The sequence below is a fragment of the Anser brachyrhynchus genome (genome assembly GCF_964034855.1).
Source record: "Anser brachyrhynchus genome assembly, chromosome: 1".
Lineage (NCBI taxonomy): Eukaryota > Metazoa > Chordata > Aves > Anseriformes > Anatidae > Anser > Anser brachyrhynchus.
The window spans coordinates 200,619,843-200,732,253 of record NC_137694.1 but is presented as its reverse complement, the minus strand read 5'-3'; the positions used below and the strand labels follow the sequence as shown (position 1 = coordinate 200,732,253).

General features: G+C 45.2%; 3 protein-coding genes across 5 annotated transcripts in view; 2 read left to right on the top strand and 1 right to left on the bottom strand.

Annotated features, from left to right (window-relative positions):
• The window catches only part of LOC308182471 (transmembrane 4 L6 family member 1-like), a 17,161-nt gene extending 3,656 nt beyond the window's left edge, over nucleotides 1-13,505 (bottom strand). Inside the window, exons 1-4 of one of the 2 annotated variants that reach the window (XM_080567193.1) lie at nucleotides 13,364-13,505; nucleotides 10,131-10,310; nucleotides 5,724-5,789; nucleotides 1-50 (exon numbers count right to left, since the gene is read on the bottom strand). The exon at nucleotides 1-50 is cut by the window's left edge and continues 96 nt beyond it. In XM_080567193.1, the coding sequence (XP_080423319.1) occupies nucleotides 1-50; nucleotides 5,724-5,789; nucleotides 10,131-10,301 (287 nt within the window). In that variant the 5' untranslated portion in view covers nucleotides 10,302-10,310; nucleotides 13,364-13,505. Of the gene's footprint in view, nucleotides 51-5,723; nucleotides 5,790-10,130; nucleotides 10,314-13,363 lie in introns of both variants that reach the window. The other variant, XM_080567192.1, reaches the window with a different exon arrangement.
• Nucleotides 13,506-26,321: 12,816 nt separating this feature from the next.
• Nucleotides 26,322-62,523, top strand: HEPHL1 (hephaestin like 1). Its single transcript, XM_080593603.1, has 20 exons — nucleotides 26,322-27,547; nucleotides 38,162-38,406; nucleotides 39,203-39,415; nucleotides 41,205-41,384; nucleotides 42,406-42,660; nucleotides 43,709-43,877; nucleotides 44,601-44,740; nucleotides 44,910-45,041; nucleotides 47,756-47,967; nucleotides 48,436-48,586; nucleotides 49,880-50,092; nucleotides 52,188-52,401; nucleotides 53,454-53,593; nucleotides 54,438-54,578; nucleotides 56,840-56,946; nucleotides 57,417-57,639; nucleotides 58,340-58,479; nucleotides 59,102-59,261; nucleotides 60,224-60,304; nucleotides 60,384-62,523. Exons 1-20 carry the CDS (start codon nucleotides 27,378-27,380, stop codon nucleotides 60,584-60,586), a joined length of 3,489 nt encoding a protein of 1,162 aa, XP_080449729.1. The 5' UTR covers nucleotides 26,322-27,377; the 3' UTR covers nucleotides 60,587-62,523.
• A 1,689-nt stretch (nucleotides 62,524-64,212) lies between these two features.
• PANX1 (pannexin 1) lies at nucleotides 64,213-88,397 on the top strand. 2 transcript variants are annotated; one of them, XM_080593582.1, is made up of 5 exons: nucleotides 64,213-64,511; nucleotides 74,776-74,915; nucleotides 85,350-85,573; nucleotides 86,254-86,924; nucleotides 88,064-88,397. In XM_080593582.1, exons 1-5 carry the CDS (start codon nucleotides 64,331-64,333, stop codon nucleotides 88,147-88,149), a joined length of 1,302 nt encoding a protein of 433 aa, XP_080449708.1. In that variant the 5' UTR covers nucleotides 64,213-64,330; the 3' UTR covers nucleotides 88,150-88,397. The 2 variants fall into 2 exon arrangements, with proteins under 2 accessions (XP_080449708.1, XP_080449709.1); XM_080593583.1 differs by lacking the exon at nucleotides 64,213-64,511 and adding an exon at nucleotides 73,406-74,228.
• The last annotated feature ends 24,014 nt before the right edge of the window (nucleotides 88,398-112,411 follow it).

Below are 112,411 nucleotides of genomic sequence, written 5' to 3'. Positions count from 1 at the left end.
TACACTCCTCCTGCAAGTCCCAGCAGAGACAGAAACACTGACAGCAGCATCTGAAAGGGAAAAGGTCTTCAGCATCACATGAACAGAGGCACTGACTGTCATGGAAAGCTTACAATTAGTGGGAAGGAAACTATCTATCTGTTTCCTACTATATGCTAAAAACTCATAGCATGATATTTGTGGGATAAAAAATAGTTGACTCCTCACTAGTGCAGCTGTCCTAGATGTTAAAGGATTTCAGACTATACTTGTTTTGCTTTTAAAAGTGGCTAAGACCATAGCCATAATCATTCCATTTTATTATTATAAATCTTACAGCTCTTCTTTCAAAAAGCCAATATGAAGCCAGCATTGGCTTGACATGGTCCTCTGTGCCCAGAGAAGCTGTGGATGCCCCATCCCTGGAGGTGCTCAAGGCCAGGCTGGATGGGGCTTTGGGCAACCTGATGTGGTGGGAGGTGTCCCTGCCCATGGCAGGGGGTTGGAGCTGGGTGGTCCTTAATGTCCCTTCCAACCCAAGCCATTCCATGATGATATCACATGGCTTGGCATTTCCAGCTCTTCTCCAAGAGCACCCTTTTCAGCCCTTGAACCAACAGAAGCCAAGGGCCAAGCAATTACTGAACCAGGTATGAAAGCAATGGAATATGTGTTAGTTATTTTTGCCAGTTAGTGAGGAATGCAACACAGCCATTCTTATGGCTGCTTTCCTTCACTTTGCAACAGCAAGAAATGTGGTTACCACTGCTGTTGAAGAATCTAACTATACTGCATGTGGCAATGAACCAGTGGTGACTTCAAATGACGTGTGAAGCACTACTCCCATGAAAGTGCTCCTTTTGTTCTGTGTTGGGGTAGTTCTCCATTAATGGATGGTATGTATCTGGTTGCAGTTTGCATATAGGAGCAAGAAGCTCAGGCAGGTGCTACTAATGTTGTGTCTATGGCAGACTTTCCACAAGTCTAGTCAAGAATCCTTAACAAGGATTTGTGGTTGTTTGCAACAATGCCAAGAAGGAGAAGAGGGCAGAAACTCTGGAGCAAAGGGACAGAGCCAGGAGAAGACCAGGTCAAGAGGCAAGGCAGCAGGACTGCCTGCAAGCCTGAGGAAGCACGTGGCAAACACTCCCATCCATGACTTGCATTTGAAGCTGGGCACCTCAGGCCTCCCATTTCCCTATTGCCAGCAAATACCGGTGAGGTCTAACAGTCCAAAAAGAAGGTCTAATGTCAGCTGCTCTGCAGAGCTCTGCACTACAGACCCAGATGGAAATATCTACTGTCCACTTTGGAGATTTGTGACATAGTCTCAAAAACTCCTCGCTATCCAGACATGTTTAAGCTGGTGAATGCAATTTCCAACTTGCCAACCAATTACATTACTGCTTTCTGTGCCTTCTTGCCTGTTGCCAGTGTGTGAATTGACTTATTTTGTGTGTTCTTTGCTTCTAAAGCAATCCTTCAGCTACCAGTTGCTGGGATTTCTCATGAGACTTATTTCATCCCAATGATTAATAATTGTCTTATTTTTTTTTGCCAAGCTGGACACTCTTTCTGTCTTTATCTGCATGCTGTCTGAGTTGCATCTTAGCAGAGCGTCATGGTCAGCAAAATATAGATAATCTGGAATACTGCCCTGGACCAAGGCAGTGTCTGGGTTGTAGCCGATGCCCTGCGTCTCATAATAAGATCACCAGCTATGCCTTGCAGTGAAGGTGAGTGACTGATACCATGTCTGAAGCTCCTGCCTAGCTGAACCATTTCTCCTGATCTGTTTTCTGTTTACTTCATCTGTGCATCTACATCTTGGTTAAACGATCTTAATTATGATAATGATTAGTTTCATCACAACACAGCAGTATGGGAAGTCCCAATGACAATCATGATAGAAAAAGTCAAATGGTCTCTTGCTGTTACTATGTTTGATAGTGGTTAGTACTGGTACCAGTAGTACTTGTCAGTGCTGTCTTTCATGACTGTTCTTTGACACACGATTTTCTCATTTGGAATCTCTTGGCTGCATGGTTGGCTTTGTTTCACCTATTTCCTTTACTGTACCTATGATCACATGCTCAAAGATTTTACTTGTCGCTGAAAAGGGACTCTGAAATGGATGCAGCTGTTAAATTGGCTCTTCTCAGCATTTTCTAGACACAGGGTGGCTTTTACCCATTATATTTACTGTTCTGGAGACCTTTCTAGAGGTTTATCCCATATTCTATGGAAATCCAACAATTTTATTAACTGTTGGATCAGTTAATAATACTATCTCATCATCTCAACTGTTCAACATTTTCCCTACTTATATTGTTTTCACTTATCACTTTTTTATTTTGTATTTTTATTTCCTCATTTGCATCTTCAGTTGCAAAAAGAAGTCTAAGTTGAGATGCTTGAGTTTGTTGAAATATTTAGTTTTGAGTAGTGTTGGCCAGTTCTCTACCTCTTGCAGAGGTTTTGCTGATCATTTTTCCTAACTTTCTTTTACCATTATCATGCTTTATCCTTCACAAAATTGATTTGTCTTTGCAGAGCTAATGAAAGTTTTTAGCATTGGTTCTTTGAGCATTTGCATCAGCTGCTTTGGGAAAGTTACCAAGTTCCTCCTGTCCCAGATGGTACTGCTCTCTACTGCTCTTTTTTCCTCTGGCCTTTGTCTCATACAGATTTTCTTTCTTCTCTGTGTGTTATTTATTTGTTTATATTTTTATTTATTAATTATTATTATTATTTTATTTTAAGAATTAATATCCTGCCTGGTTATTCAGATATCTCACTTATCTAGGTTTGTTGGTCTGGAAAGATTCTATGGCTATTCTTGTTCTACTAGTAACTCTTAAGAAAGGTGTAGAGTGAAATACTGAGTATGCTTGCTGATGCAATGACATATGCTGTATTTTAGGGGCCTTTTTTCCTCATTGTGCCAGCGCAGCAGGTGTTTTCAGTTGTGTACATGCTAAGCTGCAGGACACTGAAGCTTTCTAAATCTGTTACTTTCCAAAGTCATTACTTCATAAAGCAAGAACAACAAGCCATCTAGGTGTTTTTGCAGGCAACAGCTTAAAATGGATTAATGAAAAAAAGAATTAATCAATGCAGAACATAATCACTGTTAACTGGACAACTTAATATGATGAATAAAAGGATGAGAAATACAGTAATTATTCTTACTGTTGTTGATATTTCAGCAGCATGTAAAGACTGTGATGAAGTCTGGATCTATTAAACCAGGAACTGCACAAATTATCATAGGATAGAGTCCCAACCCTGAGGAAAATGGTTATATTCTGGCTGAATAGTCATTCCAATTACTATTTTTTTAGCTTTTTTTTTTTTTCAAAAGATACCTAAAGCTATTTTTTAGCTTAATGTTTTTTTAGCTTAAAAAAGCAAAAAGGTGGCCAATCTATCCTTCAGACCACAGTGACTCCTGAGTAGCTCTAGTGAGGGCTATTTTCCTGCTGGTGGATGGAAGTTGGTTGGACAAGCCACCAAAGCTGGGGACCCAATTTCAGGTCATCCCAGAGGCACCTTGCAGGGAGCTCTGGCACCCTGGGACGCCGCTTCCATGGTGCATGTTTGAACCAGCCCCAGAGCTCCTCTGCTCTCCGGAGCCTGGTGACTCACACCATCCAGCCCTGGGTACGCAGCCCGTATGGTCAGGGTGTCTGAGCCACCCTGCCGTGGGTCTCTGCGCATGTCCTCACACTATCCCCAAGGCAAAGTTTCTGTAAGGCTTCTTCTCCTGATGAAACACATCACTGGTCTTCAGATCTCCCTACAGAAGTCACATCTTCTATAGGGTCAGAGAATATCTTGAGTTGGAAGGGACTCACCAGGAACACTGAGTCCAACTCCCATCTTTCTCCATGCTTGGAAATCACTTTTCCCCAGGGGCTGTGGAGGGGAAATGTTTTAATGCCATCCATAGCAACTCACTTTTTGCTTGTGCCCTCATCCCATTTATAATTTTTAAGCCACAGGATGACTTGTACAGCTGCACCTTTTCCCACTTTTAAGAGGTGGACAGTTTCCACAGTCCCAGACAGCCATTTCAAAGCTATATTGTCCTCACCAAGGTTTTCTCTAACGTGCTTGTCAGTAGCTTCATCGTCTGGCCATCGACCCTCTTCCTACAGATACTGTAGAACATAAATTAGTTTCTCAACAACGTTTTTGTTGTATTCCTCTAAGAGCAAACAAGGAAGAGGAGGAACAGTTTGTACAAATTCTCAGTGCTGGGAAGCTGCAGACAGGGTACCTGGCCACCGCGGGCCATAGCTAGCACCATCTCGGGCAGTGAAACGGTGGTGGTGGGGAGCACATGGAGGTCTGCAGATGTGGGCTGCTGGGCAGCACTGTGCTGCTGCCATAGTCAGTGGGCTGAAGGAGCAAACCCAGCCTGTCCTGGGACATTTAATGTTGTGTAATACTTAGGGTTGGGATTAAGGGAGAGCGGAGACTGAACTGAGCCCAGATCAGCTGAATTTCCCCACTTACTACTTTCAGCAGGGCACAGGAACACCCACAGCACTGCTGTTTTTCACCGCTGCTTTCTATATCACTCAGAATTTGGAGAAGCAGCTGGCTGTAGCACTGGGCTCGCCGTGTCGAGGCTCACATCCCAGCCCTGCGACTGGCCTACTTGGCCTTCACTAGCAAAATCCTGCTTGCTGTGCATAGGACACCTAGTAAAATCAGTGTAATGACATGTCCCTCGGGATGTACTCGCTGACATCCCAACTAAGAATGTTATTTTTGTATTATGAATAATGAACCAAGTAAAGTAAAACATCTTGAAGAGGTAAAGGTCATTCACAGATCAAACTAAATAATAATTGAAGAGTACAGAAGAGATGCTTTATTGTAATTGAATCTCTTGTTAAAGGCTGTTTCTGGGAGGGAAGAAGACAAAAAAAAACAACATTTCTAAGCCAGTTTATTCTTGCTAATAATGATGGCCACACAGAAGTCTGTGCCCTGGGCTTGAAGATTATTGAAGATGCCTGTATAAAATGCTGTTTCATTCTTAATTATCAAGGGAAAAAATATCTCTGGCCTTTGTGTGGATGACAGAGAGCCCAAATTACATTTACAGCTCTCATGTACATAACCCTTGGGCAAACACATGCTGTGGGTCAAAGCCTTGCCTGGTGACCAGACACTGGGAAGCAGAGCTGGTTCCTCAGTGCCAGCTGCAGTGGCTCAGGCTTTTAGCCTGGACCAGAAAAGTAGGTGAATTATCTGCCCATACACAGGTAAGCAGGGATGAATCTATGGTAAAGCTAATTGTCATGGAGAGTTATGGAGGAAAGAGGACCAGAAAGAGGAGAGAAGAAAGCAGAAGGAATGGGCAGTTGTCTCAATTTTTAGGATCACTTCAAGCAGGAGAAAGCTGGAGCCATGCTTTACTTTTTGTAGGGTGAGGTGGAGTGTCTTTGTCCCCCTCTACTCTCAGCACTGTGGCTAAATGCTCCTGTACCTCCCTGGCTGAGTATGATTTCCCTCATATCAGTGGCTGTAACATCACAACATTCCTGTTGGCTAACTGAGATCTCAGCCCCAGCCCAAGGACGCTGCAGATCAAGCTCTTCTTCTGCATTTCCCTGACTTGGCTGTTGATGGTGGTGTGACGGTTTGTCATTGTACGTTTCCGTCTGCTGAGCAGCCATTTAAGAGCTATTGTGCAAACCCTGTAGTGCCATTTCAACACATCTACTTACCCCACATCTGTTAGCGCAACATCCTGCTCCACCTGCCCCCAGCATCATGAATGCCGGCAGAATAGCCTGTGAGAAAAGCACAAGCTTAATTCATAGAAATCATAGAATCACAGAATTGGTATGCAGTACTTCTGTTTGGATGGTTTTTAAAGTCTAGGAGCTGGGGCATCGCATTCCTCAAATGCAAACCACCTTCTAGCACTTCTCCATGAGTTGCACCAGCTGCGATGGTGCTTCTTGCTGAAGAGTTTGCTTTCCCTTCTCTGTCTCGGTTGAGTGTTTTAAGCACTGGGATATTGTCCATTCTGGAATGGAAATTTTGAATGTTTATGAAAAAAAAATAAATATAAAAATGTTTTCTTGAGAGAGTATAAATTTCCATGACACAGAAGAAAACGTTTCCCTCTTGACTTTCACTTCAGCAGAATCTAAATAAGTTTATTTATCCCTGCAGCAAGAGTTACGACAGTTTAAATCTTCTGAGCATCCTGCTCTAAATTATAATTGGGAAGTGGGCCTTAAACTTCCTGAAAAACATCGAACTTATGTTCTTTGTACTAAGCTTCTGGAAAACCTACATGATGGATATTACTCAACAGGAAACTCACAATTCACATCAGCTTTCTCCATGGTAATGAACAGGCGGAGCTGGATGATATAGCGGAGTCAGCAATCATCCATGTCTCAGGACATAACGCCACCTTACACAGGCGCTCTGGAGATAGGAAAGGCTGCATTCAGTTTGGTAGCTAGAGGGCAAGAAAGCTTTTGTGGGTCTAGCTGTGCAGCCAATGCACTCCTGCTGCCTGGCCTCTGCCCACCACTGTCTGTGCAGGCGTCTCACAGAGCAATGTAAGGAGGTAAGTATTAGACAAATTAGGAAATGGTCTCTGTAAAGTTAATGAAAGAAGGAGAAAAAAAATAAGGAAAAGGAAAAAGCTGTAAAAAACAGCCTGACTAAATGCTGGAAAGATGTTGTCCCATGTAGGAGAGGAAGAGCAGAATGTCCAAGGTGAATGAGGCTCAGGGAATTTACAGTGCGAATATCCATGTTACACTATGTAGGACAGTGTTATGAAACCTGCTTAGTCTTGCAGCCCATAAATATTCTTCAGTGGATTTCCTCTTAGCTGTGTTTTATGCACCCCTCAGAGGCAGCCTCCAGCATGAGCAGTGGTCATTGGACCACGGTTGGAGGCCTGCAGATGTAGAGAATTGTTTAAAAGACTTTCCTCTTCCTGAAAAAAGCCAGCTCTTAAATAATCACAGGTGATCCCCACGGCAGCCCCAGCCCCAGCATGCTATCATCTGGCCCTCAGGAGAGCTAATGTTGCCCTTTCCTCCAGGGCTGTCTTTCTTCTTTGGAGGTTTCCCATCTAGGATGTGGGCACTATTCTTTTACTAGCCTGGCTAAGGATGAAGGGTTTGCCTGGCAGCTTTCTTTTTTCTTTTCCTTTTTTCCTTTCCTTTCCTTTCCTTTCCTTTCCTTTCCTTTCCTTTCCTTTCCTTTCCTTTCCTTTCCTTTCCTTTCCTTTCCTTTCCTTTCCTTTCCTTTCCTTTCCTTTCCTTCCCTTCCCTTCCCTTCCCTTCCCTTCCCTTCCCTTCCCTTCCCTTCCCTTCCCTTCCCTTCCCTTCCCTTCCCTTCCCTTCCCTTCCCTTCCCTTCCTTCCCTTCCCTTCCCTTCCCTTCCCTTCCCTTCCCTTCCCTTCCCTTCCCTTCCCTTCCCTTCCCTTCCCTTCCCTTCCCTTCCCTTCCCTTCCCTTCCCTTCCCTTCCCTTCCCTTCCCTTCCCTTCCCTTCCCTTCCCTTCCCTTCCCTTCCCTTCCCTTCCTTCCCTTCCCTTCCCTTCCCTTCCCTTCCCTTCCCTTCCCTTCCCTTCCCTTCCCTTCCCTTCCCTTCCCTTCCCTTCCCTTCCCTTCCCTTCCCTTCCCTTCCCTTCCCTTCCCTTCCCTTCCCTTCCCTTCCCTTCCCTTCCCTTCCCTTCCCTTCCCTTCCCTTCCCTTCCTTCCCTTCCCTTCCCTTCCCTTCCTTCCCTTCCCTTCCCTTCCTTCCCTTCCCTTCCCTTCCCTTCCCTTCCCTTCCTTCCCTTCCCTTCCCTTCCCTTCCCTTCCCTTCCCTTCCCTTCCCTTCCCTTCCCTTCCCTTCCTTCCCTTCCCTTCCCTTCCCTTCCCTTCCCTTCCCTTCCCTTCCCTTCCCTTCCCTTCCCTTCCCTTCCCTTCCCTTCCCTTCCCTTCCCTTCCCTTCCCTTCCCTTCCCTTCCTTCCCTTCCCTTCCCTTCCCTTCCCTTCCCTTCCCTTCCCTTCCCTTCCCTTCCTTCCCTTCCCTTCCCTTCCCTTCCCTTCCCTTCCCTTCCCTTCCCTTCCCTTCCCTATCCATTTTCTTCTTCTTTTCTTCTTTTCTATTTCTTTCTCCCTTTCTTTCTCTCTTTCCTTCTCTCTCTCCTTCTCTCCTTCTTTCCTTCTTTCTTTCCTTTTTTTTTTTTTTCAGTGCCTGATTATAAACTGCTGCCTTTTGATTGGGAATGGAAATTTGCTAGATTTGGCTGCTGTCAGTAAAACGAGGGCTGTGCGTGAGCCATGGCTCAGACAGGCATTTCCCAGTGCTTCACTTAGGCTTTCCATTAGGAAGGATGTTACTGTGACACATGGAGACAGCTTTCCTCTTTACACACTCAACATTGGAAATAAGAAAGTGGAGAGGTTTTCATGTCATATGAAATTTCCATTAGAGAAGCAGTGGATGAGGAGGGATGAGTGGGGCTGTCTGCTCAGCCAAGGGGCGTGCTGATGATCTGGGTATCAGCCGATGGATTAAGACCCCAGGTGGAAGCGGGTTTCCTGGCATGGGGGAATGCCATGCAGCCTGGTCTGTTCTCACTGGGGAGCCAGGATACAGCCCGGGCTCCGGTCATGGGGAACCCTGCCCCTCGCATTACTTCTCTGCATGGCCCAGAAGCCAGTCTCCATTTTCATGCTTCCATCACTTGGAAGAAGGAGCTGATGATAGCGCTTTCTTTCCTCTACTCGTCACCTGTGGGCATTTGTCACGCTGTTCTCTGGAAAACGCGTACACTCAATGCCGTTGTTTGTGGATTGATAATTACTCCTAGTGCTGCCGTCTGAGTTTTCAAGGTCAGCACAATTTTTTCCTCCCCTCTCACTTTCTGTTCTCATTTTTGATGTATGTGGTGCCGGCCACAGGCACACCTCTGTGGAGGCCGTAAAAGAAGGCACATTTTGAATGAGCCTGTGATGCTCTCACGCTTAACATCTGCCCTTCCTTTCATTGAACGCCAATGACTCCTGGGCTTGCAGTGATACGAATTTTCCGCAGGTCTCTCATGTAGTTCCACTTCTTCCTTTAGGCTGCCTTCCACACACTCATGCTTACGTTCGAGCTCAGTGTGAGTAATGTGCCCGAGTGGCAGCTGGAAGAAGAAGGAGGCAAGCTGCTGGTGGAGAACAATTTATTGAATGATCCTATACCACATTTCTGCTGGGGGAAATATGAGTCTGAACCACATCCATTGTAGTTTTCCCATAGACTTAAGTGGAAGCTGCATCATGAGCTGACTGAATGAGATTTGCTTCTTTCTAAGTTAATTATTCTTAAATATTCAGGCTTTTTTTTTTTTTGATGTGCAGGTGCCCAGCTCTGTGCCAATTTACCATCTGCCTAGGCTGCATAACAGCCAGTACTTGTCATATGTATGCCACTCGCTTGGCTTTTTATCTGCACTTGGGCGTGAAACAAAGAAGGTACAAGGAGCAGCTTTCTGATGAACCGGAAAGATCAGTGTTCCCAAACATGTTCCCTTCTGGTTATGGATATTCAGATGGAAACAGTTTTTCCTGAGTGGTGGAATGGAGGAACTGGTCACAGAGCATCGCACACAAGCCAGACCCAATCCAGAAGGAGGTGGCTTTGGAGGAACACAGGAGGTATCTGGGATTTAAGCCATTTGCAGCTCCACATTCGCACAGCGTTGGCTGGGTCTCTAATGAATACCTACTGAAACACCTTTCAGTTTTTCCCTTAATATTTTTTTTGTCAGAATAAAATCAGTTAGAGGAGTAAGGAAGGGATGAAATCTCACCATCTCCAGATGAGCGTAGGGGTCAGCATTGTTTTGACTTATGGAGACATGAACACCCACATCACTTTTCTCCCCAGGGGAAAGCACTCCTACTGCTTCTCCCTTACCTGTAGTCTTGACATTGATTTCAGGACTATGTTGTATTCCCGTGACAGGTGACTTTGTCAGTCTTGAAGGCATTTTCTCAGTCTTGTACCCCACCTTCCCAGTTAAGCTGCTCAGATATTTGTGCCCAAGATATTGCTATGATTTTTGTTAAATTAACAGAGGTCCAACAAAACGTAAGAAGCAGAAGCAACACTTCTCTCTTACCAGTATCCCAGCTCCCAAAATGCCATGGAAGAACCAGACCAGATCGGTTATCTCGCTGAGCTGCAGGACTTGCCCGTTGGGGAAGTAGAGGAGGATGTTGGAGACTATAGCACATAGAGCCAGTGGGAACAGGATGATGCCAATGCACCTCGAACACTTCCCTGTGCACATGGTAGCTTGCTGCTGAGGAAAGATGCAGGTAGGTTTGGGTTACTGTGGTGTTACAGGCATGGGATTTCAGCAGTTTTCTTCTCTAATGAAAGAAGAACCAGATGTGAGGCAAGAAATGTTCCAGCTCAGACATACACAGGTAATATTGTTATACAGTGTCTGTTCCCTCCAGAGTCTTTTTTTAAACTGGAATTATTCCAGACTGGGTTGCTTTAATTGGATTTATTTAAAATTGTCAGGAGTAAACGAGTTGGCATTAAATGAATGGAGATGTACACTTTAGTTGTTAATGGACGACTGTCTGTCCACTGGGAACACAACTGTGACCACACAAATTGATACCCTGTTGGCAGACTCATGGTGGGGCTAAGGCCATGTGTAGGAGCTTCAGGTTGCCTGGGATGGCAGTCCTAGGAAGCCGATTTAAAAAAACATAAGTACATCAAGTTCGGGGGCTATTTGCCAAGGGCAAGTCACAGAGCCATCCCACCATAATGTGTAAAACTGCAGCTTAACACTCCAGAGCGGTCAGGTTTTTCTTCCAAGATCAAAGAATCATCTGTTAAAATCAAAGAATCGACACAAATGAGGCTCTGGTTGGAAGAGGTCTCTGCAGGTGTGCAGTCCAACTTCTTGCTGAAAGCTGAGTGCCACCAGCACTAGAGCTCTGCATCAGCCATGGCTTTGTGTGGCTGAGCCTTGAAACCCCCATAGGATGGAGCTAAAATGATGTCATTTGAGGACCTGTTACAGGGCTGCCACAGCATCTGGGTGAAAACATCTTTCCTCCCATCTTGTCTGAACCTCATAAGCTGCAAATGTTGCAGTTGCTCTTCACTTTATCCTCTCCTATCTCTCCATCACCTTCATCATCCCCCTCCAAGCCTTCTGTAGGCTGCTATTAGATCTCCCTTCACCGAACTAAACAACCCCAGCTCATACTACACCTGTGCTACAATCTTTAGCCAACAAGAGAAGGCTGATCAATACAAAGCTGGATCCACAGATATTTCTCCATGGAAGGTTGGAAATTTCAGACTATTGGAACTGAGGTTATTGAACTTTCACACTGCTATTAACTTTACGGGACAAACTGATCACAACTTCTTCTGATCAGGGGTTGTTCAGCTTGGAGAAGAGAAGGGGAGACCTTATAGAAGCCTTCCAGTGCCTAAAGGGAGCTTATAAGAAAGACAGAGAAAGACTTTTTACCAGGACCTGTAGTGAAAAGAAAAGGGGAAATGGTTTTAAACTAAAAAAAAAAAAAAAAAAGGAGTTGAGTAAGATTAGATATTAGGAAGAAATTCTTTACTGTGAGAGTGGTGAGGCCCTGGCCCAGGCTGCCCAGAGAAGCTGTGGATGCCCCATCCCTGGAGGTGCTCAAGGCCAGGCTGGATGGGGCTTTGGGCACCCTGGTCTGGTGCGAGATGTCTTTGCCCATGGCAGGGGGTTGGAACTGGGTGGGCTTTAAGGTCCCTTCCAGCCCAAACCATTCTGTTATTCTTATAACTTCACTCCAGCTCAAGGTTTCCAAATGCATAAAAAAAAACGTGCAGGTTTCTGTCCTCAGAGAAAGCTGGTGATTTCTGACAAAAGAGGTTCTGCTTTATGATCAGCACGTAAAATGTAAAAGAAGGATCTGGATACCCACTGTTTTGTTACACACACCTGTGTTATACACACGCACCCATGCACGCACACAAGCCTACGCTTGCTACGTGCAAATAGTTTTTGTAATAGCCAAGGCAGTAAACAGTGAAACCTGCCTCAATTTAGTCATGTGCATTGGCTAATCCTGAAAGTTTTGTGTCAAAAGTTGGTGTTGGGAAGATGTTAAGCAGAGTAGGAGTACAGAAATCAATCCAGGTTGGGTTCCCAAGCAAAAAAGCCCAGGCAGAAGGCAGTATGAAGATCTTTGAGACAGACAGAGACAGACTGAACCCGGCTTTGATGACAGAATGAAGACAGCAAAAAGGTGAGGTAAGGCATGAAGACAGGCCTGTGTTCTCAGACCTCTGATTTGAAGGGATTCGGTATATTGCTGCGAGGGCTCTGCAATTGCCAGAGACTTCTGAGTTTGCATTTCTACAGCAAAAAATTGCATTGTTCTCTGTTGCTATGAATTTAATAAGAGCACTCTGCTCATATGCATTATCTTCTGAGTACTTTATAATCACATTATGCATTCTAATCCAGCTTTAAAACAAGTTATCTGGCATTAAACTATTTCAGAAAGGAACGTTTAACTTGGTTTATGGTCATTACCTATTGTTTATATAATGCTCAAAATTGGGCAGGGCATTTTGCAAGCATCTGGAAAAAAGCCCTGACTTAAAAAGATAAAAATCTGACCAGACTGGCAATGTGCAAAGGAAGGATGAAGCAGGGAGGGGATGGAAGGAAAAAAAAAAAAAAAAAAAGGTATTTTAACTGTCTTTCTCCAAGCGCCAAATGCATTTGGTATTTTTTATTATGTTGACCTTTGCCTGCTCTCCCGTTTCATTCCCACTTTTGCTTTTCCACTCGTTTGCCCAGCTTCACCTGCTCCCCCCGCAGAGAGGAGCGAACAAGCACGGGCACAGCCTTTTCTCCTCGCGTACAGCTCGGTCTTGTCGGGGCGCTGCACGCTCTCCTCCGCATCTCTCGCACGTAGCTGCAGGGCCTAATTCTCACCTGGAGCTCGGGAGCAGGACGCCGCTTTGGCTGGGAGAGCGCAGGTTTACGCCGGGAAGGATCCGGCCCTGACCTATCTCAACACCAATTCACACTGCAAGGAGAATTCAGGCAACCATCAATCGCCAGATCTAACGAGAGCCTCCACCACCAAAATCAACGCAGCTCTGTGACCTGTGCACATCACAGAGAGGATCTGGCCGTGTTATTACAGCTTAGGAAAACACTCTGGGTTGCCAGAAGCGCTCAAAATGCTTTATTAATTCAGCAAACAAAAGCACTCTCTGCAGCTTCGTTAGGCGAGGCGCTGAGAGTGAGCTTCTAATTTCAAGCTAGGGCTTTAGAAAGTTTTGTTTTGTAACGCTGAGAGAAGAAATACCACTGCTTACCTTTTATACGGGCCTAAGATGGCCTCCAGGCCCCAGAGCTTCCCACGGCCTGCGTCCAGCTTCCCAGCTCCCCTTTCCTGGAGCGTGGCAGCCCGAGAGAGGCACAGCGATGTTTTCGGGTGATGGCCTCTGTTAAACAAATAGTGGTTCCTCTCCAGAGAATGAGGAAATACCCCAACTTGTTGCTGGTTGGCCAGCACGAGGTTTGCGCGCCACCCTGCCCGATCGATTACTTGAGGGCAGCGTTCCAGCGGTCAATGCCTCAGCCCCCCAGGACATGAATTTGGGATCGGTGGAGCCCTCTCCACTGCCAAAACCATTTCGGCTATGTGCAGTTGTAGAGGGGAGGAGAGGCACATGAAGAGGAGCACCCTGAGCTGTGCAGAAAGCGCGGTCAAAGCACAAGGCAGTGGTACAGCAAACTCCATCAGTCGGTGCAGAGTCATCTTCTGCACAGCAGGCTTTTGTTGGTTAAAGTTTGGCTTTGGCTTTGCTCCAAAGCATGCTGCTTTCAGCCCAAAAGGGAGGGTAGGAGTGATAGCTCAAGGGGTGAGAGACAAGGGCAGATAACAATCTTGCAGGGGAGTAAGGTGTGGTTTGGGGATTATTCCCACTCTTCACCTCACTGGCTTTCTTCTTTCAGTAACCTCTTCTTGTCTTTGGAGAAAAATTCTCACTGTAAAAGATTGGTCACGTAGGGTGGAATCCATCTCACATGACTGTAGATGTCTGTGAGGCACGTCACACCAGGATGCCTTTATTCCTGGTGAAACATGCACTTTCAAGGGAAAAATCACCCAACCTATTTTAGGAGCTACTGTAGGGTTACAACGAATGCAGGTGTTACAAAGGTGCAGGAATCTCAATGCATATTCAAGCATAGATGATGGTATCTGTGGTCAGATGGATCCCACCCACGAGGACTTACAAGTGTGGCAGGGTGGCTGTAAAAGCACGGGGGCAAAGCCTGAGACTCCAGACCCCAGGTTGCATGTTTAATACCACCAGAATCAGAGGATGCAGGGAAAATTGTCTTCAACCCGACTCACGGTAGTGAAAAACCTTTAAAAAGCCCATAGAGTGATCTCAGGCAAATAAACTTCATTACAGTAAAAATCGCAAAAGTGAGGGAAGCAGCTGAACTACTGAATCCATGCCCCAAACTTCAGCTGGTGTCAGTGGCAACAGCATTTCACCCTGTTTCATGTGGTGGTGCATCAACTCCATGGAAAAGAAACAAAGAATTAATCAAAAAGGTGAGGTTTGCAAGCAACTCTCAGGTAATCCTTGAAAGGGCAAAGGCACAGAGCCTAATGGCATTTAAAGTCTTCAATTTAAAACAATTTAAAGACCGTCATCAGTTTGCACTGACAGCTGGGGCATGTGGGGTGAGACTGCCAGCTTTTGTAAAGAGTTAAGAAGCAAATAAGGAAATTTCATAATGATATTTAAGATGAACCTACCTGTAAATCTCATATGCTGGTTGCTAGGAGTTTTGATAGACTCCTGTTTTGCACATTATATATCTAAGATGCCATGTTCTCCATTTTCATCTAGCCAAAAGTCTCCTTTGGGGTCAGCATCCGTGACCTTGATTCAGTTTTTCTTTTATTTTCCCTGGCTCAAAGACCTCTGGGACAGCGTACAAGGTCCATGTCTGCACTTTCTCATCCAAGCTGTGTTCCTATCTCTGTATATTTCTTTACTGACCATTTTTAAATTTCTTCTCTTCACCTTCCAAAGCCTATCTCATCTGATCATTTAGTGTGTAGACTTAATACCTAGACTTAACTGTGTCTGTCTCAAATACCCCTCAGTGCCTTTTGCCACTGAATACTTAATAGTTTTTTCAAGCAAGTGCATAATGAACAGAATCAATATTGTGCCAGTTTTGTGCTTTTTAATTAATCTACAGCAACCTGTTGTCTTTTGTACTACTACAAAGATTTTAAACTGTTTAGGATGAGTTCAGTGCTTTCATCTGTGTTTGTGCAACAATTTTCACTCCAGGGCTTAACCGATGACTAGAGCTTCTAGCCATTAAAGAAAAATAAAAATGCTGGTAAGCTGTATTAAACACAATTCTATCTTCAGGAATATTTTTAGACTTACAGATTACTGAGTGGGATCTGTATTCAGTCTTTGATGAGAACTGAACCAAATTCTTTCTCAGTCCAGCTTGAAATACAGAAATACAGTTCTTGTTCTGCCCTTCTCTGTGATCTCCAAGGGAAAGGAGTTAAAACATGGGAGAAGGCCCATTTTATGCCTGCTGAAGATCTTTCCACTGGAATGAGAATAGCAGCACAGAATGAAGCAGAGCACAGGAAAGTTGTTTAAATCCCCAAACTAAAAGTTTGTGTTATCTCCAGAGAGCTCGGCTCTTACCTGTGTTTCTGAAGTGATAGACACCCTGGAGAAATGGAAACAAACAAACAAACAAACCATAAAATACTTAGAAGAACAGGATTTTGTCTGTGAACTGTTTTGCAGCTAAGCTGAGTGTATACAATTGTGTACATCTATTTTTCCCCCTGCAGTATTGACTTTGAAGGCAACGAAAGCATTTTGTGTTCCACTGATCAATGTCTCCTGATTATATTGACTTGCTGTGCATGAGCTCTGGTCCTCCTTTTATTTCTATCTTTTTAGCCACAAACTCTTTATTAATTTTCCAGTTATGTGTAGTAGCCTGGACACTGAGAGAGGAGACGTAAATATGCAAAACCTCCTGTTCATCGTGCTGGGAATGAAAACAGTTCCAGCCCTGCAATTTCCCAGGGTGGTGCACTGCGTGAGTTAAAAGCTGAAGAATTACAGCCCCGTGCAGGTTTCTGAAGGGCATATCTGACTGCCCACTTTGTCTATTAATAGATGTGTCCCATTTGCAGTGCAATAAACAGAAAATGCCCTATTTGCTGTTGACACTGTGCGTCAAAAAGGATCCAGGCAGTTCTATTGTCATTTATTCGAGTATAAATCTGGAGTGTAAATCTCATAGGTGCACAGTGATGCTCTGCCCAGTTCAATTTATTCCACTTTGGCACCAGGGCACAAACAATCTCTTGTTGCTGTTTCCTATGACATTTTGTTGGTAATGTTTTCTTCCACTGAAGGAAAGGGAGGCTGATTTACCCAAGGAAGAATCACTGTTTACGCTGAATCGAACTGCTAAGAGGCTTTTTCAGAGCCAGGTTTATCAGCTGGGTTTTGCAGATAGCCTGTTCTAGCCCCAGCTGGCCCTCCTGCTCTGGCAGCAGGTACCCCGTCAGCAGGCCTGCCTGTATCCAGGAGTGTCAGGGTGCCCTGTAAAGGTACAAACAGCAAGGTGAAATTGGCAGGACGGGCATTATTCAGGTTTTCCTTTACTCAGTGTATCCCAGACCTGCATAGCCCCAGCTAACACAGAGCCGACCTAGCATGAGTGCAGAGGAAGACGAGCAGGAGCTCCATGCCAAAAGGCTCACATCTTCAATCAGATCAGAGAAAGATGTAATAAATAACATCAAATAATCGCCTGGTGAAGGTTATGGTGCTTATGATGAGAATATATGAGAGCTTGAAGAGGTGGAATGGTAGTTGATCCAGACCGAGTTTAAAAGAGGCTGTCTGCACTCGTGGAGTATATTCACTGCAGGGTACCATCACACACATGCGGTCCTAACACGCAGTGTGTTCTGTTCATGTGCTTCACTGGGACAACAGCTTACATGGGTGGATCTTTCCTTTTTATTTTACCCATTTTCCCAATTTTTTCCTTCTTTCTTTTATTTCTCCTTTATATACATAACTCCCTTTCCTACATCCTTATGCTCTCTCCCCTCCCAGAAACAAAACCCAGAGTCTGCTTTTCCCCACTGACACATCATTTCCTCTGGGGACAATTGTGCCACCACCAAGAGGCAATCCTTTGGGAAGGAACCCTGTGATTCAGTAACTCTCACCCCGGTTTGCACAAGCAATGCTCTGCACAAGCTCTGCTGTACGCCAGGATGGGGGGAACAGTGCCAAAATGACACCTGGAAAATACCAACCATCACAGCATTTATCCGCTGCTTGCTTGCGTGGGTCTGTGTTTATTAGATTTAACACAAAACTCATTTTATTTCATTACTCAGCTGCTTTGACCAGGAGTGGCACAGTGCCAGTGCCCCTGTTTTCTGAAATGGCAATGAACCGTGACCTGTGGCCAAGGGTTGTTTGTGCACCTCACACTGAGCAGCACTGTTGCTCTCCAATATTAAAATAATTAGAGGTTTCTGCTTTCATTTCGCTGGTTTCGTGTAACACTTCTTTCTGGTTTTGGCTGAGAGGCATTTCTCAGCCTCATGCTTTGTCACTGGGGTTTGTCCCAGTCTGTGCTCAGGGTGCAGGTGAATTTGGGGCTAAAAGCAGGACCCACTGGAAATGCCTCTAGTTACCTGGAAGAAGGGGAGACACGATACTTCTGCTGCTGATTCCTCTCCTTTCTTCCTAACTTGACCTTTCTCCCAGGAAGCCTTCAGCAGTGACAAGCAAACATTGGGAATATACCACAGAAATGCATGTTTTGTTAAAAACTGCTGATTGTGCTTGAAAGAGCTGTTTGACACTGTCAGGAGGGAAGGTGCCTGCAGCCCAGGGTGGTGTTTCTGGTCAAATGGAGAAACCCTTTTCTGGCCAGGGAGATTTTAAAATAAAACCCTGGTGTGAGGCACCTGGAGAGCAGAGACCGGAGCAGAGAGAAGAGGGCAGCAGCCCGAAGGCTGACAGCCATCGTCGGGTTTTTTGTTACTCTGAGGGGGACAGTCCTGCCTGTCCTGCCTTCCCCATCTGGTTTGGTGCCAAAAGAAAATAAAGAATAATAATAAAAAAATCAATATGAGCTGTGCTGGCATAGCTGTAATGTTTCAAACACATAAACGAAGTCAGGTTTCTAGCCAGAATTACTGCTTGCCAGCATATCTGCTTACTGCTTCAGCTGTATCGGAGAAACAGATATTTGTGGAAAATTTGGGTAAGCCTTTGGGAATGCAGCTCCTTCAGCTCCTGAAATTTGTCAGATTTTTCCAGCTGGTGCTGGCTTATTGGAGAGGGGACAGTGCATGCCCTCTGCCCCGAAGTTGTTCGTGGGGGCTCATGGTGGGGTAGGAGGATATTTTACACCTCCACGTTATCACCTGTAGCAGAAGGGCCCGAGGCAATTGCAGCAATATTTCCCAAAGTGGGAAGTGCCTTTGGGAATTTGTTAGCACTGTCTGGGTTTCTGAAAGCAATTCACTGCTTGCATGGACAGCCACATCATGTAATTTTCCCCAAAAAAGAAGAAATTTCCATCTTCAAATCAGTTATACTTTGCTGCTCTTGTGTCTACTGGAAGGCAGCTTCAGGGATTTTGGGAGGGGGGGTAAGGGGGTGTTGAGGAAAGTGGACTTTTTTGTTGTTGTTGTCTAAAAGTAGGTATCGAAAGTAGACATAGGTGCCTTCTGAAAATGTGTGGCCTGTCTGTCTCCACTTACCCATATCTCTTCGCATCCTCAGGGACATACCATCTCCATCCCTGGAGATGTCCAAAAGCCACCTGGGCATCGGGGCAGCCTTCTCCAGGTGGCCCTGCTGGAGCAGGGGGTTGAACCAGATGACTCCAGAGGCTCTGTGATTGTGTAGTTCTGGAAAGGGCTGTGCTATAGCAGAGAGGGATGACAGCAGAGCGTTGTGTGGCTCAGGAGCTGCCCTTTGTGCCAAGCACTGTGGTCACGTTAGCAGAGGTGGCACTGTGCTGCCATGGGTTTTGGAACACAGTCCCTGTAGCAAAGCTGGCTCTACCACAGCCACTATGAAGAAGACTTCAAAAAGCTGGGCTTAAAGGAGAACAAAGTGTCTGGCGTACATTGCTTTTGTTCCTGAGTGGTGTCACCCGTTGCTTACACTGGGTGTGGGCCCGAGTTGAGCTAAGGGCAGGATGTGCGATGACAGCAGGTCTGCGGAGGCCGGGGAAGGATCCAGGGAAGCGCTGAGAGGGAAGACATTGGGTGGAGATGGGATCATAAAAGAGCTCGGTGAGAGATGAACCCACACGCATTTAGAAAATAAAAACCTGGAGGGCCTTCTCCGGCAGGCACAGCTCGCCTCGTGCTCCCCCCGGCTTTTGTGCCCGCAGCTCGCCCAGCCAGGAAGCACACTTGCTGCGTCCATGAGGGAGCTTGGTGTGAGCCCGGGATGAAATGCAGACCTGGAAAGCTGAGGCAGAGCATGGCAGACAGCTGTTTCAGCTTTTAAAATCTATTTTCAGCCTCCTTATGATGCTTGCATTATTGCATATGGCTGTTATGAGATAGGGATGCACTTCCCTGTGACCTGCCTCTTCCTTGCAAGAATTGCTTTTTGAAAGAGGCTGGGATCCTTTTAAGAGTAGTTTAATACTTTTATAGCGGCTCATATCTGGTGATAGCTTCAGGCATCTTCCTCCCACGATAAGTTCACCAAAAAATGTATCTGATGTCCCAAGCCTGTTCACCAGCTGGCATTAAATGCACTGGATGCCTTTCCTTGGGAAAAAGCAAACGGGAAAACCACTTGGATTCACACGGCAGTCAGAGGAAGCCATTTTAGTGACATTTAACCGAGGGTTCAGTGGTTACTGGATTCACCTGGGACGTGGTGAATCATATCCTGAACACCTTCATGCTCTGAAGGAAGGGTGGGATGCCTCACATCAGCACATCTCACCCCAGAACCCCCGTGCCTTCGCAGCCAAATGTGAGTGGTTTCAGATTCAGGCTGGAGACACTGTGTTGTTCTGTTTTGTTTTCTGTTCTCCTCTATCCATCCATCTGTCCAGTCAGGCATTAGATAAAGGAACAAATCACTCACTGCAGAGCATCTCATCACAGCAGGGAGCTAATTGGGACAGCCTCCCGGTCCATCCGAGAGAGGTGAGGGATTCACCGGGCACATGGGAGGAGGACAAGCGGCCACCCAGTGCCCACGCATCTCCTCCCTGCTCAGCAGCCGACTGACAGCGACCTGGTACCACTGGTAATGACGTTTCCAAACACGTAATCTTGCACATTGAGAATGTCAGCTTTTATTCGTCAGTTAAGTATTTTCAGTCCTTCTGGCTGCAGAGAAGATCTTGAAAACCTGATCTGCTCAAAAATCGGAGACCAAAAAAGCAGAATTAGCATCTACTGTCTTCCGTGATAAAAACAAAACCAACCAAACAACCAAACCAACAAGCACCTTTTATTTTTGAGAGCCTGACTTATGATTTTCAAATAGCCCAGAATGGCAATGTTGTCCTTTTTGGCTAACAGTGCATTTTATAAGCAGCAGCTGCCAAAAACACGTGTGCGGTAAGTCACCACATGCACTGCCTTTCCCTGGGTTTGTGCTTCTTTCCTTGCCCTTTGTCTGGTTTATCTGGCTGGTAAGATTAGGAGCACTGCAGGGCAGGGAGGGTCCCTGTCTGTGTATTTGCACTGTGTCTTGCCACTTGTAAAGGAAGCAAGTAATCACCACCCTTGCTGCTTTCATGTCTACTTGCACAATAGAAATAATTAATAGTAATAGTAGTGCTTTGCCTATCTGCGGCTCCTTTCATCTGAAGACCTTAAAGTGCTTGACAAGCATTAGCTAAATTAGCTTCCAAATACCTGGAGAGGGAGTCAGATATAATGATCCCTACTGTGCAGATGAGCACACATGGAGAAGCGAGGGCTAACTGAGTGCTTACAGTTAGTCAGCTGAACCCATGCTTCCTCCACTGGGGGAGGTTGCTCAGCACTTCTGAGGCTCAGGCCGTTTTCTCAGGCACTCAAATGTGGGGTTTGCTGTCTGCTCTTTATTTCCGAAGCACACAGCCTGCGGACCTGCGCCATCTGCCCCAGGTCCTGCAGGAGCTGGAGGAGGTGTTTCGGGCACTGTGATTCACGAAGATGCCCAGTCGAACTCCTGACCTGGCTGGGGAGAGGAGGAAGCTCTGCTCACGCCATGTCACATCCGTGGGAACAGGCACGGAAAAAGTGGCTCTGTCTGAGTTGTTCCTGGTTTCAGAAACAGAAGTGGACTCCAGTGCAGAATCGCTCCAAGCAGCCTGGGGCAGCCAGCTCGGTCCCAGGGGTGGTAGGGCCACAACTGCGAAGGCACATTTGCCTTTCACTTCATAACCCTTTCAGAGAGAGATCTTCAACTGAACTGGCAAATTTTCTCCATTTGCTCCAAATTTGGTGAGGGCTTACCAGGCTGTCTCCCCGTTCATAGGGTGCACAAGCCCTTGCTTGCAAAGGAAGATGCCAAGAGCCCCGACCCAACACCAAGGTCTTAATCCATGGTCATCTTGTCTCCTGCATGTCTCACTCATACCAAGCGTGCCCTTCACCTCCTGGGATCATAGCCAGCAGCAGAAAGGAAAGACTGAGTAAGAGCTGGGCAGAGGACATGAGAAATCCTCAGAAGGGTCTATGCAAGATTTAATATTAGCTTTGGGTGCCAAAACACAGGCAAATGGGAGACCACAGAAAGCTCTTCAAGGGGATCTCTCAAGTGCCGTTGGGTTGCTGAGGGGAATAATTGGGTTTGTGGAAGGAAGAGCTTTTATTTATTTATTTATTTGTTTGTTTATTTATTTATTTATTATTTTTCTGTAGACTGTGCCTTGTCTATTTTAGTACCAGGGCTGAAAAGTTTTCACTCCATCTAATGGCACTGTGTTGTAACATAGGCTTCTTTTAATAGGAAGCAACAGAGCCACTGAAGAGCAGCAGGTCAGGTCTTTATTGCAAAGCCTCATAGACACAAATGAAAGACTTTACAAGTGTTGGCAGTCGCCTGCAGATCCCGTAAATCACACCATCTCCCTGTGGGCAACCATCCAGGCCTCCACAAGGTCATGACATTTTCCCCTGCTTGCTCCTTTTCAGGCGGAGGAACTGGGCAGAAGAAGTCATCAGGACAACAAGTAATTTCTGTTCGCTCGTCCTCCGCAAGTAACACCCCCCCATTAAATCAGCAGACCCCAAACGAATTGTCACAAGCCTGCTGGGAATTTGGATGTCTGTGCCACTCTTGGGGATGGCTTGCCTGACTGAGGTGAGTCTGCAGCAGGGAAACTACTTGTGAAGATGCATTGGCATCACTTCTTCTTTTTTATTATTATTTTTTAAAAATTTATTTATTTTTCCCCTCTGCAATGCTCGATACCTTCTTCTGCTATCTGCTTTAAAAAATCCTGGTTAGTTTTCCAGTGCTGGTGTTTCTCACCACAACTCCCCTATTTACCTAGGGAGAAAATGGGGCAGTGACCTCATAGGAGGAAAACAAAAGGGACACATTCCCTCCAGAGCAAGTAAGTAGGTCAGCGCCGTGGGGCGGGCTGGAAGCGGAGCCTGCGGTGCCCAGGGGGTGGCTGGAGGAGGTTGGGCAAGCAGCAGAGCTGCTCGGGGCAGAGACGAGGCTCTTGGTGCTGGTGTTCCTGCAAGTGGGAAGCAAAGGTGGGTGTGAAAGGGTTTCGCAAGCCAAACGGGTCAGAGCATCACTCCTGTGAAGAGGGAAAGTCCAATGAGAACCTCATCTCCATCACATTCAAGCAAACAGGGACGGCAGTGGGGCAGGAGGGCAGCTGCTCCCAGTGCTGGACTGGGAGCCAGGAGACCGGGCTGCCTTCCTGCGTGAGCACCTGGAAGTTACCTAACCTTCCTCTTTCCTCATTTGTATAATAGGGTTAATAAACACGCTCTGCCCCACGGTGGTGACGTAAAGTTAAGCTCTTTCATGTTTGTTGGGTGCTACAATGGGCATCACCCTAAAAAACCATAAATAATGTGCCTTGAAGTTCTGTTGAGGTATTAGCCTTGTTTTAGCAGTGCAGATGTTACATGAGCTACCTGCACACAAAAGCTTCTTCTAATTAGGATCAAAACTTCCTTTTTTTTTTAGCCTTTTGTTAATGGCTTTTGAAGCTGAATACATTTCACTTGCCCAGCCTATTTGGCAATTTATTATAATCTCTTCAAACTAGCAGCACCTTTCAGTACACTCTTCATTCTCATTATTGCATCCCTTTACAATCTTCACCTTTAAGTGTCCTTTTGTCCTGTGTACAATCAGTTTCTCCAAAGTCTAAACTCAGCTTTGGTATTCCCCTGCATCCTCAGTGTGGCAGATATGGGCTTTGGCTCAAACACACGATGGAAAAGAAAATATCTGTGGTTTGTTCTGACCTAACTGGAGCCCTCTTTTTGATTTCATGCAGTTGTGGTTTAACCCGGCAGGCAGCTACACACCACACAGCCATTCCCTCACTCCCCAGTGCTGGGGGAATGGGGGATTTCTGGACAACTGTTGTGGTAAATGCCCAGGTGTGACCCTGAGCTGGGCACGTGGTCTGAGCCCAAACTGGTGGGTGGCAACAGTGGGGACCCATTTGTGCTCTGACGTGGAACCTGGACAGCTACCTGGCTTCCGTCTCCATCCTGCCAAGGGACTTTGTCACACTGGGGGAGTCACCACAGGCACAGCTCCAGGTTTGGTGGCAATACCAGCTGGGGGTAGTCTTACCTGGTCCACCTGCACCTGTCCACGTGAGTAATTCCCCAACCAGGCATGCAGAGTAGACACAAAAGTGCCATAGCAGGCAGGCCAGGAATGAGTGTCTAGGAATGGGAACTGTACTGCTATCAAGAAGGAGCAGAGGGAACCAGGGAGTTAATCTGCTTGCACATCAACTCATCTGCTCAAAGGAGAATACAAGTTGGCTTTCAGTAGTAGGTGGTCTGAACAAAAGGGCTTATCTCTGAACTCACGTCAACTAACTTTAATGAAACAAGGTCTACTCGATGAAGTTCAGCACATCCAAAATTTCTTGACCTAGGTGGACATGGACCTAATGTCCATCATGAAGTTCACTTAGTTATTCCAGCTAATCTATTAATGTTGGGTGGCACAAGTCTGGGCTTTAGTGGATTACAATCATTCCTGATGTACTTAAAAGAAAGCTCCATTAGTGACGTCTCAGGGCTCATTCACAAACTGATACTCAAGATATTCACTCTTCAGACCTATGAATATTGCTTGAATATTATAATGAGTTACAAAACTTTGAAACCCAGCCATGCACTAATTTTAGCCTTCAGAGGGACAGAAAGTCTTGGGGAAACCAGTGTCCAACCTTGTTGCGGAAAGGATTCTGAACAAAGGGACAAACTTCATCCCATTACCTCACTGCTGGAGGGGAACTTCCCAGAAATTTTCCTGATGCAAGGGCAAAACAGCTATTCTTTCATCTTTTTCTGAGTCACGTCCACAGCACCTCTCCGGAATGTAAATGTGCCTGGTTTTAATGATGTGACAAGGTAATTAAGTGTTAATATGTGGATGCAAAGGGTATACAAGGTGCCAGATCTAGTAAATGCTGAAGCCAAGCTAAGGCGTCTACCAGACTTACAACACGTTTCTGATACAGGGTGCTAATGTCTGGACATTACTCCTGTTACAGAAAAGAAATTTCCAGTAAAAGACAAATAAATTAACTTTGTATTTGGCTTTTGAATATTTTTTTCTTCTAGCAAGTAAGCAGCCAGGAGCCAATCCCAGGCACATGAAGAGCAATAGAAAAACTAGGACATAGCACTACGAGTATTTATGACCATAGTGCTGTCAGGTGCCAGCTCAGAATTAGACATTTCCTCTTCCTATTCCCCATTAGCTCGATGCACTTTGGATTATATGAGTCCACATATACGGACTTATGTTAAACATATAACAGAGCTCTTTAGTTACAAAAAAGCAAAAAGAGAGACAGTTACAGCAAAACTGTCTGGATGAAATTTGCCCTGTACCTGTTCTTTAAATATCTCTAATGCCATGCAAATTTTTGATTTAAACAATTGAGCTGTATACAAACTCATTCGAAGTACATGCTATCCTCTAAACAAACACATCCTATTGAAATGCAAAAACCTAACTACATTCTGGCAATAAACTTTCACCTAACAGGCACCCGGTTCTGTAAACTCAGGTGCTTGAGAAGCAGCTCACAGTTTGCTGGGCTCAGGACAGCTACTGGGGGTGAAGGAGGCATTCGCTGCAGGAGGCTGCAGGGTCACTGGCCCTGTGCAAAGACCGCAGTGGGATGTTGTTAATTTGTTAACCAAGTGTCACCTTGGCCTCTTCCCAGCTTCATAGCCCACCAGCTGGCTTGTTGGTCCCACCACATTTACATGTTTGACAGCTGTGCTACCAGCTGGAAAGCCTCAGCCTGTCCTGTAGTCATTGTCTTTTCTTTTGCTTTCTAATTATGCTTTTTAGAATCACGGTGCTATTACTTGGCACCATTTGGGTAACTGAGTGACACAACAAAGCAGTGGAAAATTATTTTTTAATATTGTTGTTTTGAAAGATCGGAAACTGATGTGAGATGCCAAGAGGTTGGGCAGCATGGATTTGCAGCAGAAGGACAAAGAGAAGAGCAAAGTCTTCAAGGTTAACATGAAGATAGTGGGTGACATACTTCAGGATGTCTGTACAGCATCTGTATTGTCACGTCTCTTCTCACCCTTCTCATTGTTCATCAGTCCATTGACCTGGGGCAATGAACATCAGCATGTATCAGACAGCAGCTTACAGCTGAGGGTCTCTTGCTTTTACAGCTGAATTAAGATGACCGATTGCAATTGTCTCTGTGTTTACCCACGTACACTGGGCTGCCAGTACTCACAGCTAAAGAAACTGAAAGCTTCTGTAGCCAGATACTCCTTCTTTCTGTGTGCCCTGTGTCTGCCTTGAAGGAAGACTCACCATGGTCCATACCTCACATAACCGCCGCATGAAAACACATTCACTTTGCAGAGATACGTTACGAGTGATGCAGATAAACCTGTGGCCACCAAATTCCTCTGAGAAGCCTCTGACACCCCTAGCAAGGAGTGACCATTAACCTCAAAGGGAAGAGGTCGGATGGCTCTGGAGCGGGAAGGGGAATTTCACAACCATCACAGATGGAAATGAGTCTCAGCTGTAATGCTGCATTACAGAACTGCAGAGTTTAATGTCTTTTGTCAGTTAAAAACTAATAAGAGGGTAGTATGGCTCTAAGTGTCTTGTCACCTAGGTGATTCTTTGGGGACGTTGCCTAAGTGGTTTCAAAAACCCTATCAATTAGGTTTATAGGTTTATACCATTTATAGGTTTACACCTGGCTTCACCAAGATGGTAATACCAATGTCCTCCTAGAGGAAGTCAGGCTACAAAAGAAGGGACTGATTTTCTACAGAACCATGCGGGCATGTTAATTAGGAAGTTTAATAAAAAGGTAATATTTGTGCATTCATTCTTAATGTCCAAATGGAAAGACCTTCCAGGGGATCCAATTTTCAGAAATCTTTGTAAAAAAGTGCTTTGTTTTGGACACTCTAGACCTGAATACAACCAGACCATATTCCATCATAATAAATTGGTCAGAAAATCTGAGAAATGTGAGGGGTACTGGCAAATTCTCTCTCTCTCTGATAGTGCGCTATTATAAATTAGTGTTATGTCACTGAATAAACCCAATGAAGGAAGCAAGGTGCTAGCTTTAGAAATCTCAGACATGATAAAGAAATTAAAAATGAAATAAAAATAAATAAATAAAACAGAAGGGGGAGTTGACAGGGGTGACAAAAAGACCAAAAAAAAAAAAAAAAACCTGTCCCAATGTGCCATACCAACCAGTCTGGAAAAGAGGGGACAAAAAAGCGTTCAGACTTCCAAGAAACACCAACTGGCTCTAGCCTGGACAGGTAAATGAGCAATTTATGCATTCACCGAAGGACTGGCAAGAGTCCTACTCTGGCAGCAACCTCCTCCCTAGCCCTGCTCTGCATAGCAAGGCTCTCTACCTATCCCAGCCCTAACCTGCTGAAAAGGAGGAAAGGAGGAGCTTTGCCCTGTCCATTCCTTATTTATAACTTGTCAAGAGCCGGGAGGGAGGGGTGAGCTCTCCGTGGTGCATCCTGCTGCTGCCTGCCTGCTGCCAGCCTTGCAATCACAACTACAAATGCCTCCTGTGCGAGGTGGTGGCTGCCTTCGCACTCTTGGGTTCCTCTGCCTGTTCACAGTGGTGGAAACAAAAATCAGAACCTACTACCTCGGGATTGTGGAAGAGAACTGGGACTATGCACCGTCTGGGAAAAATCTGATCACAGGACAGAACCTCTTGGAGGACAAGTAAGTCATCAGGGGCTTTCATAAACTGGAGGTACAGTGAGGGCTCTAAACAAAATTGACTGATGTGGTTAATGTTGCTGTAAATGTCTTAAGATGGCTCTTCTCTTCTCTTCTCTTCTCTTCTCTTCTCTTCTCTTCTCTTCTCTTCTCTTCTCTTCTCTTCTCTTCTCTTCTCTTCTCTTCTCTTCTCTTCTCTTCTCTTCTCTTCTCTTCTCTTCTCTTCTCTTCTCTTCTCTTCTCTTCTCTTCTCTTCTCTTCTCTTCTCTTCTCTTCTCTTCTCTTCTCTTCTCTTCTCTTCTCTTCTCTTCTCTTCTCTTCTCTTCTTTTATTTTCTCTTCATTTTCTCTTTCCCTTCCCTTCCCTTCCTTCCCTTCCCTTCCCTTCCCTTCCCTTCCCTTCCCTTCCCTTCCCTTCCCTTCCCTTCCCTTCCCTTCCCTTCCCTTCCCTTCCCCTTCCCTTCCCTTCCCTTCCCTTCCTTCCCTCCCTTCCTTCCCTTCCTTCCCTTCCCTTCCCTTCCCTTCCCTTCCCTCCCTTCCCTTCCCTTCCCTTCCCTTCCCTTCCCTTCCCTTCCCTTCCTTCCCTTCCCTTCCCTTCCCTTCCCTTCCCTTCCCTTCCCTTCCCTTCCCTTCCCTTCCCTTCCCTTCCCTTCCCTTCCCTTCCCTTCCCTTCCCTTCCCTTCCCTTCCCTTCCCTTCCCCTGTTGTTGATATTGTCACAGACAACATTTCAGCTTCTAGGCAAGAGGAGAATTTGTTTAACTTCTCTTCCATCTTACTTGATTAGGCCGTGTGATAGCCATTGTGTATTTGAAGGTGATGCAAAGGAGATGATATTTACCAAAGATTTGTCAAAGAATTGTAGTGGATTACAGGATCACAGCACGGCTGAGGTTGGAAGGCACCTCTGGGTCCACCTGGTCCAACCCCTGCTCAAGCAGGGACACCCAGAGCAGGCTGCCCAGCACAAGGTCCAGGAGGCTTTTGAAGATCTCCAAAGAGGGAAACTCCACAATTTCTATGGGCAACATAAAAGAAAGATTTTAGAACAGGTTCAAAAGGGGGTTAAAAATCCCCTCTGTGTGTGTGTTTCATGGAGAGGCAGGAATTTCTAGGACACATTGTCCAAAGTGAAATTGCAACTTCACCACAATCAAACACAGCTCTTTGCAATAAGACGCAGAGGAGCATTTGACAGGCAAGCACTTGTGACTTTGCTCTTGGTGAGATGATAGAAATTGGGGGTTTGGTACGACTTTGTAAAATTCAGATGTGTATAATACCTATGAATGAGATTCAAGACGATTATCCATATACTCCTGCAACGTATTCAGCTGTGGAGACTTCAGTTTAGGACATCTGTTTAGGTAGGTGCTTAAACGTACAGCTGTGAATGATGACATTGAAGTCCTGTGCTGAAAATGGAGTGCGTAGGTAAGCTCCGTGATGAATCATGCCTCGGCCAGAGGAAAACAGGCAGACAGGCACCCGTCCTTGTGCCCTCACTGCTGGCGTTGGCTCCGTACCGCTGCCGTGCCAGGACAGCTTGCCTGGACATCAGGAGGCACAAACGCTCAGTGCCTTTCTATAGTGTGGCCTTCAAACACTCGTGGGAGTATTTTTAAGATTTGACCAATATCTTTTACAACCCAGGGATAGTTAAGGGGTCCTTCCTCCGAGTCTAGGCCTGGGGTTGGGATGGGAGCTGTGAGGGAGGGAGGAGGTTCTGGTGTCTGAAGGCACACTGGGAGCTCTGTGCTGTGTCCCCGGAGTTAGAAATGGAAATGTCCTTTCTGTTGCTTTAGGCAGAAGCAGGACTTTTCTCTAGTGGTTGGTAATTTCAGAATCACTGTAGTCGGATTAAAGAAATGAAGAGTTTTTGCCACAAGAAGGAGGCAAGAAAGAGTTTATTTTTCAATAAAGTCTTATGCTTATGCTCTTAACAACCGGATGTCCCAGATATTATCCAACTCAACAAATGTTACCCTTTTAGGTAGGATACGGGGTAATATTTTGTTCCTAACCCATGAATAACATTGCTGGAAAGGCTCTGTTAAACACTGGCATTTCTCACTTCCCTACTCTTTTTGCCAGAGGATAACTTCCTCTCCTCCGTAAACTGGAAGATCTCTCACTGGAAAGAGATGAGCTTTAAGTGAAGGGCTGTTTTCTGTAAATCCTCCCTAATACTGCAGAAAGACCTGGAACCTCTTCTGTAAAACCTACTTTTAAGGCTACCTGCACTTTGAGCTCCCTGAACACCAAGTGGCACTTTTACCTTAAAGTAAGAGAGGTACTGGCTTTACATATTAACATCCAGGTACTGAGACCTTAAAGTAATGCCTTTTTCTTGGCATGACAGGGAGAGATGATAGCTTATGTCTTCAGTCAGTGTTGTAATGTAACCATTAGAGAATGTTAATTCCAGAGGGATTACCCACAGAGGGAATGTAATCTGGATTTTAAGGTAGACTATATATGTTCAAAGTTTGGGAGCTGTTTGCGATGAACTAGCTCCCTACGCAAAGCCTTCTACTGCAGAATAATAAAACCATTCCTGTAACTAGTTTACTCCGTTTCCAAGGTGTATTGAATTAAGACAGAACAAACCTGCTGTATTCTGGAATAATAGTTTCTCTGAATGGGTACATGGACTAAATTGTGAACCAGTTGTAGTTATTCTGAATATTTAGCTCTTTAATGTGAATTCTAATGTAAATTTAAAGCTGTATACTAATGGTTTACCTGTCAGCTAACTAATTGGTTCCTATGGATAGTAAGAAAAATGCAATTCCACTTATGAAGTTTAAGGACCAGTTCCTAGGTAGGGGCAGGGATGCATTTTGAGCCAGCTGCATTCAGGAAGCAGCAATGCTCGGGCTCGCTGAGCCGAGCACTTCTCCCCTTGTGATGCATCCTCACAGCATCCGTCTGATGGGACACAATCCCAGTTTAATTGATAGGGAAGTGCAGATAAAGAGCTTGCATATAAACTGATTATCTTTAAAAGGGCAGGTGCATATACAAAAAGGAATGTTCCCTTTGATTCCAGCTAGCCCACAGAGATACAATCAAACACACTTATTCTTTGCTCCTTAATAAAAATGCTGAATTAGCAATTGTGTAATGGAAAGTGTTACATTACCTGGATCAGATAGTGAGATTCAACAGACGATTTCAACGTTGCTGTGCCAAAGCTGATAACATATTCCTCAGCCTTTGGTTCTTAGCAGCGACGAGGCTGCTTTACAGAAAGCAGACCTCGGCAGCTGAGGCATGGGGCTGAAATCAGGGAGCGGGCTCTGGCACAAGGCTGCTTGGTTCCTGCTGTGCTGGTGCTGAGTGAGCTGCCTGCCCAGCCAGAAGCCGTGGAGCTGCCTCAGCACCTCCCTGGGCGTGAGGTGAAAAGTCTGCCTCTCGTCACAGCTGATTAACCCGAACGCAGCCCTGTGTTAGCGTAACTATCCTGCTCGGATGTTAATTTTGATGACGATTTGTGTTGCTGCCATGCTCAAGGGCCAGCCTGCTGCTTGCACAGAGCAAGTATCTTGCTGCGCATCAGTGCTTCTCATGTAAAGAGAGTAATGAGGCTGCTTGCCTCTGCCTTTTGTCTAGTCTACTTGAAGCCTCAAGCTGTTCCACTAATTTTCATAATTTGGATTGTTGCGAACGGGGCTAAAATGTTTCACTCTCAGTTCTTCCTTCAAACATCAAGCTGGCATTTTCTGAAACCCACAGGACTTTGGAAAATAGAGATAAATCCAAATTACAGCCACTGAAAACAGGTGGGAAGGTTTTCGGCATCCCCTCCCACCTGATACAACTGGTGGAAGGGTTGACACCAGTTGACCACATCCACGTGGTAGACTGGCCATGCAGGGTGCAAGGAGCTGTCAGTGCTGCTGGACGTGCTGCAGATCCCTGTGAGATGTCGTGGGTTAGGACATGGATATTGCTGCAGCAGGAGGGTGAGCTCAGACACTGCCTGCTCACTTCAATGGCCACAAAGGCAATGGCCTTTCAAAATAAGAATGCACTTGGGTGTTGTGGCTTGACATACATTAGTCTTTCCCTCCCTGTTGTGGCTCAGCCCTCAGGATTAAAGTTTGGTTGATAATCCTTTTAAATTAATTTGGTGCTAGTTTATATGATGGGCACTTAAATCTTGCTCTGCTGGTGGTAGATGTTATTAAGTTTGCCTGATGTAACCACTCATCCCCTCTCCTTAGGCCACCAAAGTTATATTTATCTGGGCTAAATCTTGCACCCACCAACACTAACGGGTATTTTTTGTTACCGCAGCATCAAACACAGTTTGTGCAACTTGCCTACGAGGAGATCCCACCCAGATAAATGACGGTAAAACTGTCATCACAGATGCTAAACTAATGGCTGAGTAATTACGTGGCCAAATGACCCAATTGCATTAGCAGAGAACATCACTGTGGGAAGGGTCAGCATCAAAAGGTGAAAATCCTGGCTGTAATGAAGTCTGGGGGGAGTTTTGTCACTGGCTTCAGTGGAAGGAGAAGTTCACCCTAGGAGAGAAACCAGTGACACTTTGGAGCCTCGTTTAGAGGTTTTTGGGTTTTACTGACCTCGTCAGTTGCCATTGTGGAAAGAAAAGGTCACAATTGCCTTTTGAGGACGTTGTGCCTCTGTCGTTTGAGGGCACACAACTCATCTTGTTTGATGGCGTGCGGTCAGGGCATCACCTACACACGTGAGCTGGTACTGCTGGTCCCCCTACACTGGACATCCATCTAGCACAGACATTGCTTTGGCCATAGCACGGGAGCTGTGGTCTGGCAGAGGGTTACTCTGAGCCTGCTGCATGACCCAGGTGTTAAAATGACAGGGGAACCATGGGCACTGTCGTAGCTTACTCCAGCCATGAGAAAGCTGGGGAATTTTTAGGGAAAAAAACTGTTATAAACTCTGACATAGAGTACGCAAAGAGGGTAGAGAATAAGGTTTCACCAACAGATTTTAGGGAAGAAACACATATGGGTATTTGCATAAATTATTGCCTTTGCAAAACCTATGGGACTTTAGTGGAGCAATAATAGGAAAAGAAAGTTTGTGTTTACCTACAGCTGCACCCAGGAACATGCAGCAGCTGTTGGGCACGTTAACTGCAGGAGAAAATTCAAGACTCCTCATCTGGTAGTTGTCTGAAGTGTTGATTTTTCAGTGGTGATTATGATAACAAACCAACTCAGCAAGCTTCAGAACTGTATCGGTGAGGGATCTGGCTCCATGCCCTGTAGTGTTTGCTTTGCTGTGCACAGTGTGTATGTCTCTTCGTGTACACCGTAATGTGGTACTCACATAAGCACCATATGAAAAATCTAACCTTAGATTGTATCTCTGCTTATAAAGATCACAGGTAACATAAAAAAGGTAAAAATCCAGGCAAAGTACATTTTCTGTGTGATAGAAGGAACAGGTACAGAAATCACACTTCACTCATGGTCCTTCCCTGAGACAGCAGAATATCTTCACGTCTGTTCTTGAATTCATTGAAGAAGAGTCTAGACAACACTCGTTTCACTCTTTCTCTCATTTGGAGGAGTTTTAATGTTCATCATTGCAGGGGGATGGCTTGCTGTAATCACATGAATACTATTTTTTAGGAATTAGAGTTTATCACCTATTAATAATTCCCTGTCCCTCTCATGTACATTGCCATCTTTTCTTGGAGTTTAAGAACTGCTGGGAATGGTCGGTAGGTAAAATGAAATCAGACAGAGAAATAACAGAAGGATTTGTATCGTTTTCCTGGTCTGAACAAGATCTTTTTATGCCTTCATTTACAAGCCTGCTTACCTCCACACGTAAACTTAAGACTGCCCTGATTATAGGAGGAAAAGGAAGGACCACTGGAGAGTTTCTGAGGGAATTTAGAAAGTTTGCATAGGTACAACTCCAGGGGATGGAAGATTCCCCTTCCCTACAGGGAGTAGGACTGGCTGATTATCATGACTTTGTGCACATGAAGTGCAAGCTGTAAACTGAGTTGGAAGGGAGATAGTCAAAGTTCAGAAGAGCAGCTCTTACATCTGCACAAGACCTGAGGGATAGAAGAGGTTCAGACAACGATAACACATAGCCATGAGGAGAATGGAGTGATTTAAGGGAGCAGGAGAGCATGAAGAAACAAGGAGGTTTGCCTGCTCGCAGCAAAAGAGAAGTGAGAGGTAGGAGAAATTTTGGCACGTGAAGCCCTATAGAATAGGCACATCATGATCACTGGAAGAAAGAAACAAAGGCAGATTTAGAGAACTGGACGTGTTTAACTATTACAGCATTTTAAGAAATTGCTGCTGCAATAATATATTGGAAGGTCAGTGAGTGGGAAAGAACAAGACAAGAGATGCAAGGGAAGGGGATGTTTAACAAGGTGGCTGGAAATGTGAAGTGCTTCCCAAAGAAGCAAACACCATCAGAAGAAGACAGGGAATGGTCTTTGAGAATGCTGTTGTCAAAAACGCAAGATGAAATCCTGCAGCAGGGAAAATCTCGGAGGGACTCTGGAGATGGGAAGGAACCCAGGAGTGGGAGATGCACTGGTGCATCTGAGTGCACTGGTGCAACACCAGCATTGGAGACTTCACAATGAGAAGATGCTCTCACTGAAAGAAAGAAGAGGGACAGGGGAAAAACCTCTGTGTCCCACAGATGGAGCAGCAGAGGACATGGAACTGAGCCTGTTCCAGCTCCCTCTGACACATCCTCTGGCTGCATTGTGGCACTGGGTAAAGGTACCAGCCCCACAGTGTGCCCACATGAAGTGACCAATTGTTTCAGCATCTGGGGGTGCAAAGGAGAAGTCACTAATGCCTGTACATCCTTTCTATGAGATTTCTGTGGCTGATACTGTTAGTTCCAGTGTGGGCAGTCTTTATGCAAAGGACTGTAATGTACAGCACAGCAACCCATGTAAAGTGTTTCAGAGAGCTGCCATTTACCTGAAAGGCTGAGGTGGGCACCCCAGAAGTCCTCCTGGATGAAATGGGAAAGCCTGGACACCTAGAGTGGGACTCACAACAACCAGTGTGCTCTGGTCTCAGGTTGTGGAGGGCAACCAAAAGGGCACGCTGAAAATAGATGTCTCTGTATATGCAGAAGTGGGATCTAGCCCTTCCCAGACAGAAGGAGGAGTGAGGCTGAAGTGTTTGCACTTCAAGAAAGTCCAAAGGCGTCACTGGTGCCTTTTGGGCAGCAAGCTCTTCTGCCCTTTGGGAAGTGTGGGTCTGGTAGGAAAGGGAGCTATGGATGAGCCTGAGTCCAGAACACAATGGTGAGAGCATCAGTGGGGTGTGGGAATTTGTCTCCAAGAGTTGATTGGTTATTTTCTCTTAGACTGTGGTTAACTAAAACCCATAGCTAAACAGACCCAAGAGGGTAAGTTTCTGCTTCTGTGCTGTGATCCCTTGCTGACTCCATGACTTTTGCATCTCCTGATGCTCAGCATAGGAGAGCATCACCTGCTTTGTGACTAGCTGTAGGATACCTGTTACAGACAGTGGGCTCTGCAGCTCTGAATGGATGGGTTACTTGAATGGACCTCATCTCAGAAAGCTGCCACTAAAAATACTTTTTTTTTTCCCTGCCTTCTAGATGTCTTTGAATAGGAGATGAGCACAGATCTGGTCAACAGAGATGTTAGCTAAGATGACCATCACCAAGGAAGTCTTCAGTGACTAAACCTTCAGGGCGATTTCCTGAACCTCAATACTTTAATGGGCTTTGGGTTCCCCATTCTGTGCATTTACAGGAGCTACACTCATGTCAAGCATTTGAATATGCCAGGCCAAGAAGTGACTGTTTTTTTTCTTGAAGTACAGTTCTGCAGAGCAGGCAGTGTGTCCCAGAGGTCTGAAGTTATGGGAGAGCATGCAATGTTGTCTGGCCAGATAGCCGGGGCCATAAAAGCTCTGTCATCGTGGGGGAAGCACGGTGCCATTGCAGTGCCTCATGTAAAGTATTTGGCTGCTTATAAAAATGGTAAAAAAAAAAAAAAACAAAAAAAACCCCACAAAACTGCTGAAAATAAGTACTTTATAAAAAAAAGGATCTATTTCACTTTTTTTTTTTCCCAGAGAAAATTTCTTTCAAACCATTCTAAACACCAATTTATAATTCGAATTAGGGCACAGCCACAGGAATACATTGCCATGAGGTAAAGCAGCTTGGGCGTTCACACTGCACTGCTACTACCACCACCTACTGCTCTGTGGTAGCAGCTCTTCCCCCAGGCAGTGGAAGGTATCTGCTCCTGGGCGAGCACAGGGTGACTTGCCAGGTCTCGCTGTGCACACAGAGTTACCACAGAGCTGCTAATTTGCTGAAGATCCAGACTTCTTGGCAGCTTACTCCTTAACAACATATTTTATATGTTATATATGTTTATATGTTTATATTTGACATAACATATTTTATTCAGTGATGAACCAGGCTGAGAAGCTTCCATCCTTTCCTCTCTGTTCTAGGCAGCTGTTTCTGCCACAGCGGTGTCACTGGCAATGCTTCCTTTTGTACCAAAATAGCTCTTGAGGAGTCTGCATTATAAACCACATTTTTCAAATTAAAAACCATTCTTTTGGGAGGCTTTCAGATTTCTATCACTTCAGTGATCTGGTTTAGGCAGTGGCCACAGGGGTGCAATGGCCACAGTTGGGGGATGTTGTGAGTTAAGGTAGCAGGCAGTTTTGGGCCCCTTGCTACAAGAAATACATGGAGGTGCTCAAGCAAGTCCAGAGAAGGGCAACGAAGCTGGTGAGGGGTCTGGAGAACAAGGCTTACGAGGAGCGGCTGAGGGAGCTGGGGTTGTTTAGCCTCGAGAAGAGGAGGCTCAGGGGCGACCTTATCGCTCTCTACAGGTACCTTAAAGGAGGCTGTAACGAGGTGGGGGTTGGTCTATTCTCCCGCGTGCCTGGTGACAGGACGAGGGGGAATGGGCTAAAGTTGCGCCAAGGTAGGTTTAGGTTGGATGTTAGGAAGAACTTCTTTACTGAAAGGGTTGTTAGGCATTGGAATGGGCTGCCCAGGGAAGTGGTTGAGTCACCATCCCTGGAGGTCTTTAAAAGACGTTTAGATGTAGAGCTTAGTGATATGGTTTAGTGGAGGACTTGTTAGTGTTAGGTCAGAGGTTGGACTCGATGATCTTGGAGGTCTCTTCCAACCTAGATGATTCTGTGATTCTGTGATTCTGTAGAGATGTCTTGATAAAGGGGAACACTGGATCTTATAGTGAAGAAATTATAGCAAATTATACCTTTCAACTCATATGACATGCAACGCTGATGCTGTTGGTAGTGTACAGAAATGGCAAAACAGAAAGTGTTCAAGAAGGTGAACTGATCAGTCACAAAAATTCACTATAAATATGGAATTGCCATGTTTGTGCCAGTGATACTTCAGGAAAACTTAGCTCAACTTTTTAATGAGTTTGTTTTAGGAAGTGTTAAAGTTCAAACAATCTTCAAGGGATGCAAAAACTCATGGAGCAGTCAACTATGTTGAAGCCAGTCATACAGTCCTCTCCTGGTTCTGTGGCAAGTGTGGTTATTTGGACACTGTGTGGGATACTTAGGGATGAAGAGTGTGTATCGTACTTGTCAGATGTATTCTAGAGAGAAGTAAAAAAGATTTAGTATCATGACAGATGGGCTAAATGTTGGTTGCCAGTATGAAATCATAGTTATAAGGGCAAAACTAATTTCTAGTTGTATAAGAAGTATTGACAGGGAGCACCTTTAACTGCAATATTACTTGCATATTATGTGAAGTTCTTGTGTTCAGACTTCAAAAGAGATAGAGCAATATTGGAAGGCTTTCAGAAAAGAACGCCAGGGAAGGTTTGTGGCATAAAGAATGTCAGTGCATTTGGTTTGTCCAGAAGAAACGTAGGAGGCAGTTTAATCAATTAATTAAAACTTGTGCAAGTGTCTGCCTAGAAAATAAATTCCTGATGGTATGTGGCCTCTTTGATCTGAGACAGGTCATGATGGGAACCAGTTGGAATATGGAGCTAGATGATTTTAGACTGCAAATACAGTTTGGAATTTGAAGGGAGCAGGAATTTAATAGCCACAACGTGTCAGCCACTGACCATGTAGTGGGCTCTCTGTCACTTGAAAGTGCTATAAAACGTGGGTTCTGTAAAGTAGAAATTATGTCTTTCATGCAAAAACATCTTATGCTACTCTTATGGGTTGCCAAACTAGTTGATTATAATTGCTCTTATTGGCTTTAGAAAAAACTTTGAATTAATTTGTTTTTCTTCTCCTGCACTGTCATGCATTTAGATGTGAGGTTTTGCCCTTGCGAAAGAGTGAGAAGGTGCTAAAACTGTACAGAAAGTCCTGGGTGGCTGGTCCTCAAGTGAAGACTTGTTCGTAGTACCTGTGTAGTACCTGCAAGCAGGATAACTGTTACTGCACAGGAAGGGGCATGGACCCTGATAACGTTGTCCAGGTTGACTCCTCACTCTTAGATCCACTAGCTACGTGATTTGTCCCTGGGAACTATTATCTGCTCTGTAAGCACCTGTTATTTGGTCAACTCTTCAAGGAATTTTTAGTCTCTAAATTATTTTCCCTTCTCAACACCAGGTTTGCAAGCGTGTATGCAACAAGAGGAGCCAACCGGATAGGGCGTGTGTACAAAAAGGCTATTTTTAGGCAATTCACTGATGACACATACTCCCAGGAAATCCCCAAAGAAGCCTGGCTGGGATTCCTTGGGCCAGTCCTGAAGGCAGAAGAAGAGGATGTCTTTATTGTCCATTTGAAAAACTTTGCTTCCCGTCCATACTCAGTGCATCCACATGGGGTCTTCTATGACAAGGACTCTGAAGGTAAAAGCTGATTTGCCCTCTCTTTTCTTCTCCGTTTCCCCTGGAGTAGCAAATGTCAGGGCTAGAAGCTTGTCCAAGTATTTATTGTTCTGGCCATTGACATCAGAGGACTTTAGATCACCCTCTCATAAACCCATCAGTAATTGCAACTGATGAATAAAACCAGGAACATCCTCATTTCTTAAAACTTTTGCCACAAACCTTTGACGCCTGGGATAAATCCAACACTGAAACAGGTTAGGTGGGTCTTTTTTTCCCTGAATTATTTTCCTGAATTATTAGTCACAGAAGTATTTTCCTTCCTTCTTTCTATGTCTAGCCTGTTGAATAGATAGAGTTCTTGTAAGTGAATGCTTTTTCTCTTTATAGGTGTATAACATACATGATATAATTTTCAGAATCAAATTCAGAATTCAAACCTATGTGTGTGCATTTTGGTTAGAGGTGTATGGATTTGCCTACATTTATCACTCTCATCAGTTTTCTGATGTATAATTTAAGCTGACAAAATGTGTATGTGTCTGTTTGATGAGAGTAAAGAGACATGGAAAAATTAAAGCCTGTTTTTTAAAAGCTTTATCTACTGATAAGTAATTGATCTTAACTGTCAACAGTTTTTGAATATTTTTACCAGAACTTCTGAAAATTTTCACAATTTCTCAGTGATTCTTTGTTTGTGAGTGTTGTTATTATTTTTGAAAGCCCTGATAAAATAGAAGAATATACATATTTATTCAAGGAAAATGGTTAAGGGGGAGCTAAAAGCTTCCTTTTTTTTTTTTTTTTAATGTATTAGGAGCGCTTTACCCAGATGGAACCGGCGGTAAAAGCAAAGAGGACGATTTTGTTGTTCCCGGTGGAAATTACACGTACACATGGCCAGTAAGGAAAGATTATTCCCCAACTTTGGCAGACTCAAACTGCTTGACTTGGATTTACCATTCTCACATTGACACACCAAGAGATATTGCATCTGGTTTAATTGGGCCACTGCTGGTTTGTAAAAAAGGTACTGAGCTAGGAAAAGTGACAAAGCAAGCCCCTCTGCCAAGCTTGGCATCTTAACAGTCATTTTTGCTTACAGGTATAAACATGATGGTCTAGAGTCTATCCCTACATAGCCCATAAAAAGGGGCAAGGAATAGCTGGGCCATTCCAGGAGCACCCCAGGGTAGGTATTGTAGCTCTGGGACAACCCCCTTCCCGCTCCCCTTTGGCTTCACAAGAGATTTGCCTCGGCTGGTGGAGGGACTGCAGCATGCTCTGTGGCCAGCTGGGCATGGCCGAGGCCAAAAATAAACGTTCCAAAACCGGGATCATTTCAGGACAAGCGAAGGACTCATTGCCCAGGAAGTGAAATTAGGGCTGGGCTGGTGACTTCGGCATTGGTATTTACATCCTTGAAACCCCAATGTTCCTTGTCATTTTTTTTCCCTTATGGATTTTTGCATGTAAGTTTTATATCACAGCCATTTGGAAATATGGACTGAACAGCTGAGGTGACAGCCTGTCCCATGTACTTATAGCCTGAAAATTTTGTGCTGGAGCACTCAGGAACCATGTACCAACTCTCTCCCCTCTGTCAGCTGAACCATCATCCCCTCTCAACCTGGGACACGTGTAAATCTGCCACCTCTTTCCCATATCTGCTGCAGTACAAAACCAGCCCTAATTTTATATACAGAAGCAGTTTTTATATATTCAGAAAAAAAATAAAATACTTCAGTGTGGAGAGGACAGGCATGGTGTCCAGCTTTACTCATAATTAAGATATCTCAGACTTTTTTCTCTTGGGGAACTTCCTGAATATGTGAAACCAAGCCAATAACTTTAGGATAATGCATGTAGCTAGGAGATAGCATGTTCAAAACAATCCCAGCCTGGAAGGCCAGCTTATCTGCATGTTGGGTCTTGACTTTGTCAAGGTGGATATCTGCACAATGCCACTGCTTTAGGCCTCCTCCCTCTGATGGTGGCGGGTGGCTCCTTACAGGGCTGACAGCAAGGCTCTAGGGCTCCATCCCGGAGGACATTGGGGAAGCAAAAGGTTTTTAAGGGTTCAGAGGTAGACTGGACAATTAGATGAAATATAAATCCCTCAATGGTTAATAATAGACTATCCAGTGTCACCACTCCTATAGTCTCAGGTTGTCCCCCAGATGGCCCCTCAGATACCAATACTCAAATTAGATTGAATAGATTGTACTCATCCTGTCTTAAGGCTTCTAAAATTTAAATAACTTGTCCTAGTTAATTGTCTAGGCTTCCTCACTAGTCCAGGAGGAGTGAGCTGCATTTAGCCAGCTGTTCCGAGGGTATGCTCCACAAGCTGCTTCCATGCAACACAAATGTGGGCTACCACTTGCCTCTCCTTAATTTCTGGCCAAAACAAAAGTCACTGGTTTCCAGCTGGATCAGGCTTCTGTTCTGGCTCACTGCACAGCTACACAAGTGTTAATACTGATTGATGGGCAGGGTTGGGAACAGTGGGAAAAAGATGGAAAAAACAGGACCACAGCTTTTGGCAGCTGCTTGTGCTTATGTCATATCATCAGATCATTAAATATCAGCTTGACTTAGATGAGATGAGCTGCCTACCGGAGGCACCCATCTGCTGAAAGGTTGGGGAGGGAGGGTTAAGGTGTCTTGGAGGAGCAAAACCAGGTGAGAGTCAACATGCCCTATAGATCATGGGCAGACCACTATATATCCTTGAATGCTCCAAAGTTGTTGTCATTTTTTACATTCAATCCCCTCCAAGGCTCTTTTTAGCACTTTCCTTTTCGTTTGCAATTTAGGAACTGCAGATGAGACCTCAATAGAAAGGACTGGTGCTGCTAACGCTTTTGCCCTGATGTTTAGCATTGTAGATGAAAATTTCAGCTGGTACCTCGATGAGAATATAAAGACCTTCTGCTTAGAACCAGCAACAGTTGACAAAGAGGATGAAGGTTTCCAGACCAGCAACCGAATGCATGGTGAGCAGGACTCTTGAGCAAATGGTGACCTACAGCAGTGATCAGGCTCTTTTCTTTTCACTGGGACTTTCCGTCTCTTGTGATGTCTCTCCTTTATCTGTGACAGCATGGAATGGTTCAGGATGCTGAAGTACTGTACTGATAAAAGCCTCTCCCCAAACACAGTACAACACACTGGTTTGCAGCAAGGAGATTCAGCTTTCACATCCAGCTCTGTCACTTGTTTGGCATTTTATCTTAGGCAACAGACATAAGCCTTTTGGTGACTGCTTGACCAGCTGTGAAAAGAGAAAAGGAGGCTGCAGAGCACTTTGAGATGTGTATATTTGAAGAGTCCAGCATTTCAGGCTCTCGAAAGGCCTCAGGACTGGTGGGCTGGCTGGTACTGCTACTCCTGCCCTTCAGAGATCAGTGGGGCAGTAGTACTTTGTGCTATTTAGAGACCTGGTGTAAGAAGTTTAATCCAGATATTTCTCAGTATTTTGGTTGTTCCTTAGAGCCTAGGAGATAAATTATTTTGCAAAATATGAATCTTGATCTCCTAAAGTTCTCTTAACATTGTCAGACATGGAAGTTGAGGAAGAGAGAGCTGACTAAGACTGATTTGTCTGATATCATAATTTTCAAATCTTAATTGCTTGAGCCAGGTATATAATAGCTATTTATGACTCAGAATTAGAGAGAATAGATTCCAGACATCCTAAGTACTTGCAGAACAAATTAACTTTGTTATCAGGACTTCTTGTGATGACTGGGGCTTTGTAATACCTTGTTATGACTCAGGAAGTTTCTCATAGACCCAGACAGAGAATTTGGGCTATTTGATCATCCTGAGCTGTTAGCTGGCTGTTCAAAAATGTTATTCCCCATCAGGGATCCCATGAGCACCTAATTCAGCTAGGGACTCAGTGTGGACATTCATAGATTCTTTTCCAGGAAAGAATCATGCTTGGAAAGGAGGTCAGAAGAACCTGGCACTTGTCTTTTCCCTCTCATAAAATCTCCTACTTTTTGTTTTTAGCTCTTAATGGTTATATTTACGGAAACCTCCCTGGCTTGGAGATGTGTGCTGATGCTCCCATGTCCTGGCACTTGATTGGCATGGGAAGCGAGATCGATATCCACGCTGCGTATTTCTACGGCCACACGTTCACCAACAGAGACCAGAGGGCAGATGTCGTCGGTCTGTTCCCAGCAACATTCATCACAGCAGAGATGACTCCTGGGAACCCCGGGAGGTGGCTGATAACTTGCCAGGTTAATGAACATTTACGAGGTATGGTGCTATAGATCTTCCTGATCCTATCAAATACAGAAGTTCCAGCCTCAAATATGCTAGGAAAAGAAAACTGAGAGATGTTTCCATCTCTGAGTTTCCAAAACCAAACGCTTGAGAACTATTTCATCAGAAAAACATCATGAGTTTAGTCTCCAGTGACAATTATGTATGTTGGGCCAAATATTCAGCTAGAATGAATAACTTAACTGTGTAAATATGGGCAACTAATGTGAGAAAAGCATGATAGACCCAGTTTTGACACAGAACTTTCTATATAAATTGCAGATTTTGTTGGTCAATGAGAAGATCCATCATCACTTTTTGTTGTAGATAAATATGTATACTTTAAGAAATATCATGCCAGATGAACACATCGTAGCTTTTTTTTACAGAAATCAGACAAAAATTAGCAATGTGTTCAGAAGCTTGGTAAGACACCTTTACGTGAAAGAATTTGATGGTGACGATGTTGTATTTGTGTGGTGTGAGAACCTGAAAGCCACATATCATAAACTAGGTTTGTGACTGCAGGAACTGTATAATTATAATATCAGAGTCAGTCACAAGTTGTGAAAATTTTTACTTTTAAGAACTTCCATGTTCATTTCAGTAGGATTATTATTAGGCAGAAAAACTTGATTCTGGCTAGCAACTCCTTCAGTGATAATAAACCAGTCTCTCTATTTCAATGGAAGTTGGGGAGGTGATGCCATGTTGCACATTTCAGGAGGCACTCTGATCCCCAAAATCATTCTGTCATCCTTACCCAGATTAAGGAACGGAGCAAATAAGCCCACTAAAAAGTGTCATAGATTTCAGTGGATTTCACCTGTGGGATGATGTACCACTTGTGAGAGAAGGGTGCTAGTGTCTAGCCCAGTGTAGACAGCAGTCTCTAAAAATAGAAGCTTACCCAAATGATCCTAGCCACTTTTTCCAATCCACATAGCTCCTGCCTAGAGGGTTCTGAATGTTCATTTATACCCACAAGTTTGCTGACTCTGCAGCTGGCCAAGGACTGTCTCCAGACTCTTTCTCCTCCCAGGTGGCATGGAGGCACTTTATGATGTACAGATCTGCCAAGAAAAACTGTCTCAGCCTTCACCAGTCAGTCACAAGAGAAGATATTATATTGCTGCTGAAGAAGTGCTCTGGAATTATGGACCTGACGGTTATGATAAATTCACTGGGCAGGGCTTAAATGCCACTGGCAGGTAAGCTTTCTCATCCTCTCCTGTTGTGCTTAATTTCAAGAGTCTGGGTGAGACTTCCACAGTGATTCACCAGGGCTAGGTCCTGCACTGTTATTAATTTTAATTGAATGGGGCAGGGAGTATTTAAACAACCTTGTTGAGAAATTAGATTTGTAACTGCGATGCTTAGGAGTTGCCTTCTGGAAGCACTTATCTCTCTCCATCGTTAAGTCCACGGAGAAAGTGAGCCCTGATGAGGCATGCAAAGTTCAACAGAATGGAAACCCTTATGTCAAGATTCCTTTGGCAGTTTTCACACTTGAAATTGGTGTATCTCAGAGGTGCTATAATGGGAGATTTCCCCCCCTTGTTATAACTGATGAAGATGAATTATGTTAGAGTATCTCCCAGGAAAAGTAAAGAAGATTAAAGACATGAATTGTGCACAGGTAATAGCACTGGTCTTGCCCTAAGGTAGTTAGAGGTAAGTTGACAGAGCACTTGTCCTAAGTAAGTTGAAATTAAACACATGGAAGTCTAATGCACAATGAATACCCATTTGTTAACTAATTTGTAACTGTAATTCAGCTCAGTAATGTTTAATCTAGCCTGCTGGAAAAGTGTATGCAAACTAGTAACTTGGAAGGTCATTTCTCCCATGGCTGGGGTAATAACTTTATCCTAAAGAAAGGTTTCTGCCCAAACCTCTAGTAATTTAACCAGTCTGATTTGTTAAATCCACAGTGAATCTGCAATATATTTCACACAAGGGACTGACAGAATAGGAGGGCAATACTGGAAGGTTCGCTATGTGGAGTATACTGATGCAACGTTCAGTAAAAGGAAGATTCAGCCAAAGAACATGAAGCACCTGGGAATACTTGGTATGGTGAATGTTTTCCCATCCTGTCATTCTGTTGGGCTTGAAAGCAAAAGTCCCCTTGGATCCAGAGGGAAATTTAGGGCATTCAGCTACCAGTCAGTGCTGTCTTGTTTAGATAAAAATACATTTGTTGGTGGTTCTAACACCTTCCCTAACTCCCTTTCTTTAAGGTCCTGTAATAAAAGCTGAAGTGGGAGATACAGTGCTAGTTACTTTTGCCAACAAAGCCAAAAGGAGCTACAGTATTATGGCCCATGGAGTAAGCTTCAGCAAACTGTCAGAAGGTGCTCCCTACTTAGATGGTAAGTTTTGACTGAACTGCTGTATTGTCACATCCAGAATACATGAGTCTGCAGATCTTCCCCTGTTGCTCAGTAGCTTTGCCCTTTTTGTGGGTATTAAGGAATGGAAGGGGTGATTTGGTTTAGTTTGTGTCTACCCTGTATGTCACAACCTGAGGGACCCCTCCAGTCTGCCTCAGTACAGGTTCTTCCCCTTGGACATGTGCCAGACAGGGTCACTGAACCCAGCTGAGGTCCATCTGTTAATTTTGAGTACAAGTCAAAAGCCCGATCCAATTTACTTTAGTTCTAATCTAATATCACTCATCCTCAGTCAGTGGACCTACTCTGAACATGCTCCAAAACAATGTTGCTTAGGATCTGGCATGATGACCCTGCTGAGTTTTTGGATAGAGCTGTCCATGTGGTCTGGGCTGCTTCACACCTGATCCTCTAACAGAGGTTGGGTATTCGCCTTCCTTCATGGCCAGCATAGTCAGTGTCCAGGCATCTTTTATCTGATTGACCCAGAATGTGAAGCAGCAACAATTCTTATTAATCCTCATAACTATGTAAATGCTAGAACAGAGCATTTACCAGAGGCTTCCTCTCATTTTCTGCAAAGATGGGATCTTTATCATCTAAGTTTAACCATTAAATGTAAGGTGTCATGTCTAATTGGTAGGCAACTTCTTCAGTCAAAGGCAAAAACCTATATCTTCAGAGTGTAGGAAGTCTCATTTACTTCAAACACCTATTTTAGGAGACAGTAGGTCACCCCTGGAGATGCCTCTATTTCCCTTGACTACCAAAGGAACCTAGATTAGGGTTAGAGCAAGTGTCCAAGCTTTAGAGTGCTTATGTTAGATGAGCTGCAGCACCGAAGAGAAAGTTATCCTTCTTGTTGTCAGAATTGTTTTGCTTCCATCGCAACACATCAGAAAGGAACTCCCAGGACATAATCCCTCTTTTGAGAACTGTGCGAAGAGAATTAGGTCAGCATGCAAAACTCATAAAACCGTACAATAACATTGACACAAAAGGCTTGAATCAAATTCTGTTGTCTCTAGTTGCTGACCTTGCAATGCAACAAATTTGTTAGCAGGCCGAGCTGTATACTGAAACATCAAGGTTCACTTCGGCCTTGAATTCACCTATACACATCCTAATGTCAGATATAATTTTTTGATGGAAAAGCAGATCTTTCTCTCTGCTCACAGTCAGTCCTGTTGTGCTTTTGTTTAAACCTCCCTGGTAACAGCATCCATTGGCATTGCACCCTTCAATGTGGAGCAAAACCAACCCAAATCCTACAATTCAGCAGCAGCATGAGCCGCACACCTCTGGGTCTTTGGAGAGGAAACTGACTCCAGACTTATCTCTTCCTAACAATCTCTTTGCCCTTCTCTCCCCGTAAGCCTAGTGTCTTGGATTTCCATCATACCCATCTGCAAGAGTATGTAGGTATGGCCCCTACAGGGGCTGTAAGTTTATACTGAGAGACAATGATTTTTCAAAGCCTGTGTTTTGTCTGAGTGTAGATTATTCATATGAAAATACTGTACATAGACATACATAAGGCTTATTAACCTTTTTTTTTTTTCAGTTGTGCTCTCAATAATATTCTTCCATATTGAATTTAACATTTGTCCAATCTCATATTTTTTTTCTCCATATCAATGTTCTTCTCCTTATTGAGCACCACTGCAGGATTAATTTAATAGCATCAGATACCACTGCAGAAGTACCCTGCTTTGTTTTGCAGTTTGTGGCAGATTGTAAGTGTTTAAATATTGATATTTTCATTCATTTCTAAGTTCATAAGAGGATTCTCCATGAGGTACTCCAGGCTTTTGGCAGCACACAGAGAATCAAATCAGTGCAGACTGCTGCTGACAGACACATCTGACTGTGCTGAGAAAACCCAGTCAATGGGTGCCTCAGCTTTAAATAAAATTTCTAGTTTGATCTTCCTCAAAGCAAAGAGCAAAAGGGTTATTTAGTAATTTTTTCTTCTAAGGGTGCAGTGCTGACCCCTTTTCCCAATTTTCCTTTCCAGTCCCTTTTATGAGTCCTCTCTCTGTGGATACCGACACCCTTTTACAGTGACTAAATTACGTGAGTGATGCTACAGCCACCCCATGCAGGGCAGCAGACAATCACCCCAAATTAGCTTCTAAAGAAAGTGGTAGCAGCCTCCCTTTGGGGACTCTGACAGAGGCTCCTGTGCTTTGCTGCAAAATCAAAAAGAAGCAATTACCAGGATCAGATTTGTGCTGAATTTCTAAACAGTCGCAACTGCAGCTCCACTCGCTGAGGTAATTGCTTTGTGGTGCTTAATGAAAAGTCAGAGTCTGCGTTTGCACCTCAGATGAATCTCACGATAGGCCAGGAAAGCTACAGACATTAGAGGAAGCCGTTTAAGAGCAAGGATGAGCTCTGCACGTCTGGTCTGACAGAATCCAGATCCTCCAGATAGCATCGGGAGGGTGTCTGTGTGAGGTAGCTGAACTTGTTCTTCGAGGAACAGCTCAGTGTGTCCCCAGGGCACTGGGCTCTGGCGAGGTGTCCCCATGGCAGAAGTCACCGGCCCACAGGATGGTGCTCGAGCTGTGCCTGCAAGGGAGAGCCCACCTGCAGAAAACAACGGCTATGTCTGACCCCCAGCCAACGCTAGTATTCTGGAGGACATAACTTTCCTGTGACCTGGGTGCTTCTCAATTTTCTCTCTGCAGGATATATGAAGCCAGGAGCCCGCGTTAAGGCAGGTGAAACCTTCACATACAAATGGAGAGTGCCTGAAAATGGAGGTCCAAGTGAGAACGACCCACCGTGCCTCACCTATCTCTACTACTCGGCCACTGATGCCGTCAAGGACACCAACTCCGGCCTGGTGGGGCCTTTGCTGGTCTGTCGGAAGAACGTCCTGAATGAGGATGGGACGCAGGTGCTCAGAGTGGAGATGGGCCTCCCTGAAACAGCAGGGTGGTGGGCTGGGGGAAGGTGGCCTTACGGGCCGATTTGCCCAGTTCCCAGCCCAGATTGAAGAGATTAAACCAACATCGTTCACAAATATCATTCCTCAGTTTAAAAGCTGACCAGTGGGGGTGTTTGGGAAGGTGAAACTGGCATTTGCCAGTATTCAGGCTTGTCCCTGGGTCTTCCATCTTTTCCATGCACTCATTAGCAATGAATGCATCTTTCCGTGATAACTAAGTGCCACTTTCTTTATTCTTCTGGCTGATGCAAAAGTGCCAGCCCCAATCCTCTATAATGATATAGTAAGAAAGCACCTGCAGCTTTCTGGAAAAAGATTTTTTTTGTTACACACACACACACACACACAAGGTAATTTTTCACTTGGATACTTCTGCACAGACTGATTTTAATGTCTTGGCTTCCTCCTTGGCTACAGAAAGGAATAGACAGAGAATTCTACCTTCTCTTTTCAATCTTTGATGAGAATGACAGCTGGTATCTGAACAAGAATATCGAAGCATTTACTGGAGACCCTTCAAAAGTAGATGAGAATGACGAAGATTTCAAGGAATCCAACAAAATGCACGGTACGAAATATCTTGATATCTGTTAATGACACCTTTTCTTCATTTATCATTGGCAGATTTTATCGTCATTCACAGCTGACTGCAATGCCCTGGAGGGTGAGGTGGAAGCTGTCAGTCAGTGTATGGCCAGCTCCCCATGTCCTTTGAATGCACGTTGGATCCTTTGTCACATTAACAATGATTGCATCCACCTACCAACTACACCTGGAGAAAAGGAACAGAGTGTAGGTTTTAGATACAACATCTAGATATATAAAAAGGCATAGTGCCAGAGTCAAACACCAACTGCAGAAAAAAATGATGTTCACTGGTGATTTAAATTTAGCTGCCAGCCTTGGCACTGACTCTGATAACAAAGGTTCATCCTCTTTGCTCTGACAGCTCTGCTTGGGCAGTGACCTCTGGCAGAGGGACAAAGACTAGGGAAAAGGCCAGTAATAGTTTAAAACTTCACTTCTATATGTAAGTATCTGACTTTGGCACAGACATTCTCAAATTTATTCCTGATGCGTCATACAAATCACATAATCTCATCATGCTTGGATTTTCCTGAGAGCATTAAGAATGTATGCTGATAGTGAACAGTTAACTACCAAGCAAAAAGTGTGTGAAGACATTGTAGGTACAATGTCTCAACCATCAGGCACCTTGCAGTGATTACTCCTTTTTTAATTCATTTCTTGTAAACTTGCCTACGGGTTTTCTGGGACTTATTTTATTTTTTTTCTGTTAGAAGGTGGTATTTCATACTGAAGTTTTATTCTGCCTTAGTATCTTTGATGCAGTGATCACAGGAAAATCTCCAAAGTTAGGGAGTTTAGCCCCACAAAACCCTCCTGGAAAAAAGATACATTTTGGAAGTAAAAGTAGAAATGAAAAGTCAAAATCATGTGAGAAGGCTGCATCAGAATTGAAATTACAACTCAGACTCTTTATGGCCCACTCCATGGCCTTAATGATCTTTCTCCAGGCGGAAAGGAGGCTCCTAATTTAAATATTTAATTGGCATCTGTGAAGCACCCTGGAAAGCTTGGAGGAACATCTCTACATTTCTGTTGAGGGCTGTTATCTTACTTTATAGGCTAAAAAGAAATGTAGAAACTAAGAGTTTGTAAGAACAGCATTTAAGCATTAATGTGGTGTTATCCAGTGCTACTTTTGCTTCACAAAATGCCTCTTTAATTAATGTTATGACTTGCTTGATTGTGAGCCTCTTGCCGCAGAGGTGTCAGGAGGCTCCGTGCTGAGGTACAACCCACGGGCCACCGACCAGGCTCTTTTCTTCTCCTCCAGCTGTCAACGGCTACTTGTTTGGTAACCTGCCAGGCCTGGCCATGTGCAAGGACGACAAGGTCTCCTGGCACCTCATCGGGCTGGGCAGTCACTACGACATGCACGGGGTTCAGTTTCAAGGAAACACCATTGACCTGAGAGGGACGACGAGGGACGGCCTGGCCTTGTTTCCTCACTTATCGGGAACAGCACTGATGCAGCCAGACCGCGTGGGTATGTTCCTGAGCTTATCATGGTGTTGTGGCGCTTGCAGAAATCAGGCAGCCTAAATAACAGCCAGTGAGATGCTCTGCCCCACTCAGGGAGTGTGAGGGAGCTTGAAAGGGTGGGGACATGCACAGGGGATGGAACCAGGCTCTTGTCAGTGGTGCCCGGTGCCAGGACAAGAGGCAATGGGCACAAACTGGCACACTGGAGGCTCCCTCTGACCATCAGGCAGCACTTCTGTGATGTGTAGGTGACAGAGCCCTGGCACAGGTTGCCCACAGAGGTTGTGGAGTCTCCATCTTGAAGATCTTCAAAACCTCCTGGACATGGTGCTGGGCAGCCTGCTCTGGGTGTCCCTGCTTGAGCAGGGGTTGGACCAGGTGGACCCAGAGGTCGCTTCCAACTTCAGCCGTTCTCTGATTCTGTCTCGACTGTGTGGACTTAACATGGCTGAGAATTCAGGCTGGGCTCCTTTTCTGGCAAGGTGCTGTAAACCAAATATATATATGTACCAAAGAGCAGAGGCTTTGATGACCTTGGGACAGGCAGAGCAGCAGGCAGGCAGATAGCTAATGGGATACTCACAGAATTTCCATAACTCTCAAAAGACCTTTTTTATCAAAGACAAAATTCACAGCATCATGTAAGATGTTTTAGAACTTCAGTAATACCTGGTCTTTAAGAGGTTCTTCAGAAGTATATACATAAAGGATACTTTTTATTTTCATGTCTAATCCAGTGATTCGTTCTTCAAAGCTGTAGGGGTGATTTATTCATTGGAGATACTTCAGAGAAGCTTTAAGCCAGAGTGCAATGTTACTTTTCTTCCCATTGATGCAAGTTTTTAAATCAAAGGAATCATGAGAGTTGTGCAAGGCTCTGCCAAAAGCCATCCTTGGCTGGGACACCCGATAGAAATACCTGTTGGCCTTGTGTGCACACACCAAGCCATGGTTAGACCTCCAGCACTGCTGTGTCTACAAGGCAGCAGATTCTTTTCTTGTGTCTGTCCCATACTTTTCCATGTCTGTCATGAAACTGCACGGCAGGAATTACACAGAACGATTGAACTAGGAGTTCATTATTTTTTGCCAGCTAACCCTCTACTGACCACAAGGGAAAATGAATGAATCGTCAGATCTTTACAAACACCAACACCTGCATTTCTTTTATTTATTTATTTTTTAACTGGAAGTTATCATCACCTTTGCCCCAGAAACACAAGGAATGGACTGAGATCCAGCCAGGACAAAGTTATGCTTCCAGTTTTGTTCCATCATTGACTCAATAAGTTGGACACATAACTCAGTGGACTTCTCAGCTTTTGCACGCACTGAACAGCTGTGTAAATGCTTTCCTCCTTTACAAGAGTGCTAGCAGGTGGAGCTGCACAGGACCGTGCTGTGGTCAACTTCTGCTCCAGTAAATGGGAGGGGGTGAACAAATGTTAAAAATCTGCACACAGGCCTGCCAAAAGATGTCCCTACTGTTACTGCAGCCTTAGACCATCAGAGCCACAAAAAGCCAGCCTGTGGTGATTTGGCCTCCAATGTTACCACTTCATTTGAAGCTTTCCATGGGCAAAGCACAGAGCTCCTCCAAAGAGACGCTGGATCGGTGCCCTGAGCACAGAGCACACACCAATACAATCAGAAACCGTGTGCCAACTAAAGCCATCTCAAGATTTTTGGGAAAGTGTCCCTTAGCACTTAAGTGACTTTCAGCAGCCTCTGACTAGGTTTGTCCCTTGTTGTCAGCCCATGCTGTGGCCACACTACCCCTGCTTCTCCTGGTGTTCTCCACGGGCATGGCCGTGCCTGTACACCCACCCTCTGACGTCTTGGGGCCATGGAGCACGTGGCACATAAAGGAGATGACTGGTGTGTTTCCATCTTGCCAACTAGTTCCCCCTTCAGTCCCCTTAGTTTTTCAAAGCCAATGGGTGAAATAAACACCCCCTTGATTGGATTTCTATAGAGCATGACAGACTAGGTTTTTTTTTAGAGGACAGTTCAAGGATTCACAAGGCACTGGACCTAATTTTCCAGCCTGCTTGTTTATTTTCCAGAATTAGTTACATCTCAAGAGCTTTCCTTTCTAGGCACATTCAAGGTGGTTTGCAGGACTTTTGATCACTTTGTCGGGGGGATGAAACACCTCTACGAGGTCAGCAGCTGCCGCAATGCCACCCGAGCCCAGCAGCAGCACAACACCATGAGGATCTTCTACATCGCTGCAGAGGAGGTGGAGTGGGACTATGCCTCAAATAAGAGCTCAGAACCAAAGATTTACAACATCAGCAGCAATGAGGAAAGGTACGCGAAGCAAAAAAAAGGCTGCTGGGTGTGGGTCCCACTTATGGTGAAGGAGGAGTGTAGATGTCTCCTTTCATGAAGCCAGCCTAGTACTTCTTAGGAGGCACTCTTTAAGAGGTAAACATTTATTAAATGATAACCTCTCAGAGCAGACTGATTCCTAGGCAGCATATGCAAATGTTTTTGTCTCTAAGTGTCTCATCATGCTGTTGAACCAAGGAAGGCTTCCGAGTCCCTAAATCCATGTGTGGTAACAGCCTTGAGTGAGCCACATCTACACTGCTCTGTGCTAAGGAACAGAAAGCGTGCAGAAGACACGTGATCCAGTGGTCTTTGAGACAGACCACTGTTTTGGTGAAATAAATAAATAAGTGGGTAAATACATAAATGAAGGAGAAAAGAACATATTTCAAAAATAATAATAAGAAAAAAACCTGGAAATTGTGGCTGGGAAGCTGCACCCTGTAAAAAAGCATGAGTACGCTCCTGGGCACTTGTTGCCTGTATTTTTTATGTTGTGAGCCAGCCTTGTAACTCTGCTGCCAGAGGGAGCTTGGAGAAGGGAAGCCAGGAGGCAGCGAGCTCAGAGGAGAGGCTGCGAGTGTCCTCTGCTGGCCCATAACATCCGTGATAAGACTAATATCCGAGCCAGTGAAAGCAGGCATCGTGGTAACAGGATCCAGGTCTGCAGGGAAAGATAGTGTCTTTTGTTGGGGTGGAGGAAGCACTGGGGTGAGAGGCCAAAGCCACACGTAGCTTGAACTTCTTTTCTGGTTTGTCAGCTCTGCTGAAGGATTTGTGTCCCTAAATGTTTGTGGTGAGTACAATATATCCCCGGCTGTACTTGTTTGAAGACAGCGTGCATTTACTGAGGATTATCACTGTTATTACTTGCTGTACAAAACCTCTTGCAGCACATAGGGCTTCCCCTCAATCACCACGCTGGACCAAGCTGTATATTCTTGTCACGCCTACTATGAATAACACAACATTTACCAGCTTTTACATACGTAAGTTTTAGCGCTTTTAATTTTTGCCTTTTTATTTTGCAGTTACGGGCACATTTTTCTGAGCCAAGGGGAAGACCTAATAGGTACAAAATACAAGAAGGTGGTTTACAGGGAGTACACGAATGGCAATTTTACACAGCACAAAGTGCGGACAGAGGAGGAGGAACACCTGGAAATCCTGGGCAAGTAGCTCTCATGGCTCACAGACTGAGCATAATAAATGAGAGGGTTGATTTCCAAAATAAAAGATTTTACAACTTTGTTAACAAAGAAAAGAGGTAACATCGATGCCTATTCTGGGCGATCAGTGATTTTACAACCAGTCTGTATAACTGCTGAGTGTAAAGATGCTTTCCAAATGAGATGATTTATTCCCAAGCATGTAATAAGGAGTTTCTGAAGGAGAACTAACAGGGAGGATGCAAAAATCGAAATTCCAGGATTCACCTTAACATCAAAGCATGTATTATGGGGGAAGCTTTTGTAGGTAGATTAATTCAATATTAAGGGACTAGATTAGTACCTGAAATTGGACAAGACAAAATTTTATATGTCATAAAATAAGCATCAGCTCCTGTTTTTCATGGGATGAGAAGCAGGCAAAAACTGAACATAAAATAGTCAATACTCCCTAGTACAATACTGAAAAAAACAGTTTAATGCTCTAGGGAAAAAAAAAAAAAAAAAAAAGCTATTACCACTTTAGGAAACACAATTTTGAAAGATATGAACAGAAGCTTTCCTGAAAAACAAGCTGTCCAGAGACCTATTTCCAGAGTGATATTATTCTGACTGGGAAAAAAAAAAAAAAAAACAAGAAAAAGGAAAAAAAGAAAAAAAATTATGTACATATACGTAGTTTTTCATCAGCTGAGATAGCAGGTTGGTTTTGATTGTTTTGCTGAAAGGAGAGAGCAGCCTAAAGGTTTTGAGAGCCCATGGCTCCTTTCCGAGGCCAAGCCATTGGAAGATTGTTGAAATTCAGAAGAGCAGCATTAATCACTGGCGTCTTCTGCTTTAATTTAGGGCCATTACTCCATGCCGAGGTTGGTGACTCTGTGCTGATCGTGTTTAAGAACAAAGCCAGCAGGTCTTATTCAGTGAGTGCACACGGTGTAGAAGAAGTGGGTTGTGAAGAACAACCTGAGACACCAATTACCCTCCCAGGTAAGGCTGCTCATATTTTTTTTCTTTGAGCTACAAACGCCGTATATAAAAGCATTTTAACGCAGGAATGATCCCTCTTTCAAGCTTATTCATACCTATATGTTCTCCCAGGCATAACACGCTCAACATTTATTCAGATATGATTCTCTGTGTTGTTGTGCATGTAGGTTCTTGACCAAGCGAGCATGTTGGGGCAAAGAACGAGCCTTTGTTCCTATCAGGGGTAGAAGCAGGAATGTAGTATCACTGGACAACCTCCAAAAATGCAGAAGCAGGCCCATAATCATGGCCAGGTGAAGCCTAAACCAGCTTTTAGCTCCAGACTGATGCTCAAACAGAGTTTTAAAAATGGGAACTTGGGGAGAGTTGCAGTCAGCAACGTTAATTCTGCCTCTTCCTCACTGTACACCCCATCTGTCGATGGTTGAGGTGCAATGCTGGGTTCGCTGCTGTAATGTCTCCTGTGCCCACACGGGAGCAGGCTTGGCATGAGCTAGGGAAGGTGTCCACGAAGCCAGGGGAAAAGACTAAGCAAGATCTAAGGATGTACTCCTTAGGTGTTTGGAAGCAGCGGTCAACAAGGAGAACAAATCCCTCAAAACCAGAATAATGCCTGGGCACTTCACTCCCCCCAGCACCTAGAGGCCCTCGCTGGCTCCCCCAGGCCATGCTCACTGCTCACCCTGGGCCCAGCTCACCAGATCCCGTCCAGTCCTACTAAATCCCGAAGCTGTCATCGATCAGATTGATGTCCTGCTACCCTCGTGCTCCCCAAAGTGCTGCCAGCTCCTAACAAGACTGTGTAGGGTATGGTAAAGACATGCAGGGAGTAGATCCCTGGCTGCCTAAGCCACAAAGAGCTCTCAGCTGCCACAGCTTTGTCCCCTCCCCTCTTTTAGTCCCCTCTACTCCTCTATTTAACCAGGAGAAAATAAGGGAGAAAACATCCATTTTCATCTTTTTTATCAGTCCTTTCATGGGACACACTTCACTTGCGCTTCAAACATGGAACATTGATGCCATCTGAAGTACCTTGGGTTTGAAGTAGAGTGGAGATCTCTCTCCCTACAGCCTCCAAATATCCCAAAGGGAGGAGTAAGGAACAAGGAAGTTGCACAGGACCATGGCCTGGCTCTATTCTCACATCAGCCCTTCAAAAAAAGGGAAGATGGCATGTAGGTTAGATAAAGGTGGATGACAAATTCTTCCTTGGTGTATGTCTCCAGGGCAAGAATGCGTCTGAGATTGATAGGTTTCTTGGTGGTGTTTTCTGTCCTACTACTGTAGTCTTGTGCCGTAAAAGTCTTTTTGATCTCTGCAAAGTCAATAAACCCATGCTGTAATGTACAGAAGGTGCTTGTAAGATTAAGTGGTATTGCATCATTTACATGAGACTCATGCTATATAATACGATATTTGAACGTCATCTTTTTTTTTTTCTTGTTTCTTTCTTCTTTTTTTTTTTTTTGTAGTTATTGCCACACCGTAACACCCACTATTGCATGAACTACCAAAATTGCGCAGTGGCTCAGTGACACAAAGATAGCTCAGACAATTCACAGCCATTTAAGCTTGAAAACTCTGCTTTGCTCCAATGTCCACAGCCATTGGCAGCTTTTGGGTTGTGGCTGTACCAAGACCATGGCCAACAGTTCCGGGATTTCCTTTTTTTCCCCTGACTTGTATCACATTACCAGGTGTTCTTGGGTTTTGTCACCCTGGAATAATTCTGGGGAAGAGACAGAGTGGTTCAGCATTTGTCCAGCACGTGGAAGGACAAGGTGTTGACCACTTTTTGGCCTCCTGCCTTTTTTTGCTGGAGCACCAGCAAATAAATAATTATTCAATTAAAAATGGGGAAACACAGCACAGACAATTCATCTGAGTGTAGGTGTGTTTATGTTCAATACAGAGAACTGATTCTCACCCAAGCAGATAATTTCCCCATCAAATTTGTGGTTTTTTTTTTTTTTAGAATTAGAGGTTAGGGAATCTCTGCTCCCCCTTGCCACAGGTTGCAGCACCATCTGCAGATCTCCTTTCACAGGTGATATCTGCCTTCGTTTACACCACTGGAACCTTGCCAACCTCCTGGAATGCAGAAACACATCCGCATGCCATTCCTGCATGCTTCCACAGCTAGTTTTGATGCAGATCATTTTTTGATGCGGAGGGTAGCGGGTCTCAGTTACATGCTGCTCAAAGCCTCTAATACCCAGCTGTTCTTGGTAAAACTCTTCTTCTTTTTTTTTTTTTTTCAGGGGAAATAAACACCTACAGGTGGAATGTTCCAGAGCGATCCGGCCCTGGTAAAACAGATCCAAACTGTATCACTTGGGTTTACTATTCAACAGTAAATTTTGTAAAGGTAACCAAGATATGGTCAATTAAAGATTAGCTAGTTTCAGATAAAGTATGCTATCTTGTGTAATGTCTCTGAAAGCATCCTGGTTCTCATTTCTGCAAGGACCACAGGTTTGAGGAAGGCTTTACAGAGCTAGATGCTTTGTTGTCTTTGGTAACAGTTGCATATGCTTGGGTAATATGACCTACTAAAATCCTCAGGGATACACTATGGTAATGTGATTCCCTTCTCAAAGAGTAGTTGAAGGGATTTTTGGGTAAAGACAAAACATTGCTTTGTTACATTAACACAAGGACATTAAATTTTGGGAGTAACGTGTCCAAAGAAAAATATGTCTAATCAGATATAGTAATGATTTTTTTCTCCCCTAATAGGAAAATGGAATTTCATCTTTATTTAATGTGTAGATTTTTTTGTACTTTTTTCATAATCGGATGAACTAGAACATCTGTAATATATTTATTTCATTTCAGGACACATACAGCGGTCTCATTGGGCCTCTTGTAGTTTGCAGAAAAGGAATTTTGGATGAAAATGGTTTGAGGAAAGACATTAATCGTGAATTTACTCTCCTGTTTATGGTGTTTGATGAAAACAAATCCTGGTATTTGAAAGAAAATATTGAAACATACCTTCATAAGAATCCTGATGATTTTAATTCCACTAAGGACTTTGTAGAAGGCAACAGTAAGCATGGTATGTAGGACTCGGTGGCAGCAGCCAAGAGGACAGAGGTTTATTTTTCACAGCCCTTTTAGGAAGACATTGACTTGGCCTGCAGTTACCCACCCACGTGATATCTTTATAAACTGCAGCAACTGGAAACAAAAAGATTTCATGAGGTCCAGCCAAGATATTTTTCTGACAAGCTAATTCAACCTTATCCTGATGGGGAGAGGCTGCCCTGCCAGACTTCCCTTGACGTTTGGGAGCTGCATTCCTTGTTGGCTTGCTTTGTAGGAGCACAAGGATGACTTTTTAAAACGTGGCTGTAGTAACAACCAGCCCAGAAGCCAGACAGGACAGAACAAATGGAGACAGGAATGGCCCTGGCAAAGCAAACTGCTGCTTCTCCAGATTTCTACTCATTTGAGGCAACAACTCTTCCCTCTTTTCCCATGTAGCTTCTCAGCCAAAATCCTGTTTGTTCAGGAGTCTGATCCCAACAAGTGAAAACTTTACCCGGTGCTTCACAAGACAGCTAAGTGGTTGCTGCTGTGCCCTTAGATGACAAGTTGTTTGGAGACTGAAACAAAAATGTGGCTCTCTCCCTGCAGTCACTACAGAGAGCCCTTGCCTTGCCACATGTGCCAGGCACCTGTTCTCCTTGTCTGAAGGTTATCGTCACCCATGCCATGGCCAGTTATTAATCAGACCTATTTTGTCATTCTTCCAGCAATCAACGGGAAGATTTATAACAGTCTCCTGGGTCTAACAATGAATGAAGGTGATACGACGAACTGGTATTTGATAGGAATGGGCAATGAAGTGGATATACATACAGTCCACTTCCATGCACAGACCTTCATCTTCAAGGTTGGTAAAATGGATCAAAGTAAAACTTGTAGAGTGTGATGGGAAATTCCTCAAAAAAAAAAAAAAAGAAGTCCAAGTTCTAGCCTATTTTTGCAGCTTGGACATACAGTCCTGGGATGATGTTGAGATCAGGGGGAGGTTTACATGTGAAGGAGATATGAAACAAAGTGGATCCTTGCAAAGCTTCTACCACTCATGTTCTGTTATAGAACCTGAATAAATGTCACTATTAGAGGTCAGGTAGGTTAAAATACATATTTTCCCATGGCTATAAGGGAAGATAACGGAAGGAAACCAGAGCTATGCTTGCTTACAAAATGGCTTGATGTTGTGACAGCCTGACACTGGTAGGATTACCTGAAAAATCTGTCTTTCAAAGTGATACCTGTGCTCAACCAGCACCCTAAGTTCCAAGGAGGAGTCTCCTGCTGCTAATTAATTGGTTAAATGAAGGCTGTCCACAGGCCTCAGTTTTCCTCCATGGGACACACTAGAAACATGTAACAAGAAGCATTTAATCTGCCTCAAGAAGCAAAAAGTCAGACTGGAGTATTTCAGTGCTGGGGGGTATTTGAGTACTGTAAGGCAAGACCCTTACGATGCTGATTTTGCCTTGCCACAGACAGATAAGGACCACAGGGGAGATGTGTATGACCTTTTTCCTGGGACATTCCAAACAGTTGAGCTGGTAGCAGAAAACCCTGGGACGTGGCTCCTGCACTGCCACGTAGCTGACCACATCCACGCTGGCATGGAAACGACCTACACCATCAATAAATCAGGTGAAGTACCAGAAATCCGTCCTGGGACTCTGACAGTGTATTGCAGCAGTTTGGATGAAAGGCAGGGAAGTAAGACAGCTAATGCCAGCTGGTGGGAAGCACCTGGGAATCACTGCCTGCTGCCCTGGGCAGCCAGCATCATCTAGGGATGCCCTGAGGGCATGGCAGGGACAGGAACATTGGCTCTGCTCTGCAAGCAACCAAACAGTTGGTGTTTCACAAGAGCATCCCCTAAGACAGTGGCAGCCTGTGGACAATCAGTCACCCGCAGGTGGTGCGGAAAGCAACTGCAAAGCTCTTTTTTGGCCTGTAGCTTAGGGCTGGTTCCTTCCTCCAGTCACTGCCTGCTCACAGGGATACTCACGCTCCTTGCTGCGCAGGCAGGGACCAGCTGGGCGACGAGGTGCTCCAGAAAATGGGGTTCATCCTGCCCAAGAAAGAGCAGTTCCCTTGACTAAGTAATATTGGCAAATATTTTGAGAGATGCTGGTCCCTTCTACCACCTGTGAGTGAAGTCAGAAGAGTTTTGTGAGCCTCTGCACACCAAAAAATTTCACCAGACACCTGGGTCTGGCATCTCCTGCCTGGGGCAGCACAGTCTGTGCTTGCCACACACTTCCGCAGGCGCTGCACAGTCCTGGAGTGGCAGGAGGATAAACGTGATGCCAAATGTAGCTAAAATCCTCCTTTCTTGGGCGAGGTGTATATATTTTCTACCAATTATTCCTTCTAACTTGTTCAAATGAACAAGCAAATGCAGAAGTGAAGTAATAGATCCCTCTAGAAGAGGGGGGACTTTGCCCATGGAGCTGCCTAGAGCAATCTATTTATAACTGTGCTGATGTAATCAGGATTTATGCTCAGATTACCAAGGTAGGAGGAACTAAAAAAATTAGTGCTAATTTTCCAGTGTTTTTTTTTATGGATTTTGACTTAACTACGTTTTTTCTCTCTCTGCACAGAGCGGGAAGCCCCTTCAGGAGGAGGAGTCACGACTGTAGCTTATGGCACCACCACTGCAAAAAACAGGACCACAGCAAAGGGTATGGGTTTTTTAACATATAATTTTAAACTTTTCAGGCTCACGTGCAGATTCTTCATGAGCTACTTCTCTTTTGGCAGATTATAACAGCCAAGAGGACACTTTTTTGGGCAAAATCCTGAATCCCGGAGCAGCCAGCCTGATGTTCGCAGCTTTTGTTTTCGTCGGACTTGTTCTGCTGCTCACCACGTTAACCTTCTTCTGCCTCACCACCCGCCAAGGAAGCAGGATCCAGTATCAGGCTCTGCACGACAAAAGCGCGTTTCTACCAGACTCCCTGTAAGCCCCAGTTTTAACACCATTCACGGAGCTGCGCCGGATTTCACGACACGCTGCTGCTGCACCTGGAGCAAGACCCACGCCGACAGCCCCATCCCGTAGCCAGCGCTCACGACAGCGAACGTGAGCTGCCGGGCAGGGATCCGAGAGCCACCCACCACCGTTCCCATCCCGCTGCCTCTCAGCTGAGCTTTGCCCGAGCCCACACCTCTTGGCCAACGCTCTGGCTACAAGGGGATTTCATCACGGGAGGAAGGAGTGGGCAGGATTGCACCCGTGCGCCCTTTGCAGAAGCACGGGGGTTGCACCAAATACCGTGGGGGACTGTCTTAGCGTGCTGGCTCCCGAAGGCAGATGAGTAAGTCTGGAAGTCCCCGTGGTGTCCCTAAGGGAATCCAGGCTTACACCGGAGTCTGGCTCAATGATTCACTGACATTTAACCAATTCTCCCTTTTTTTTTCTTTTTTTTTTTTTTTTTCCCACCCTGTTAAATGAGGAAACTACACTGGGGACAGGTGTTTAAAGGCACCTAGGTACCGACCAATATACTTTAGCACGTGATGGAGCTCAGCAGCTGTTACAGTTTTTGTTAATCCCTTTAAAAATCTAGCCCTGAGCAACCTCCCAGAAAGTTATTAGACTTTGTAATTGCTGCTCCTTGTGGTCGTCCTGATTCTTTAACTCTTCTTTGCACCAAGCAGCACTTCACTCCCTAATTTTAATGAAACCAGCAGGAGGCTGATGTCTGTGGTCTGCAGGGAAGAAGGACAGAATCAGGCCGTGTTTAGTGACACTTGAATGTTTATAGCTCATGTTTAATTAGACAGCGATCACTCTTGCCAGCCAGCTGCTCCTGTCAGCTACAGCTCTTGCAGAGGAACTCCAGAACTAGCACGTCTGTGAAACTGTTTATCGAAGTTGGATTTTGAATGTAAATCCAGGTTGCTGTTCTTTTTTTTTTATTATATTTTTCCCAGCTCTATATTTTGAAGTATGTTCAAATCTAGGGAACTTGGCTGCCTGTCCCTCTTACTGCAGCTTAGCAGTGTCCTGGATCCATGTCCAGGTAGCTGATACGTAGAAGTTTCTTGGGTGCTTCTTGGTTATTTCCTGATTCCTTGTTTTCCCCAGTTATTTAAGAGCACACACATGAGGTAGAACTGCAGGACTGAGCCCAAATAGGAGTTATACTATAGCAACAAACACTTCCACACTCACTTACTAAATCTCCTCTTTGAGCTGACAAAAATAGATACCCTAAATCCTGTGATCTTTCTATTTTGTAAACATTGAAATTAAGGTTTTCTGTTCTGTCCAAAAACACTGCACAGAACATTTCATCTCTGTTCACATACAAATTAAAGCCTTTCACTTAAACATACGTGATTAATAAAAGAAGTTATTTGGTACTTTTCATTTTAGAATAGCTAATGTGTCTGACTTCTTAGAAACAGAATCGTAAATATATTCTGACCACAGTAACCAGCCAAAGTGATGACAAAGATAATAAAGATCTGGTTATTTGTACAAACCTTCTGGCACAGTTTATTTCACTCGGCACACTTCTCAGCTGGAGGGCAGCTGGGAAACAAGAATGAGGCCTCCAGAGGTCCCCAAGGCCTTGAGATGTCACTGCCGCTTGCTGAGGTAAGGCAGGCAGCCACGGAAAGCAGAAGGCATCACAGGGAGCATGAAGCATGGTGGTTAGCATTACTTGCCTGCCTGGAGCAGGCAGCTTGGCTCCAGCTGTGCCCCACATCGTGGAGCTGTGGAAAGCACCTGCAATAAAGGATAGCATCTGGGCTGGATTGAAGCACCAGCGGGAATGCAAGCAAAGCAACCAAAGGACGAGATGACAAAAGGAACAAGTCACCAGGACAATGTATCCAGGGCCACAGGCCCTCGAGGATGGAAACTCTGGATTATGTAGTCCAAAATCGTTGGAACTGTCCCAGCACCAAGAGCTTGGCAGGTGACAAACGCAGTCCCAGCCTTGAAAAACTTCCCAGTGGAAAGCTAGGAGATGAGGAAAAAAGTGGCCAAAGGAAACAAAAAAAAACAGACCATGGCAGAATGAATCTTTTTTTAAATTATTATTTTATTTTTTATTTTTAAAAGACAATTTTACTTTAATGAGGTTTTTGAAAGCCTCCAAGTGTACATAAGACACCTGCATGAATGTAGCCTGCTTACACCTCCATAAGACATTTGAGAAAGTCCATAGTAAAAATTCCTTAAAGAAATGAAATCACTCTGAGATAAGAGGAAGGAGGCTAAATAACTGGTTAAAAAAGGGAATAAGGGGCCACGTTTCATGGTGGAAGTCACTTGTGGGGTGCTGGAAGGACCCCCGCTATTCACTGCTTTCTGTAAGTGATGTGAAAAAGGGTGACGGAGTTTAGTGACAATTGTAAGTGTATGTGGCAAGCAAAATGATACTGAGTGTAAAAAGCTACAAAAGCACCTTGTGCTGCTGAGTGATACAAACTGCACTGGTCAGTTAATGGCAGTTACTTGTGGAAAAAGCAGTCCTAGCCCTATATACATCGTTATATGCGTAGGCAACTGAGTGTCAGCAATCATTAGGAATTAAGAACAGAGCAAACCTGGAAACACCATGGTGCCACGATACAAATGTCTGGGGCACCTGCATCTTGAACATGGTGTGAGTCTGAGGAAAGGATGCCGTAGCTCAAGAAGAGCCCGGAAAGCAGAAGAAAGGAAATCAGAGTTGCAGAACAGTTTCCATATGAGGAATGATTTCCTTGGATCGGGGCTTGGAAAAATAGAAAGGACAATTGAAAGCAGATAGCACAGCGGTTTTATAAGGAGAGAGCTGAGAAGGGAACAGTTTGTGCCTTCGGGCTGGAGCAGCACGGGCTATGGCAGAGCCACGTGCAGAGCAGAGGAGGTGGCTCTTTAGGGGACCGATGGCCCCCTCTCCAACTCCTGGGCTGAGGATGCTCAGAGCTTACGGAGACTAAAATAAAATAAAAATTAAAAGAAAAATAATATAAAGGAGGGGGCAAAGCCAGTTAGGGGTTGTTAAAGACGACTCCTGCAAAAAACGACTTGAGATGTGGCGGTGGAGATGAAACACTTTGGCTGGGGGAAATGCTCACGGTGCTGGGTTGGCTGCGGGCTTGGGGCGCCTCCAGGGGCAGGAGAGGCTGAGAGCGCTGGAGAAGGCTCGGGGCGGTGTGTGTAGGGGGGTTATCAGGGAGCATAAATACGTGAGGGGGGCGAGGATGGGGCAGGCTCCTCGCCGTGGTGAGGACGAGAGGACGAGAGGTGACGGGCACATACTGGACGAGCAGAAATCCCAGAACGGCCGAGGTTGGAGGGGACCCCTGGGGATCCCCCAGTCCAGCCCCCTGACGGGCAGGATCCCCCAGAGCACGTCGCGCAGGATGGCATCCAGGCGGGTTTGGGATACCTCCAGGGCAGGACACCCCACAGCCTCTCCGGACCAACCCCTCCAGCCTTGCGCCACCCTTGGAGGTGGCGATGCCCGGCTCGGCACGGCTCGGCCCGGAGCATCCAGCGGCCCGGCGGGGGCGGTGTCGTGCCGAGCCGAGCCGTGCCGAGCCGAGCCGAGCCGTGCCGGGCTGCGGGGGCGCTGCCGAGCCGAGCCGGGCGGAGCCGAGCCGAGCCGGGCCGGGCCGGGCGGAGCTGAGCCGTGCAAAACCGTGCCGTGCAAAACCGCGCCGTGCCGAGCCGAGCCGAGCCGAGCCGAGCCGTGCCCACCATGGCCATCGCGCACATCGCCACCGAGTACGTCTTCTCGGACTTCTTGCTGAAGGAGCCGCCCGAGACGCGCTACAAGGGGCTGCGGCTGGAGCTGGCGCTGGACAAGATCGTCACCTGCATCGCCGTGGGGCTGCCGCTGCTCCTCATCTCCCTCGCCTTCGCCCAGGAGATCTCCATCGGTAACCGGCCTCCCTCCCCCCCCAAACCCCCCCCTCATCCCCCTGCCCCGGCAGACAAAGGCTTCGGCGGGGCGGGGCTGGGGCTGGGCAGGGAAGGGTTGAAAAGGGGGGCTTGGGGGGGGCAGCGCTTTGCGGGGTTCAGCTGCCGCCCCCCGGGGGGTTTCCACTCAGGGCTTGGGGCAGAAGGAGGGTTTGGGCAGTGTGGGGGGTGAGGAAGGGGAGAGAAGCATCCCTGGGAGCGCCGCCATGGAGCAAGCATCAGGCTGGTCTTCCTCTGCCCTCCTCCTCCTCCCTGGGAGCGCCCCGGCCCCCCGAGCCAGACCCCTGGCACCTTCATCCCGTGGGGATGAATTCAGGTGGTCCCCGCTGCCCGCTTTGTTTCGGGGTGCTGCTCAGCCGTGGGCAGGGGGAGACCGCCTGAGCTGGGCCTCGAAGGCAGCCCATGTGCTGCGCTGCCGTGCCCCGGGCTTGGAAGGAGACCTCGCCGCCTGCCCGGCACCTGGCAGGGAGAGGAGGCAGGGATCAGGCCCCTCAGACCGCTTGGCAGGACTGAAAACCCACCGCTTGGGTTTCAACCCTGGAAAAATTGGGGTGCGCAGTGGTGGGGTGTGCTGTGAGCTTCCCCCCGCTCTGCTGCGCTTCTGCAACTGCCCCGGTCCTGCTCCTGTCGTGGGTCGGTGGATGAAGCTGTGCTGTTGGTGAGAAGGGCCGAATTTCTCCAGGATTTTGCACCTCCCCATCCCCAAGGGCTTGCGCTGCAGCCTGATAGCCAGCCCTTTCCCCAGTCTCAGAAATGACCGAGGAGATTTCCAAGCCCAAATGACGAAGGTTTGTAACTTGGGTGCCTGCTTATAAAACCCGCTGCGCATAACAATTCCTCATCATTTAAATGGCACTCTGTGAAAGAAGATTTCAAAGGTGAATAAGCAGCGCTGTCCATTTAGAGACAGAGGTGAACACCTCTTCCACGCTTTCAGGAATACCTGGATTTACTGCATGCAGCTGCCTGTCAGTATTCAGCACGGTACACCCAAGATACATGGTGTATAGCTCTGAGTAAAGGCAGTGACAAGAGACTGGAAGCTGGCATGGGGTTGTGAGTTAGTGGTGAGTCTGGGGAAAAACATCATGAATAGCGTTAATCAGATATCAGAGGGATTACCAGATAAGATGCCCCAGGCCATTGTGTCCACATCTAATTGCACTCCTGTTTCAGTAGATGTGGTTTTGACCCAGAACCCTGCGACCTGCAATAACCAAGCAGAAGAGTTGAGGACAACCAGGCTGGGATTGCCAAGACCAGATCCATGTCCCATGGATGCTCTGGTCAATCAGAGACTGAAAGGATACAGAAGTATCAGACGTATTTCTGCAATCTAACCTCCTTGTAGTTTTAGATCTAAAAAAGCTGTGTTTTTGTTTGTTGTTTTTTTTTTCATCATGAAAGAATGAAAAAGAGGGCTGTTGTATTAGGGGGCTGTGCAGGTGCACAAACTAGCTCGGATGTGGACCTGGCAGTTCTTCCTTCTGCTTCCTCTCTAAAAGCTCTGGATTCATCTCAGTCTGAAACGGTGGCTACGTATCAAGGTCTCTCTAATGAGCCCTGTAGAAGTAATTTCTTTCATTTTCCTTTTTTAAGTAAAGCCCCAGCATGTGATGGTTGAGTTGCAGAGTTTGGTAAAGCTTTCCTTTCTTTCGAATGAGTGACATTCTCCTGTTCACTAACCAAACATTTGCTCCCCAGTGCTTTTGGTATATAACACCTTTCATTATTAAAATGATTCAGATTGAATCTGCAACTACAGCAGATTCACAGAGCAAGAATAAAATGCACACTCCATCCTGCATGCCAGGGATATGCCACGTGCTTTTTTTTCCCTTGTAATCTTGAGAACCAGTCAGAAGAAAACCTGTGGTTTAAAACCCAGCTCTTCTATTTGAACAAGAAATAGATCAATTGTGTGGTGGCAGGCCTCCAGTGTCACTGAAGCTCCGCCACGTGGTTTCCATACAGAAAGTGATAGTACGGCAGCCGTGCTGCCCCTAGAGAGCTAGTGCCTGTGGCCTGCACAGTGCTTACAGCGTAGCAGGCAGGCTGCAGTTCACTGGGATGTTCCCATTGAGGATTTTTGAAGGATGCACAGGGTCTTGGGTCTTCTGTGAGCACTGCTGTTCAGCCTGTGATGAAATGGAGAGCAGGTGTTTGTCTCAAACACTTCCTGAAATAACCGTGCTTTGAAAAAGCTCAGGGCTGCTAAACGCAGCGAAAATGGTAGGGTGCGTTTTAGGTGTCAGGAAGAGCGACCCAAAATCAGAAGTGGTTGTGAAAGGAGCATGTGAGTCACTGTGTGGAAATATCCCTGCCTCTGGGTTCAAAAATCGCACGCACTTTCCAGAAACGAGTGCTCAGATCCTATTTCTGTTGGGATAGTTGTGTTCTTCCCACCTAAACTAGCACGGCAGCTCTAGCCGTCAACTTCCCCTTCCCTTCTGGTGCCTCATTGCAGCACAGTGTCCGGTAACTGCAATTTTCATCCCACCTGTGGTTGCTGTTGATTGTGCAAAGTGATTAAGACATTTACAAAGGCCACAGGTGTCTTCCGAAGCCGTCAAGTACCTTTGGGTTTTGATAGAAGTTTCAGATAACAAGTGATTCACAGATTCAAATTGCATATCGCGGAGGCTTTCTGTGCCAGAGGCATGAAAAACACAGCCGCGGTGCTCAGGCGGGGAGGAGCGAGCCCTGCAGGATCTCCCCGGGGTTAGGAGGCACGTGGTGTCAGGTCTGCATGCCGGCATCCTTCCGGTGAGAAAGAGAACCGACGTGAGTTTATTCTTAGTTGTATTTCAGACAACCCTGATCAGCTGCAGGTTTGTGGTGATTTTAAGCCTGTTCTGGTGTTGCTTCCTTGTGCCTGAGCTGGGCCCTGTCTGCTCTGCGAAGCTTTGCTGCTCAGCACGCGGCAAAGAAGGCTGGAGATCCTGCACATGCCATCTCTGTGTCTGTCTGATACTATTTTATACGGGGAACCTGGAAATAGCACTAGGATTGTGAGCATTTGAACAGTGCTATGTGTGCTTACATTACTTACATTGCTGCCTTACGTTGTTTCCTTAGATTATTTGGCAGCTCTTCGGACAGATACACAACAGGTTGGCAGGTACTGCAGTAACAGAAACCCTAGAAGTACAGACAAATCACCCATCCCCCTAGAAAAAAAAAAAAAAAAAGATGGGGAGATGGGGGCACCCTCAGCAATGTATGAGCCAGAGAATCTGTAAGTTTATCCATGCCATTTTTCTCTGACTGTGCATTTAATAAGAGTAGCTCTGAGCCATGGTTGAGATTCCAGTTTTTAAACTGGGTGTTGAGGTCTGCTTCCTTACTGTAAACAACTTAGCTGAAGACACAAATATTTGTTAGGGAAGCACCGCGTGTTATGGTCCAAGAATACTCGTCTTTGTCTGCACGGCGCTGAAATCCTGCATCCCGGTGTGTAACTTTGCCTCTCTCTGCAGGGAGCAGGGGATTGCAGGGTGGAAGCAGAAACTCCCCTGGCCATACATGGGTGGTTGAAGTCTTTCGGTGCCTCATCTCACGGCTGGGACAGCTTGGTCGTTGGGTGGAGAAGGGGAGGGAGAAGTCTTCAAACCCCTCTTTCCCATGGCCAGCACACCTACTGCGACTGTCGCTGTGTCTCAGGGTGCAGAGGGCTTTGAAGAGCCACAGGGAGGGAGGCAGCACATCTAGAATATATTCCAGAACAACAAGTGAAACCCTAAGCAGGTTGGACAGGGAGGAAATCGAAACAAGCTGCTAGTTTTGGCAGAGGCTTGTTTCTCCGCCAAAGTCGTTCTGGGAAAAATGTCGATGGCTGGCGTGGGTCGCAGCTGAAGAAAAGCAGATGTAAGAGCTGTCCACTCAGCGTCAAATACTCACATCCTTTTCCATAGGAAGGGAATTGGGAATTGTGCGGGACTGTCCCGTTTAACCCTCTGTGTGACAGCAGCGAGCAGGGTGTGTAGTTCAGCTGTGGCTCCACGCAGGAGCTGCTGTCAGGGAAGGGAGACAAGGACGGAAGGAGATGGCTGGGGGCAGGAGAAGATGGGCTCGGGGTGGACAACAAGTATCCCTGCTGTATGTTTGGTCTGGGCATCGGTTGCATGTGGCTGATACATTGCTAGCATGACTTACTCCTCTCATTTTAGCATCTGTGTTTATTCTATGATCTAACAAAAGCCCTTGGAAAGCTTCCCAGGATCCAGAAACCATCACGTGCTAAGTAAAGAGACCCAAGAAACTTGGGTATAATCAGTGCGAAGGTCTGGGAAGCACTACCAGTTGTGGCAGGCTGCTGGGTTGGGAAGCGCCTGGCCGCAGACCGACCCACAGCAGCAGCACGGATCTGTCAAGATGAAGATTTGCTGCACTGAACGAGTCTCGCTGCCCCCCGGTGCTCTCAGGTTGTCCCCGCCTTGCTGTGCTGGAGGGTGCTCGAAGGTGAGGAGCCCTGTGCTATGCTGTGCATGCCATGGGGTTAATCTCCCCACTGACCATTTGGGGCTTTCCATCTGGTGACAGACTGTCTTTGCCCTGCTGAAATTCCACTTCGTTTTTGGGAGAGGGATTTTTTTTCTTTTTCTTTTTTTTCTTTTTCCCAAATTGTTTTAGTTCTCATCTCCCCCAGATGTCTGTAGGCTTTGGGGTGCCCCGGACAGCAGAAAATAGAGGGGATATAATAGATGGTCTTAACAGGGAGTCTGTGTGGTGCATCTCAGCAGCTTCTGTGGGTGCTGCTGGGGCAGCGTTGCACATCCGCAGCAATTAGCTCAGCATCCCTCTTCTTGCTTCCTGCTGGGCCCACATCTCTATAAAAATTGTGTTTCTCAAGCAGCTGTGAGAATCAAATGGATAGGAAGGGAAAAAAATGAAAAAAAATTGAGAATAAATCATAACAAATATAGCAAGAAGAAGTCTTAACTTTTGGATTAGGCTCCTTGCCTCTGCTGCCACCCCCTTGCTGACCCTTGCTGCTGATGTGCATCTGCCTTCATGATCACAAGTTGCCGGGACGGCTTTTGGGAAATAATCCTATCTTGTGACTTCCGTGAGAGTTGGGTGTAATTAGGCCAAAGACTGTCACTATGGCAGCTGCTGGCTGGGAGCTTGGAGAGCATTTCCAAGTGCTGCCGGAGCAGGCTGAGCTCTGCTCATCTTGCACTTTGTTGCTGAAACTGGGAGCGGTAATGGGGGGACTGAGTCAACCAGCATCTGCCCAGAGCAGCGCTTCTCAGCCCCCTCCGAACTGTGAACTCCGAAGCATCTTGTGTTAGTGGTGCCGACCCAGAAGAGCAACCTTCAGCTCCCTGCTGCAGGCTCTGCTCTTGGTTTTGCCCCCTGGCTCCCCTTAAAGACCTCTTTGGGAGCAGGCTGGGGGCCAGGGACTGGAAACCACCAGTGCAGAGAAATTTTAGGACACGCTAATGTCACCGTGGATGTGGCAGCTATTTGCTGATTATGTTTTTTCAATGGCAGCTTATGCCGTGCTGCTCTTTGCCATCTAAAGAGCCGTCAGCGAAGAGGAGAAGATAAAGCCATCAGGGACAGGCCTGCCCAGAGAGTTGGGGCAAACCTCTAACACCATTTGCTTCAACATCAAGTCTAAATTGTCTTTGGGTGAACATCTTCATCTGCTGGTGAGGAGAATTTTTTCTGCTTTAATTCTACGGAGCCAGCTTTTAATTTCCTACAGAAATGACAGAAAGCTGCTTTGGGGGCCAGAATGCGTTTTAAAAGCCCTCTGGCATTGCCAAAGGTTTGGGGTAACAGCAATGTGGGCAGGGGAGCCAAAGGTCCTTAGCCACTGTTCTGAGATGTTGCTCCTTCTTCAGGTGAAGGGACATTTTTTATATTTCTTTATATCTCACTGGTGGGAATTTCATGTACAAGTTCTTTTTCCCATGATTAAAGAAAATTCTGTCACTCTGAAGGCATTCCTGACAAATACCTTGCTCTTTTCCCACTGCATGATTTTGAGGCTTCTCTGAGGAATAGCTGGCAGCCCCAAGGAGAGGGACAGATCCTCGCTGGCTCCTCTGACCCACTCTACTTAAATATTGCATCACCTGGGCTTTATGTTCTGCTGTCAGAGTAAACCTTGGTGAACAGAGCATTTTTTTTTCCTGTGCACCCATGTATCTCTCTATAATTCCTTCATAAACACGGTGATTACTCTCCTTCACCCAACCTGCCACTTTGGTCCATAAGAAGCGTCTATAAACCTAATAAAACCATTCCTTCCTGTCTGCTCCTGATGCATGTGTGCACACCCACGCGTACAGTCTCTTCTTTGGCACGCATTGGAACGTTTTATTTTAATTCTAATTAATTTTTTTTTTAAATGTCAATGTAAAGAATGTGCGTTGGGTGGTGCCTGGCATTCTGTACGTTGTGTACATGTTGCTTCATTTTCTTGTTTGTGGTGTTTTCTTTAGTGGCTGCTAAAGTAGCTAATTCTTCCAAGATAAAAACAGATATTTGCATATCATAGCTGGTTCATTTTGCCTAGTGCAACATTGTATAGTAATTAATAGCCAGGTTTCCATCTAAGCCTATGCAAATCTTTTCGCAGTGATTGCAGTGTAGTAGAAAGCAAGTAATTGTTTACTGAAGGTTTAATCCTGTTACCTACAAACCACCTGATCTTGGGTTAGGAAAAATGGCTCAGCCTATGATTAACATTGATTCTTGGAAGCACTCTCTGTTAGTTGAGTTTCTTAATTAGATGCCAAAGTAGGAAGGGAGGTGCTGGGCCACCGGGGAGGGAACCAGTCCTGCTTGCTGGGCATCCCCTCCTGGCGAGGGATGGGTGCGCGGCCTGGGGTGCTGGCCCTCTGCGGGTGTCACTTTGCCCACCAGTGAGGCAGTCACATACAGAAGTGGGACTCTCCTTCTGACCTGGGATTTTCCTTGGGAGGCTGGAAGTGTCTTTTTGTAGGTAGCCTGCTGTTTTGGAAAGCACCTACGAGGGCAGCAGGGTGGGAGCGGCAGAATTGACTTAAATCCTGCTCGTTTGGCATCAATAGCAATATTTCCAACTCCAGTTGGGCCAAAGGAGCCAGCGTGGGCTTGCTGAGCCCTGAGGAATCCCAGCTGGGATGGAGACGTCCTCTCTCAGCCACCTGATGACCAATTAGTCCCAAATGAGCCTGCAGGACGTAGGCAAGGCTCGGAAAGATGTCACCAGGACAGGGCCTCCGCCTGTGGCCTGTCCCACGCTGGGTTTTCCAGCACTGGATATGAGCTGCAGAGCAAGCAGCAGCAGGAGATGGGGCTCCTCCTGCCTCAGGCACGAAGGAGACACCTGGGGGTTGATGCCAAACCAGGCGTGAAGCCGCGGCAAGGCCGGGCAGGGTGGCAGCTCGCCTGGCTGCTCCGTGGCGGCGGTGACACAGGCCTGCCCTCTGCAATTCCTGCTGCCAGCGCCAGCTCTAGCTGCAAAAGTGACGTTTTATCACACGCAGGTGCTCATCTGCTGCTGTCACTGCCTTAATTTTCTGCAGCACTCATGCGTGGTCTCTCCTTAGGGCAGCTGCTGTTGTTTTTAATGCTTCTTTCTTGGCAAAAGTCTAAGTCAAATCCCCGTAACTCCCTCCCCGGGGTTGAATCAGTACCAGGAAATGATTAAAAAAACTCTGTAATGATAACTTGGCCAAGGACTGTGTTGTGGCATCTGCTTAATGAAGGCAGCCGTGTATAATTCCTCATCCTTCTTGCACCTCCCTGTCAGTGTTACAGGCTTGGCTGCTGCTTTTCTAGTACTTGGGGGAGCAAAGGGGCAGGGGTGGCTTCGTGTGACCAAGTCAGGAGGCTGTCCCTTTGATAGCCGGGGACTGTTTGCCTTCTATAAAGTGCGTGTGTGTGTGCACAGTGGTTCTGGTGAAAGGCATTTAGCCCTTTGCCCAATTTATCCTCCAGTTCAAACTACAGATTTTCACTTCCTCCAGAATGTCCAAACATAAATTGTGTAGATTCATTGCCGTTACTCCTTTGGAGGGGAGAAGGAAAGGAAAAAAAAAAGGTGGAAATTGTGATCATTTTCAGCTGCATTCGGTGGAAATTATGCACAAAAATTCCCTCTCTGTTTAAGTCTTGGCATACTGCGGTTAGCACAAGGTTGTAATTTATATTAACAATTATTTACAGCCAGGACTGCAGTAAGTTAATTAAAAACCAGGGCAATAACCGGAGAGTCCCCAGCTTCTGCTGATGTTTGTCTCTTCTCTGCCGGGCTCCCGACTGAAAGTTACAAAGGTTTCCAAAGTCCCTGCTGAAATGCTGGGGATCTGAGGAGCCAGGCTCGCTGCTCTGCTGCAGCCCTGGGATTGCTGCAGCTGTCCTGGTGGGACGCTGTGCTTGCGCTTCTCTGGAGAAGGAGGCTGGCTGCCTTGCTCATCACTGATTTAAAGACTCCATCACTTTCAGCGGTTTCCCACCCATTCACGAGAACAAACACGTTGTTGTTCTTTTTTGCAGATAGGCAGACACGGATAAGACAGAGCTTCTTGCTGAACCCTTTGCTCACCCTTTGAAAGGGCCACTTGCTTGCTGCTTCACCCAGGGCACAGCCAGCAGCAGGAGGAGGTTTGTGAAGGAGAGCAGAGCAAAAATGATCCCCATGCAGCAGAGAACAGAGACACTCCAATTGCATTCTTTTATTTATTTATTTATTTTCCTGCAGGATATTTCTTGAGCTTCCACGGATAATAGGAATTTTCTGGAAAGCAGAAACTCCCAAAGCTGTGAGAGAGTGCAAGTGGTTGTGCCGTGCCAAGTTTGTTAAATCACGTGAGCTCTGGTCTGATAAACAGCAACTTGTTTTCCATAAGGGAGGCTTGTGACAGGTCAAACCATGTCATTATGATACTACAGCCTCAGAAATAATTGTAACAGTGATTCATAAAGCAAAGCTTTTATTTATAATGCTTGTTCACTATGCTGCATTGTAAAAAGGCTGTACAAGTTACAAGGCTAGTGCAGTCATCTGTTACAAAAGCAGTTTTATTCTCTAAAAGCTAAGCAGCAAAAAGACACAACGAATGACATAATCTTATACTAAAACCTATTCCTATCAAACACACAGGATTGCCCTATAGCACTGACTTTGATGAATATGTTAAGGAACGAAGAAGGTAGCAGTATTTCCCCGTTTTGCGCTTTTGACATTTGCATGGTGTTGGAGGAAGCGTTGGAGGCTGTTCTTGGAAGAGGGCTGCTCGTGGAAGAGCTGCCTCCACTTTTTATGTAATCAGTTGGTGAAACAGCTATCCTGTTTCAGCTTCTAGGAATGCTGGCTGGAAACTACTTTTTGCTTTCGCTGTCAAAGCTTCGGAAAGAAAAACAAACCCCCTCAGCCTGTTTTACCAGCTCTCATCTAAGGAGCCACTGATGCTTCACGTCAAGTAACCGCTCTTGCACCTTGAGATATGCTGCAGGAAGACTTAACTGGTGCCTGTAGCTGGTTAGAGCACAATTTGACCCTAAGGCTGAGGCTGGCTAAACAGCTGCTCTTGCTGACAATTAGTGCCTAGATCTTCAATCTGAAGCTCTGGAGCAGCTGGAGAAGTTTTGGGAGTAAGCGGAGATGACTGTGGTGTGTCTAGTCATGGTCTCGGTCCTGCCAGGAGTTACAGCAGGGAGTCCCTGTTTTCATAGGGGTAACCAGAACCCCTCAAAATGCGTTCATGGTCTCAGAGGCAGAACCAGGGGCCTGGGACGCACCTACTCTTGTGTTATGGCAAGGGCTCCAGGGCTGGGGGAATGGTGTTTGAGGTGTTGTTTCAATAGACCTGTAAGCTGTGGGCTGAGCTACTGGGAAGTACAGTGGCATGGTGGTACATCGTGGTGGTTATTTCCTTGGGAAACCAGCCTTATCTGGTCACACTTTACATCTGTTGGCTCCCCTTTGGCTAGCCTAAGGCAAGTGGAGGGAAGAGAGGTCTTGGAGGTTCCAAAAAATATGAAAGGCCTAAAGATGGGTGCTTCTAATTGCTATCTCAACCTTTAGGAAACATCAGAGAGTCCTTGAGGGAGTTGTGGGAGCAGTTCTGTGGGAATTCAGGGATTCACAGAGCTGCTGTGTTTCCTTCCATCACTTAGTTTAGTAGCTTGGCATACAGCAAAATTACAAGTGTGAGCTGCTCTTTCTAAACTTTTCTTTTTTTAATCTCCCAAGTGCGTGATCACTTCTGCTTTGTTTTCCAGGTGCCCAGATAAGCTGCTTCGCGCCCAGCTCCTTCTCCTGGCGCCAGGCTGCCTACGTGGACTCCTACTGCTGGGCAGCTGTGCAGCAAAAGCAGCCATCCCAGAGCAACCTGGAGAACATTCCCCTCTGGCTTCATAAAGTACGTACAGGGCTCCTCGTGGAAAAATTGGCTCCACGTAGAAGCCTGCCTTTGCCTTAAGTTTCTCATTCCTGTTCTCTGGTATAGTCCCTGACTTTGACTTGACTCTGTTTTTAGAGAGAATGTTTTCTTTCCCTTGTTTCCAAAGGGGATAGTGCTGGAGGAGGTGTTTTCTGCTTTTAAATAAAGGATCTGTTGTGCTAAAATAACAAATATCACCACTTATCTGATTCAAGAGTAATGTTGATGTGTTGCCCTGGAGCTGGGTCCCAATATGCCTTTAACGGGGCACTTTAAAACCAGGACACAAGACACAGCAGCTGACTTAATGCTTGTATCAAAACCTTAATTTAGGAAAGCAGGATAGTAAAAACATTTCATATTTTTATTGTGTTATACTTGGCCAGTTGGCAAGTATACTTGGGCTCAGGGCAGATATGGATTTGGGGAGAGATGAAGTACATCAAGGGTACCAATACATTTAACCCCTGCCTTCTGAGTTTCCTGAGGTGGTTCCCATTGAGTTGTCTTTCACTGCAGGTAAAGCAGCATCATACTGAAGGCACAGCAAGGGCCTATTTTGTGGCTAAAAAGTGCAGTAAGTACTGAGATACATGAGCTGGCCCAAAGGGGCTAGCTGAGCTTTGGCAGGAGTTACAGACTGACTTAATGCCATGCCTGGAGCTCATTCCCTTGCTTGGGCAGTGCTGATGCTGAAGTCAGAAATGCTGCTGAAGCTCTGCAGGTGTGGGGGTTTGCTACGTGCTGCCCTTTTATTACCTCAGGAGCTGTGCTGCTCCCAGATCCAAGCTACAGCTCTGTGCTCCAGCAAATAACCCCACTGGTGACAGGGAGCAGGGGAGGGCCTGGTGTTAGAAGGAGCTCAGGTCCAGGACCTGCAGCACCTGTATTTCTGGGTTCTGCTGGCATATCCTGTACCTCAGCTTTTATGATCCGATCAGCTGGTTGGATTTCCTCGGACAGACTATTCAGGGCTCTCTGGTTCATTTGCTGACCCAGATCACTGACTGTGAGGGTTTACTACTGCCTCCTCCAGTGAGCTCCACTCATAACCTTAACCCAACGGTCTTCCATTTCATGAATACTAAAGCCAGCGTTGTTGGTTTCTGGCCTGAACTCATCATGGCTCAATTAGTGCTTCAGATCACTTCAGCAGAGGCCAGCTGAAGCTGCCGGGACATCTCACAATGCAGTCAGCTTGAGCAGGTGGAACCTCCACCTGCAAGCTGGATGCGTTGCTCCCTCCTGCTGAGGAAACGCGTTCTTGTGTTACCTGATTTCTATTCATTGAGTTTATGACACAGCTGATAGCTGGCAAGTGCAACTGTAATTCTCTTAGTTTGCCAGCCATGGGTAATAAGCTTTAGTGTCATACTTTTATGACACAGCCCACGTTAATTTGCTGACTAGTGCTGTCTCAGGAATTGATGCAAGGCCCATCCTCTGCGGTAGCTTGATGGTATGTGATGTTTCCTTGCAAAACCCTGCAGACTGGCTGCGAGCAGTGTGTCTGAACAGCTGAGTCAGAGGTTGTAACTGAGCCAGGGTGCCTAGTCCTAACCTCCTAAATCCATGCTTGGCCACCAGCCCTTCCACTGAGCCAGGCACTGGAAGCTGCACATGCTGTTTGGAAGCCAGTGGAATGGAATGGAATGGAATAGTTCAGGTGGAAGGGACCTACAAATGTCATCTAGTCCAACCGCCTGACCACTTCAGGGCTAACTAAAAGATAAAGCATGTTATTGAGGTCATTATCAGAATGCCTCTAGAGCACTGACGGGCACAGGGTACCAACCACCTCACTAGGAAGCCTGTCCCAGCGTCTGACCATCCTCACAGTACAGAAGTTTTTCCTGATGGCCAGGTTGACCTTCCTCTGGTGCAGATCTGTGCCATTCCCTTGTGTTCCTGAGGAGCTTCCCTCCTCATGTAGCCTCAGCGCACAGTGAGGCCTCCTCTTCAGACAGGGCACCCTGAGGCTCCTCAGCCTCCCCTCACAGGACACAGTATTAGTTAATATCCATCCACTTGTCATTCATCAATAAGTTTCTGGGCAAGGAGCAGCGTTCAGGCATTAACACAGCCCTCTGATTCCTGCTGTGGCATCTGGAGGCATTTGGTTGTCGATTTTGGTGAATCCAGGGTCAGCAGCCGGCTGCACCCACTGGTTGGCGTACAGCGTGGGCTGGTCTCTTCTGCAGGAGCGTAGGGCTTTGGCTGTCTCCCTGTGCTGCAAGGCAGGTAAAAGCTCATTGCTCTGCAGATTTTGGATAGATTTTGGCTAAGTTGTTTTTAAAATGTGCAGAGCAGAGCCTTTGTGGGAGCAAGGTGATGTTACTGAGGAAAGGGAGCCTGCCTGAGCTCGGAGGAGAGCAACGTCACTCCGCAGTGCAAGGGCAGGGATGCTCATGCAGAGACAGCAGGGATCAATGGCCCATTTTTTATTAAAACAACACTTGAGGCTTTTTTCCTGCATTCTGAGCAGCAGTACATTTATTTGCAAGGCACCTCAGGTTCTTTTCAATACTGACTCATTTAGCATCTTGCTCTTTTGGCTTGCTGGAAGACTCCATAAGAGATACTTGAGGAGGTGTTATATTATGGTTTTGGAGGCTTGAGGTTGTAGGCCCCAGTTCCTGATTGAAGCGAATGGATTTTGTTATGGCATGCTCTCTGCGCTCAGTCAGAAGTGCTGTCAAGGGTTTGGTGGTGTAGGATGGAAGTAGGACCATGGTGCTTTTTGTCTATTGGCGAAGAAGCCAACTTGCAGCAACTTGCCCTGCTTTTGTTCTAGGTGTCTGGCTGCACTGAAGGATTATCCAAAGCAGGTTGTATTGTAGAAAAACTGAAACCTTCCCATTTCCCTTCTATTTTGGAGAAATATTTGCTCTGGGATTTTTTTTTTTTCCATCAGTAAATGCATGTTTCCATTTTGGGCAATCCCCAAAGCTCAGGCATGTTTACTTGGTGCCAGTTCTGCCCCAGGAGATCTCTCCCAGGGCTTGAATTTATTGGTTGGAAAGCTTGTTTTGGAGTGGAGAGGAGCAATGGGCTGCAGCTCTCTGGGCTCTCTGGGCTGCCTACTGGTTTGCACATCCCTACAGGGTGCCCACTACCTCCCTGGACCCTGCTGCTCCTCGAAGAACAAGACTTTTGAACTTTGCAATGATCTGAAATAACTCTTTGCACTGAATGGATAGTGTACTGAAATGCACAGCTCAAGAAACAATTGATCTGCAGATGGACATGTGGAAGTGAGACAGTGGGGTGTGCCCTGCTTGTAATCTAAGCTTAACACTAAGCTTTCCTCTGCATCAGCAAGAAAGCTGACAAAATGCCTTTATGTTTGAGTCCTCTGGCAAGACTCATCTTCAGCACTGTCATTGGTGGAACTGACCTTGGTCAGGCTTTGCTCTTTTGCTGTCTCTACTTTCTTCAAGGGTTTTCCCTTCCGGCTTAACTCCCCAAAGAGATTTTCTGTATCTATCTAAATATCAGAACAGAGATACTGGTTTCTAAAGACGAGTGGTAGAGAGACTGATGGAGGAGCCATGTACGTGCTCCTTCTTTGCAGATAGTTTGTTTCTTGTCTTTGAAGATGAGCGCTCCACCTGATGGCCTATTCTGAAAAAACTGAGCTTGATTTTGAGCTGCAATGGAAATAAGCTTTTGGCCATAGTGAGTAGCTGATCTAGTGGAGGAGAAGACTGTACTGTGAAGCCTTTTTAATCCAGAGTGCCCAGAGAAATTTACAGAAACACACACAGGAGAACAGTGAACATCATCTAACTGGCTCTTGATAGCCACCAGACATGATGGCAACCAAGCAAGCTGGGGGACAGTCGGACACTGAGTGATGACCTCTCCCTAGCCCCTAAACCTAGATTGCTGGGATGTAGTTGCTTATGATCTTGTAAGTTTTTTTTGAATTGTTCTATTTCTAGTCTGCTGTTAATCAGAGAGAATCAAGGAGGAAGATGGAAGTTAGTAAAGCTGAGGTAAAGAGAGCAGGTTCTTCAGAAGAAAGGGATTGGTACCGGTGTGAAATGAAGGTAAACGGTTCATCTGCATGCTGCTGTGTGCATGACTGAGGGCAGAAAGGAGAGGACTTCACATATGGCACAGGAGGGAAAAATCAGTCATCTCGCTCAGACCTCTGCAAAAGGGCAGGGTGAGTGCTGTGGGAGGCATTTTGTCCAAAATTTTGTCCAAAAAATCTTAAGGCCTTTTGTACAAAAAAAGTGTCTGAAGTCATTGTATGTGTGAACTGAAACTTATCTTTTTCAGAAGAACTTTTTGTAATGAAACTGAGATTTACTGTGGACCTGTAGATTGCTTTCTGAGTTATTGTCTGCAAATATACACACACACACACAAAAAAGAGGAGTGTTTTTCAGTCTGTTGTGGGTATGATTATAATCACAGTTGTTACCAGGTTCTCGTTACTCAGTGTTTATGCAGCTTCTCAATCAGCCGAGGACTCCTCATCTTTCACCTATAAAGCCCCACCCAGAGGGATTAAAGGCTGCCAGTGCAAGAAAACTTGAATGCAGATGTATTTGTAAACCATTCTTTGAGTGTGTGGTATTATCACTAGTTTAGTCACATTAGTCTTACTAATTGAAGCTGGAAAAGTACAGTTCTTAATCTGTATCATAGCAGAAAGCAGGTAACAGGAGGGATAAAAAAAAGTGCAGTCAGGGTTTGAGATTCACTTTCAGATCTGAGGTAGGATAACCTCTCAACCACGTGGCAACCTTTAGAATTATGACTCATTTACAGCTCTTGTTCTGCCCTGAAAGCCAGTGAAACATCTCCCATTGACTCAAAAAGGAACAGGATTGTTCGGAGGGAGCTTAATAATATTTCTTCTGGAAATGTTTGTTGCCGCCAGCCAGTTTGGGGCATGTTCCTTTGCTTTGGCTCTGCCTGTTGGCACAGAGGAATTAGGAACTGAAGAAGCTGGCACCTCATCATGATTTTATTATTGCATGAGAACTATTCTGATCCCAAGTCAGTAAAAACACTTCAGTGCTTCTTTTAGTATTACTGTATGCCAATGAATTTTCTCAAGACTGTGCTCTACACCAGTGCAGTTTAACAGCTGTACATTATTGTATTTAAATGTAGTGTTTTACCACTATTAAGTATGGTAGAAATCTGAATATTTGCAGTCATTTTAATAGTGAATAAATAGATAAAGAATCAATAAAGACTGAAGATGCAGTGAAATTAGAAAGCAGTTGTTTTCTTAATGTCACTAAAGTGGTCCTTGCCTTCTGCCAGCTGTCTTTACCCAGATCTCAGCAGGCTTTCTGTAGGTCAGGTCCTATCGAATACTTTCTGGGCCGCTCCACCATTAACAGCTATATTTTCTTTTAATGACAAAACCATATTTGAGCATATGAAATAGTTATTAAAAAGCCCTTTCAACTTATTTTGTGTGTTTACTGGATCTTAGTGGAGTTGAAGCTAGGGATGTTATATAATAGACTATTTCAGGTTTTAGTCTGATTTTCCTTCGTTTTCAGGAGAGTGTGGTGCTAATGTATCTTTAAAAGACAATTCCTTGGTAGAAATGTCTTCTCTGCATGTGCAAATAGATTACTCAAACATTTCTTCAGACATACATGTATTTTGATTGCAGAACTAGCTGATTTCTAAATAATTAATTTAAAGTGACTGAAACAGATGTCTTCAAGAAGGCAGGTCAACCTCTAGAAACTCAGAAGGATGCTTTTTAGGGCAAGAGACAGCCTGGGATCTCCTGCTTTCCAGCTTCTTTGCAGCTTGAGGATGATTCTGTTTTCTCTCCTGTAAATAGCTGTGATTGTGTGTGTTAGATGTCAGGCTCTCCCCACAGACCCTGGCAGTTTATCTATACTGCACTTGGCTAATCACTGCTATTTAGCGTGACCAGTAGCATGTTGCTGTGTGTTAGCCTCCAGTGATTCAGATGGATACCTTTTTGTGGAGGCATAAATTTGGCAGCTTATTTCCCTGGCCTTCCAATAAAAGGTGATAAAAATCATGCCATGAGAATATTTGGAATTCATTTTAATATTTGTAAGGTTAACACCATATGTTCATTTATCACTGTAGGCTATGCGTGTGCATTGGGGACCGAAATGTAGTGAGGATGGTCCGTGTCATTCTGAATATTTATCTGAACACAGTTGTTGACAAATCCTAGTAAGACAGTTGTTTTGGAAAATAGGCTTTCAGTTTGTGCAGATAATTTTCATGAGAGGAGTCGATGCAGGCACTTGAATAAATGGTCATGGCTTCAAGAGAGTTCAGTGGGTTAAGCAGGAGATTTCTAGAGTTTCTACTCCATGCACAAGGGTTGTTTTTCCTTTCCATTCATAGTAGATAGTACTGATTTAAAACTGCTCTACCTATTTATGGTCAGTGATATAAGAAAACAGCACATATCTATGAAATGTAAGCATTTTGATGTGTATAGATAATTTGCTTTAAAGATAACCTTCATGGCTGCTTTTATGAGTGCACAACACAAGACTGGAAACCACATGCTCAGCTGAGATGGGCCTACATCCTAACACTCCTGTACACCCTGCTCACATATGGGGTGCACTTGGCTTTCAGGAGGATTTGAGTGCCAAACTTGTTGGGCATTTGCCTGTCCTTTTATTTTCTCCTTGCAGCTGGGTGGAAATGAAAGTTCAGGGCATCCAGGTGGAAGTGTGGTGTTACAGCCCTTAATGCAGTCTCACTGATGAAGTTCAGAAAAGAGCATCTTGTACCACAGGGTATTTTATCTATTCTAATCTGCTTTTAGGGGACCTGTCTTCAGTTATGCAATGTCATATGCTGCCTTAAACCAAACATTGTGAACTTGCCATTGGAAAGGAACTTGATAGATAGCAAAGGAAAAACTGAGTTCTACTTTTAGGGCAGTAACTTTCCCTGGCATATATTTGATTGTATAGCTCTTGAGGTGAGTGATACTTCCCGTTTCATCTAAATACTACAGACTCTCCAAGACTGGAGAGTTCCTCCTTTTGCATTCAGTGCCTTAGAAGTAACTATGTAAAACATGAAAAAACGAGAAGCATATTGCACATGCTTATCCATGTGCGAGTGCCACAGAATCCATTTTGTAAAATGAGAAGTCTTTGTGCATGACTGTAAAATGTGGTCAGATGAGCTGGATAATTCAAGTCTGTTGTTCTAAAACCTAGGACTCATGCCAGATGACTTTGCATTTTCACTTCTGCCTGCTAGTTCAGGACCCAAAATTTTAATGATTCAGAACAATTGGCTGGTTATCTAAGCCTGCTGTTAACAAATAGAACACACGTCATTCCTTTTTTAAAAAAGACAGATTTTGAGAAGGATGGAGTCTAGCATCAAGTGCTGTGGAAGGGCTGACAAACACAGGCTTTGTTTCCGAATCAAAAGAGCTGGACTAATAATGGTTGTGCTGCTGCTCTGGCTTTGAGACCATTCAGAGAAGAGCTGCATAGTGTCTTCTCATGCTTCCATAAGCTGCAGCTTTGGGGGGGTTATAAGAACCTCATGAGGGGAAGTTCATGGCAAACATGCCTTTGCCCCAATAGTCTGATGTTTCTGGGTGAAGAGGCAGTGGTAAAGGAGTCAGGGAGAGGAGGAGGTGCAGGGAAGAAGGCTGGAGCAAGGTAGGGGTGATGGGTGGGACTGGAGGAGGTCTGGGGCAGAGCAGCAGGGCTGATGCCACTGCCACACAAGTGCAGAACCTGCCACCAGAGTCTCTTTCTAGATACGAAGGAAGACATGGGGACTGGGACAATGGAGCTTTTGGGCTGTGACTTCAGCGTATCAACCATCTTGCCTCTTGCCGTGCCTCTTGTAGGCCTCTGGGTGAAGAGATCTGAAGGGGTAATCAGATACTGCTCATGTTTTTTTTCCAGTTCTGGGGATCAGCAAGAGAATTCATAAGTCCTCTGACACCTGTAAGATTTCAAGTGAATGAATGGTGAAGCCAAATAGTATAAACTGATGTAAGATGCATTGGTGGCTCCTTACTAAATTAGGTGTGCTGTTTCTTTCCCTGCCTGGCACCAGCGGAAGGGTGTTAAGAGGTGTATGACAGAGAAGTGAGTGAAGTCAAATGGTCTTTGCAATCTTCTACAAGCTGACATTTGTTGAGGCCTATGGAAAAGGTTTTGCAGCAGTCGGGGCTGAGGAGTGTACATAAGTTTAAGTGGGTTCATAGACAGGGGAGGTTATTTCTAGACAATACAGATTTCTGAGGATTTAAAGAACCTGGCTACGAGACCCTAAAAGTATGGGCATCCTCAGGCATTGGGACTTTGACTTGAGAGACATGATGGCAGTGTCCACAGTGATGAGTAAGGGCAGGTTCTTGAGCTGTTGGTTTTGAGTTGGACACATTGGAAGTATCAGAGTACTACACCTGAATTGTAAATGATAGACCTGGAGAAAAGTAGATGATCTGAAGTTGTTTGCTATGTAGAAAGAGGGAAAAGAGAAGGCAGAGAGGGCAGAGCTCTGTGCAGTTTCGACCGGCTGGTGTAGGTGGGGGAAGGCTCACGTCAAGGGTGCAACAAGTAGAGCTGAGAGCTGCCACTAAGGACATGACTTCAAGAGAATGAGCTTGCTCAGTTTGCTCAAAATCATTTAGTAGCTCCAAAAAATTAGCAGCACCCACCATCAGGGCTGTTCTGGCTGCTGGTGCAGGTAGGGGCTCTGGAGGGAGGAAATTCCTGATGGTGACTATAGATAACTCTTTCCGTGAGCGTGGTTTAGTGGTGCAGAAGATGATAGTATGGACTTTGGGGGGGGGGGGGGTACTGGGTAAATTACCAGTCCCCAGCAGTGCCAGGAGATCAGAAGGAACCCCTCTAGATCCGTCAGGCCTGGGAGATCAGTCCCCTGCAGTGGACCAGGGACAGACCACAGCCAGAATGCAGCAGCATGGGCTTGGCATTTGTTCCTTGCTGGTGAAGAAGAGCTACCTCTAGTGGGATGTACGGTATAATTACAGTCAGCTCTGCTTCGTTAACTCAACTAGGTTCTTGAAACAAGCCTGGTACAGGGTTAGCCCATTATTATCCCATTCTCTTTCAGAGTAAATGTGAACCTTTTTTTAAGCTTTCTTTCTTGAGGGCTTACCTAGAGACTGAAGTAGCAATTTTGGTCAAGGGTCAAGTACGTTGCTACTGAGCAGAAGGAGTTAAATTATGAATTGTTAAGGGTTGCAATGGAAACCTAGCTTTTAAATGCAGCATTCTCTATTTTCTGTGGTTATTTAATGCTTTTCATTGCTTTGTCTTACTGTGTGTCACCAATTTCCAATGTGACTGCTGTGCAGAGAACATGCATATCCTGAAAGCCAGGTCATATTACAGTCTCCAGTTGCTGAATGCAGTTTCTTTAAGAAGTTAGTTTTTATTTGGGTGCTAATACATCATATACATTCCTAGTATTAATAATTACATAGGATTTTACTTTAATGGTGAATATTAGAAGCAGCTTTTCTGGATAATATGCTCAGTAACATCAGATTATTTATTTTGTGCATACAAAACTTTAATCTCTCCTGCAAACACAAGATAATATTAGGTCCAGGTTCTCATCCTGTTAAGTATCTGCAAACCCACTGATGTAAGTGGAGCTGTCCCACTTGGTGATTAATGATCTCAACCCAGGTTTCTTCTAAAATTCTCCATTAGCTTTTTCAATGAATGTGCACGTGTGCAGCAATAACATTTAAGATAACTTAAATCTGATTCAAATTTGTTTACCCCAAATAACTTAAAAGTCACAGACCATAATTATATCCTTTACAGTCTATATGCCATGCACTCTGAACAGCCATCTTTGCTTGTGGGCAGATACAGCACTATAAAAAGTCTATTCATTAACCTCCTGGTTACTAATGGGCAACAGGAGAGATTTCCACCAGTGTTTGGAGCATTTTACTTGCTATGAGCAGCGGTGACACATCTAGGAGGGTGAGTTACGTGACACTGCCCTCTCCTTCCAAGCAGCCTCTCTGATAGCTTCTTTGGTTGGTTTTGCTATTTGTGGTTCCCTAGATTAATGCCTCAGAATCATTTCAGGCAGTGCAGTTCTCAATACTCAGTGAAAATGTAATCAGGACTCTTGTAACTTAATTCAGTTTGTTGGTTTTTGGTGTGTTTTTTTTCAAAGCTTTAAGCAGTAGCGAGGTTATTTGAGCTGTCTGAAAAGAGATTTGGCTTCCCTGCATGTCCCTGATAACTGCAAAAATATGTTTTAGTAAAAGCAATAACTGCAAAAATATGTTTTAGTAAAAGCATTTACATAAAGTTATGGGGAATTTAATAGGCTTATAGGAAAAGGTGGTGGCAGACTGACTTATTTTATATATGAGTGGAGCCTAACGTGAACTTTTTCTTCCTTCAGTTCTTCCCATACATCCTTCTGCTAGTTGCTATCCTGCTGTATCTACCATGTTTGTTCTGGCGCTTCACTGCAGCACCTCACCTTTCTTCAGACCTGAAATTTATTATGGAAGAACTTGACAAAGCCTATAACAGGGCAATCAAAGCTGCTAACAGCGTCCGTAGCGGGGACGCCAGAGACCCCACTGACTTAATTCCAACTGCTAATGAAAACTTGACACAGAGGTAAGATACTGGGGCTTGGCTTTCTTTGCTCTTTTCCTTAAGCTCTGAACTGATGTGAATTAACAAATAAATTTATAACAAAGGTTTGAATGGTGACCTCACACATTTTTAATTTTTTTTTTAAAGACATCAGAAATCATTACTGTGGGCACTTGGAGCTGGAACTCACAGGTTTCTTTTGTGAAAGAACATATTTGATTAGCTCTTCAGGTTACTAATTACCTGAGGCATCCTGGTTTCTTTGGTTGCTGTACTTGTTAATTAGTTTACCCACTGAGCGTAAGAAAACAAGAGGGGCTACAATCCTCACTTCTCAGTGTTCTTGGCAGTTGCTCACACACTGCGAGGCAGAGCCTGTTACTTGTCTTCTCCTGCCCTTTTACGTCTGGGTCTGTAGAGCTTCTGGTTAAAACAAAAAACAAACAAACAAAAAAAAAAAAAAACCCACAAACAAAAAAAACACCATCAACATCAAACCTACCGCCCCACCCCCGAAAAAAAACAGCAACAACCAAACAACAAAGGCAAAGAAGCTTTTTTTTCTGTTAAGTATAATAGAACTACTGTTGATTTACCCCAGTAAGAGAGAACCCAGTCTTGTGTCTGTTTTAGAGTATTAGGCTTACCTGAAATTTAAGATGGTAGCATCTGATCTGTGATTTTTTTTCTCTCTCTTCCAGTTTGTGGGAAATTTCTGAAAGCCACTTTAAATACCCAATTGTGGAGCAGTACCTGAGGACAAAGAAGAATTCCAAATGCTTAATAATCAAATACATTTTCTGCCGTTTACTCACTCTAGTAATTATTTTCCTTGCGTGCCTCTATCTGGGCTACTACATTAGCCTCTCCTCTTTGAGCGATGAGTTCCTCTGCACCATCAAAACAGGGATCTTAAAGAACGACACAACTGTTCCAGAAGTGGTTCAGTGCAAGCTTATTGCTGTTGGTGTCTTCAAGGTACTCAGCTATATTAACCTGATAGTCTATCTTCTGGTGATGCCACTGGTGGTGTACGCAATGTTTGTTCCCTTCCGGTGGAATTCAGGCATTCTCAAAGTGTATGAAATCCTGCCAACTTTTGATGTTCTGAAACTGAAGTCAAAGTGTTTAGATGACTTAAGCCTTTACCTCCTCTTTCTTGAGGAAAATGTGAGTGAACTTAAATCGTATAAATGCCTCAAAGTGCTAGAGAACATTGCAGTTTCTGAGAAGTTTGATGTCATGCAACTTTTGATAAACCTTGGTACAATTAAGACAGATACTGTAGATGGGAAGCCAGGGACAGCTGTGCCAGAGAAGCCTGAAGAAACACCTGTAGAAGAGCTGGAAAAAGATGCAACAGAGCTACAAGGTAAGGCGGCCTGCACTTTCTTCAAAAAAGAACAAGAAAAACAAAACAAAAAAACCCATATCCAAATCTGATGGTATAAGGAATCCATTAATAATTTAAAAAGTAATAATTAATCGGGTTGCATCTGGGTGTGTATTCCTACCAAAAATGTTTTAATGTATTCTACAAAGAAATTGACCTGCTTAGACCTTGCTACGTTGTCTGCAATATAACTGCTGTAATTTTATTTACATGCCTGCGTGATGCACTTGGGATAGCAAAAGCTTAGATTAACATAAAAATAAGTCTGATATTCAGAAATGCTGCTGGTGGAGGAACAGAAAATGATGAAAAAGGGGAAGTGGAACTGGGGCCAGTGAATGTGCTCTCGTTCCTTCTTAAGCAGAGAGAAGGGAAGATAGTCTGCAAAGTGATTTTCGCCAAAATGGTCTGAGTCAGGATCTGGATTAGTGTACCTGTTCTCTGAATAGTCCCAAATGAACTTCACAAAGTCCATCACTTGTAGAAGTGGAGATGCTGTAAAACATTTAGTAGCTGACCTTAGTAGGTGAACACCAATGCTGAGGGCAAGTTAAAGAGCAGGAAGACGTGAAATCTTCCTCTTCAATTAACCATGTCCCGTGCTTAATAGAAAAAAAGAAGCATCGTCATTCAGAAGGTAACTACTACTGTGCTTTGGTCAAGCACTTCTGGTAGGCTGAGGCCTGGAGGAGAAGTGAATTTATAAAGCAGGGGAAGTAAGAACAAACACTGAGAATGATTTTATACTGTAGAAGAGACACTTCTGGCAGCCAGCTCTAGAAGAGCAGTTTGGAGTACTCCTGACAGACAATAGTCTTCCTTTTAAATGTGTCCTTTTTGAAAATACAGGTGGGTCAGTTCTGCTAGGAGGATTAGGAGCCCTAGGTGGAGTTGTCTGCTCAACAAGCTGAAAAAGCTAATGGAGAATCTGACTCATTTTTTACGTGAAAGCAGAACTTCTGAGACTATTTTCATTTCACAAAAACACTTCAAAGGTTTTGGGCTCGCTTGTCTTTAGAGCAGAACGAACTCATGCTTGAATCTCTGTTAAAATGTGTTACAGAGAGAAGCTGATGGCTTGATGGCTTTTCACTTTTAAAAGTTTACTTTCTGCTTAGTTTTGACAGACCATGAAGCAAGTGGTCACGTGAGCCCGAGAGAAGATAAAAAACTTCGCCAAAGACTTATTGATTCTTCATGCTGATGCCTTCCAGCCACAGCAGGCAGGAGTTTTGTGCTGCAAGAGGGCTTCTCCTCCGCCTTCGCTGAACACAAGGTGCTGCTCTTCGAGTGCAACTGTCCAGGGAGCCTGGCAACTCCTCAGAGGACAAACTGGTTTACAGCCTATTTGTTGAACAACAGGCATCAGTCACATACCTGAAAAAACATGCTGTAGACTTTCATTATTTAAAAAAAAAAAACAAAAAAAAAAAACAACAAGAACAAAAGAAACACTGTTATGAGTAACAAGTGAAATGCATTGAATGCTGGTGAAGCTGGCATCAGGAAAGAGCACTTTTTTGTACAGGGGTGGGAAATATACTCCCATAAATATCAAAAAGGGTTGGACACATTACATTCTGACATGTTGCTCTACTGGGCACAGTCATCATGGTTCTGGGGTGAAAGTGAGGCATTTGGGGGGCTTTCTGTCCTATGAAAGATTGTTGGTTTTTTTTGTGTGTGTGGTTTGTTTGTTTTTCTGAGTCCGGCTAATCCGTGTACCAGGTGTGGCTGGGCACTGATAGTGGCTGTGTCTTCAAAGGAAGAATAGGGGTTTCTCTGTTCAGCCCAAGATGTCTCGTTGAGTCATCTGAAGAGTGAAGTGTGGGATTATTCTCTTGGCACTGATGGAAAAAGAAACTACAAACAGTATTATTATAAGGGGGTACAGTAGATTTTAGGGATTTTGATTTTTCTAAGTATTCATAAAATAAAAATGTCAACATTTTTTATACAAAATGATATGTAAGCTAAATGTTAGGCTAATTTCTATTTGGCAGTTGTTTTGGTCTTAGTGACTAATGTATCCTTCTTGGAGTTTGGACTGAAGATCAGAGAAATTGGTTCCATTTTTGTAATTGTCTTTAGAAGTTCTTTTTTATGTTTGTACGTTTGGAATGTGTTTCATTGTGTTTGTAGCATCAGATGCAATATTAGTCATGCTGTTTTCGGAAACCAGCTTGAGAGGACAGTCTTATTTGTGCTAGTGTAGCATCCGAGTGCCTCAGCACAGCTAAGCACCCAGTAGCCAACGTGACATGGACGTGGATATAAAGAAATGTTCTCCCCACACACCATGCGACTGAATTTCAATTGAAGATATGATGCTGAAGTCGGTTGGGACAGACATAGGAAGGGGAATGTTTGTAAAGTAGAAAATTGTCCCACTTTGTTATTGTATGGTTTGGGGAATGTAGCATTTGTCCCATCCTATCCAGAACCTCTACCTTCTGTTAACATTAAAGTGACCTCTGTCCTGAATTTTAGATACCAGGTTAGGTGAGTGGGAGTTTAATTGCCACAGTGGCAGTGTGTATCTTCCATAAATGTTATATGCTCCCTTGCTTTTCTCTGTTGTCTGTGATACTGTAACTGAAATGTCTCGTCTGTCACCTCTTCCAGGTTATCTTTGTAGGCTAAGTGGTACCTCTGTTTTAGCTAGGCGAGCCTTCTGTTTTCCAGTTCATCTGTGTCATCTGCTGGCTTGTTCCTGCCTGTTAGTGTCCTCCGTGCTGCTGAGAATGGGGGGAAAAAGAAGTAGTTGGCGTTACAGCCTTTGCACTGAGCTGGTTATGTGCTGCGGCAGATTTCAAAGAGATAATGCACCTACTTCAATTGGGCTGCTGCTGTTAGACAAGTGGATCCCTAAGTGCTGCCATGATACACGTTGTGCTGCTTTTACAAGAACACTTTGGTTATTGTATGATTTTCAGCTAAGACAAGCCTTACTTAAAAGAAAGTCTTAATGCCATTCTATTGCATTACCAGTGAGCAGCAGGGTTTATGTTGGTCTGAGCTGCTGTGTTGTACTGCATACTTCTCCCACACACCTATAGCCACTCTGACCTTTTCTAGATCTCTCAGCTGTGCTGGTGCCCTTTATCTGTAGGTAAAGCAGATGCACTACTCTGGTTTGGTATGGTACATGGATTACATGGACATGTAATCTGACATGGATTTGCACAACCAGATCCAGCCACGTAATTCTTACTCTTAAGGACTGTCTCATGGGAGCAGCTTCCCTAAAGCTCCCTGATGTGACTGAACTCTTGATAAACCTTTGTGTTTCACAGAGACAAGTGTGCAAATACTCCTGAAAGACTAAGCCAAGCCCCTTCCCTTGGGTGGCATGGCCGTGAGCTGTTGGCCACCCTCTGCTGATTCCAGTGCAAACACTCCCGGGCTGTTGTTCGGTGAAACTTGTTTGGTTGTCTTCACGTGCTGTGCGTGTTTTCAACAAGGAGCTGTAGTGCAATACTAAGATTTTGTGATGTGGGTGTGTTAGAACTGTTTGATGTAAATAATGAGTTTGTAGTCTTTAAAATTCAAAGCTCCTTCAAGTAATATGTTCATGTTTCGTGTTGGATCTGAACCTTACCTTTTACTAATTCCCTTTTTGTATTTAAAAATATGACTTGCTGCGGTGAGTCTTTTGATGTCTTCTAAAGTGTTCAATAAAGCATGTATCAATTCTTGGTTATTTAAATAAAACTAACTTCTGAACTACAACAGTGTAAGTGACTGGGGGTTCCAGGAACAGCCACGTGTTGACATCTGAAAAACCTCAGTGCAGGAAATGCAGCCTGATGTTAAAACCTGGGCGAACTCTTTACACAGTGGTTAAAATTGTGTTCATTTATTATTTGTTCTCATAATTAATTCATCTTGCTCTGACAGTTCTGGTTCAAAATTTATTTAACCTTCAAAAACTGTTGAGAAAACATCAACACATGAAAGATAGCCCATCTAGCAATTTACTGTCAAAAATACGGCCACAGTCTCAGCACATTTGAGCTCTTCAGCTGTATCTTGCTGTTTTAAGATGTATTACAGCAACTGCCCGGCTCAGTTCTACTTTTATTGTAGTAGAACTGCTCCTGCCTTATTTTGCCCTTTCAGAAAGATGAGCTAAATTCCAATTTAAGAAATAAGGAAAGGGTCCATCTTTAGCCTGATTATCACTACACACTTTCTACAAACAATTATATCCATCTGCCTTTTTTTAAATACTTACTTTTTAAAGTAAGTAAAGTGGCAGTGTTGAGATTCAGGTTTGCTTTGTGCCATCCTTTGAGCCTTCTCCTCTCCATCACTTTGATATTAATATTTCTCCAAATGTGGGAGAGTAGCAACTAGCTCCTCTGCATGCTCTTGCCTTGTAACACCACTCAATAGCTCTTAGCTACCTGGTGAGTTTTAAAACTTGTAAAATAAGATGCATTGCACAGGGAAAGAGTAAAAGTGCTTATTCTAGTAGCAGATGGTGTGCCTCTAAAAGCAGCTGTGCCCCACAGCCTTTCTTCCTCTGGATGCTACCAGTCACTTCCAGAACGAAGGGTGGGTTTTAGGTCCGTGTGTTGTTTCACCGAGTGGTGGGTGATTTTTCCGTAGGACTGGTTTTAGTAAAGTTTTGATACCAAATTCAGGTCCAGACCTAGAGCATGATTTAATGAGCTTGTGAGCAAAGGATGTCCTGGCTGTGCTGTGTGACCATGAAGATAGAAATCAAGCAGGTCGTGAGTGGTTTTCTGAAGACTGAGGTGGTAAAGAGGGCTTTAACCCCACCACCACCACAGTCTGCTCTGTACAGTGGCTTCTGTGTGAGTTACAACTTTCTAAGAAGGAAGCCACTCAGTCTAAATCTTTATTTTTAAATAATGAATGTCATATAACTGATAAGAATAATTTCTACTGTCATGCACTGTGGACTAATTAGTTATCTAACCTTATCATGCCTGCATCAACTAGACTTCCTCATCAGTATGTGCAAGCCATAGGAAGCCTCATTGCTATTCTTGGCTGAGTCCTCGTTAAGAAATCTATTATGATTTCATGATCTAGGGTACTGATTGGGTTTTGAGGTCTCCTGAAGGGAAAATGGCATCAGAGCGACCCACAGCCATGCACTCTAGAAAGGTCAGATAGTGATAGGACAAGGGGAAATGGTTTAAAACTGAAAGAGGGGAGATTTAAATTGGATGTTAGGAGGAAATTCTTCCCTCAGAGGGCGGTGAGGCCCTGGCCCAGGCTGCCCAGAGAAGCTGTGGATGCCCCATCCCTGGAGGTGCTCAAGGCCAGGCTGGATGGGGCTTTGGGCAACCTGGTGTGGTGGGAGGTGTCCCTGCCCATGGCAGGGAGGTGGAATTAGATGGGCTTTAAGGTCCCTTCCAACCCAAGCCATGCTGTGGTTCTATGGCAGCTGGTAAGCACCTGTTGGCACGGCTCAGCACCACCACCCTGGCCATGAGCTGGGTGTGGATGGAGGATTCACAAGGGCATCAAGATGTGCGCAGTGGTGCGGGAAGGCTGTGCCACAGGGACACGCAGGAGGGTGCCGAGTTAGATCACTGGTTTCTAAATGCTGTGTTGAGCTTTGTGCATATGTCCCAAGGAAGTGAATGCACTGTGTTAACACCTGCTTGGAAATCTAGAACTAGCCTTTTTGGTGACTGTGTAAGCCAGTTGTGTGGCCCCAAAGGATGAGAGAGGACTAAGGAACACACTGGAGAAGTCTTATGCAGATGCTTTATCCCATCCTAAGTCATCGCAACTCACAACCTGTACAACACTCTTGTACTTCCATGGTGAAACTGTCCCTTCTCTGTCAAACTTCACAGGCATCTACAGTTGAATTGCCCTTCCCTGAATTGGTGTAAGGGATTTTAATTACATTTTATGATCTACCTTGATCCATGGGAACTGTATATTTTATACTCTTCTAATAATGCTGCTTAAGAAATCTCTGTGAACTCTACATAAAAAGCATTTCCACTGAAGGGCTTCTGCTCTCATAGAAGTGCAATATATTCTAATGTACCTAAGGAAATTAGAGATAGCTTGAACCTTTCATAAACCAACAAGGATTTTGTCAGCCTGCCTTTCAGGTTTTGTTCTGCAGCTAGGCTTGTTCTGTAGGCTTGGGTTTTAAGGCTCAGCCTTGTGCAACTTGCTTCTAACCCGTGGATCAAAGCATGCACCAATTACTGTGTTTTAAAAGATAGGGGAAGTATTATATCTATCTTAAGGAAGCTTGTAATTCGGCTTTTAATGAAGTTCAGAGTATATTCCCCTCAGTGAATGGTTGTCATCACTACACAAGTGTTTTCATGTGGGTATGACATTGCTCTGGGAACCAGATTATTGCAAACAGAACAAAAGCAGATGAAAGAAATCAACAGAAGTGCTTCCAGAGGCTTTGGTGTGCTCAGGAGTATCTTGCTGTGCTATGGTTTGTGTTGAAATCCCTGGAATACTCCTGGAATAAGAATTAAAATGCTAGGAGGAGCACAGGGTAACCCTCATGCTGTCTGTGAAATCAGCCAAAGAATTAGACTTTTTCAGGAAATCTCTTTGTACTTGGAGGTTTGAAAAGGTCCAGGGCGTGGGTTTTTATTTGAAGGGCGTAGGAAATTTCAAAATAAATAATAATTTAAAAACGAAAAACCACAATAGTTAAACTTGTTACCTACTGAAGAATAAAGTCTCATATTTAAATGTACAGGATCACTATAATTCGGAACTAAAATCATCTCCCCTTTCAGAGATGTTATTTTTCATTTCATCTTGATCTTTAAAATTCCACACACAAAAAAAAATTATCTGTTCATCTACTTGAAGCAAGAAATCCTAACGAAAAACTGTACATTTTTCTCAGGTGAAGAGTCCCGGTTGTTGGCGTGGGAGAGCTGCCTATTTACTCAGTTCATGGGATGGGATTATTTCAGCAATCTGTACCTTCTCCTGCACATGTCCATATCAGACTATGTCAGATTGTTCATTTATTAATAAATATTTTGTGCATTTTATTAATACATATTTTTGTGTAATAAATATAAGTGCTATTAGTCAAGCTGGCATTCACTCCTAGTACTTCAACAAGCTGTGGTGGAGCCTGATTTTATTAATAAATGGACAACCTGACATTGTCTGTATTTTAAGACAGCTGTCCATTAAAACTTGTCTGTGGAGAGAGGGATGATTTATCTTTAGATAAACATCTTTCTTGCAGAAGACATAAGGACAATCAGGATTAAAGCCCATCCATCCTGGTGTCCCCTTTTCTCACAGCAGTCAACAGCAGCTACTTAGGGGACAACACTAGGCATAGGCCAAGCAGTCGTAGGTGATGGCCAAGCATATCGTCATACTTTCCCAGAATAGTGTCATCACATTGTTCAGGGACTTTCTGAAGACAGCATCTTTTATTAAACCTTTGTATGTGACAATTGGTTGTGGATTTTACTTCCAGTAATTTCTCCAGCTGCTTTTGGAACCTATGAAAACTTTCAACACCTGTGATTCCTACCAGCAAGGCGCTCCGCAGCTTAATTAAATGTGCAAAGAACTGTCTATCTCCTCTGGTGATTTTAGACCAACAGTTAGCATCTTAAAAGTTTGATGTGATGGGTTTTGAAGGTTTCTTTCCAGTCTGTGCCGTTCTTTTTTCTATTGTTTTATGGTCTCGGTGTCCTCAGCTAAAATTGCTCGGCTCCAATTTCTATAATTCCAAGTCAGCAGCACGAAGGAAATCAGCTGCTGAGGTGACCTTTCTTCATCCTTTAGTATCCCAGAACATGCTACTCTGATACTTGCAGGTACTTTCTTCCACCAAGAGTCTCTTGCACCTTTGCATTGACTAAGCCCAGCTGACACAGCTACGCTAGCTCAGACTATCTCAGCTGAAAAATGTACTGGGTTATCTCTCTGTGGTTGTTTGATTATAACCCACTGCTGAAACTCCCTCAGGTGAAATTTCTAAGAGTCAAGGATCAATATTTCTGCAGTAGGTTTACTAAATATTTGAACTTAATTTTATGGAAAATGCACCTATTCCCATAGATTTTTAAATTAAAGCTGAAATTCAAGAAAAGATTTGTAGTTCTGACAGGGAATTATGGGCAGAAATCAGAGCTGTTTGGCGCTATTTTAGCTTGAAGTCCTGTAAATGCTCACGTTTGTGATTCCAGCCTTCTCTGAAAACAGACAATGTGGATTTTGTTACTAATTGGAGAAGGACTCTGTCTGTTTTGTTTAATTTTATGAACTCTCCAGGGCTTCTCAATGTACACACTGTGCATAGTCACACCAGCTACCAAAAAACACAGCCAAGCATGTCTAGAGCTGAATGTGAACCAGTGGAAATTTAGGATTTAGATGTAGGAAAGCATTGGAATGATTAGTATTTCTAGACATTTTTTTCAGACTTTTACACTATTCAGGTCCTCTCAAAGAAAACACATTGAAGAAGCAGTTCATTACAGAGCATACAAGTTAGGTGGTGACATAGGGATGGGATTTGGGAACTTTGGAAGTAGCAATTTTGTCCAAGAGTGGTGGGGTTTGAGGGCAGTAGAGGATATTTGCCAGGCTGAAGCATGAGGTTTTAGTAACCACTGATTACCCAAACCACAGGCTGGCTAAACCCAAATTCTTTTATTATTGTTATTATTATTAATTTTTATTCTTTAGTAGCATTTTGTGGGTATGACTCTGTAGTCTACCTGCTGTTTTCTACAACAGACCAGGTTTGCTGCCACATTTCTGAATGGGACAGAAATTGTTCTAGGTAGCAATAACTCCTGCATGCTTGAGAGAGGAGGGAGATTAAAGAATTATATAATTTCTCAGATTTAACAGACACTGTTTCTTCAGTAAGCAGCAGATGTAGGCAGAGGACTAAATGAAGAACTCGCTTCTTCAGAAAACAACCTAATAAAATCAGTAAGTGGAGGGGTACGTGAACGTGCCCGTGGTCAGGTTATCTGGCATTATATTATTTTAAAGAGTCGTAGCATCTGATTATATCAGCTCTCCCAGCTCAGCTGGCCAAAGAAGTCCTGTGAGTACAGAACAGGTACATGGAATCTTTTTTATTTTATTAAGAAATCAAATGATTATGGCAGTAGCTTGAGTTATTGGGCTATTGTTGCCTGTCTTGCTACAAACTTTCAGTGTGTCTTGCATAATCGTGGTGACTCGGATCCCTTCACTAAAATGTGACTAATAGTGCTTCCTACTTTTACTTGGTGTGGGAAAAAGAGATACAGTGAGTATTGTGACCAATTAAAATGCAAGAGTATGAGGACAATGAAGAAACTTAGAGTAACTTCTTATCCTTCCTAGCAGTTTCACTGGGAGGCCAAAGATAGATGCTAACGTGAATTCTGCATGACCAGATTTGTAAACTGTCCTTTCCCTAGTAAGTGCTACTAATGAATGGATGTCAGCATTCCCACAAACTAATCGTAGCATCTATCAGCAATGTAGTGTTCATGATCAAGAAGCCCTTGTATGACAAAGCCTGTTATAAGACTTCTTCACGGTGAGGGTGACGGAGCACTGGGACAGGCTGCCCAGGGAGGTTGTGGAGTCTCCTTCTCTGGAGATATTCAAGGCCCGTCTGGACGCCTGCCTGGGCAGCCTGCTCTAGGGATCCTGCTTTGGCAGGGGGGTTGGACCCGATGATCTCTGGAGGTCCCTTCCAACCCCTACAATTCTGTGATTCTGCAGTTCTGTGATATGCAATGCATAATGACAAACACAGCCACAGAAAATGCTTCCCACAAATGTTACATCTTTTCAGACCTGCAGCACTTCTTTTCTTCTCCTGACGTGCGTCTATAAAGCCCTTATCCTCCTCTTTAGCAGCTATGCAATAGCTGCCCCCTGGATTTTGAGGTACTTTCCAAAGGCTGACCAAGCAATATGATCCAGTTTTCTTGATGGAGGAAGAGTTTAAGTGAAGGGTCTACAGGAGTAAGGTTAACTAGGAAGAGTGGGGCCCCTGCATGCCTGTCCTGTGATCTGCTATGATTTTAGTACAGTACTCCAGTTAACTAAGAGAGTACAGTCAAGACTAATGAGAAGTCCTGTGCTTTACCTCAGGAGGAGGCAAAACTCCATTTCTCCTGCCTATTTGGTCCTCCTATATGCTAAAACGAAAGTCTGTGTTTTTAAGATAATTTTCTGTGATTATGTGCTGCTTAACTTGATCGTTGTTGCTGCTAATGAATTTGGATATTCTTGGGGAGTAGACCATTTCTGTGATGTACTCCTACTACGGTTAAACCAAGACAGCTTCCACCTTTTTGAGGCCACTAGATGAGGAAATTACAAGTTCCACAAGGAAAATTGTGACGGGATTTGATTAACATGCTGATGTGCTCGGTCCTTTATCAACATTTTGCAGCATGTTGTAACCAGCATCTGCACTGCATGCAGGCTGGCACATAGGCTTCCTGCACACCTATGCTTTGCAAAACCACCCCTGATCCACAGAAGCAAGTGGAGGTTTAGGTGAATAAAGTAATGCTCAGAGAGAAGTGACAGCTTCTGTCCTGCTGCTCAAGCCTGCAGCACAGCTCAGTGAAGGCAGAGATGAGTCAGTGTCGTGGCAGGGGGGAAGAATTAGTGCTGTCTCTTTGGAGTAAACTTTTCCAGAAATCTTTTCTTTGAGCCCTACTTTATACAGTATACCTTAGAGTGACACAAAAGAAAATCTAGCTGTCTGATAGGCATAATTTGCGTTTCCTGGCTTTCTCTCCTGTAGGGTGCAAGGCTGAAAGCTCTGGAAGAAATTTGCAAAAGAACAGAGACTTCCCTTCTTGTATGTCAAGGTGTTCCCAAAAGCTTCATTCCACTTCTTTGGTAACAAAAGCTAGGAGAATCTTTTACTGCCCATTCTGACTCTGCCCTGTGCGTGGATTGGCATACAGAAGGACTTCCAGTTAAAATTAATTAATTAATTAAATGTTATGTTCCCTGTTCGTGCTCAGTCCCAGGTCCCTGCCTGTCTGAGCCCTTCCCAGGCCCTACATCTGCCTCATCAGACCCCTTAGACTGCACTCTCCATACAGGCCAGAAGAACCTGGAATACAATGGTCATTCATGTAAATCTTTCCTTCCTGGCCAGGGCTGTTGCCCTGCAGAGAACAGCTCTTTGTCCCCACCCTCTGGGTTGGACAGGGCTGGATTGTCCCAGGCTGACTATCAGGAGAGATCACCCCAAAGTTTGTCATATACTCTTTGGTCTTGTCCATAAAAGAAGTACCTTCTCTGAACCCAAAGTATCCTCACCTGTAGCTGCATATAGCACACCTCTCAAATGAACCTTACAAAGACCACTGGAACCAGCATTAGGTAAGACTGTTCACTTACAGCATCAAAGAAAACCTTGGTGTACAAACTGATGTCTTTGAGAGGGGGGCCAAAGAATGCCTTCAGCTCCTCCAACATTTTTGCTAGTGTTGCTAAACAGTTACCCATGATCTCCTGTTGGACAAGAGCTTGATAACCACAAAACCAGAGCGAATGAGCAGAAATCTTGCTTTCTTAGAAAATCATGCTTTATTGAATCTTAGCACCATCTCAGGTCTCTATGCTTTTCTGTAATGTTGCCTGAAAGGGAAAAACAAACAAACAAACAAACAAACAAAAAACAACAACAACAAAACGCAGAAAGTTCACATCTACCTGTATGCACACATCTAGGTCTCTTCAGGTCACCGCCCTCTCCCTGAGCTGCCAGAGAGAGAAACTTTCCATACAAGAGAGCAATTTTTAAAGACATTTTGCCAAAGAAAAAACCCACATCTTCTTGAATTCAGAGAAGACAAGGTTGCCTGGGTCATGCTCATGTCCCTTGAAGTTAATGTTACTGAGCTGCTGATGTACAAAAGAGGAGATGATAGCCAGCTGGAGAACAATAAAGGAGGCTGGGGAGGTATTCTGGCACACTTCTACTTGAAAAGCTTAAATTATTCTCCCCATTACTTCAAAGGTGAAATTAGGTATAGATTCAGGAATGGGCGTAGTGTAACAGCTGTGTTTTTAAGTCTTTTAAAAAGATCATACTTTTCTTGTGCTCAGGAGAGTCAGGGAAGCAAACCACGAAAATCTATGGGGGAAAAAAAATCCTTTGCTAGGTTTGAGCAAAGTGGCTGTAATAGAGACAGAGGAATGGAGAACTGGCTTGGAATGAAAACCCCAAACTGTTGCTGATCAGACTCATTTCCAGGCATCCTAAATGCAAGATGCACTTGCCCTTTTCTCCCTGTCTCAGATTCAGTGAATGAATTCCTTGGTTTGCTGTGCTTGTGCGTATGGCTTTTGCTTTACGTAGCGAGCTGTCTTTATCTCAACCCATGAGTTCTTGTGCTTTTTAACGTTATGATTCTCTCCCCCATCCCACCTGGGGAGAGTGAGAGAGTGCTGTGTGGTAAATTTATTGCTTTTGAACACTGACCTTCTGTGAACCAGATAGAGCAGAACATCATGAAAAATTACCCTGTAATCCCACACATGAATGTTGTGTCATGCTGGGAAAGCAAAAGAGCAAAATGGTAGTTTTACTTTGTTACATTACTGTTCTTTTAAAAGCTGTGTGTTTATTATAATGCTGCATAGAGTTAATTTTCTGTCAGTGTCAGAGAAATATTGACTCCAGGGAAACATATTAGGAACAATGTTCACTTTCCAGCCTTGGGTTGAAGTAATGGAGAACTAAAGTTCAGTCAGGCTACAGTTGCCAAAAAGGTATTTGAATTTTAAGTTCCTATAAGAAAAATTTCTGAAGACTTTAATCCATGAGCTTTTACTTAAAACACATCAGGATTTTTATAGATTCAGCCAGCTTAGGTATATGTTTCAATAATGAAACAAAACACCTTGGTTTTAAAAATCCACATATTTAAGACATTTTCAAAATTATGTAAAAACTGGAAACAGAAAGTGAAAGGTGATTTTTATTCTTTATGAGACAAATTAGCTGATGATTAACTGATGATCTGCTGAAACAAGTCCAGAGAGCTCCAAGGCTGACTGGTCTGGAGAAGCATGACTTCAGGTTATGAGGTTCTACAAGGTGGAGAAACTTACTGGGAGGAGAGGAAAGGTCTGTATGCAGAGCATTCAAATAATACCTCATGCCTTTGGATTTGCTTTCCTTCCTGCAGATAGATGCTTCTGGTGACTGTTGGCCCTCTCCAAGAGAAAATGTTGCTTAAAGTAACATAGTACAAAACAAAACTCACCTGCCAGTGGTTTGGGATCGATGGCAGCTGAGCCTGCAGAGTCTTTATAGGCACTGCATGCAAACACTGTGCCCTTGACTGAAAAACCCCATAGCACTACTTCAGTGGTGCAGGAGAGCTGGAAGGTGATTTTTTCTGTTGAAGGATATCAACAATATCTTTGGCTTCATAGCTTGATACAGAAGCTAAAAACTCTTCTTTGAACATCTGCACCATCATGGCTTTTACACTATGTACAATTTTTATATAATTGTACGATTTTTATACAATCTTGACATTAATTTAGCTGTTATTTCGTAACGGATTTCTCTGAGTGTCTCAAGGGTTGCTATCCTCCCACTCAAATGTTTTTTTTTATTATTATTCTAACATTGCCCTGGGAAGTGACTAATTGTTACTCACCTCTCAGGAAATTATTTGGCTTGGCAAGCGTGCTGCTGGTGGAGTTACTTGATCTAGCTCGTGCAGTGATGAGACACCAAGACTATAATATCTGCAAACACAATTGCTGGTGTTAAGGCTGTCCAAAATCCTGCTCTCCCTTTAGTTATTTCTCTCAGATTTCCGCTAGGAAAAGATGCTCTTTGGGGAAGAACTGAGCAGGTTTCAGTGTGAGTCAGAATTTGGGAAGTGAAGTGCTCTTTTTAGAGGAACATAATGGCAAGGATGACACTGTATAGCTTGCGGAGGCAGAGATCTTCTGGACATCATTGCACATGTAAGGCAATCACATCGTAGTCAACTGGATGGCTGACAGAAAAGTTATCAAAGCATTAGAATGGATTTTGGCTGTTTTTTCCTCATAATGGCATATTTGATTGAATGTACTAAAATACAAGTACAGCAGGATGTAAAATACTAGCAGTAATAACTGCTCCAATGGGCTTTCTCCAAGGCAAATTCTGGGCAAGCTTCCTCACTTGAGGAACGACTCCCAAAAGGCAGTGGGGATGAAACCATACCAACTTGGTTCCCACCACCTGTGCATCCCTCCAACATACCCCATCAGTTTTACCTCTTCAGAGGCCCTGCTGGCAGGCTTCTAGGACATCCAGTACCTGTCCTTAGCTTCACGTTATTGAAAACTACTCTGGCAACCCCCTCACATTACAGTGTTTTGAACTGAAAAGCATACAGAAATATAAATTATGTTTTAGGGTCACAGAGACATCCTCAGAGGTCCAGAGTCAAGTGCTATGTACCATCACACGTCTAGATGGAGCTAGCCCTACACACTGTGGAAACGAGGGAGTTCACTCCTCAGAACGGGGAACTGTTTGTAGGCCTTCAGCTACTGAGCTGGATGAATAAACCTATGTCGTCCTGAATGGCCCTGCACGCAAAATACAGCCTGCAGAAAAGAGACACCTAAGAGGTGGCTGACAGACTGATCAGAAGGAAGTAAAACTGTCCGTGTGTTTGTTTGGTAGACAAAAGCGAACCAGTGCAGCCAGCAGGGCTAGGGAGGTGATCATCCCTCTGTACGCAGCACTGGTGAGGCCGCACCGTGAGTACTGTGTTCAGCTTTGGGTACCTCACCACAAGAAGGACATCAAGGCCCTGGAGCGTGTCCAGAGAAGGGCTACGAAGCTGGTGAAGGGCCTGGAGGACAAGTCCTGTGAGGAGCGGCTGAGGGAACTGGGGGTGTTCAGTCTGGAGGAGGCTGAGGGGGAGACCTTATTGCTCTCTACAGGTACTTGAAAGGAGATTGCAGTGAGGAGGGTGTCGGTCTCCTCTCAGGTGACAAGTGACAGAAAGTGAGGAAACAGCCTCAAGTTGCACCAGGGGAAGTTTAGACTGGATGCCAGAAGGAATTTCTTCATGAAAAGGGTTGTTAGGCATTGGAATGGGCTGCCCAGGAAGGTGGTGGAGTTCCCATCCCCTGAGGTATTTAAGAGACTTGTGGAGGTGGCATGGTTTAGCAGTGGACTTGATAATATTAGAGGTCTTTTCCAACCTTAATGATTCCATTACTCTATTCTATGATATTATAAAGACAGTTTTTCTTCCGGTCAGGACATTGTGGTGATGACCAGATTCATCCCAGCCTCTCTAAGGATCATCAAAATGCTTTGAGCCTCAGGCAGAAGCTGGGAGGTTTACTCTATCCGTGACTCACAGAAAGCCCTTCAAGCCTGCAAACCAAGAGGACAGGCTGTGGGGGACACATTTCCCAGGAGAAGAAATGGTGGACTAAGGAATCCTCCTGGTTCAGTTTCTCTAGTGACAGCCCAAACCTGCTCTCTCTAAAACCAAAGACTTCAGAGCAGCTGGCTCAGGCTCCAGAGAACGTGTCAAATCTCTTGAAGAAGTGGTGATATGAAGTGAATCTTTATGTTATCCAAGGTGCTTAAAGCAGAGCAGTAGCACAAGGAAGGATCTAATAGTGAAGTGACTGGCATACGTGAGTGAGCAAAACAAGGGGATGCTGCAACCCACAGCCTGAAATCCAAACTCTACAGACCTGTTGGTTTAGCTTAGAGATCTTTTTGCCGTCCTACACTTTAGCATAAAACACAACCCAGAGGTCAACAGGATCTAAGTGTGGGCATCTGGAGGAGCAGAGCCTCCCCCTGCCACCCCATGTCCTCCATCCACCCACTCTGTTGTGCCCCTGGAAGGAGCATGAGCTGCCTTCTGCTGGGCTTCAACATCAGGGCAATGGGGACAGGGAATGTGGGGCAGAACTTTGTCTTCATCCTGAATCAGTGATAAAAGAAAGATGGGGAAATAAGAGAGAAAGCTACAAGAGAGTAAACTCTGAGTTGTCTAGGACCAAGCCCAGACAGCTTTTGAAGGTCTCACTCTTTGGAGGTCTTCCAAAGCCATCTGGACATGGTCCTGGGCAAGCTGCTCTGGGTGGCCTTGCGTGATCAGGGGTTGGACCAGATGGACCCAGAGGTCCCTTCTGACCTCAACCACCCCGTGATGCTGTGAGTCATGATGTACCAGGCACAGGGGCTTTGGGAAGGTACCAGCTGTCCCAGGCTGTGACAAGTTCTCCCAGCCAGGCCTCTGAGAGCTGTTACAGTGTGGCTGTGCCTTGGCTGGCGCAAACCACTGCAGCTTGGTGGCTTTGCTACAAGGCTGGCAGACTGCGTCAGCAGCGGAGCTGGCTGCGCTCACCGGCACTCGAGAGGTTTATGAATAAGTCAGCCCTGAATAACAGGCAGTCTCCTGGGGAACTGCTCTTCTAAGGCTTTATCTGCGTGTCCAGAGACAGTTTCCAGGTTGGTCTAATTAGAGGTATCAGACATTTCTGAGGCTCTGGGAACACATTTCTTCTAGCTGTCAGCTTGCAGTAGGAGCTCGATGCTTCTTCTAAGTCCACTGCAGCCTAATGGCAGTGGGAATACCTGTCCACAGCTGTGTCATTGCTGTGCTTGAAGCACACAAATGACTACAGAAAGCAGAGCTGAAACTCATCTGGAAAGTCCACGCGTGGGTTGTGGCTCAGTGCCGTGCAGATGTATCTACTCACGTCTAGGAGCTGTACAGCTTCGTTCAGCTCATGCTGAGCTCAGCGTGAGCCCCTGTCTCAATAACTTCACTGCACAAAGGCAGCCTGCAAATCGGAGTGAGCTGGGAAGTCTCTGCTTTCACAAAATGCCAGTTCTTAGCTGGCAAAGATGTCAGGCTATCACACTGTGGTCTGTTGATGACATTTATGCAGGACATAGCCAAACTGTTTTAATCGTGGTCTATCCAAACTACATCAAAAAACATCTTGGAGTTTCAATATGCAAATGTTGAAGACCCTCAACAATCATAAAATCACAGAAACATTATGCTTGGAAAAGACCTTCGAGATCATCTGGTCCAACCATCACCCTACTACCAATGTCACCCACTAAACCATGTTCCGGTGCCCCAGGTCCAACCTTTCCTTGGCTACTAAGATGGTGAAGGGACTAGAGGGGAAGACATATGAGGAGTGGCTGAGGTCACTTGGACTGTTCAGCCTGGAAAAGAGGAGTCTGAGCAGAGACCTCATCGCGGTCTACAGCTTCCTCACGAGGGGGAGTGGAGAGGCAGGTGAACTATTCTCCTAAATCACCAGTGACAGGACCTGCAGAAACAGTGTCAAGCTGAGGCAGGGGAGGTTTAGGCTGGACATCAGGAAGAGGTTCTTCACTGAGAGGGTGGTTGTGCACTGGAACAGGCTCCCCAGGGAAGCAGTCACTGCACCAAGCTTGTTGGAGTTTAAGAAGCGATTGGACTGTGCACTTAGTCATATGGTCTGAATTTTTGGGTAGACCTGTGTGGTGCCAGGAGTAGGGCTCGATGATCCTTATGGGTCCCTTCCAACTCGGGATATTCTATGATTCTATGATTTCCTTGAACACCCCCAGGGATGGTGACTTGACCGCCTCCCTAGGTAACCCGCTCCAATGCCTGACTGCTCTTTCTGAGAAGAAATGTCTCCTAATTGTTTTAATTGTTGGAGAGTAGTGCTCTTTGTTCAATTCTTTGTTTTAATTGTTGAAGAGTAGGGGCATGAAGTTTCCCTTTCTCCACTCACCAGTGACATCACTGCCAGGACTTTTCAACTATGATGGAGAGAGGCTTGGCACCTGCATCAGCCAGTTCCCTCAGGACCCTGGGATTCATGTCATCAGGTCCCATGGACTTGTACCTGTTTAGACTCATCAGGTGGTCTTGAGCCTGCTCTTCACTTACAGTGGCTGGGACTTTGATCCTCCAGCCTCCATCTACAGGTTCAGGGAAATGAAAGACTTGGGAAGCCCATCTACCAGTGCAGACGGAGGCAAAGAAATTGTTGAGTACCTCAGCCTTCTCCATGTCTGTCGTTGCCAATTACTCAGATATAGAAACTCACTCCTAGGATAAGAAATTAGCCACCTATAATAGCTTACACACTACTATTTTCACCACTCAGTCTATTTTCACAAATGTTAAAGGTGCATGGTGGCCCCTGGGGACTCCTCCTGTCACCCCAGTGCAGCAGCGCAAAGGAAACTGGGTCCTCTCTTGTGCTCTTCCTCGAGGCTCTGTGCAGAAGGGATGCTACCTCTCACACAAGGGCTGGGGGATGGGAAAGAAGCACTCACACAACCCCTGAGAATTGGCAACAGAGTTCTTTATCGCCGGGACATCTTGCAGGTGAGCCTCCGTGGTGTTTGGTGGCTCCAAGCTAATGCTTGGTAAGGAGCCTGAGTGATGACGAGTAAGGACCTCGCCAGGCCCTGCTGCGACGCTGTTGGTGCGCTCTGATGGCAGAGAGCGAAGACATGCCGGGGTAGTTGCAAGTCTGATCTGGCCGAGGTGGATCCACTTCCATCGGTTCCTCCACATCAGCTGGTGGATCCACCTCCATGGGCGCCATGCTGTTTGGCAGAAGGACAAGCCAGTCCTTGCCCGGGACTGCCCAAACGGGATGCCTTCCATGTGGCATGTTTTCAGGCCAGGGTGCCACACCAGGGGGTCATCCAGTTGCACACCTTTGTCCCCACTGTCCGGTTGATTTTCATTTGTGGGTCCAACGCTGCCGCCTGTTTTACGGCCATGGCTGGGTCCCATACTGCATTCCGGATTATGGGCATGCCTCTGCTCCCCACGGCTGTCTGCCTGACACTCCTGCCTTCGCTCCATGCCACCATTGTGCCACTGGTTAGGCCCAGGCCCCCCGTGGCTGTATGGCTGAGGGGGCGGCCTGTTCCCCACATCGTTGCGGTGCCAGTGGTACCGCCTGTGTGTGTCTGTGGGCTGCGCGCCACAGGTCCCTCGGGCACTGGTGTCTCTTGTGCCGCAAGCTCTATTCCTCTGCCCATGACACATCTCCTTGTTAGGTGCACTCCTTCTCGGTGTTTCCTTGGACTGCATTGCTGTCCTCTCACACCGAGAAGGGCTGCCGCTCGCCTTGCTGCTTCGGCTCTTCTTCCTGCAGCACAAGCCAGCTGTCAGAGTGCCTAGAAGCTCAGCGAGTGGTGGGCCAGCTGCAGGGGTCCTGTTTTATAGGGCTCAGAGAAAAGGTGGGGCAGTGGTGGCCACTGCGACCTCAGCAAGGCTCTGTGATGGAGTGGCCCACGCGTGGCCAAAGGCGGCTGTGTTGGGAGCAGCCTGGCAGAGGACCTCACATGGAAGGAGGAGGAGGGCTGGGGGGGCTGAGGGCCCCTTTTGTGGGGCTGGCTCCCCTGGGCCATTTGGTTTGCCAGAGAGAAAGGCTGCCCCCCGGCCACAGGGACTGCCCTCCACCTCCCATCCTGTGCCCTGGGTTTATTTTTAACACTGTTTTTTTAGGTAATTTCATTATATTCTTCATGGAAAAGAACAGAAGCAAGGTGCATCTTCAGCCCTAATTCCCATGTGCGCTTTGTGCTCTGAGTGAAGAATTTCTTCCTCACGTCACATCTGATCTAAATCTCCCCTCCATTTGTTCAAAGCCATTATTCCTTGTTCCATCGCTGCACTCCCTGATAGAGTCCCTCTCCAGCTTTCTTTTAGGCCACTTTTATGGGTTAGGTTAGGTGGCAAAACTGCAGGACCTTGCAAATTGCAGCCTTATCTACCTTCTTCCACATGTTCCACACGATCTTTTCCAGCTCAGGCTTTAGCCTCTGATCAGTGTAACATAGAATCACAGAATCATTAAGGTTGGAAAAGACCTCCAAGATCGTCTGGTCCAACCACCCCCCTACCACCACTATCACCCACTAAACCATGTCCCTAAGCACCACGTCCAACCTTTCCGTGACACCACCACCTCCCTGGGCAATTGGATGATGGGGGTGAGTAACTGCTCTGCGGTACAGAAATGTAAACAAGAAGATCAACATTTGTGAAGTGCTTGGAGATCCAGACATAAAAGTCTTGTTTTTATTAGCAGTAGCTGGCTAAACACACTCACTAAGGAAATCAGGGGGTTTCTACTCATCAGAAACTGTGATTTTCAGGTCTCAGGAAGCTCCTGCTATTTTTTCCTGTAAGAGCAGTGGAATTGGGGATGGCACTTGATACCCTCAGAAAATGCCCATGAGATAATAGCATCAATGTTCCTGAATTTCCAGGAAATTACTATATTTTTAGCTGTCCTCTTCTCATTCCCATCAATGGAGAGGGGAACATATTCATCCCATGGTGACAGGAGAACGGGTGGGCTGCCCTGCAGTCAGAGAGGATGCCAACAGAAGCTGAGATTCAAGTCATGCAGGAGAAATGTGCAATCTTTTCCTTAGCTGATGTTCTCAGGGTGCTTCAAGGAGTCTTGGCGTCCTTGTGCGTATTACAGCGCGGGGCTTTGTGTATGCTCTGCACCGTCAGTTTTGCCTGTACTCCCAAAATATCCCTGCCTCTGGCAGATGCAGCTACATTGCTTCAGCCATCTGTTGCTTTGCTTTGGATAAGACTTGACTTTTGTCCATGAAGCATTAATATTACCACTTAGGCATCATGAGATGTAATACACTACTATTGGGAAACAGCACATGGTATTTTTATGTTTAGTTTCTCCTCTGTTACCGAGCCCATAGCTGATTTTTGAAATAAAAAACTAAATAAATCTGAATCTATGTTGCAATTTCTCCAAGCCTCCAACACCCCAGCATGGTTGTACCATAGTTTCTCATCCTGGTTTATTACTAATTATGGCCAGAATAGCAAAGCATATGTGAAGCAAACCCCTTCCTTTTACATCCAGTGAGGAGCTGGTCCTTGTCATTAATTTGTCTGCAACAGAACTTTCTCTGTCACGAAGAAACCCGCATAGTGGAATAAAACAAGCTGTGCATTTTCCCTGCTGAGCACGGCGATGTCAGATTGCAGCTTGTGCTCTGCTGCTGAAGACTTTGAGGATGAACTGGCCTGCTTCCCATGTGACTATTGTAAGTGCATGTCAAGTACTGTGATGAAGAGTCTGGAGAAGGTTTGAATTCACGTATTTGATGGAAAGACACTGTAAATGGGGCCCTGCAGGCTTCTTCTGTTCAGTACTGAAGCAGATGGTGTCCTACTGAGCACTACTCATTTGAGAAGTGACCTGAACCCAACTAGGTGAAATTAAATAAAACTGAATGCAAAACAACTACTCTCATGAGGGAGAAATCAAACAGGGAATAATCAGCTAGGCGTTAGGATTTTAGGAAAATAAATAAATAAATAAATGATTGCTGAGATTTAAACTCACCAAATTGTCACTGTGATGGTTTTGCAGTAACAAAAACCCAACTCCCCCTTCCAAATTCCCCCATCCCTCTGGAATGCCGTAATAGGAACGCCAGATGTAAGGCATGGGAGATGGCCTTCCTGTCCTACTTGGAAGGGGCCGTGGAGTACCTGGAATGGTCTGTTTCAGGCATCAGTTTTCAGGAAAAATGTGTGCACAAATTGAGAGGCTTGGAAAATGGCACCTGTGAGGGAAAGATGGAAGAACTCTGATTTTTGTAGACGAGAGGGGGAAGAAGTAAGAAACGTGTTCTCTAAATAAAACTAGTGAGACTGCTCTTCTAAAAGGACATGAAAAAGAAGACATCAAATTCATGTGCAGAAGTGTCGAGTTGGCATAAATGCCTAGAAAAAGCTTAACCACAGATCTGGAAAGCCCTGGTGTGAGGGACGTGCTACCTTCACAGCACTGAGGCTAGCTTTAGGTGGAGGCAGGGATGGAGCAGGGGAGCACTAATGGGATACAAGAACTTCTCAGATGCCATGGTTTCAGCAGTGGCGCAGCCCTTCAGTTATTTTTCTGTCATCTGGAGTCGTGACACCCTGGTGCTGATGCACCTCTCATCTGTACCAGGATGGATGCGGAACTCCTTTCAGCAGACTTTTTTTAAAAGAGGCCGGACAAGCAGCAATCCAAGACATGCTCTGTCTTTTCTCAGTGCAAAGGAGTCGAATAGATTTTGCCCTGACGTCCCTTCCCATCCAGCAGACATTCCTCTTCATTGCCTTAAGGAAGGGAGGACAAAGGGAGAGAGGGACAGGGGGAGGAAGGAAATGAGAGCTGAAAGGGAAAAAACTCATCTGACATCAACAAGTGCAAGAAAGGCTTCAAGGATTTGTTCTCCCCTGAGCACCGCTCAGAATAGCACAAGCTGCCAGACACAGCCTGGCATCATCTTTGTTCCCTTTCAAGGTCTCTGTCTAATTCCTTGTGGAAGAAATTAATAGAATATTGTTAGAAACAGAGAATTAAAATTCATGAATTCACAGAACTTGTAAGTTAATTTTCATAGGCCAGCTGTCCTACAATATTTTTCAAGGAAAGCAGAAAAAGGTTAAAACAGTATTGTTAATAAAAATAATTTCACTTTTGAATACAAATATCACAGCATTCTGTTAAAACCATGAAAACCGCAGAGCTAAGCACTCAAAGTTTTGGAGAGGCCAGCATTAATGTGACCTTAATCGAGCTCCCTTATTCATAGGCCAGACGATGCATTCTCTAAATACAAGATCGTGTTTTGTTTTTCCACAGAACTCCTGCAGTTGGGCTGTGTGGTCCTTCTGCAACCAGCTCCATGCCCTGTGTGCACCTTATTGCCCAGTAGATGCCCCTCTGCAGTGGGCAGTGTGTGCCAGGGGCAGAGGGGCTTCCTCGGGGACTTTTCCAAGGCTTGGTTGATGTGGTCAGCCACGTACATGGCCTGGGTGCATGCGCTGTGCATCTTAAAACAACTTTGGCGATGAGAGGCAGCAGAGATTTGTAATGCAAATATTGGGATGGAGATGGGTGGTGTGGGAATGAAAACACACATGCGAAAGCTCCAGAGGAAAGGACAGTGACAGGGTTAAAAGAAAGACCTCTACCAATAACCAAAGACAGGACTGACAGTAGTCAGACCGGTGAGCTCTGGGGAGCCCACAATTTACCTCGGGGCCAGAGGGCTGTGCTCTGATGTGTCCCCAGCACAGGTGAGCTGGCAGCAGATGACCTGGGGTGTGACGGCTGCAGGAGGACAGCCACAGGGTGACATGAACCATTCCTGTGCCTTCACCCCAACAGCAGTGCAGCCTGCAGCTATAAAGAAATGAAAATGAGGGAACAACGCCAGCAGGCAGTGACCTTGCCTAAGATTTACAGAAGCAGAAGTAGGCAGGGTACCTAGGGAAAAGGTGGCAATAATAAATGTTGATTCCTAAAGATGAAAAATATCTGTCTGAAATCTACTTCATTGCCAACCAAAAGGAACCCAAGAGGTGTAGTGAGGAGGGGGTGGCCAGCATCCCTTGAGCTGTGTCACACAGGGGTGAGCCTGGCCAGGCCACCTGGACACACAGCTCTTGGTGCTGCTGAGCATGTGGATGTGTCTGTGGGGCTGGGAAAAAGCAATCTGCAAGTCAGATAAAGTGAAATGACCTCAGGCTATGCTCTGATGCTTTACATTCCCCGGGGGAAAAGAAGAGCCTCCTGAGAGTGTGATTCTCACCGTGCTCCAGAGCAACCAACCCTTTCTCACGCCAAAATCTCCCAGGCTTGTCCTTGCCATCTTGCAAAGGGCAGCTGCCAAACCACCTCTGCGATGGCTTCAAAGCACTGCACCTTAACAAAAATCAAAACGTAGCAGAAAAAGTATAGCTGCAGCAGGCAAACATAAACAAAGGAGAAAACAAAAGACTCTCCACCCTGTGCATAAACGTATATCTTCTCATCACTCAGACTGTCCCTTCATACTCACCCAGAGGGCACCTGGATGCTGTGTAAGTACCAGTGACTTTTCTCACCTTAGAACACCCCTCTGATCTGCAACAGAGCTGAGGCAGGGTGAAAAAATACCCATGAAGCCTGGATGCCCAATTTAAATTGCCCGGGACGTGATGTTTTTGGAATACTTTTCATCCTGCTGCACTTTGCCTGCTCAGAACACAACCCCTGCTGTTTTCAGCAGCACCAGTGAATGCAAAACGTTCATCCAGGATCCCAAACCAGATATGAAGAAAATGAAGAAGAGTTGATCAGGAAATGCTCATCGGAAATTCCCCCATGCCACGCAGAGCACGTTGTAGCACTGTGTGTTACGTACAGTTTTGAAGGAAACCATTTCTAGTGCTTTAGCCGTGAGCTTGTTGTCCTCCTGCCTGCTTCCGTCCTGTTCTCCCAAAAACTTGTTCCTCTACTGGATGCTGAGCACCAGTTCAGGCCTAGATCAGGCTGTTCAGGTTCACTGGCTGTTGATGCTCATTGCTCTTTTCTTTTTACCAGGTCCATCCCTCCCAGCCTGTGTAACTACACCAGCTTCAGCACTTCTTACAGCCCCTCTGAGCCTGGATCCAGCAGGGCATGGGCAGAGCCTGAGGAGGAAGGTTTTCCTCTTGGGATCTGAGCTGTAACTGCAGGAACCCTGCTCAGGGCTGCCTGGAGCTACGTGTTGGGCACTGGGGGATGTGTCTGCTGGAGTTACGGCAAGCTTCTACACGTGCAGTTGTTCAAATGTGTTAACTGCATCTACAGAAGGTGAACAATCTTAGGATGTCGAAAGGTTACCTTCATCTTAAGAAAGCACACGTTACGGAGGTCAGACCATGAGCCCTTCGTCCCACACAAGGCAAAGCTACAAGGTTGTGCCTGCAGAATCTAACACGTGGATGTACTTGAAAACAGCACCATCACGTTCGCTGACCGGGAAGGAAAGAACACTGCCGTAAATCATAGCTCGGTCCAAATAGTTCTGGTGTGGCAAAGCTGTACTGAAGCACTGGGTTGGCAGAGCACCGCTTGAGGCTCACCTCTGCTGCTGGCCTGTTCATCGGCCCTGATCCTGGAATCACAGATCATTAAGGTTGGAAGAGACCTTCAAGATCATCTGGTCCAACCATCCCTCTACCACCGATATCACCCCACTAGACCATGAAGACTATTAACCTGCAACCCCTCTCACAGCAAAAGCTCCCTCAGGAGGAGCTGCCAGCACACCCAGCAAGCCCAATAGGAGCCAGGCCCGCACACTGGGTGCTTGTCTCTCCAGGTTTAGGCTCTGCAGTGTCCCGTTGTAATCTTAAACTGAAGAAAAGAAGGAAACCCTGGAGAAAACAGGGAGACTGGTAGCCTCAAGCTAGCAGAAGCAAGCTAGATAAGGGATGCAAGTTAGAAAACAAGGAGGAAAACAGCTGAAGGGAGATTCCAGATAGACCCATGGTGACCTTTTGCTAATTAAGGGTCATTAACGTATTAAAAACACACCCATCAAAATGTAGATGTATGGAAATGTGGGATTTGGTATCCACCCTCCCACTGGCCCTCTGTAATGCTCAGGG

Bases quoted from the DNA above. Each gene is read 5' to 3' on its own strand.
- HEPHL1 (XM_080593603.1), top strand. From the start codon at position 27,378: ATGCCTCCTGTGCGAGGTGGTGGCTGCCTTCGCACTCTTGGGTTCCTC. The intron at 42,661-43,708 runs GTATGGTGCTAT...TTCTCCTCCCAG, and splicing joins GGTTAATGAACATTTACGAG to GTGGCATGGAGGCACTTTAT. The intron at 57,640-58,339 runs GTATGTAGGACT...TCATTCTTCCAG, and splicing joins AGAAGGCAACAGTAAGCATG to CAATCAACGGGAAGATTTAT.
- PANX1 (XM_080593582.1), top strand. From the start codon at position 64,331: ATGGCCATCGCGCACATCGCCACCGAGTACGTCTTCTCGGACTTCTTG. The intron at 64,512-74,775 runs GTAACCGGCCTC...TTTGTTTTCCAG, and splicing joins CGCCCAGGAGATCTCCATCG to GTGCCCAGATAAGCTGCTTC. The intron at 85,574-86,253 runs GTAAGATACTGG...TCTCTCTTCCAG, and splicing joins AATGAAAACTTGACACAGAG to TTTGTGGGAAATTTCTGAAA.